Below are 125,906 nucleotides of genomic sequence, written 5' to 3'. Positions count from 1 at the left end.
CCTCCATGCCCCAACATCGCCCCCTCCCCCAAACCATAAAACACAGAACCCAGTGACTGCAAACCGGCCCTCCCACCAGACGCTGCTGTGGTGGGGGGCAGGGGGAACAAGCTGTGGCTGGAGGAGGGAGCAGGATGCCCGTGACCATGACCGGAGCCACCCAGGCTTAGCACAGCTCACTGCGAGACCTTTCATTTGGGAAGATTTTCTTTTTCTTTCCATGTCAGACAAACTGAAGAGAAAGAGAGGCTTGTTTGGAACAATAATTACTAGACTTTTTCTGGCAGTTTATAAAAATGAGTATTTTCACATTCTGTGGCTCATACAAGATTACTAAAAACAGTTTGATTTTTGAAATTAACCCTGGTGAGCTCGACAACAGGCCTTGTAACAGTGGGGAATTGTAACAGTGGGGAAACCCAGCCCACCCACCGTTCTCCTGACATTGTTGCCGTGAGTGCTCACTCTGACTAATACGTGGCTTGTAGATGGACAGCATGTTTGCACAAGAATCCTAGGAACTAACTTCAAAAGATACAGACCCCGACCTGCAGGCATCCCGGCCCCAGGAGGTATGCTGGTCTCCAAACATAAGACCAGGATGATGTGGAGCCCAGATGACTAACCCGGGATGACGCTCACCAACCGTCACTTGTCTTATCGGACTGCACTGTGCTCGTCTGCACGTACAGCACTTTGCAAGCCCCTCCCTTGGTTGCTTGGTTCTGTTCCCTTCTCCCTCCTTATAGAAACCTCAGCCTGCACTGAGACGGGAGACGGGCTCTGTGACTTGAGTCCCCATCTTCCAGGGTGCCAGCACCTGAATAAACCACTTTCCTTTACATCAGCACTGGCCTCTCAAGTATTGGCTGTTGCAGCGGCAGGCAGTCGGGCCTGCGTTCGGTCACAGCCTTAGACATCAGGTAAGCTAGTAGCTCCAGTGAGTTTCCTACAAAGGAAGTGAAAGAAGGAGCTAGTCTGGGTCTGTGGGGAAAGCTGGCGATTTCAGCCTCATTAACTCCATGCCTGCCTTTTGTCATCCTCTCCAGGGTTCTTGGTGATGCTGGGTATCTGCTGGAAAGATGACATGGTCAAAATAATAGCCAGAGGGCACCCTGCCTTTGTAACCTGCCACTGTGTCTGAAGCAGAGAGCTCTTACAATTCAGTGTCCCAAGATTTGCTGGGGAAAAGGGAGGGCTGGTTCTGGCATGGTAGCCGGTTTGAAAGGGTGCACGAATCACGCCCGGGGCAAGCCTACATTCTTTACACAACACACAGCACTTAAAATAGTACTTCATACACAGCAGGTATTCATCCATCTTGCATTTGTTTAAATGCAAGAAACACCCACGTTTACTAAAATTAAGAGGTAGTTGTAGTGCCGTTTGGGGAATTCAGATTTGGTTTTCCAAGAATTTTCCATAATCTTGCTGTGTGACTTGCCAAACAGCAGCACCGGCACCCCGCTCCCACCCCCCAACCCCCTGCTCCGAATCAGACTCTTAAGTTTTAACAAGGTCACCAGGTCCTTTGTGTGCCTGTCAAAGGTCAAAGGCATAGGCCTGGGGCAGGGGTGGGGAATATGTTAAATAGCTAAAGCTCAGATGAATTTCAACTAGGTTTCCATTTATGTAAAAGCTTTTCAAGAAATATAACCACTGCCAAAAAGAAATACACCTGAAAATGCATACCAAAATGACATGATCACACTGGAAACCTCTGCTCACCCACCCGTCGTTAGGTATTCATTCCTCTGCACCACAATTGGGCGAAGGAACTTGTGTTCAGTCTGGGTCACCTTCGGTTCTCCTCCCCTTTCAGAGTCTGCACAGGGGCCTGGCTGAGCCACAGGTCTGTAGCAGCAAAAACCAGAACAAACCCGCGGCGTCGGGAGCCGAAGCCGACAGAGACAGAACCAGCTGGCACAGCCCTGCAGTGGCATCCAGTCCCCAGTGTTTGCTTTCCCCAGAACTTCTCCAAATGCTGGCTTTCCTCCTCGGAGCTTGCCAAATGCTACTACTTGTTGGGTAGAACCCAACTTTATTTTCCAGGGAAACTGATTTTTCACAGGAGACTTCCATTGATTTGGCTGAGATAAACTATCTTAACAAGAGAAGAATCCAGAGTCGCTTTTGATGTTGCATCGATTGCCTGACCTCAAATACTTTTGTGGAGGGATGTCCACAGTAAAGAATTTACCAGATGATTGTTGGCCGAAGGAGCAAAGCTTGCCCAAGCCTTTTCTCTGCTTCCCTCAAGCTTTCTTGCAAAGGTCTCCGAGGAACAGACAGCGCCCCCACCCCAAGGGCAACGCATTCCGAAGTCTAGGCATCCGCATAGCTCTTGGCTTCTTTAGTCTCATCTCTGGCACCGAGGGGTGGGAAACCAGTGCAGCCAGTTTTGCCCAATCTCCTCTTCCTGCCCTACCCCCCTGCAATCAGTCACCAAGACCCTGCACTGCTCACATGTCACCTGGATGACTCTCCCCCATCCACTGCTCAAGTGCCCAGACCCCACCCCCACCTCCTCAGCTCTCAGCCCCCAGCCAGACTCCTCGTCATAGCCTCCCACCCCTGCCCCCACCCCAGCCACCCACCTTTCCCAGCGCCACCCGTCTTATCTCCCACAAACGCCACTTCTGCCAGGACACTGCTTGCTAAGCGCGTTCCCAGTGGCTTCTGTTGTTTATCAGGGAAAATCCAGACTGCTCTGCCTGTTTGGATTTAGTAAATATCTTTTTATCCCTCTAGTTAAAAAAAAAAGGAATATGTACATGCCTGTCACGCAAGGCTTGGAAAATACTGAAAAGGTTAGATAAGAGGATAAAAATGATCCACCCATAATCCCTGTATCAAAAGGCACTTTCCAGTACTGCCCTCCCTCTGCTGTGTCTGGCCTGTAAGTCTGCTGCAGAACTGCTCCCCTCGGGGTAGGGGTAGCGTCAGGCCTGGCTGTTGTGGGTGGGGCTGCGCCTTCGCCCTGTTCATGCGGCCCCCACAGCCCCACCAGCTTCCGCCCTGTCTCTGCTTAACGTTAATACTCTCCCTTCAAGACCAGCTTTGCTCCTGAGATGGGTTGTGCCCTCCGGTAAATCCTTAACCCATCGGGGCTGCTGGTTTTTTGTTTGTTTATTTTCAGCTGGTCTCCCTTCCAGGCCTTCCATGGGAGGATCTCCTTTTCAACGCCTAGCACTTCTAGCCCTGGGGTCTAGGATCACAGTGTGCGCTGTGCTTCTTTTTATGCCCTGCCCCCCATAACTCAGCACGGAGCCCCATTAACATTTAGGGATTCATTAATTGACTGGCTGGCTGTGTTTCGAAAGGTCTGGCCTAAAGCTACGGGCGGTTCCAGTGGATCGGTCCCGGTAGACAGGGGCTGCCACTGCTTCAGGGGGCTGCTCCACTGCACACCTGGGACTAGCCTGTGGCCCACTGGGTCAGGCAGAGACTCCGAAGGGCCGCAAGGACACTGGCCCTGGCTCCCTGCCCAACTGCCCCGGCTGGGGCATGCGGTCCCAGCAGGAAGAAGCCGGCTTCTCCCAACATCACATCCTGATTCTCTGACTGTCTGCCATGCTAGGGGAAAAGAAAGCCCCCACCTCCTAGTTACAGGGCGGTGCTGGCATCGGAGAGCAGAGCAGAGGGTGGGCAAGAGGCAGAAGCTAAGAGCCTCGTTCAAAGTGCCTAAGATTATGCTGACACCACCCTGCCCCACCCAAGACCACCCTGGACATTAGAATCCAGGGTACAGAAGGCTGTTTGTGCCAGCTGAAATGCTTGTGAGACAAGAGCCACAGAATTTTGCCTGCAGCTTTTAACATTTGGAATGTGCTCCCTCTCCAGCCCAGAAGCTTCACTCTGGGGCGACAGGACAAAATGACCCCTCGTGGGAGGGCCCCATGATCCCCACCTCACCCCCCCGGACCCTGCCCCCGCCCCCCAGCAGTCAGGCTCTGGGCCCATCCCAGAGGACAGGCTTCCAGGGCTGCCTGGCAGCTTGGTTCGCTGCCACACCCGCTCCCCAGCCTTGCTGAGGAAGCACTCTCTTCCGGAAGCTTATCTTCCACCCAGGGAGCATGCTAACTCTCCAGGTCCTGCGTGGGGTAAATGCTGAGACGAGAGGAGGCACATAAAGGGGACTCGACTGCTGCTTCTACCGCAGCAAAGACAGGGGTTCGCCTGAGGTGCCCCCACTTGAGGCTGTCTTCGCCTGAGGGAAGGCTGCGAGCGGGACAACCACACAGGGAGAGCCGTCAGAAGGGGAGAGCGGGTACATGCATGCATGTGCACATGCAGAATACCAGCCTATTAAAGAGTAATTACAGCTTATGACGGCAGGGACTATCCTAGGTACTTTCCACGCCTGAAGTGATTTCATCCTTGAAATAATCCTATGGGTTGGGTATTGTTATTTTTTCACCAGAGAGGTGAAGGAACCTGCCGGAGTGGTGACGGAGTCAGTCACAGAAGAGTCAGCATTTCCGCAGAGGCGGCCCGGCTCCCAGCACCTGCCCTGCTGATCCCACCGCACCATGGTCCCCTCCTGAGTAGTTTAGTTGCACATGTTTTGAGAGCCTGGAACCTCCTCTCCCTTGCACAGACGTTCATTGAACAACTTCCTGCAAGTCCCCAGCGGTCTGCTGGTGAATGAGGCAGCCTTGGTGAGAAAAGTGCCAACATGTGGCCACGCCCCTCCTACCCCACATAGGCAGGGGAGATGAGCTGCTGAACCACCGTTTACTTGGACCATGAACTCAGTGTTCCTTTGAGTGGATCAGCTAGAATCACTCAGCAATGCTCAGCAGCCTTGCTGGGGGCCACTCCCAGCCTGCAAAAAGAGTGCTGCTCTGTACGGACTGCGTGGGGAATCCAGGGAGCCAGTCTTCCCAGGCGCAGGGAGGGGCTGCCAGCCTAGTGCCTCTTCCAGGTCATCCCACTGCAGTGCCCTCCTCTGATAAAGTCTCGAGAGTTTGAGTCAAATAAAAATGCCACACAGCTACTATGGACAAGAGGGGAACTGCATTCTTGAATTTCTGGAAAGCACATCCCTGTGTTTCCCCCTGGTGTCTGGGTAGACACCTGAGGGAGCCCGTGGCACTGACATCGGGGCTCTCTGTGGCCTGGGACCGCCCAAAGGGAACACCTCCCAGCTGCTCCCCAATTTACCATTATGTAGCTGCTAGGCTCCAGAGGCTAATTTATGGTCTCTGTCCACGAGAGATTTGTGAACATACTGAGGCAGGTAATGGCAAGGTCCCTCCTTTCATCTTAATTATCTAGAGCCCTCCTTGCAGCCAGCTGCATCTCCCCGTGACTCTGTGTGGCTCTTGGTTGGTAAGATGGATCATCTTCTTTCCTAATAAATGTCACGTTGGGGATGGACCGATATATGCTAAGCCGTCATTACTTCTCTTACAGCACCGTAAAAGTACTGTAGATCCCCCTTGTCTGTGGGGGATCCGTTCCAAGACCCCCAGTGGACGGCTGAAACCGTGGATAGTACTGAACCCTGAGTATATTGGTTTTCCCCACACATACCTACAATACAGTTTAACTTATAAGTTGGCCACAGTAAGAGATTAACAACAATAACTAAGAACAAAATAGAACAATTTATGTAAATATGGTCTTTCTCTCAAAATATTTTAGTGCACGCACGCCCCCTTCTTATGACAAGGTGAGATGATAAAATTCCTCATTAAGTTGACAACTCCCCCCTTTTCACTTAAAGGACGCACTGCAGGGCTCCTCTCCGGCAAATCTGGATCACCAGCCTGACCACTCCCTCGCTTTGGGGACATTAGGAAGCAACATAAGGGTGACTCGGGCACAAGCACTGTGACACAGCGACAGTTGATCAGGCAGGGCAGCTACGAGGTGACCGCTGGGCGGGCAGTGGACACAGCACAGATGAGCCAGCCATGCGCCCGGTGGGACGAGGCAGGATGGCGCAGCATTTTGTCACACTGCTCGTCGGAGCAGCAAGGGATTTAAAACTTAAGAATGACTTATTTCTGGGATTTTCCACGTGATGCTTGCAGACCACAGTTGACTGTGGGTAATGGAGCTGTGGAAAGTGACACCGTGGATGAGGAGGGCGCTACCCGATGGAAACTAAGAAGTGAAAGGTCATTGTTTGGGGGAGTGCTTGACACAACCCCACATGTGACAACATTTCAGCAAGGCTTGTTAAAAACAACAAACTTGCCCTGGCTGGCGTAGCTCAGTGGATTGAGTGCAGACTTTGAACCGAGGCATCGCAAGTTCGATTCCCAGTCAGGGCACATGCCTGGGTTGTGGGCCAGGTCTCCAGTGGGGGCCACATGAGAGGCAACCACACATTGATGTTTCTCTCTCTTTCTTTCTCCCTCCCTTCCAGTTTCTAAAAATAAAATTAAAAAATCTTGTATTCCTGTTTAATTACAGATCAAACATTAATTATCTGTGCCTGAGAATTCTTCAAATTAACAGCATGGTCATCTTGGTTAACACTTTATGCAACAAAATCCTAGGACAACGAAAGAATCGAAACTACCCACAGGGTCTGTAGACAAGATTTGCCTACATTAATAGTGAGTGCATTATGAGGTCACAGTTGAACAGGGGTTTGAGTTAAACCTATTGCTCTACATTTAAAAAACTACAACTGACAACGTATGGACAACCAGCCTGCTCCGGAGGTGGTTCTGGACCGACTGTACAAGTGCTAACTGAACACACGCTGCGAGCCCGGCAGTGGCCTGCAGGCTGTGGTTCCAGAGATGAGTCAGTCGCTCTCTGGCCCTGAGACAGTCTGGTGGGGAAACCAGGCGCATATACAATGAAATAAGTGCCCAACACACGGCTCTGGGCAACAGGAACTCCAAAGGGAAGTGTCCAGCCACACAGCGGGGGCGGGGTGGGGGAAGCGGGGAGAAAGAGTGGCAGGGGGTCAGGGTTCTTCCCAGAAGAGGTGATTCATCATGTGGTAGAGAGGGAAGCCAAGTCAGCAAGGTAGACGGCAACTCATCCAACCAGCAACCGGAGACAGGCCGCTGAGCTGGGTTTCTGGTTCTCGTTAGTACTATGCACAGTTCCCAAGTCACAAGAGCCTGAAAGAATTGCCCTCCTGTGTGTCCATTCTTAATGGCCAAGGAAAATGCCATTCTGATTATTGCACTTAGGATCAACCCATCACTATCCATTGTATAAAACTCTACTAACTATCCTAAGGCTCGATTTCTGGTCCTTCTCAAAAGTAGCCCCGAGTCTTCGGTGTGGGCACTTTCCAAGCTCCGAAGCCAAACAAGCCCTGGAGTGGGCCCTCAGCCCTGTGGACTCTGTTCTGTCAGCAGTTCGGGGCACACCGCTCTGGTACCACACACACACAGCACGGGCTCCCCGCAAACTGGCTTGGCGCTTACCGCTGGGAGGAGGGGAGGAGGAGCCACAAACGGGTATCAGAGTGTGTGTGATGTGCGAACAGCAGACTGTGTCTGGGTGTCCACACCCAGTTGGTGCAAACCCTGTGGAGCCCTGAGACAAGAGTCTGCCAAGGCGGGAGCGGCACCAGGCTCAGGCCCAAGGCAGAGCTTGCAAAGGCTTGGCTTGGCGATTAAAGTCCAACCCAACACGCAATTTCAAAAACATGTTTGTTCAGATACAAAGTTCGCCCAAGACCCCGTAAATGAGACCTTGGCCTATTTTCACAGAGTATTGTGACAGTCACAGCCTCTCTTTAATTTCGGCTCCCATCACTCACTCTGGGGACTGGAGTCGATCTCCCCAAACCAGTGAATTAATAAAGAAAGCAGCAGAAAGGAAGACTGCAGGGTCGTGAGGCCCGGGCTTTCGTGCCTCTTCTTTCTTTATAACTGTTTCCAGATGTGAGGAGTTGGCGTGGTGTCAGCTCAGCGACAATAACAAATGAAAGTCCTTCCTTCCCAGCTATCAGCAGGCAGCTACCGGTCCCAGCAGTCAGCCTGTTTGCGTTTTCACTGCAGAGGGCTGTGCTGGGCTGGAAGCACCACCCTTGTTGAGTGTTTACCTGGCGTAGGCACCAGAGTTGGTTGTACCAGACACAAGAACCTGAGGGCAAGGTGTCTCCTGGAAAAGGTTGGGGAGAACTGCACACTTCTAACAGCAGTCCTGCACAAAGGAGGAAGATGGGGGCTGGACTTTGGGTCCGACCACCCATCACATGGGCAATGGGATGCGTATGGTCATGGGCCTGGGACCCCGTCCTTACCATCGATCAAAGGCTTCCTCCCTAGTTCCCAGGAGGGGAGGGGAGAAATGGTTTGCTCCTGATTTTAGGGCGCTTACCTTCGGAAACGGAGCGCACACCCGAGAGACAAAACCAGGGCAGGGACTGGGTGGGATTTGTCGGAGAAGACATTCTGGAGGGCACACACATTAGAGGACTCTTGAAGGACAATCAGGCCTTTTTCAGGGGCTAAAAAGAGGTGCTCTGAGAAAATGGAAGGTCCTGGCATGCTCAGGGGCCAGTCTCACGTTCTGCTTTGGTTCTCATGGCTTCTGGGAAAGTCTTCCTCGTCCGCTAATTGTTACTTGCTGGTCAACTTGCTCATCACAACCACAGGGAAAACCAAACTCATACCAAGTAATTTGACGTGAGTGTGGTCTTCTCCAGCAGATAGATAGGGAGTAGGTTTGCCTGGCTGATGGCATCACTGGCTGCTGTGAAGTCAACCCCGTAAGGACACATTTTGTTGCTTTCTAGAACAGAGTGCAGCACTTCTTGTGGATTTCCAGGAAAATCTCACAACTGGGAACGTTCCAAGTGAGCCCAGAAAATATTCACTTTCCTGCCTCAAAAGATATATCTGATCTCGGTTGCCTTTGATTGCCAGTGGCCAAACTTGTCTCCCTGGGTCATTTGCAGGAGTTAATTTTGTGGACTTGGACAGAAAGCCCTGGGGGCATGAGAGAGACAAGGAGGGCTTGTGGCTAGCCAGTGCCACTTTGGGGAAGCAAGAAAATCTGAGTCTGTCTGCTGGTGACAGGGCCTGACCCACCAGAAACAGAGCCAGAGTGAAAGACAGTCCTGCTCTCCCATCCCTGCTGCTGACTCGATGCCCTCCCCAGTCTTGGACGGGTAAGGCAGGCTGAGACAAGCCATATGTTTCATCCTTTCCATGGGCCCACAGCCCCAGCCCCAGGGCCACTAGGTGTGCACGCCCCTTGCAGGTGGAACGCTCCTACATAATCCTGATTTTGGAATGACACATGACACCATAGTTCAGAGCATGGGGCTTCACATCTCAGGGCCAACAGATGGGGCTCCGTCAGCCCCTTTCCTGGCCAGATGGATTCCGTATGTCCTGCTTAGGCCTGCAGATGCATGAGATGAGCTCCAGAGAAGTTCTAGGACGCCTCCTTTTCTAGCAAGTTCAACACCCAGTGAGCACATGTTCAAGTGCCAGCTGTGGGCGTTACACAGCTGAGCAAATATGGGAGAAAACACAAAAGATGGGGAAGATTCTTCATGTTTTCCAGACACCTACCATCATCTGGGAGGGCCTACAGAAGGCAAGAAATCAAGTTAAGAGTGGAAAACCTTGATCTCCATGGCCAAGTTTACTATTTAGACAACACTTTCTCTTGGAGGCCTTCCCTTCCTGATGCCTGTTGTCTGGGCGTGCATTGGCCCCTGTTTTTCTACTCTGGTGGCCTCTGTCCGGTCGTAACTGTCTGGTGACATCTAGATTGCGAGTCGGGACAGTGGGGAAATGCCTGTCTCCTTCACTCCTGTTCCCAGCATTCATTCACTCTGATCGACTCATTAACTCATTGATGGATGACGCACAAAGAGGAAGGTCATTGTGAGGCTTTATTACTGGGGGAGGCATGTTGGAGGAGGGGCCTTGTGAGTCTCCTTGAAGACGTTTGAAACAGGAGATGGGGAGGCACGGAACCTAGCTGCATCGTGCTACTGCCCTCGGGAGGTGTCTGGGCTTCCATGGGAATAAACTTGGGAACCATTAGCACGTGGGAAAGTTGCTCGTATCCAAAGAGCTCCCACCACACACCAAGCCAGCTTTCCAGATGCCAACCACGCTGACAATGTCTGCCATTCACCCGGAGCTGGCTGCAGGCCAGGACACTTCCTGGGCTCTCTCACTGATCTTTCAACAACCCTGCAGAGTAGAGACGATTGTCCCTGGTTTTACAGATGAGGGACTGGACCTCAGAAAGGGCAGGATCGGGCCAAGACCACATAGTCACCGAGCCAGATTTTAAAGTTGGTATTTAAAGATTTGTATCATACATTACATAACTGCTGAAGATGATAGAGTAATATGTTTTGAATAGGTACATTGCATTACATTTTTGTCAAAATATTGGAACAATGGATTTAGTTCATGCAATTTACAGAAAATGCCTGCTATATAGCTCACTGGCCATGGGACCTTGGGCAAGTTACTTGACCTCTTACATGTCAATGTTCTCTGTCAGTAGGAACAACAGCAGTACCTCCTTACAGGCTGTTGGGAGGATTACATGAGTTAACTCATGTAGTGTTCAGCATAGGAAGTAGTCCATACTGCTGTTATTGTGTTTGATGTTATTATTGCTCTAAGATCTAATTGTGAGGCCAGTCTTCATTGTCAACATTAGCCAAAGCACATGCACTTTTGGTCTGAAAAGTACAGTTTCATTTTTTAATTCAAATGAACATATTTCTACCTGCCTTCCTGACATCCATCCCTCTTACAAATTCTAACCCTGTGAAACCAAGTGCCACACCTTCACTACTTCTTGATTAGACCTCAGGAGCCTACATCTGCCAGCCACCCTAGGGACTTGTGTCTTGGCACGGTGCAGGAAGGCAGACAGGAGGGAAATCTTGCTTTTGCAAAGGTGAGGAGAGTGGGGAAGGGGAGGTGTGCGCCCGGGCAGGTGTGCTGTGGGAGAGCATTGTGCGGAAGCTGAGGGAACTGATCCTGCTAAAAACTCTGCAGGCCCACAGCCCCAGAAGGTCCTTCTGTAGCCCCAGGGGTATGTGTACTTCAGCTGAAAGTTCTCATTTGTCCTTGAAGATCAACTCCAGTTTTTCTGGATCTTTCCTCCCCAGAAAGGTCGAATTGCAGGCAGGTGCTCTGCTGACACCGCTCGGCCAAGTCCTATAGACCCTGGCTACTTGAAGAGTGGCCCACAGACTGGAGTCGCTGGCTTCTCCTCTAGCACAGGCCCTGCCCACTGGATCAGAGTCTGTGGGGAACCCATGGTTCTGAACCTTGGCAGCGTCTTGGAATCACTGCCCACAGGCAGCTTTCCACAAATCCTGAAGCTCGGGACCACACCTCAGACCAGGGAAACCAGAACCCTGGTCCTGTGGTTGTCCAAGCAGCAGTTCTTAAGTTGCCCAGGTGATTCCCACGTGTGGCCAGTACTGAGAGCCACGGGTGCAGATGTACTTACAGCAGTGTGGCGGACCGCCGGTCCCCCGCTCAGGCGCAGGCCCCTTGCTCCACCTGGGCTGCCGGGGTGGCCACAGCCCTTTCCCACCCCAGGCCAGACCCTCCACAGCCTGGCCCTGACCACTCTTCCCAGCCTTTTCTCCAAACGCTCTCCCCACCACTTCTTGGTGCACAAGAGCTACACACCCACACACACCCACACCCACCCACACCCACCCTGATCCTTTCCCAGGCAGAGGGCCGCAAAACCCCGAGCCTGGAAAATCTGGGCGGGGTCCCGGAGCTCCTGCAGCACTGCATCTCCGCCCCTGTTGGGAGTCATCAGGCATGCCAATTTGTTTTATTACATTAAAGCTATTTTAAATTGCTACTCTAAGGGCAGTGGGCAAAACCCACATAAGGCCATTTTCTTTGGTTTTTGCAACATAAAATTTGCCTGGAAATAAGTTTTCTGATGTGTAGCAATGTTCATACAGAACTTCAAATGTGGGCCCGGCCCCTCTAAATAACAGCCTTCCTCTTCGGTGGTACGAGTTAGGCTGGCGACCACTGCCAGCAGGGCCCTGAGCACCACCGCACTTCAAAGGGAACATTCTCCAGGCGCCCCTTCCAGCCCCCTCTGGCAGCCCGAGCCTGGCCTCCGTTCAAAGCCACGATAGATGTTCTCTCAATCCAGAGATGTGCACTAGCATTTGGGCCTGGACGCCTCTGCCCTCCCTACACGCCGTGGAGATTCTGGGCTAATTCACTCCGACACAGCTCGGGGCACATTGAACGTCTAGAAGCAGGACATTGGGAGGGAGACACCCCTCGCCCTCACGGCTGCCCGAGTGCCTGCTGCTCCGCTCCAGGCTGCACTCCCAGCAGCGGCTCCTTTCGCGCCCCTGCCCTCTCACCTTCACCGTCTGCCCTTGCCAGGTGTCCACTTGGATTGTAATCGCGGTGTAACGGACATGTAACAGTGAATTTAGGTGTGCACCATAATGATTGCCACAGAGAAATGAGTACTGCAGTAAATTTGGTCAACATCCGTTACACACAGCTACAAATCTTTTTTTCTCCAGACCAGAGCTTTTAAGATCTACTTCCTCAACAGCTTTCACATATGCAACAAGCACCATCGACTGCCGTCACCATGCTGGACGTGACTTCCCCAGGACTCATCTAGTTTATACTGCGGTCTGTGCGTTTGGATCCCTACTGGTTTCAGCCCCCACCCCATACAGTGTTTGTCTTTCTCTGATTCATCTCACTTAGCCTAACGCCCTCAAGTCTATCCGTGCAGTCATAAATCGCAGGTCCCCTTCCTTTGTTTTTGAATAATATGTCATTTTGTGTGTACACACACACACACACACATTTTCTTCATCTATGGTGGACACTCAGGTCGTTTCCACATCTGGGCTATTGTAAGAAATGCTGCAGGAAGCACAGGGGTGCAGCTGTCTTTCTGAGTTAGTGATTTGGTATCTGCTTTTCCTACGGCTCTGCCAGCCCGTATTTAGACGGGGTTTAGACTGATAAGTATCAGTATGGGTCATGCTGAAAGTTCATTTTTTCCCTCTGAGATCAGGATTCGTACTGACAAGGTTCTATGACAGGTGTATAGCCAAATTTATGAAAGAGTCAGCTGTTTTTTTTGCATTATCATCTTCTTAGCCCCTGACACAGCTCTCGTGTGAAATCATGGAAAGTGCTGCTTTCCTAGTTGTACAACTTCAGAGGGAGGACATTTAGCAGAGAGGGAAACAAGACAGTCTGTCTCTCACCTAGACAGGCGATGCTGAGGCAGCAAGCACCTCCGGGGCCTCGTTAGAGCTGGGCCAATTTAGGGGACACATTTAAAAGACTCTTCACGGCTGGAACTGGAATGGGTGGCAGAAGCTGCCGGGGTGTCCCGAGGAGATCTTCAAGAACATGCAGCTGCCGGCTGCACTTGGCTGTGGAGGGTGGGGGACCTCTGAAGGCTGCTCCCACCCTGGGACTCTGTGGCAAGCGCTGTCTGTCTGTGTCCTTCTCTAACTTTCAACACGTGTTTCCAGCACACTGTGCCACTGCCACTCTGCTGTGAGGTCCCTCCCTCACATGGAAACTGCAGCCCAGGGGGAAAGAAACTGAGCTTTCTAAGCCCGACACCGAGCCACTTTTGTTTGCCCGCGCATCCCTGCACGATCCATCTCCTCATAGATAACACAGCTGTCAAAGACCTATGGTCTGAACCGCCCCTCATTTCCAAACATTCTTTAAGGAAATGCCACCTCAAAGGCACTCAGAGATTTTTACTTGGAGTTCAGAATTTCTGATGAGAACTGCAACTTTTCTACTTATCAGGCAAAGCATGAATTAGACACTTGTAGTAAGAAGAGGAAATGGCTTACCAACTATCAGCGTTAATTCTTGAGATTCCGTTTAATTACACAATACTCTACTTCCTCTTCCTCAGTTAGCATGAACAAGCAATTGTCTGAAATATTAAATATACAAAACCACAGCAAAAACTAAGGGATCCTCAAATGGTGCATGTGTGTTCTTCGTGTACAAAGAAAAGCGGATGACATTATAGAAAGAAAAGACTAAATAAGGGAGCGAGTCCTTCCCCGCCCCGAGTGCCTTGGCAAGTCTAGGAAACCATTTTTCAAGTCTATTTCTGATTTTCAAAACCACAGGCTGATAACAATAAAAAGCTTTTTAAGTTTCTGGCTACAACCACCCAGAGTAAATTGCTCCCTTATTAACCCAGGGAGACTAATTATCGAGTGAAAGATCCGCTCTTGTTCCTCGGCCATGATTTCTTTCACATGCGTCCACTCGGCCCGCGTCCAGTGCTCACACGTGTGAGCACTTACACATCGGAGTGAGCTCCCCGTTAGAGCTGTCACTGTGCATTGCTTTTCAACTTACACAAGATTTAAAAGATTATCAAAGAGAAAGTATTCCAAAGCTTAGAGCCAACCCCCTTATGGTCCCCTGACTACTTTATGTCTCTTATCACAAGGTTGGGTTAAGTAATGCTCTGGCTGCTTTCCCAAACGCCCAGACGTGTTTTATGTGAAGTGTGAGTCACGGCGGCCCCGCTTTCGGGGACCGGACAGTCTCCTCGGAGAAAATAACAAATGGCCATCCTGAGTTATCGGTGACGATGGATTCGGAGCTAGACATCTATCCAAGTGAGGAGAAACAGAATTGGAAAACGCCGCCTGCCAACTTCAAATAAAGAGCTAATTGTCTTCTGTGAGCCATGTCGACAAAGACAGATGGGATCGCGGCTGAGGCTGGAAAGAACGGATGGTAGAGGTGAGCCCTGTCACGGATGAAATATTTACACTCTAGACCAAAACATGGACTCCTAAGAGCTTCGTGGAAAAAAATAATCACTGTCTTCCCTCCCTCCAGCAGTGTTTTCTGCGTGCTAAAGTTTTATGCTTCCAAAAGACAGTGGAGTCGGTGATTTCCTAAAATGCCGGCTTTGTCCGAACTGTCTGTAACACACGTGTGATGAAACAAAATGATTAATGGCTTTGTATCTAGATGCTTTGCCCCATTGACATCCCCATCGGAGGGGAGTTTTGTTTCTGCCGGAGCATTGAACGGAATGTCTGTGTTTGTGAATCAAGGCATGGGACACAGGGAAGGGAACCACGGAAGCGGAGGGAAGGCAGAACCCTGGCAAGTCTTTGCTGATGGACTCGGTGCTGTTCGGTCCTGAGCCACACAGGTGATTTTAGATTTCCTAGCAGCTGTATTAAAAAAGTAAACAGAAGCAAGTAAAATTAATCTTAAATATATATATATTTTAACCCAACATATTTAAAACATTACTATTTCAACATGTAATCCACATAAAAATGATTCATTTACATTTTTTAGACCAACTCTTCAAAGTCCAGTGTGTATTTTACACTGAAGGCACATCTGAATTCACAGACACATTTTAAGTGTTTAATGAGGCTGGTGGCCGCCGCAGTGGAGAGCTCGGGTCCGGATAGTAACCGGGGACAGTAACCGGATTACTGGGGAGGGGCTTAGAAATGAAGAAGAAAAGCTATACAGGCTGTGGGTTTAGGAGTTGGGGGCAAGGCGAGAATTTTGAAGAGAGATTTGCTGGAGCTGCTGTGACCTGTCAGGTAAATGCTGGAGTGGCTGTGGAGCGAGTACTTAGATCCCTTTCAGAATCTGCAAAGAGCAAAAATAAAATTTTGAAGTTAATTTGGGTAGATGGACTGTTTCTTGCAACTGGACCACTTGGTCTTGGCTTTACAAGGGTTACAAGTGCAACACGGATGGGGGAAAGTAGACTGTAGGGCAGAGAGATGCTGGTGGTTGTGGGCGGAGGCCAGAGCTGTATTATCACCTAGTTGTGCCTGACCCTCGTCTGGCGTGGGTCACAACCAACCCACAAGGAGGGCTCGAAGTGAGCAGGTCAAAGAGATGCAAGGAAAGGTATCAGCTGGAGGGTATCACTGGTGTTATGGGACAGCAATGATCTTGAAACCCTTGGAGGACAGAGGCATGGTCGTGTGACACAGATCCTGACGTGCGGTGCAGTGTGGGGTGGTTACCTGAAGTGCAGCAGCACAGAACAGGACAAAGGACACCTGTTGCCAACCTGCACCACCATCAGAACAGGGACAGGAGAAACTGACACCCCGGCCTCCACACGCAGCTCAAGCCCAAGAGCCAGCAGAGCCCGTAGCTCTGAACCCGTCCTGTGTCGGATGGGAGTAAAAGTCTTCCCAAATCAGCGTGCCAGCACCATCGTGATGCCTGATCTTGTGAGATCCTGTGAAACGCCATGCTGCTCTGTGAGAGCGATTCACTCACCAGGCCGTCTTCCTGGAATGGGGGTCAGTCTTTAGGGTCCCAGAATAATTCCATGATTGTGGGGCCTGAAGTTCCTTAGGGCATCTGGTCAACCCCACACGGAGGGACAGAGCCTCAGAGAGTACTCCCAAGAAAGCCAGAGTTCATATAGATGGAACCGATGATTTCAGGGGGTCCCAGACATCAGAGGGGGCTTAGAAAATTTCAAGGAAGTTAGTCCAAAGCATGGGGTCCCTTTGAGATAGAGCCCAGGACAGAGACCCCCCTTTGTGGGTTTAAGGCAATGTGGGCGGGAGCTCTTCCAGAATAGTAGAGAATAAAGTCACTCCAAAGAGAGAAACCAAGCAGGAAAAACCATGTGCCAGATGCAGTCCTGCTGACACTAAGCCCTTGAGACCTGTTCAGCCCCTGCAATGACCAGTGTGGGCAGCCAAGAAATTCTCTTTCTCACACCAGCTAGCTTGCAGGGCGTCTCTGCCACCTGCAACTAAAAGAGCCCTGGCTAATGCCAAACCGTTTGGTGTTTTCAAGACCAAAGTCACAGTTTCTATCCTTTTAGGAGCTACTCCCTCCCTCCCAGTCCCAAGACCAAGGACGCCCCTCACCTCTGCAGCTCTGGACACACCCCAGAGGTGCTGAGCAAGCAAGGCTGTAGCAAAAGTCATATCCCTCACTGGGGAAAAAAACCTCTGGGTGTGTGAAGGGTCATCCCCATAGAAGGATGAGACCCTGGATTTATCATGAGGTCTTTCAAAATGCCTCCATCAGGGGCTTGGTCCCACTCTCCTCCACCCAACTCAAAGTACCCTGGCAGCGTCACAGCGCATGCAGGGTGTGATATGGCCCCAGCTAACCCTGCCAGGGGCATGCCATCTGCCCCTCACTCCCACCCTGTGCTCATCAACCATTCTAGATTTCCCCATTTCTTTAACACACCGAGTTTAGCTCTGCCTCGGGGCCTTTGCACTAGCTATCTCCTCTACCTGGAATGCTCGTTCCTGTGTCTCACTTCTTTTTGACCTCAGATCTTCCTTCGTAGGAGACAGGTCTTCCCAATCAGCCTCTGTCATCCTATTTTCATTCCTTTAACAGCTGCTATTTGACTGGGTTTGTTGGTTGTTCATCATCTGTCTCCCATTATATTTAAGTGCCTGGTAAGTAGAATCATACTTGTCTTGCTCACTGCCACATCCCCAGTATCTAGAAGAATACCTGGCATATAGTAGGCGCTCAATAAACATTTACCAATAACACAAGCGGCAGGCACACAGGCTGTCTTGGTTGACGGATGCAGTTTGTCTTCTGGGGAATGTCATCCTTTCGGCTCGTTAGCCGAATCTGGAGCTGACTTATTTACTCGGCTGAACAAACCACTGTTGAGTGTATCCTCCTTACAGGCTCCGTCTGAGGCGATAATTGGACAAGATTCTAAAGTGCAGGAGTGCAGACTGGTGGGAGAGACAGACACAGACAATAAAGGCAGCGTGGAAGGTGCTGCAGCCCAGCTGGGGGACAAAGAAGGAGCATGAGCTTCCCGTCGGGCATGTTCAGGCAGCACGGTCAGGGGAGCCACCGAGAAAGAGCCTTCAGGATGTGTCTCTTTTCCCCTCTTGCAACACCTCCCAGATATGAGTTGTAAAAGCAGTCCCCCCCATTCTTCCCTCTCTCTAAAGCATGGGTGCTTGCGAAAGGCCCGAGCAGGAGCAGTCTGTCTGGAAAGGAGAGAAAGCTGGAACACCAGGAACTTGGGTGACTTTGTGATTATTCTGTTTGCATGTCAACAGCCAATTACATTATTTATGCCCCTCAAGTGGCTTTTCATTAACCTGCATATCTGGTTTTGCCAGTGGTTTATAATCTACCAAGTTAGCTAATAGCCCCTCCTATCCTGGCTTGGGGTAGGGAGATGACAGATGAGACAGAGTCCTGGGTGGCGGGACCTCCTGCCCCCTGAGTGCTCAGGAGGATGGCCAGCCAGCAGAGTCCCCACAGGAGTCCCTGAGTTCCGGCGGCCGTCCCATTGCCCCAGGGGGTACATTCGAAAGAGCGGCCTCCGCAGACAGCAGCACGCCTCCCTGTTCTTTGCTGTGGGCGCTGGCTCACCTCCGCCTGTCACACCCACACTGACTATGGCATTCCGAATGCAGAAGGAGAAGCCACCTGGGGCCCCGAGGTCTTTGCCCACTCTGGTGTATCAGAAGTTACTCACCCTGTTGTATCAGAAGTTGCCTCAGGCCCCTTGTATAAACCTAGCCTAAAAAAAGAATCATTGTTCATTGTCAGAATGAGGCAACATCCAACTTTTTATGGCTGGACTATGAGTCAGGCATAAAAAAAGACAGACTTCTCACCTTTAAAAGGACGCCTGAAATCCATTTTCTGCTGCACTGCATACACACACACACACACACACACACACACACACACACACACACGGGCAGGATGATTTAAATAGTTGGGACCTTTGTAAACTGCGAACTCATTTACAAGTTTATAGGTCATCTTGTCTAAGGAAAGCTAGCAGGCGAAGGGATGAGGTGGGGAGGCTGGAGTTGGGCACCCATTGGTGGGGACACAGGGCACCCCCTGACACTGAGGCTGGACACTGGGAGGTATCTCAGTTTCTGTCTCCTTGGCTCCTGGAAGGGACCCATCGGCCCAAGACCAGCAGGTCCCTCCTTTCTGCAGTACTTCCACAGAATCACAGTGTCCCAAAAAGATGATGCATGCTGGAGCTGGAAGCCTGCTGGGAACTCTAGACCAATCCCCTCATTTGTAAACAAGGCAAGAGAGTTCCAGATGGGAGCCCCGCCTTGTCCGAGGTCACACAGCAAGTCCATGCTGGAGTCAGGCACGAGAAGCCAGAGTCCCTGAAGCCCAGCCTGTCGCATTCCCAGCGCGTCCGTCACAGCGCACTGCCTGGCACTGTGAGTTACTGTCCCCGTGAGTCTGTCCCAGCTCCCCAGAGAGGCCCTAATCTCCTTGGGTTATGGACACGGCTTTATTCTCTGTGATCACCAATAAAACCTCTTCATTAGAAAGTTCCCTAGGACTTTAGTTTTAAATGATGCTTGGTGAATAGGCTCCATCAGAGCTGCCCCCAGCCTCTCAGGAAAACACCTAAGACAAAAGCGCAAACCCCCTTCTGTGAATCGGGATCAATGTTCAAACCAATGCCGGGCAAGAAACTGGGTTAAAAATGTCTTTTCAGGACACTCACTCTGCATGCCAGGGAGCCAGCCCCTAAAACTAGGACATGAGGGCTGGCCACACAGGCAGCCTCTCCTCGAGTCCGGGGAGGTGCAGACGTAGAGGACCCGGCTCCACGGTAGCTGGGAGCGGGCTCTTCGCAGGCACGGCACTGTGGCCACAGCCCACAGATGGCAGAGCGAGGAGGCATGCCGGGCACCGTCCCCCCTGCATGCTCTGCTTTTTCAATGTCCGTGGTGCAGGAGAAGAAGGATTTCTGTCAACAGATGTTCAGTAAATAAAAACCCTCCCGGTCATTAGGAACAAGGCCAGAAAAGCTGCACCACAATCTATGACTCAAAGATCGAACAAGGCTTTTGAGAGATGACCCTGATGACAGAGGCAGCAATAAGCACAAACGCCCACAACCTCTCTTCTGGTGATTAATGGATACTGGCAGATAACGGATCTTCCGTAGTTCAAGGCTGAGTAGCGGAGGAGAAAACAAGGAAAGGGTCCTTGAACATCAGAAAGAAAGCCCTTGGCTTTGCAGTGAAGAAGTTTTTAATGCAATAAAGCCCGGCCTGCCTTGGGTCCACAGAAGCAGAGCCGACACCACAGAAGAGTGGACTGACAGTGTGGAGGACCAGCCCGGGACTTGAGGAGGGTGCAGAGAAGGGCGAAGTGATGGAAATGACGGGGGAGGAAAGGGCAGATTGTCTCCTCACGCTCCACTCAGCCAGGTCCGGGTGCCAGGACAACAGGGACAGAAGCAGTAAGGGAAGGGATGATCAAAGAACACTTTATTTAGTAGACAAATGGAAAGGGCTGGTAGTATTCTCTGCAAAAATAAATTTAGAGGGGGCCGTGCAGGAAAGTGTTAACTAAGCAGTCTAAAATTGTGATTCTTAGACAGCCCTGCATGCTGGTGTCTGGGAACTTGCTGGTAAACAGTTCCCTACCCGGTACAACACTCTGTCTGAATGATAAGTCAAGTGGCTCACTGCACCTGAACTGTTTTTACAGACACCATGGTTTTTGCTGAACACCTGCCTTCCTTCTAGAAGTCTGAAATTTGGGTGTGTGCTAGGTAGAATGGCTGTATGGTCAGACCCTCCCACCCCCCCACAGCCCCAAACTTGAGTCCCGAGTCTTTAACGGGCCTCCCTGGGCAGACGTGTCTCACAGATGCCGTCTCGTTTCCCTGGCTGCGGAAGAGTGAGCTCTGTGTGCGCTGTTCTCCTTCTAAGGCAGTTGTATGTCTTGACTGCATCGCTGCAATAAATCTTAACCCCGAGTACACTCAATGCAGAGTTTTGTGAGTCATTTTGGTGAATTTCCAAACACAGCAATGGCCTTGGGGACCCCTGACACAGGGCTTCACTTAAAGCATACTCTAGCAAAGTATTTGAATTATAAGAATAATTTACTTTTATGAGAACCAAGGAAGAAAAAACAACTTTTTACTAAGAATATCAAAATTGGTTGGCTTCAGACTTTTCCTTTGCTGTCTTGTATGGAGATGCCTGGAGAGGGTTTTAAAGGAGGAAAACTGGGACCCAATACTTTCGCAGCCTTCAGAGGAAAGGCCTTACCCAGATATTCTTAGATATGCAATGACTCAAAACAGACTAACACCGGTGGCTGAGATCATGAAATCTAAAAACGTGAGAACAGGGAATTCTGGATATGCCATTCTTCTGTTGCAGAGATCCCAAACTCAAAACCCAGTTGGACTGGTTTGTTGGAGAATTCTGTGACTTCAGACTTAACCCTTCCCTGTTGCCCTCAGCTGCTTTTCTGCTTCTGGAGTTTTCCTGCAACCGAGAGATGAATCCCTTGTGCCTCATTTTTCATCCCCCAGGTTGGGAGGGATCTTCTGCACAGCTGATGGCCACTTAATCTCTCAGGCAGAGTGGTTCTGTCCTTAAGGATTGCTAAAGATAAAGGACAGCGATGAATCTGAACTGGCCAGAGTCACTGCATGGGGGTCACTGTGCTGATGAGATTCTGAGGCGCACCAGAGCCCCGTGGGAAAGAACGGGGGGATCGGCGCGAAGTGCCTGTCCTGAGGAACGTGCGGGTGTGTGCGCCCCTCATTCACTGCTCTGACCACAGACTCGGGCTACTGTGGTTTAAAAACTAATGACAAGATCTTACTTTTGTCTGCAAAAGAAGAGCTGCATCACGCAAGAAAACAGACCCTTTACCTTTCAAGAAGCTTCAGTAATAATGTTCTGCATTTAAAAAGTTCACATTGGGAAAGAAGTCACTCCCATCGAGTGGCTGTGTGTATATGCGTGTGTGATGGGAAAGTCGCTAAATGACTCAAACGTAATCACTGTCTGTCACCAATGGCATCAGAATGGTTTTTGATTTGGGCCTCTAACCGCTCCGCGGCTACCCATGCTTCAGAAAGCAGTTATGTTCTATGATCTCAACTGTGTAAAAGTAATGCACATTTCAGACAACAGAATGGTGGTTAACCACAGGGGAAGCAGGGTGGGGGAGGACGAAGAGGGGGTACCGGGGGTCAGGGGTATGGTGACAGAGGACACTAGACCTCAGGCAGTGAGCGCACAATAGAGTATGCAGATATCCTATTATAAAGCTATACACCTCAAATTTATAGTTATTAACCAATGTTAACCCAATACATTTAATTAAAAAGTAAAAAACAATGAGAGTCATGAATATCACAAAGTAATCGAGGGAATCTACCAACAGCATAGATCCAGGTTACCTCTGGCTGGTGGGTTTCTGAATGATTTTTAACTTCTCTCTATTGTTTATCCTGGCGCTTCCCCATGTGCTTCAGCCTTCACTTTCCTCTGCCTCGCTCTGTGGCCCAGGCTCCGTGACCTCCACAGGCCACATCGCCCGGCTCTCTTGCCCTCTGGCTTCTGGTTGGGTTTGGTCCATGGGGGCATCTGGAAGATATCAGAGGGAGGAAGGGAAGACAGGCCAGAAAAACGTCACATGGGAATAGCGCTGGTACCCTGTGGCATTCCTGGGCAGAACGGTGGGTCACTCGTGTACACGTGCTCTCTCCTTCCTGCTTCTGGATACGCTTCCCCGTGTGTGTGCGTCAGTCACATCACCTCTAGGGGTTACACAGACCAGAACCTACCCCGGCCTTGCGTGCCACAGGGCTTCCCTTCCCTCCTGTGAGGAGGGAACTGAGAGCGAGGCCTGGGACCGAGGACTGGCGGCCGCGGGCGGGGGGATGCCCGGGATTCTATTCTCTGTGTCAGAAAAGATCTTCACTTTCATTATATGTTAACCTTGAACATGTAGACACTGGGTGCAGGTCTATGCTAAAAATGTTTAATGTGATAAAATGTTAGCTTTATAATAACTATGAGGAAAACCGAGCAGCACTTTGTGATATCTAAAGAAAACATTTATGAACCCTATTAATTAGATAATGGCGAGATATTCCCTAGAGTGTTCAAAAATCAGACCAAAAATGAACATAAATACATTTCTTTCTCTTATATTTGTGTTCTAAAATAAAATAACTGTGTTAGTCTACACCTTGGATTCACCATTGATGGTCTCTCCGTGCTGGTTTCCTGAGCAACCAGCTGATAGAGATTCCTCATTTCAGTCTCTTTGGTCCCTGAGTTGCCCATTTCAACATCTTGGTTCTTCAGTTCATATCACAACAAGTTCAATTTGAAACATCAAAATGACGATCTATATTTAATACTCATATTTATGTAATATTGTTGAGGAGACAGAAGGAAGTTTAAAAAATAAAATAGTACAAGGGAGAAGGTACTGAGTAGGGTACTAATGGACCAGCTGCATAATACAAGGGTGGGGAAAAGTAGGTTTATGGTTGCTAGTATGGATAGCTATATAATACAAGAATAAATAACAATACAAGTATAATCTCTGTGTTTTGCATACACACTCACAACCTACTTTTGCCTACTCTTCTATTTGTAAACCTCAGACCAAAATGCAAAAACATCATAAGATAAAAAGACAAATGACGGAGGCACCTATATACAATACAGGCATCAAAGGACCAATATCCTTAATGTAATAAGCTTTCGCAAATCAATTTAAAAATGAATGACACAACAGAAAACTGGGTAAAAAGAATAAGCAGCAAATTTACAAAGAATATATTAAAATTGACAATGAATGAATGAGCTAGCTCACTGTTTGATCCCTAAGAAAGTGAGTTAAAAGTTTAAAGAGTGAGTACTGGGCTGGGTGGTTCAGTTGGCTGGAGGGTCTTTCCACACACCAGAAGACTGCAGGTTCGATCACTGGTCAGGGCACGTGCCTAGGCTGCGGGTTCGATCCCTGGACATGGCAGTTATGGGAGGCAACCAATTGATGCTTCTCCCTCACATTGACTTTTTCCTCTCTCTCTCCCTTCTTCTCTAAAATTAATAAACACATCTTCAGGTGAGGATTTTTAAAAAGTTTAAAAAGTGAGCTATAAATTTAAAAAATCCTTGCCAATTTGACAGGTGAAAGACTACAACCCAGTGTTGTAAGTATAACTTTTCTTAAAAGGAATTTCCCTCATCTTTCAAAATTCTCGCAACTACATGTTCACACAGAAATTGCCCTACTGCTGAATCGTGGGAGGTGGGCTTCAAGATATCTGTATAGAGTGATCAGGTCAGGGTTATAATGGCAAAATTGGGACAATCCAAAGTCAGGGGATTGGCTAAACAGGTTAAGATGAGTCTATGGAATAGAATAGAGGCAGCTGTCGAGTCACGTATGGAGGACGACATTGAATGGGAAAGTAGTGTGATCCATGGTTTGGTAAACCAGGACACAGAGTAGCTTTCATTCCACACCGGTGTGTATTATGAGGTGGTTCTGAGCTGTGGAATCTGGAGCACCCAGCCTGCAACTGACTCCTGGCCCCACCTGCCTCGCTGGGCATTTCTGGGCAGATTTGCTGCCCCTTCTCCACTGCAGCGTCTTCATCTGTAAAAATGGTGTTCATTAAAGTATGTACCTAACAGGGTTGTACTTTATGCAGCCAGAGATCATCCAAGCAAAGTATTTAGTGCACTGCCTAACTCAGGACTGCACATTAGGTCATTATTTTTAAAAATAATGCTAAAAAATAAAGCAACAGAAGCCACACTAAAACCCTTGGTAGTGAGGCTGTCACTAGTTTTTGCATCTTTTTACTCTTCTAGGGTTTTCTTTTTATCGAATGTAGATTACATCTATAATGCTAAAAGACATACACAATAAATATCACTTTGCCAAGAGGTTATCAGGAGCCTTGGGGAAACAGCTGAAACCCATCCTTCTAGGAAGAAAAGAAAGAAGAAACAGCCAAATGAGGGGGAACCACCCCCACACTCTAGGAAACACGCTCCCAGACTATGGGCCATTCCCCAGCCTGCGAGGCAGCAGGCGTGGGGTCACCAGAGCGGCTGCCCGGGGTGAAGGCTGCACACTGGCCCATTGTCTGCCCACGGCCCCGCTCTGGTCAATGAGAAGCAGATGGCCAAGATTGCCTGAACATACCTCAGACACAGGGCCTGCTTCGAGCTGCCAGCAAGGCAATCTGCTTTTCATTTTATGGCAGAGAAAAGCCACAGAGGAGGGAAGGAGACCATAGTTTTCAAGGTGTCAGGGGAGTTAATGCAAGAATAATTCAATTCTCCCCTACTCTGAAAGGCAAAGCAGTCCAACCCCAAAGCAGTCCAACCCTGCAGCACGCCTGCTGCGCTGGCCTGTAAACTCAAACTCACCTCAAACTACCTCCGGTGGATGCAAGCCAACCCCGGAACCTGTGACCTGGAACCCGAGGCTCCAGGCTCTTGGGACTGGAAGGGGAAGAGAGCTCCAACCAGGGCTTCTTTGGTTTTTGCCTTGCGAAGAGGGGCTGGAGGAGGACTGGGAAGGGGCCTCAGAGTGGCAGGCCTCACACCCCGCAGCCAGGGAATCATTTTAAACACCGAAACAGAGTGTGTGGGAGCCAGCCATTGAGCCTGTGGGGCCCTCCCCTCCCTTGCCTTGAGGTCTTATCCTTCCCTGGGTAGGGCTGTGGGTTCTGCGGTGGCTGTTCCGTGCAGGATCCCATCCCAGCTCTCTGCTTACTTGCTGTTACCTTAGGTGAGCTACTTCACCTCTCTGAGCCTCTGTCTCATCAGACAGATGGGCATGAGACTTGTGTTACCTGATGGGAAACTGACTGGAGACAATCCACAGGAAGTGTGGGCACGGTGCTCGGCACATGGTCAGTGCTTGTTAACAGTTGGCTGTTACCACTATTACAATTGCCAGAGTCTCTCTGGGCCTTATTTCCCTCGTCTTTATACTGGGACATAATTTACACCGTGGCCTGCTCTCATATGTAATTTCTTCCCACAGCAGCAACTGTTTCCAGGTTTTGCTTAAGGGCGGCCTCTGCCTGTGCACCACCTGTGGGTCCCCAGCTGCAGTCACCCATGATTTCTGCTATCTTTGGGATGAGCCAGATCGTGGTTTGGGATCGCAGTGTGATGGCCCAACGCAGCTGGGCAGAGTCCAGGGAGAGCCCAGGGAGAAGGAAGCCCGGAGCGGAGGGAAGCAAAGGCAGGCCTGTGGAGTGAGGGAGGGGGTGTTCCCAGAGGGAGGGGAGCAAGCAGGGAGCATCTGCACAGGGTCGGAGGGGGCTGCAATCCGAGGAGACATCAGGGAAGGCACAGAGTTTCAAAACTCCCTCCGAGGAGAAACGCTTCAGTGGCCTCCTGGAGGTGGTGGCACAAAGGAAGGCCCCTAAAAGAAAGACATCATCAACAGGAGAGTGTGGAAACACAAGACTCACAAAGATGCCCGCACGATGGGCAAATGACAGACGAGAACAGAGGACTCGGTGCCGGTGGTTTAGTAGCTGAGAATCTCAGAAAGAAAGGACAGGTAATCTGCATCAAGGCACATCCCAGTCAGGTGAGGACGTTTTTGGCAGCTTTCTCTGAATGTGCTAATTACACTTATTTGTTCTCAGACAAAAATAGCTAGCCTGTCACGATAGCTGAGGCGCCGGGGTGTGAGAGAGCATCTCCTCTCAGTGAGCAGGCGGACGGTTCTGTTTGAATGACAAGAAATACACGCCTGTCCTGCAATACAATCGCCTTTCGTGAAGACTTTGGAGAGGGTCCTACAGCACTGCCTCACAAAGGTAGCTGGATCCAAGCGTGGCTAGAATGAGGGTTCCAGAGAGAAAGAGCAGGCGGCAGCAACATTAACGGTGACGCCGTCCTTTTGTATCAGCAGGATCGGCCAGGTCATGATGCAGGAACAAACCTCCCCAAACTTCTAGACTTTAAACAACAAAGGTCTATTTCTCATTTGTACCCCCTGCATATCCACAGTAGGTTGGCTGGGGCTTTGCCGTGTACCCCTTCCACTTAGGGGCCTGTTCTGATGGATCAGTCACCATTTCTATCTCGACAACCGCTGTGCCAGAGGAAAAGAAAGTAAGACAAAACACACCCACCCAAGAGCTTTAAGGCTCTTAAAGCTCGTGCTCAGAATGGGACACACCACATTTCTTTGGCCAGAGTAAGTCACATGGCCGTGCTAAATCACAAAGGGGCTGGGGAGTCCCTGCTCAGTAGAAGAAACAAATACAAGTGAACACCCAACCACCCGCTACACCAGCCTTCTGCCCCACAACACACCCACCTGCTCATCACTCGGCTGACCCCCCCCTCAGCCTGCACCCTCTCAGTGATCCCCAGGAATCTCTGCCCACGGGGTCACCACAGTCTTCAAGTCACATTTTGGATGAGATGACTGGTGACTGTAACAGCAGCTCCACCTGACTCTATTTCCCTCCATGGAGGGAAAGGGCGACTCTGAGCAGAACCTCTAAAAGGACCTGGCCCATGGCCCTGTTTATAGGCAGAGAAACGGGGAGTCAAAGGAGAACCATGGGTGGTAGGCAGAACTCTAACCTGGCCCCCAAGATTCCTGCGTAACCTCCCCGCCTTGAGTGTGGGTGGGACCTAGAAATATAATGGGATATCACTCTGAAGATTATATTACTTTATATGGCAAAAGGGATTTGGCCAGTGTAACTAATCAGCATTAATAAATCGCAGATGTGATCCCTAGGGTTCACCAAAGGGGAGATTATCCTGGGTGGGCCTGAAAGTCTGGGGAGCCCTCAGAAGCGAAAAGCGGCAGCAGCCGGCTCTCTCTTGCTGGCCTGGATGGACGCCAACAGGCCTGCTGAGTAGCCTATGGAGGGCCCACGTGGCCAGGACCTGAGGGCAGCCCTCGGTCAGCATGCAAACGGGACCTCGGCCCTGCCATTGCAGGGCCTGAATTCCGCCAGCACCCCGAGTGACCTTGAAGGAGGACCCCAAGTTCCAAACGAGCACAGGGTCCCGCTGACCCCTTGCTGTCAGCCTGGCGAAACTCCGAGCTGAGAGCCCAGCTGACCCGTGCCCCGACAACTCCAGACTCACTGAAATTGTGAGATTCAAAAAGAAAATGTTGTTTTAGCCACTCAGTTTGAGGAGACTGGTTACACAGCAACAGAAAAAATAACACACCGCGATAGTAGCAGGCTCTGTGACTCTGAGCCCCATGCTTCTCATGAACTCTACGCGGCGGCAGGCCAACCAGACCACAGCCCGAAGCCGGCAGGAGCACAAGCTCAAGTGAACCCCTACCATGCACTCTTCCCCCAGCATTCTTTGCTTCATTCAAACCATCTAACACAACCAGGACAGGGGTATCTTTTGAACACACTACAGCCCCCCATCGGAGACGGCCCAGTCGGCTCCAGACCACCATAACAAAGGGAGGCTCACTGTGTTCTCTCAGCGTCTGACAGCCGGCCGCCCCTGGCACAACTCGGAAGGCTTCTGCGGGGGTTCACACCCAGTAATAAACTCCCCGGGCGTGGCATCACTTAAATCTTCTTTTCCTGACAAGATTTCCAGCTCTCTAAGGACAGCAACCACGGCTACTCTAGGGCTACATCCAAAATCGGAAAAGGTATCTGTACTCATATTCCGCCCCCACGGAAACAACTCCAATGTCCAGCCTCAGGTGAAGAGGGAAACAGACCACATTGTACCCGTACAGTGGAATGCTGCTTAGCTAAGAAATAAATTATTAATAACATGTGACCACATGGATGAATCTCAAAAACACGCTGAGAAGAGGACACAAAAGTGTAAATAACGTATGACTCGTTTATATAAAAATACAGAAAAGGCGAACTATGGTAATCTCTAGCGAGAGGAAGCAGATAAACGGTTGCCCAAGAGTGGGGTTCAGGGGGGTGACTGCAAAGAGGCACAGGGACACTTTCTGGGGTGGTGAGAATGTTCCCCATCTTGACGGTGGTGTGGCTGCGTGGATATATACATCTGTCAAAAGTCATCACACTGTGTGCTTCAAAGGGCTGCATTGTAGGACACGTAAGTGATGCCTCAACCTAGCTGACTTAAAATCTTAGTATATTCTGAGTCAACTAAGACTTTGTTGGAAATGTCACGGCCGTACCTTCCTGAAAGCGAGATCAGCACATGATCTGCAAAGGGCTCGAGCAAGAAAATGTCCAGATTCCCGCTCAGGCATCCAGTCCCTGGAAAGTGGGTCGAGTCATTTCCTCCACACTGATGAGCTCCCGGGCTGAGAGCAGAGCGGTGGCTTAAAAGGCGAGTTAGCCAACTTGAAGAGGATTGCTCAGCAGCAGAGGCCCAGAAAAAGGGAGGCGGGAGTGGGGGGTGCCAAAAGGGGCCACGTGTCCAGGAAGACAGGCCTGGACTTGGAGGGCTCTCCGCCTGCATTCAGTCAGGGGAGGCTCTTACAGAGGCCGCATCACACAGCCACCTCACTTTGCTCTGAATGCACAGGCCCTGGCCACCAGCTTGCTTATGGACTAACTTCTGAGTCCTAGAAAGGGGACATGGGTGTACCACCAATGAAAGATAGCCACCTCGGTGCCAGGGTCACAGCCCAGGTCATGCCTTGGGCGGCCTAGGATAGCTGGCCACAACCCCTTCTTCCTGCTGTCACACCAGACAGGGTCCGAAACACGAGGAGAAGCCAGCAGGGCTCCAGACCTGGACAGGGCCACATAAAAGCATTCTCTTCTTTGTAAGAAAGAAATCACACCGGAGCAGCTAGCACCCCTGACTGCAGAGGCAGTTCTGAGGTAGGAGGAGAAAGCAAGTGTGTCCAAAGGCTCATGCTGTGGGGAAAGCGCAGTGTCTTGGGAGCTGGTGAGGAACAGGTGGGAGGAGGCAGAGAGCTCGGCGAGGCCAGAGCAGTAGCAGCGACTAACAGGGCTAACGAGGAGAGGCAAGTGGAGAGGCAGCTCTGCGGTCATGGGGCCTCTTTACACCACTGGCTGCCGGGCAGCCCAGCCACCTCCCCAAACCCCAACTGCCCCCTTCCCCTCGGAATCCCTGAACAGGACCCACAGCACCACCTTGCCCCCAGCGCCACACTTGTCGGCACAGCCCTGCCCCACCTGCCCCACAGCCCATGGACTCCGCTCTCTTCTCCCCGTCGTAGGCCAGGGCCTGCCTATCCCTCTCAGGGAGGGTGCTGGCAACTTTTTAAAAAATATATTTTATTTATTTCTAGAGAAGAGGAGGGAGGAAGAGAGGGAGAGAAACATTAATGTGTAGTTGCCTCTCACGTGCCCTCAATGGGGACCTGGCCCACAACCCAATCGAACCGACGACCCTTCCGTTTGCAGGCCGGTGCTCAGTCCACTGAGCCACACCAGCCAGGGCTGGCAACTCTTAATTAGCCTCTTGCCACCCTACTTGCTGAACCACATCAGCAGGCACTCAGTCACAAAGAAGGGAACCAATGTTATCAAGTATTTATCATCCCAGACATTTTAATTATAATTCCATAGCAACCCTAGGAAGGTAATACTATCATCATCTTGCTGACAAAGAACATGGGGTTAGCCCATTTGCCTAAATCCAAACAGCTGGTAAGAGGCCAGCTAGGATTCAAACCTCCTTCCATCCCTTCTCTGTTGTTCCCAGGGTGCACTTAAATACAAATCCAATCAATCATTTCCCTGATCAAAATCCTTCAGAGACTCCCCATTGCTTACACCAGTGTTTTTCCATATTTTTTTGTGGTCATAGACTATTTTCTCCAAAAACCATTTGCACAGAACACTAACTGATGGCACCGATAACACTGTTGACCGATAACGGTGCAACGCTGGCTCAGTGTGAGCGGGGGTCAGGGCCAGCACCCTGCCCGCTTTCCCGGTTGACATCTCCACTTGAAGTCTCCACGTCATGTCAGTTGGTGTGGGACTGAAGTCTTGATCTGACCCCTGGCCTCTGGCTGAATTTTCTATCTTAACAAATGGTCTGACCATCCACTCAGGAACCTGAGAGCTACCCTTCTTATCATCTCCCTCATCTTCCCTGAGCGACCCATCAGCAAGTCCATTCGATCTGCCTTCTACCTCTCTCCTGAACTAGCCTCCTGCTCTTCAGTTCTACTGTCAACACCCAAGTGCCAAAGTCCAAGTTATTATAGTCTCTTCCCTGGAATAGTGGCACAGCCTCCACACCCCACCTTGCACCCGAAAGTCTAGTCCATTCCCCACCCAGCAGCCAGAATGAGCCAATTCAAATTTCCCAGCCAAAGAAGAGGGCCCCTCTGACATAGGCACTTCCTGACATTTGAGCGACACTGCCACTCAAGCAGACATGGCCATGTATTTCCTTCTTACTTTTAATTTTACTTAAAAAAGGTATAACCTTGAGATGAGACTACAAACCAAAAAGTAAGCCGGGAATCAAAAGAACGAGGTGCTGGTTACCCGTTTGTTGCGCGACACGGAGTTTCACCCGCCACAGAGCAGAATGCCTAGAATCCGCTCCTTCTCTCTGGCCATCAGTCGTTATGGAAATAACTTACGTGAAGTATTCAGAATTACAAGGAACATATACATCTAAAGCACTCTTATGTTTCACTGACATGCAATGATAAATGTGGATGTATGGACATGTGGTTGACAATATGATGTTCTAAGATCTAAAACAAATTTGATGATGTAGTTAAATACCCATCTTTCCACTTTCACTTGTATTTAGAACAAGATCCCTCTCAAAATCTGTCTATATTTATACATATAAATCATGTGCAAATTCAGAGCAGATGTTATTGGGCAGCTGGAGTTGTTAGGATTATAATGGAAAAAACGACATAGAGCAGACCGTCTACATGCTTCACAGATAGAGTAATATCACTGCTTGAAAGGAATACTTATAGTCTAGATGGGCTGCTTTTTAATCAACAAACGTGCTTGCTTATTGTCTGGTCTCCCGTGAGTCAGACAGAAGAGTGTGTAGGCATTTTTGGTCAGGAGAGGAGCAGGCCCTCAGGGAGAAGGCTTTCCAGTGCCTTCTGTGTCGGTGGGGTCTCTGAGGCTCCTTCTCCTCTTAGCTGGCTGACGCGCTCTCCCAGGGCCTTTTCGCAGGAGCTTCCCATGCACTTGTAGCCTCAGAAACTTTTGTCCAAGAGGGAACTGGTAAATGTAAGCTAAACCTGAAACCCCACCAATTTACAAAACAAATCTTTGGCTGTGTACATTGCAAACATTTTTGAAATCCTCTGTTTTGCTGTGTTTACTCCTTTGAGTCTGTTTCATTTGAAGTCTTTGTTTTGAACCTTGTTTGGAATAATTTTCCAGATATGATTTTCTAGGGAGGCAGAATGTCCTTCTGAGGACAAACGCCTGTGCTTTCGAGATGGAGTAGGTGATACTCTGCTTCCTGTGGCCTCTGGCTCCCCTCTTCCCTCTCATGTTACTTGGTGGAGAATTACAGAGCCATAGTATAGATTTTCTTCTTTGTAACTTGGAAAATGAAAAAGTAAATCTACAATGTTCAACGTGGGAGGTCTGGTGGATATACAGATTGGAAAATGACTTAACTCAATGACTCAATTCGATTTTCTGACATAGAGTAAGGCTGTTTAACTCTGCTGATCTCAAATTAAGTTAGGTGTTCTGAGTAATCGAAGCAACATCCTCAGTTGGCAACTATCTTTGATTTCAGGGGAGCGCAGGGGGGCTGAGCAGAAGAAGAGGGACCGTACCGAATGCCCCCTCAGTACATGTTGGGGTTTGAGGATGGGGGATGCTGAGCCTGCCTCTTTCCCTGCACTGGGCCCTGGGGGCGGAAAAGCCTACCCTTTGTGTGTTTCTGCAGGAAACCCCAGGGTTGGAAAAGCAGCCACAGAACCAGCACCTGGCTTGCACCGCCGCAGAGTAGCCTGGGTTCAGTCTGGCAAAGCGAATGACAAAGAAGAATGGCAAGAATGCTATCAATCCAAAAATCACTTTTCTGGTGGAGGTAATTTCAAGGATCACTGAAAACAGGGTGTATGTTATCAATCTGTTTAGAGAGATTTGTGCAAGCCTACTAAGGCTCAGGGCCAAAGTGAGACCATGCTGCCCATGTCATTTTGTGGTTTCAACTTGACTGAATGCTTACTATGTACTGAGTGCTGGACGAAGCTCAGTGATCTCCTGACAGCCCAACTAAGCAGATGTCTGTGTTGTTTTCATCAGCACAGTGTATTACACATAATAGATTGAATGAGAAAAATAGTTTGAATCACACAAAGACACACAGAGTATAAGAACATAATCAAAAGATTAGCTATAGCTCTTAGGGTAATTCTATAATGGGCAATTTTTTTCTGTTTACATAGCATTTTAAATATAGATACCACTACCCAGGATATGTCCGACGGAGGCTAGCAGGGAAAAGTTCTCCCGACAATGAATCATCTACAATTAGCAAGGGCAGCATGTTATCCGTTGCCACAACAACCAAATCTTTACCAACTGGTCACTTACCACATTCGCCATTGAGAGCTGGTTGATCTAGATTTCTCCCCAGGAAGCCCCACACTTAGACCCCCTTAGACCCCTTCGTAGCTTCGCCGTGTAGAGTTTGTAGGTGGACATGCCTTGTCCAAGTCACGGAGAGCCCATGTGTCAATGTCTATTTGTTTTGGCATATTTTATGTGTGAGAAAATGGAATTTACATCAACTTCAAAGCCAACATGAAAACCAGACCTTCCATTTCCCATCAGAAAACTGCATCACGCTATCACTTTTCATCTTTTTTTCTTGGGCCAAGTTTAGACAAGAAACATAAACTCGAGGTAACTGGGAATGCGCCGAGGTAAGCAGAGACACCTGCTGCTGAGCACCGAGGACTTCCAAGCAGCCTGGGGAGGCTCCGCCGGTGAGGGCGGGCCAGGGACTTAACTCCCCGTAAAAGCTCACAGCACTGAGTAAGCACTTGGAGGTTTCGTGTAAATGTTTCTACTAAACATATTTTCAGATTGTGCAAGAAAAACAATAAAAATGAAACATTTGATGAATTAGGGATGACCAAAGGTTATTTTACTGCAAGGAAAAGGTGTGTGAACCAGTCCTAAATGAAATTTGATGTTGTGTGTCACGGATCTACCCACGGTGACATGACATCGGTAGTTATCCTTAGTCTGAGAAAGCTGCCACGCTGTTGCTATACAGTTCAAGGCACCGAGCGTATGACTATTACTTCTGCTTTCTAACCAACCAGGGCAAGACGGCAGTTCTGAGGCTGACCTGACCAAGTGTGCCTCTGGGTTACTCTTTGATGGTCTCGGCCTAAATTTCCTTCACATGTTTGCTAAACAGGCCGGCATCGCCATGGATACTTTCCGCTGCCCCATCACCTCCTTACACATGCTGGCTCTGCTCGCAGAGCTACCACATATGATACCAATTGAACACATTAGCGTGTCATTTGTTCGTAGCCTGGATGGGAAATCCAGAGAGAAAGCTGCATAGAAATATGAAGAGAGAGGAAACTAAAGCAGAGGTGAGTGAGAGGGGTGAGGACACACAACTTGACTTGGACAAAGTACTTGGGTGATGTAACCCTTTCCTAGCTCACGGGGCCCCCAAGTTTAGGCTCTTCAAAATCACTGCCTGCGTGCAGGGGCTGAAGAGGTGAAGTGATGTATTCAATGGGGGCAGCTGACAACGGGGGGCAGAGAGAGAGGGGAGCCGTGGCACACAGAGAAGGGGGTAGGCAGCGTTCTCTCCACTCAGTGATGGGCGAGCTAAGAGCCAGCAGACCCTGGTAGCCAAGGTGCCACACGCACAGAGCCTGTGCTCAGCTTTCAGTTTCTTTGCACCCCCGAGCTGTGTCACGTGGAAATGTCTTCCCGGCAGTCACTCCGGAAGGCCTGTGTGGGAACTGGACATCCTGAATTCTGTGCTGGGGCCATATGTGAGGATGACAGGACTATTGACACCCACCCAGATACTTTGCTGCTGGGCTGTGACAAAGAGATTGCAAGTGAGCACAGCAAAATAAAGACAAGTGTGACTGTTGTTTGGCTGTCCATGTCCCCTCATAAATGTCCCTGAAGTCTGTTTGCTTCTCTCCATCCCACGGCCAGCTAAGACCCAGCAAATGGTACCGCTGTGTCCTCCTCACTGTCCTTCCCCAGGGCTGGGCTCGTTTGCTGTCCTCCAACCTGTTCTCGCTGTGGCCGGCATTCTCTCCTCAAACGCAGATGCGATTGTGGCTTCATTCTGTGTAAACCCCTTCAGTGGCTTCTCTTTTTATTCTAAGACAGAACCCAGAGTCTCTCGTGGGGCCTAGGAAGGCTGTATAGTGGGCCTCTCCTCTCCTGCCCTCCACCCCCGCCTGGGGGCTCCTGTCTCACATCTACCTCTGTTCTCCTCCCTCAGCATGCCCTGGCTGTCTTCCTGTCTGGCCAGGCCTGGCACATGCTCCGCCCTATGCCTGCAGCGACTCCTCCTCTCTCCCCCTTGGCATTGCCTGTGCCAGCCTTTCCCACTGCCCCGCCCCTCCCTCAGACCTTGGTGCAGTTAGTACCTCCTCAGGGGAGCCTTGCTGAGTCTCAGTCTAGGCCTGGCTCCTTTGTTATTCACGGTAACAGAATCATGCTCTTTTCCTTTATGGTACTCTCTACAGCTTGGAATGAGACATTAAGCAAAAACAATTACGCTGCAGGGGCTACAGCTCTTCCTCTGGAATATAAACTCCGTAAAGGCAGGAACTGCTTTTGAGTCAACACTTGATCTTCAGCCCTTAGGACAGGGCCTGGCACCCACAGGCGCTTGGTAGATGGTTGGTTTCTCTCACATTATGCCCACTACTTAGTCAGACAGCGACTCCCCAACCCCACAACCAGCCATGATGAGGTGACTTTGACCTTTGTTAACCTTTTCTCTCTCCTTTTATATTTCATCTCCGAAGAGCTGACTTTGTCAAAAACAACATAAATGCTTTCTTTTAGAAATGACTCTCTAATGATAAAATGTGCTTAGAACATAGTGTAGAAAGAGGAAACATGGTTTTATTGCTTTATCTCTCTTTGCCATTTCTGAATTGACAACGATTTCCGGCTGACTTTGCACTGGTTGGCAGGCTGAGACTACTTGGCCATACTGGACCATAGGAAATGTAAAATGGGCCCCGGTTAGGAACCGGAACCTAGTCAGCTAAGCTCCCTCTTCCCATGGGCCGCCCAGCACTGACTCTCCCCTTTGCCCAGACAGTGAGAGGTGTCCACACAACTCCAGACCAAGTACAAGCAACTGGGCCCCGAGGTGCTGCTCCTCAGCAATCCACCTCCCCAGAGCCGTGGTGCTGGGACAATGCAGGTCCTCCTCATTGTGGTCAGAGACTGTGAGGCGTAAAGCCATACCTGGCCACAAGAGCATTAGTGTAAATAGCCCTAGTTGGTATTCAAGTGCAAGAAGAAATCCCAGCGGGTAGACATTGAAAGAGCAGATATTTCTGTGCTAGGACTGGTTATAGTGAGTGTTGCTGGCCATGGATATGCATGCACACAGCATTGGGGGCAGGGGGTGAGTCAGGAACCCATCTTTTGATTCATTTGAAAACGCATGCATACACAGTAAATTGCCCAAGTTCTCAGAGCAAGCCAAAGAACGTGCTCTGACTGCAGCCAGTTCAGGGCTCTTTTGTTCAGTCCACGACTACAGATGGGTTTTACAGGTGGGTCCAGGGACCACCTGCATTGAAACTGCTCCGGAGAGTTGGCAGGAAACACATACAAAACCTCTGGGGATGAGACCCAGCCATGAGCACGTTCACAGCCTCACCGAGGGTTCCGAGGGACACAGACATTTCAGGACCACATTTCTACCTTGAAAGCTCACATATTTTCCAATGTATTCTTCCAACTAAATCTGTGCCTTTTTACTATAGCGAGAAAGAAGGTTGTAGAAAAAAGCCCATGGTTTTCTTGGATCTCCCATTTGAAGTCAGTGGTACTTGGGCCGAACAGAGAGACTTACACACAAGGGAGACTTGGGAGAGAGGGAAGGTATTGCTAAAGTTGGGGGAGTCATTCTGAATGGGGAAGGCATTCCTCTCAGGGGCCTCTGGTGGAACGTACCCAACCCACTGCTTAGAGTCTGAAGAGACATTTCACACCCAAGGGGACCAAGCGGTGAAAGGCAGGGACTGTCAGCTGGAGGTAGAAGTGATTCCTCTTGCTTTGGGTCGACGCACTGAAAAGCGGCCCCCAGGAGGAGGGGAGTAAGAAGTAGACAGGCCTTTGCAATGACTACAGCTCCTCTTAGTCTTGTAAGTTTTTCTGAGTTCAGCCTGGCTTGTTGGGATGCTGAGGGAGCTGGCAAAAGCAAACATAATTTCTCTTTAGAAGCATTACCTCATCTTAGTCTTCTAGTTATTTCTATAAAAATTTTTGCATTGACAAAATAAACAAAATAAGAAAGCAATCGAGAGAAGAAATAGGCGTGCAAGGGCTTCTTTAGATGTTAGAGTTACTGTATAGACTTTAAATAACTATGTTATTTACATTCAAAGAGATAAAAGACAAGCCTGAGAATTTTTGCCAGAGAATTAACAGTATAAAAAAGAATCAAATGTAAGTTTTGAAAATTAAAAATATAATAACTGAAATTAAGAACTCAATGAATGGGTTTTATAGTAGATTAGCTATAACAATAGAAATCAGTAAGACAGGTAGAATACTGTACTTAAACTGTGATTTGGAAACAAGATGCATTGACATAATCTTGGGAGTGGTTTTTTAAAATAAAAATAATACAGAAAGCTCTCTTATAACCACAAACAATTTCCTTTATTATTAACATCTTACATGAATGTGGTATATTTGTCACAATTAATGAACCAGTATTGATAATGTTCTTATTAACTGGAGCCTGTTTTTACTTAATGTCCTTTTTATGTCTGGGAGCTTTTTAGAATGAAGAATATTAGGCCTACTACAGACCTAGTGAATCAGAATATATAAGATCTCAGAATATATAAGATTCTTATTAAATATAAGAATACTTAATAAGATCTTCAGTTGACTTTAAAGACATTGAAATTTGAAAAATGTTGGTTAGAAAAAGGAAAAAAATCAGAACAAAGCATGGAGTAAAACAAAACTGTAACAGAGAATGTAAGAGGCAGAGCGAAGACAGTGAGATGCAGGTCTTACATGAGCACAACTGCGGTCTCCAAAGGAGATTACAGGGCGAGTGAGTCAGAAGCAACACTGTAAGAGACCATGGCTGAGAGCACTCCAAAACGGATAAAAGATATTCCGGAAGCTGCAGGAAATCTAACTAGGAATAAAAAGAAATCTACACATAGGTACACCATAATAAAACTGTTCAGAACCAACAATAAAAACAATTATAAGAGCAGCTCAAAGCAAACAAATAAAAAGTGGTTACCTGCAAAGGGGTAACTGTTGGACTTACAGCTGACTTCTAAACAGAAATGGAAGAAATGCTATCTTCAGAATGCTGAAAATAGGTAACTGCTAATCTAGAATTCTATACCCCCCCAAAAATTATTCAGAAGTGAGATGATGAAATTTGGGCAAATGGAACATAAATTTTTCTCCAGCAGGCTTGCACTAAAATAAATATTCAAAAGTATCTTTCAGCTAGAAGGAAAATGATTCCAGATGGAACTCTGGAGATGCAGCAAGAAACAAAGAACAATGAAACTGGAAACTATGTGGATAAATCTAAATGACTTTCAACTGCATAAAATAACAAGACTGTATTGTGAGTTTAAAAGATATAAAAATTAAAATACAAATAATAGCAGGGAGTTAAAATATTAAATAAAATCACTGCATCATCCAAAAAGAAACAAACACAAATAAACACTGGATTTTGAAAAGTCAAAACGCATGCTATAATCTCTGGAATAAATACTAAAAGGAAAATAAAAAACCACATAAAAATCTTAAGTTAACAGAGGGATAAATGTAAATATAAAAATAATTAGTCAAAAGGATGGCAAAAATGGGGAGAAAGGGGGATACAGAACAGGCAAGGAAAATAGAAAGCACTAAGAAGGTAAATTTAAATGAAAATGCATCAGCTTTTACATTTAATGAATTTGTCTACGTAACAGTGTGATTCCATTTCTGGATGTTTAACTGCTGATTGTTCTTAAGTCTCACCCCTTGCACCTAGCCGTCTGCCCCACATCTGGGAGAGCTGATAAGAAAAACCTGGGTGCTCCCTCCTTTGGCACCAGTGAGAAATTCAAACAACCCAAATCCCTTCCTGCAGGAGGGGCTCCTCATCCCAGCCCAGCCCCCTAGCCAACGTCTCCTTTCCTTGCTCTCTCAAGCCATTCAGGCCTGCACAGGCAGCCTGACCTGTTTACCCACCCTCAATCATGTGTCAGAAGCTTTTTCACAGCCTCTTGCTGTGTACAGTGTCCTGCAGAAGTAACACCTTGCTTGAGTGTGATTGGTAGGGTAATAATATGGGTGTAATAATGTATAGTTTTAATTGGAACATTTCACCTAAAATGTCACATGATGTGCTTGAGTGTGACATTGTTATGTTACAGAATTACATACTTATGATTTCGTAATAAAAAATTGTTGTGATAAAAAAGAGGTGTTATTTGTGCTGGACCCTGTATGTGTTGTCAGCTTCAACACCAAAACCAAATTTTGGGTCGGCATCTATCCTGCTTCTTCAGGCTGGCTAAAACAGTTTACGTGTTATGATAAAAAGACCAAAATTACAAGACCTGATTAAAAACTGTAAACCCAACTATATACCAAGATACTGATGCATGGATCAAGTTTCAAACGCCAAGAGAAACAGAAATGTGCAATTGTAGCAGAGACTGTTGCCGACCTGCTTCAGTAACTGAAAGAACAAGTAGACAAAAAGCCAGCTGAAATATAGAAAACGTAAACAATACAAGTAGTAAATTGACAGTGTAGACACATTTTCTACACATTTTTCAAGTTGCAAAAGATACATTTGTTTCTCAAGTATACATAGAATAGTTACAAAAATTGACCAAAATAACACAAAGCTTTCCTTTTTGATAAATTGTTGGGCTGTATATTTTTATTTTATTCACATGACTATTTCTGTACTATTTTTTCCATAGTAATCGGCAGGTTCTCTGTCTAGGATTATTAGGCCTTCCATGGTGTCTGAGGCTCTTTCTACCTCGTAGTTTCACTATATGTATCTCCCATTTGAAAGCCTCCCCTCCCTCGGTCCAAAATGACAGTGGACATTCCAGCCATTGGAACCATATTCCAAACACAGGAAGGAGAAGAAGGGCTTCAAACCATCCTTTTAAAAACACTCTCTAGAATTTGCAAATACTGTTTCTGCTTACATACCATTGGCCACAATCTACTTTCGTATCTAGTTGCATGTATAGCTGGAAATGTTGTCCCTATTTTGGTTGGACATGTACCCAAGCAAAAAAAATATTGAGGATTTCACTACCACACAGAGAAAAATAAAATGATATCCAGGTACTGAAACAGAGAGAAAGAAAAAAGATTCACATTTTGATCTTATCTAATGGGCCTTTTCTGCAGCCCCAGCCTATCCTCACCACCACCACACAGAAGCAGACAAACTTTGCTCTGTTCCCTATGGTCCTCCTTGCTTATATTCCTTCTGTGTGGTATGAGGTAGACGTGAAGGGGCCAGAGAGGCACAGACAAGCAAGCGATTATTAAGTTGAGTAAGCTTTGCATCCATACCTAAGCAGAGCAGATTTAATGAATAGGCTGTGGGAGTCTTGCTTTTCAAGTTCAAATGAGTAAATTGCATAGAAACTGAAGTTATTAATAAATGCAGCCTCTATTTCATGTAGGATGTCCAAGTCTAAATCAAATGCAACTGCTGAAAGGCCAGATGTTATTCCCATTGCTACGTTTCAGTGTTTTCCTGGAAGTGATCTCACCCTGATGGTAATACTGTTGTCCAACTGTGCATACTATTTATATCTAGAACCCTGACTTTCAGGTTTAAAATGCACCAAACTGTAAGCAGCTATTGCTTTGAATGCTGAGCCTGTCAGAGCATTCAAGCAGAATCCTTGGGCTGTGGTGTGCTAACTTTGATGGCTGTCCAGAAAGCAAGAACTTATGTAACTTGTAAACATGTGACTATATTTTTATGGGGCTCTAATGCATAGTTTGGACAGCACATCCATTCACATCAGCCAATACGGAAAATCAAGGTCTTCCCCGTCTCCTTCTATGGAGCAAAAAGCTAACAGCAATTAATTATCTTCTACAGGCTAAAAAGTATATAATTCCAAATTACTACACTGAGTTTTGGTCAAAGCCATAAACAGAGTGCCAATCCTTAAAAAGAAAAAAAAGGTCTACAGCCATACCACTCTGAATGTGTCCGATCTCGTCTTAAAAGGAAAAGAGAGAGGGAGATCAACAGGGGTGGTGGTAGGGGAGACAGACTGTCAGAAAGAGGTGTGATGATGTCTTTTATTTGGAGTATTTTCTTGTTTTTTGTTTGACCTTTTTAAGTGTCAGGGTTTAAAAAGGCATCATGAGAAAATAAACTGTAATACAGTACTTTGGTTTTATGCATTCATTTCACAAAAACATTATTTCTATATGAAGCAAAAACAATCCAGTTATTAACACACTGATATAGCTATATACACTTTCACTAGTTCATTCACATTACAAACGTGAAATAGAACATTTAGGTGGTTCTTGCAGTGAATATCCATATGGAGAAAACCACGCCTAAGACCGATTAAAGCAATAGCTAACATTCTGGAGTGCTTCCCATGGGTCAGGTCCTCTGCTAAGTGGCTTGCTGCTTTATCTCATTGATCAGAAAAAAAGGTTCTGTTATTATCCCCAGATTCAGCAGAGGAAAGTGAGGTGCAGGGAGGTAAATCACTTGCCCCAACCCATGTGTCTCTTGAGGAGTGGAGCTGGGACTTTAACCCAGGCTGCTGGGTCCAGAGCCCGTCCTTGTAAGTCTGGACTGACTGCACGGCCTGTATTAAATGAGACACAGCGTGTTACGGGAGTTTAGCCCAGCACTTGGCACATAATGAGCTGCCAATTAAAGCAAACTGAAGGACATTTACACGAAAACAGGCTAATGCAAGCAGCGATTCACATACCTTCCACATCACTGAAGGGGCAGAGAGGGCAGTTAAGGTAATGAAGATAACAAAAACCACGTGGCTGGTGAAGGGTCCCTTTTTGGTTCGACCTCTGCCTCACAGTTATCCCTGGGCTCCAGCCCTGCCTCACTTCCTGAGGGACAGGGTGTCTTTGGACCAATCACTTCTCTCCAGACTTGACTTTCTTCTATAAAACAGGAGGATTTACCTAGACCGATTCCTAAGCTTTCTCACTGTTCTGAACTTCTACACTTAAGTCATCTAAGGTTTTGCCTGGGAAAATTAGTCCAGGAGCCCAGGGAGGCTGACACCTGCCTTCACCATGCAGACAGATTAATTGCCCCACTAAGGAGGAGAGCAATGCACTGTAAGGATCAGCATTTTCCACAACATATGAGCTTTGTTTCGATGGCAACTGCCTGTGGGGGCAAAACTGCAAGCTTCCAGAGTGGGCATGACTCAGAACCAGAGGACCAGGAAAGACCTTCAGAATAGCTGATGGAACTGAATTATGCCAACGACTTTCATAATCCTGTGCCATTTCAGACCCAAATGCGTCAGTCAGGATGAGAAACGCAGGCAGGCTGTTGTGGAGGGCAGAGGCTCTAAAGTCTGCTCAATGGCGCCCACTAGTGGGAGGCCACAAACTGGCCACACGGACTTGCTGGTTGCTAGGGCTCCAACAGCTCCACACTGCTTAAGACACAAGTCCACTCATGCACCTCGAGGGCCAGGAAAATGAGGGAGAAAGAGGAAATGCCTCATCCAAGGCGGCCAGCTAGTTAGAGACAGAGTTGACCTGTTGGCAGGGAAGTTACTTCTGTACAATAGACTAATTGTTCTCTTTCACCCCAACCTTTTATTTAATATTTATTTGTTGCTAGATGCTGGTCACCATATTAAAAGAAGTGCCAAGTTACTATACAGTTAATCCAATATAAAATGTCTTTGATTCTGTCATAATTTAATAACTGCAAATAAATGTTTGGGATCTCTCATGAATATTTTATTGGAATCAAATGGTTCATAGAGATAAATAATATTGGAAATAAGAGTTATAGACATATACTTGGAACTTCTCATGAGTAACCAGAACAGCATATTGAAAATTCTCAAATATAAAAAATCTGACAAAATCCACCAAACAGCTTCAAAATAAGTGTATCCAGTAATGCCATTTACTGGATAATCAACCAATACTTTTAACATGAAGCATATATGTATTCAAATAGTGTTTAACCATGTTAGGAAAACACAAACAGCATATGACTCGGTTCTTATCCCTGAAGACGCTGCACAGCTTCACAAGGAAATGAGATGCACACAGGGTGGGCAAAAGTAGGCTTACAATTGTGAGTATGTGATAGAGTTTATTCTTGTATTATTATTTATTAATTATTGTATTAATACAGCCCAACTGTAAACCTACTTTTGCCCACCCCAGTATAATGGATACAGTATGACTGTAATTCTGAAATAATTTAAGTGTCCCAGAAAACGAGTTCAGAGGCAGTTCCAGAAAAGGGTGCTGACGGATCCAGAAACAGCTAGGAGAGCTTCATGGAGCAGGGAGGACCTGACCTGAACCTTAAGGATGAGAAGGGCTTTTAGGCAGAAGGAAAGGAAGACAAGAGTGTTCAGGAAGGCTCGCCCACAAGGAGGGACGGGGTGGTTGATGCAGGAAGGAGCTCCACAGAGGGAGAAAGTGTGCAGACTGGTCCTGCCACCACTTATCTTATCATAACTTTAGATTCTCAAACTCCTCCCATGTTCCCAGCTGGCCTCTTATTTGCCTGTCTAGCTTAGAACTCAAGGTCAGCCCTTCCAATCAAGCTTGCCAACCTGGGCTTTAACTACCCTGCTCGCCATGTCCTCTGCTTCCATTCCCGGGCAGCCAGACACTGCTGGAGAATCACAGGGCCTGGCTTCCTGGGCCCCAGCTACTTGGCAATCCTTTTCATCATTTCCCATTTCTCAGCTGCAGTGGCAAGTCCAAACAATGCTTAATGTCAAGCTCATGGTCATTTCCTCATAAGCTTCATATTTTCTACTTATCCCATATCAGAAGATTGGGGCTTTTCTGCATGAGCTTCCCAATATACATTGTCCCCAGTTAAAAATGTTCATTGCCACTTATTCTCGCTCTACCTTCACACAACTCCTCTTCGGGTAAGCTCTGTAACTAGGTCCCTTGACACACACATTTTTCGTCTCTGTGCATTCAGTCTTTGGGCGTTCTGAGCTCAGAGGAATGTGAGACATACAAAGGAAAAAGCCCTCTCCTACCTATTTGGACCTGGAGCTCCCATGGTTCCAAGAGATGGGGAAGGAGCAGTCATCGAGAGAGACTGTCCTTGGAGACAGGGCAGTGGATGTAGAAGTGCTTCCCAGGAATCAAGGTCTGCCAGTCATCATTTAACTCATCTGAGCTTCAGTTTGGGCACAGACAAGGAGCAGGAACAAACGAGGCAGTAAATGCAAATACAAAGAGGTGCTTTGTTCTCTTTAATAGAAACACACCAAGGACTAAAGTCTCCTGAACTCTTAAATGGATGGTTTATATGTAACCCTTCTATAATTTTGGCAAAGTAACATTTTCAATTTTTTTATAACAAAATTTTGGGAAGAAAGTGACAAACTATAACTTCAAATAATGAAAAGATACTTTAAAATATTTAATAATGACCAACAAAAACACGAAGTCATTTAGTGGGTGATTTTGTTTCAAAAACCATGGGCCAGAAATCCCTCTTCCAAATAACATTGTTTTTAATCAGTAAGTTGGAACAGCCTCTTACACACTACTGAAAAGGCAGGGGCCTCTGGCTAACCCGAACGCACAGTTCCTCGCAGGGTCTCCCTTTGCCCTCGCACACCACCCACCCTCTGCTCTTCTCTGACGCCCATCTGTGTCTGTGCGGACTGGTGGCAAAATACACAGATGTGTGGAGAGTGCTCACAGAACATGGGAATTAGGGATGTTTCCCTGGCTCGGTTATTTTCAATATGTCATATTTCTACTCTGACTCCTCATTAAAAGTTTAAAATTGGTCAGACCATAAAGAAAGTTGTCAATGAGATTACAATCAAGCATGCAAAGCTTCCATAAATTAAACAAAATAAAATTTCTTGAAATCCTGTGAAGGCTCCCACAGCCAAAGGCTCTGCAGCACGCCAAGCTTCCTTTCTGCTCAAGTTCAACTCCCCACGTCAACACACAGAGTTAAATTCTTATTCCTGCGCAAAGGTGCTGGGATGGTGTGATGGTTGGTTTTATGTGTCAGCCTGGCTAGGCCATGGTACCCAGATACTTGGTCAAACACCAGTTACGTGTCTCTGTTAAGGTATTCTCTTTGTTTAGATTAGCATTTAAATCGGTAGACTGAGTAAAGCAGACTACCCTCCATAATGTGCATGAGACTCAATCAGCTAAAGGTCTGAAGAGAAAAAAAGACCAAAGAAGAGGGAAGTCTGCCCCCAGACTGCCTTTAGACTCGAAGCTTCAACATCAGCCTCTCCCTGGATCTCCATCCTGCCCCCCAGCCAGCACCCACATTTGCAGGAGCAAAGTCCTCAAAATAATTCATTTCATTCCCATTCATCCTCCCTCCCTCTCTCCATACAGACACACACTCACAGAACAATCCTCTCTCTATATCCAGAACTTACAGTTATTTTGAGGACACATACAGACACATTGACTGTTCTGTTTCTCTGGAGAATCCTGACTGGTGCAGATGGGTAGTCCTGTTAACTGCAGACAGAAAACATCTCCAGTAGAAAGAAATGACCTAAATTTGGAATCACAAAGATGCTTCCAGGCTAGGACTATGACATTTTCCCTGGAAACTTCTGTTTCCCTGGTTGTCTGGGAAAGGTACAGTTTAGGTGAGGTGATCTATTCCAAAAATCACATTCTCCATCTTTTATGTCCAACAGATCCAAACAAATTCCTTTTCTTGATAGTTCCTGTGTTGTAATAATAGAAAAACATTTAAAGTAGACTTTGAAAACAGATAATAACACATGTACTAATCCTGAAAAAATGTATTTAAATATTCAATAATGGCATCCCTATCCTCTCTCAGAGCATCCAACACAAATATTCCTGGAGTAGTTTCAGCTCTCCCTAGAGTCAAATGAAATTAAAAAATTCCATCTTTATTGTTGGAAACCAGCAATGAGGCTTGATGTTCAAGGCCCTCAAAATGCCTCACAGAGCCCTGGCTGGTGGCTGCTGGCTGGTGTGGCTCAGTGGATTGAGCACCAGCCTCAAAACCAAAAGGTCGCCAGTTCGATTCCCAGTCAGGGCACATTGCCTGGGTTGCAGGCCAGGTCCCCAGTGTGAGGTGAGTGACAGGCAACCACATATTGATGTTTCTCTCCCTCTCTTTCTCCCTCCTTTCCCTTCTCCCTCTCTCTAAAAATAAATAAAACCTAATGCTTCACAGACTCAGCCAGCTGTTGTGAGTGGATAACCAACACTCCCTCCACCCATTTCACTCCCACACTTGTCCTCATTCTCAATCCAGGGCCCTCCCAGGTTCTCAGTCCTTCCTGGCTTGTTTGCTTTCCTCCTATCTTCACATTCTCTCAGTGCTTAAACTAAGCGCTTTGCGTGCATTGCCCACTGACTGGGTGATGGCTTGCTGTGCTGAACCATGAAGCAGGGTTGTGACTTTGAAAGTCAATCATGTTGACAGTTTCTTTTCTAGGTGAAGTCAACAAGTTCTGCTTGTTTGCTTAGGAGTTCTGCACTTTAATCCCTGAATAGGAGACCATCATTACTTCCATAATCGTAGTTCATTTATCTCTCAGTTTAAGATGTTCAGTTGGTCTGAGTCCATCAGAACAATAGTGCCAAGAATGTGTGTGTTGTAACCTCTGGCAATGCTCTGACCATGTCTGTGTGTGGTGAAATTTCAGGGTTCAAAGCTTAGTGAGCCAATTACATCTGTTTACCATGATTTGGGGTCATCTGTGTTTCCCTAGGTGGCCCTGGGCTGTTTGCTTTGTGCTGGTCAAAGTACTAGCAGATGCTGAAACTGAGTAAAGAAACATGCCCACTGTGGGCCTGTAAGTATTTGATAGAGTGAGGGCTGTCTATTGACTGGGACTCAGTACATTCTGGAATCTTAGAATCAAATGGTCATTTCCCCCACAAACTCATCAGGCAGGATTTATTAATTTTAATATATTTTATTGATTATACTATTACAGTTGTCCCAATTTTTCCCTTTTGCCTCCCTCCCCAGTACCCCCATTTGCTCCAGCAATCCCTCCCTTAGTTGATGTCCATATGTCCATGGGTCATGCATCAAAGTTCTTGGTTTCTCCATTACCTATACTGTTCTTAACATCTTGCTATTTTATACATACCAATTTGTGCTTCTTAATCCCTACATCTTTCCCCTCTTTTCTCCCCTTCCCCCTCCCAACTGATATCGCTCCAAATGATCTCCATAGTTATGGTTCTGTTACAGGGTGCAGCCAAGAGGGGGAGAACCATGCTGCTTTAGGAAGGAGAACCATGTGCAGCCCTGAGGGGAGGAGAACCATGTTGCTTTGAGGAGGGGAACCACGCGGCAGCCATTGAGGGGGAGAACCATGCAGACTTGATGGAGTGGAGACTCCCGCATCCCAGAGAGACAGGGAACCACGCGGCAGCCCTGGAGGAGAGAACCACGCGGCATGGCAGAGCGGGGACCCCCACAGCTTTAGAAGGGGGAACCACCACGTGGTTTTAGAAGAGATCCCGGCGACTCAGCTGAGGGTGCCGGGAACCCAGGGAGGTCTCCCAGTCGAGATGGAGTACTAACTGGGAAGAACCAGAGGACTGCCTGAGCCATGGACTCCTATTTCCTTTCCTGAGATACGGTACTCTGGACTGGGCAAAGGGGGAAGGAAGGAAGGACTGTGTCTGTTTGTGGGTTTTTTAAGGGACTTTGGGATTTTGGTAAAGACATTAGGTCACTACTTTAAGTTGGTATAGCATTAAATAAACGTTTCCTTTCCTTTTCACAAATCTCTGGTAGTGAGAGACGTCTTTCCTCTGGTGGCGGACATAATGGACCCTGGGCCTTCTTTCAATAATAGTATATCATCCCAGGCCCCCCTTGTTGTGTTCTGTAACAGTTCTGTTCCTGTTCTGCTTGTTTGCTTAGGAGTTATTTGGATTCAATTATCGATAGTTGTGAATTTATTGCCATTTTAATGTTAACTGTTTAGATCTTCTTTTTCTTACATAAGTCCTTTTAGCATTTCATATAATAATGGCTTGGTATCAATGAACTAACTCCTTTAGTTTTACCTGGTCTGGGAAGCACTTTATCTGCCCTTCAGTGCTAAACAATAGCTTTGTTGGACAGAGTAATCTTGGTTGTAGGTCCTTACTTTTGGGACCTACACAAAGTGGTCCTTACCACTTTGAATACTTCCTGCCAGTCCCTTCTAGCCTGCAAAGTTTCTTTTGAGAAACCAGCTGATAGTCTTATGGGAACTCCCTTGTAGGTAACTATCTACTTTTCTCCTGCTACTTTTAGGATTTTCTCTTTATCATTAACCTTCAGCATTTCAACTATGCTGTGTCTTGGAGTGGTCCTCATTGCATCCACCTTGTTTGGGACTCTCTGTGCCTCACAGACTTGTATATCTATTTCCTTCACCAAATTAGGCAAGTTTTCTTTCATTATTTTTTCAAATAAGTTTTCAATTTCTTGCTCTTCCTCTTCTTCTGGCATCCCTATGATGCAGATACTGGTACATTTAAGGATGCCCCAGAGGCTCCTTAGCATACTCTTGTTTTTTGAAATTTTTTCTTCCTGCTATTCTGATTGAGTGCCCTTTCTTTCCTTTTGTTCCAAACTGTTGGTTTGATTTTTGGCTTCCTCCTCTCTACTGTTGGTTCCATGTATGTTTTTCTTTATTTCACTCATTGCAACCTTAATTTCTGCCTGGGTCTTTTTTATGCTGTTGAAGTACCCAATGAGTTCCTGGAGCATCCTGATAACCAGTGTTTTGAACTGTGCATCTGACAGGTTGCTGAGCTTTATTTCATTTAGTTCTTTTCCTGGAGTTTTGTTTTGTTCTTTCAATTGGGTCATATTTATTTGTCTCCTCATTTTGGTAACCTCCTTGTGTTTGTTTCTGTGTTTTAGGTAGAGCTACTTTGACTCACTTAGTAGTGTGCCCTATTGTAGAAAAGTGCACCTGTTAAGCTGTTTGAGGTGGAGCCTTAGGTGATCACTGGGCAGGCAACCTGTGTCACTGTTCTGTTGTTCTGTGTATGGGAGGGCTCATAGAGGGGACAATGCCACTGCCTGGCCTCTGGAGTTTTGCCCAAGAAGAATCTGTCTCTCAGCACTCATGCTTCACATTCTCCCCATGTGCCACTGGTGCCCTTCCAGCTGTTGCCCGAGTGCTGAATCCCAGAGCGGGTGGGTCCTAAGTTCATTGCAGGCCCTTTAAGAGGAGTCTCCTAAGAATCCTGCAGTTTCTTCCACTACCTCAACCCCCAGTGGGTTTCACAGCCAAAAGTTATGGAGACTTATCTTCCTGGTGCTGGAACCCTGGGCTGGGTGGTCTGGACTGGGGCTGGGATCCCTTGATCCCAAGGTATCCCTCCTGGTTTTTACATAGCACACATGGATATGGGACTGCCCATTCCCATCTCTATACCACTTTGCGTCTCTGCCCCTCCTACCCATCTGGATGAATGTGGCTTCTTTAGATCCTTGGTTGTCATATTTCCACACGGTTCAGTTTTCTAATTATGGGTGATATTTGTTTTGTAGTCTAGTTGAATTTTTTGCTATAGTTGTGTGTGGAGGCAAGGCATGTTTGCCTATGTCTCCATCTTGACCAGAAGTCAGGCAGGATTTTAAAACCAAGAGACTCTCACTTGAAAAGGATGACTTTAAATATAGAGTAGATCTAGTGTTCCTTGATTGTATATTAGTACTTAGTGGAATACAGAAAACCTTTACTGGGAAAGTTTATGTCTAATTTAAATCTCCTAGGCTACAGTGATCTTATTTTTGTGTAGATGATCACAATGTCACTTAGCTACAAAGGTATGCCAGAGGCAGAGAGTTAACCAGTTCACAAGAGTTCTGGAGAGCAGCCACAGATAAAATATTAGTGGTTGCAAACTGTGAAAGCAATTTTGACCCTCTGTCACTAGCACACAGTAGACAGGAAGACAGAGGACATTTACATTCTACAAAGGTCTGATCACCTCCTATGGGGTCATGGCTCTGATGGCCAGAGACAGCCATACAGCTTCATGTACAGACTGCCAACCTAGAGCTCTGTACCTGGGACAATTATCCTACAAGAATGAAGGAGAAACTAAGACAATCCCAGATAAATAAAAACTAAGAGAATTTATTGCTAGCATATTTCTCCACAGGAGATGCTAAAAAACTGTTTCAGGATGAAATGAAAAAACCACTAGATAATAATTTAAATCCACATGAAAAAATATAGAACATTGGTAAAGGTAAATACATAGGTAATTAAAACAATAATGATAAATCTCTATGTTATAAGCACACTATGTAAAAGGTGTAATTGTACAACAATGCACAAAAGAGGGAGAAAAGAATGGAGCTATGTATGAGCAGAGTTTTTGTATACTATTTCAGTTATGTTGAAATTAACTTGAATTAGATTATTGTAAGTTAAGTTGTAATCACCAGGACAAGCATTAAGAAAATAACTAAAATGTATGTAGTAAAAGAAATTAAAAGTACATTAGAAAATAAACATATCTGAACAATTCACTGAACACAAAAGAAGGGAGTAATAGAGAAATTGAAGAATGAAAAACCTATTTGCAGATGACACAACCTTGCATAATAAAAATTGTAGGGAGTCAATCAAAACTATTAGAGTTAATACTTTTCATTTCTAGAAATGAAATTAAGGAAACAATTCCACTTTATAACAGCATCAAAAAGAATAAAATGCTTAGTAATACATTTAAGAAATTAAGTACAAGATTTGTACCCTGAAAACTACAGAACTTCATGAAAGAAATTAAAATGAACCTAAATAAATAAAAAGGTGTGCCAAGCTCAGGATTGGAAGATTTAATATTGTTAAGATGGTGATAATCTCCAAACTGATTTACAGGTTCAACTCAATCTTTATTAAAATTCCAGGTGCCTTTCAGCTTTTTCTCAGAAAATGGAAAGCTGATTTTAAAATTCATATGGAAACGCAAAGGATCTAGAATAACTAAAAACAATTTTGAAAAAGAAGAAAAAGTTGGAAGATTCAAACTTCCTGATATCAAAATTTACTATAAAGTTACAGTAATCAGGTTCGCATGCTATTGGCATAGGACAGATGTATCTAGGAAAGAGAGCTTAGAGTCCAGAATTGAAGTAGATTGGTTGATTCAATTTTGACAAGAGTGCCAAGAAAATTAAATATGGGAAATAATAGTCTTTAATGAATGAAAAAGGGAAAATGATATCTACATATGAAAAATGAATTTGGATTCTGTTTCACAACATATACAAAAACTAACTCAAGATGAATCAAAGACCTAAACCAAAGAGATAATATTTTAATTCTTTGAAAAAAAACAGAGGTTTAAATCTTCATGACCTGGGATTAGACAATGGCTTCTTAGATATGACACCTAAAGCACAAAGAGCCAAAAGGGAAAACAGATAAGTTAAACTTCATGTAAATTAAAAAGTTCCATGCTTCAAAGGACACTATCAAGAAAGTGAAAAGACAACCCACATAATGGGACAGAATACAGCAAGTCATGCATCTCACAAAAATCTAGTACCCAGAATCTATAAAGAACTTTCACAACTCAACGATAAAAAGATAAGTAATACAATTAAAAACTGGTCAAAGGATCTATAGGGACATTTCTCCAAAGCAGATAGACAAGTGGGCAATAAGTATAAGAAAAGAAGTTGAGAGAAATTCAAATCAAAACCACAATGAGATACCACTTTATATCCACATGATAGCTATAATTAAAAGACAGATAATAACAAGCATTGGTGAGAACTTGGAGAAATGGGAACTCATACATTGCTGGTGGGAATGTAAACTGATGCAGCCACTTTAGAAAACAATTTAACAGTTCCTCAGAAAGTTAAACACAGTTAGCCTAGGACCCACCAATTCCACTCCTAAATGTATACCCAAGAGAACTGAAAACATATGTCTGCACAAAAACTTGTGCATGAAAGTTAACAGCCAAAGGTGGAGATCATCCAACTGTTCATCTGCTGATGAATGGGTAAACCGAATGTAGTATATTCACTCAGTGAAACATCATCCACTCATAAAAAGGAACAAGGCACTCCTAGACATTACCACATGGGTGATCCTTGAAAATATTATGCTAAGTGGAAGAAGCCAGACACAAAAGGCCATTATTGTATGATTTCATTTATATGAAATGTCCAGAATAAGCAAATCCATAGAGAGAAAAAGTAGATTAATAGTTGCCAGCAGCTGGGAGAAGGAGGGAATGGTGAGCGACTGTTAATGGGTATGGTTTTCATCTTAGGGTGATGAAAATGTTCTGGAATTAAATAGTGGTAATGATTGCATTATTTTTTTACTATACTAAAAAACCACTGAATCATATACTTAAAAGAGTGAATTTTATGGTATGTGAATTAAATTTCAGTTTAAAAAATGATTATGTTAGCAGATGTAAGAAACACACACAATTAACATCTATAACGGTTCCTTCACTTCCAAGTCCTAAAGAAACACTGACACCTTCTCACCACATTTATTCTGGGGCTTTTTGTGTCACCTGGCCTACCTCCAGTACTCCCGGTTGAAAAACATGAGCCTGGGGAGCCAGAAGGGCAATCAAGGTCCAGGGGCCTATTTGGGGTCACTCAACCGGGAAACATTTTCTGGTCTGTTTTATTATGGGAAAGGGAGACGTCAGGCTGGGTCACACAGTTGGTTGGAAATGTCCTGAAAATTGTTCATCTCTTTTTGCTTTCATTCCACATACATTAAAAGCCACTTCTCCAAGGGTTCTAACAACAAGGGATCACATCCCCTCACTAGAGAGGAATCATGTCCACTGAAAATCAGTTTTCTTTCTTCTCTTTTCTTCTCTCTCTCTCTCTCTCTCACCTATTATCTCTCTCTCTACCTCTGTTTATTTATTTGGCTTTTAGTAACTTGATAAACTTGAATCATTCTCCCTGATTCTGAGTCTAGGACACTAAAAAAAAACAACTAAAGGCTGGACTCTGGATTAAGGTAAATTCACCTCAATTAAGTATGACCAGTAGATTTGAATCCACATGCTCATTTCCATACACCAACAACTGGGAAAGATTCTAGGATGCGCAAGATCATGAGGACACGTCTGAGTGTGGGGTGGCAGAACAGCAGGCTCGACAAGGACCTTCTCCCTGGACACAGGGAGGAAAGGACAGTATGTGCACCGCCCATCTGCCACCCTGACTTAGATGATGCTTCCGCCTGGGCCTCCAGCCAGAAAAGCCCTGGCCACACCCCTCTGACCTTGCAGTGCTGCGTTAGACATGACATGAAGTTGCACTGTGTGTCCTCTAAAAAAGAGAGCTTTATACCTCAGTAATTTACAACCTAATTTAAAACAAATCAAACCTAATACTCCCATTGTAAGGACCACAGTCTGTCACCTCCCTTATTCCATCGATGAAAAAGGAAATGGCTTATTAGAAAATGCCTCTTGAGCCCTGGCTGGCGTAGCTCAGTGGATTGAGCGCGGGCTGGGAATCAAAGTGTCCCAGGTTCGATTCCCAGCCAGGGTACATTCCTGGGTTGTAGGCCATAACCCCCAGCAACCGCACATTGATGTCTCTGTCTCTCTCTCTCTCTGTCTCTCCCTCTCTCTCCCTCCCTCCCTTCCCTCTCTAAAAATAAATAAATAAAATCTTTAAAAAAAAAGAAAAAGAAAAAGAAAATGCCTCTTTAGGTTCCTGTCTTCTAGGATCAGTCAATGATCCCATACCTTAGAAAACTTAAAAACAATTCTTCATATTAAAATTAGTTTTGTAATCAAATCCCATTCCCTTGCTTATTTCATATCCTAAAGCAGTGACCAATGACTCATACTTGTAATTGTTTCCATTCTCTGTCGACACAGAGGATTTGGGTGGGGGTTAGGGCAGGTAGAATGCGTGATTTAAATGTTTACTTAGCATTTCCAAATCATGGAAGACACGTACTGGAGACTCACCATTAAACCATGGCTTCCACCAGCCAAAACATGTGTCTTTAAGCCTTCTTCACTGTCATCATTACGAGGCCGACTTCCATAGAGCTGTTCTGGGTGTTGCCCCGGTGTCTGAACGCATTTGATTAATAAATCAGCAGCTTGACACGGCCTGGTGTTTCCAGGTAGGTTCCTTCCAGTGAAGCACAGGAGGAAGAGAGAGGCAGGGAGCCCGTGTACTTGGTCAGGTCACCCAGGCCACCCCTCTGCAAAGCACAGTGGCCTGATGCCTTTCACAAAGGCTGTCACACTGCAGATCCACACAAAGATCCAAGAGACCAAAAAAGAATTCCCATGCCCTCTCACTCATGTTTCCTGCAGCTGGGAAAACCAAAAGGGTTTCATTTACACTTTACCCAAATGGCAGCCCTCGGACATACGCAGCACTTGAACTCTTCTGCTATTTAGTGTTCTATTAAAACCCTTGGTTTTGCATGTAACTTTGAGTGTGACACTTGCCTGAAGACAGTACATATGTAACAGAACATTGATGTTTTCCTGACAAGAGACACTAGATAAAAATTGAGAAATACATATACCCCAACTGTCTGAGAAATTGGTTTTAATAGTTTTTGAAGTTTGGGTAATTTTTGCAAGAAGAAGGTGTTACTTATATAATCAGAACAATGATATAACTACTTCTTAAAAACCAATAAGGAAATTACCAACAAAAACACAATTAGCCTTAAGAGCAGAAAATCAAGTGTTTACTTTGGCTTATAGCTTATCAGAGAGAAGTAGGAGAGGAGAAAATTGGCAAGGAAAGATGTCTGCCTGTGCATGCCAGGGGATAAACATCTTTCACGTTTATCTACAGTAGAGCACGGGGCTCAGAATCAGAGCACAGAATGCAGAGTCCCTTTGAAGTACACATCCCACACACAAGCACAATACACGGGCTGCCGGAATTTGCCCACAAACAAGGCCATCTTTGATGAGATCCTCTCAGGGCTTCATGTGCCTATTCTAGCCACCAGACAGTGGAAACAGACTAAGGCTTATGTCTGATTCCACTTCCTAGTAGATGAGAAGAAAGATACCAGCCCAAGAGTAGGAATACACTTGTTCCGATTCCTGTATGTGCTCCACTTCAGCCCCTCAGTGGACAAGCCCCTGCCATCTCCATCCATGAGATGTTAGGCCAGGGTCAAGGGCTCTGCCTGGGGTGCTAGGACAGGAAGAGGGAACTAGCCCACGCAGAGGTCACCATTATGACACCAGTCTCATGAGTTCACTGCCCTCACTAAATGAAAACAGCCAGACAAAACAAACATGAGCTCTGATTTTAACAGAAAAACGCTACCAATGACTGACTTTCAGGAAGGGCCACCCCATGTTGTGCTTACAGGTAGGAGCCACTAACACTACCAAAAGTCTAGGAACTTGCTAGTCCTCATTCTAACACATGCTAAGTTTTGGAGCTTGTCCATCTCTATTCAAGTGGAAAGCAAGGAGGCTATTTCCTCATTGGTGGGGATATAGTTTGGTTCAGATCAATTCTGTGAACACTTATCAAGGCTTTGTACTGGGGTTTGGCCTCAGAAGCTTTCTCACCATCTCAGTATTGAGCCTAATTTTTCTTTATCTTATATTCCTTATGCTGAGGCCATGCACTTAAACTTGTAGCATATAAATGGTAGTAGTTTAACTAATTTTGAACCTGTTTTTAGACTCAAGAAAAGTTAAAACTAGTTAGCTACACAAATTCAATGGCCCCAAACAATATACTGTATATTCCATACAATATGTGTATAGCCAGGTACGCTGGCAGGGTTCCCCAGCCTTTTCTTCTTCCAGCTAACTCAAATGTTATTACATCTCTAACGATGTTGTCCTGTAAATTTGTATTTTTAACTGGGGAGAGAATAAGACTCTATGCTAGGAGGTCACCTCCAAATTTATGATTTTGGCCTATGAAACAGTTTCTCTCCATTGTTTTCTGTATGTGATTTAATATTAACCAACACTGTTATGGTCTGAATATTTCTGTCCCTCCCCAAAACCATATGTTGAAATCCCAATGCCAATGTGATGGTACTAGCAGGTGGGGCCTTTGGGACATGCTTTAGGTAATAAGTGTGGATCCCTTGTGAATGTGATTAGTGCCCTTGCGAAAGAGACCCCAGAGTTCCGTCGCCTCCTTTGCCACGTGTGAAGTCAGCAGTCTGCAACCTGGCTGAGCGCCCTCACCGGAACCTGACTGTGCTGACAGCCTGATCTTAGACTTCCAGCCTTCAGAATGGTAAGAAATAAATTTCTTTAGTTTATAAACCACCCAGTTAATGGCATTTTGTAATAACAGTCTGAATGGGCCAAGACAAACACAAGATATTAACACATAAAAATCAATTTGTTCATAAACTCCTAGAATATGGCCAGCCTTCTCACTTTCATATGTCAACATGAGCTCATTGCCTACCTCGTGGGAGGAGAAGACACAGGTACAGAGAACCAGAGGTAAGATGGGGGAGAAAGCCAAACCTTGCAATTGGGCAAGCTCTACTGCAATAATTTAACTCAAGTTTTTCTAAAGAGAGATGAGAATGATGTGCTGAAAGAGACAAGTAAATTTTAGTCTCCATGTAGGTAAAACAGTTTTTATCACCACTGCCATCAGACTTGAATTACAGTGCATTTGAATCTCTCTGCCTCCTCCAGGCTCTATCTTTGGCAAAAGTGCTAAGAAAAATAAAATGGTCAAAGCAAAAGACATGAGGAGAAGTGAGGTCAACTTATAATGCTGATAGTTGAGGATATCTTGCAAAAGTTAAATGCCCTTCAGTAACTGTAACCCCACAAGTAACTGTACATCCACATATATTTACTTATGAGGAAGTAGAGCTCAGAGAGGATAAAGGTCTCGTTCAGAGACATCTATTGACAGCCCAGGGTTTCCCATCAAAAGATCTCTAACATGCAGCAATCATCTGGACACTCCTCACAATCACCGATTATACTCAGAGAACTAGGACAGTGCCTCGGGCCCTGGATGCCACTTCAGAATGGACATAAGCCAGCCTCAACCACAGCCAATGTTCAGTTAGCTAGCTTACATTCGCTTTCATTCCCTTAATATTTCCTTAAACACAATGGAGTTTATTTTATTCAGTAATTCTGAGAGCTGGGGATTCTCTAACGTAAGTTAAGAGGTGTGCTGTGCTAGGCTGGCTTCAGCTGGGGAGGCTTGGCTAGGTCGGGTGAGTCTGCTCCACGCGACTGTCACTCTCTCCCTGGGCCAGTAGGTTAGCCTGGGAATGTTCTCCTCATGGAGATGGCAGAACACAAGGTAAGTGGAAAGACATAAGGCCCCTCAGGGGTCAGGCTGTATGGATACACTGTCATGTCTGCCTCGCTGTATTGGCCAAAGTGCATCATATAACTGAACCACAAATCAAAGGCTGAGAGAGTCCCTTTGCCTCTGGGAGGCATGGCAAGGGTGTGGGCGCAGGGAGGGGTAGGAGTAGGGGACACAATCTCAGTCCCCCACAGCTACTGACGAACGACTTAAATGGGGCTGTTTGCACAGAAAATTCCAGGGCTTCATCTGCTATTAAGCATAAAACAAAGGAGATGCTAATACATGTTAGAAATATACAAAAAGTTCAGAGAACAATATAACAAGTACTCATGTATCCACCTCCAATAATTAATAATTAGTATTTTTATATTTGCTTCTGATCTTTTCCTTTTTATAAAGTGTTGTAGAATTTAAGCACCCTGCACATTCCCCTACAACTCTGTTTTCTTCCCCACTCTGAGGTAACTATTATCCTAACGTTAGTCTGTGCATATTTGTGTATTTGTGTTATATCTGCAGTTATTCATGAAGCCACAGCCCCGACGACAGTCACTCTTCACCCAGTCTTATCACTTTCTGTTAATGTTTAGTCAGCATTTCCAATAAAATTAGCTTCTTCAGCTCAAAAGCTTTTATATAGGTCCTACATGGGAACCAAATAGCTATCCATAGAATATTAGAATTTGACTTGCTCCAGTCTCATATTTCTTGTCTCATATTAAGGAAATGACAGATGCAGAATTCTGGGGCTAAATAGCTAGAAAATATTTACTCAGACTTGAACATTCTTCAAAGAGTGTGGAGCAATTATAATTATCAGAGGAAGAAACATCACAGGGAAATAAAAGCCAAATGTTTTCCTCAAGAGTCCTCCTTTTGGCCGTTTTGATTTCAACTGGTAAGTCAAAGATACAATTTTAGAATCTTGGCTAAGTTCTCAAAACTGATTTCAAGGACAGATTGAAAAGTCGTTAATAGCACACTCACAACAGAAGCTTGTGCACTTGGTTATTAAAAATGGAGTAAGAAGAATGGGGGGGGTGGTTCTCAGTGATTTCCACCTGAATGTTCTAGGTCTCTAATGAGAAACATAAAGGGGGATGGGAGGACTTTAAGACAAGTCTTTCATTCTTGGTCTAGAACTTAACTGGAACATAATTAGAAAACAAAAAGTTTGAGTAAGAATATGATTTAGAAAATTCCCAACATAGAGCCTGGTGTGGACTAGGACAAAGGGAATGCTCCCTCACTAGCCACAGCGTGAGAGGAAAGTCAGTCAAGTAACATATTGTCTAGCGTGTGCCTCAGTTCCCAAGGATAAGTATTAGTGGCCAAAGTGATGGCACTGTATCTCGATCAAGGTGTTGGCTTCAAGGTAGAAGACTTTTGAAAGAATATTAAGGAATATACATAATGGCCATATTCTGTACCTTCTCTTCCTAGCACATATATTAATAGTAAAATATTGCTAAATAAAATCAGTGATCAAATGAACAGGTACTTGTTTTTGCTTGTTTTTGTTAGTTTTCATGTGAAAAAATGAATTTGTAAACTGCACATCTCTGTGAACATTAACATTGGAAATTCTAGAAATTGAATTCAACTGAACATTTATCAAGTGCTTACTATATTAAAGTTGCACTTAAAACAAAATTTGCACAAAATACACAGAGAGAGCCAGCCCCCTCCTCCATGTTTTACTGCTTCATAGTTCTTAATGTGATTTTTCTACCGTCTTCCCCATCTTCTCACTCCACTCTAAGCTAAATTGGTTTGATATGTTCCTATTTCTAAGAATCTCCCTCTTCCATGTTTACAAATATGAAAGAGATTTATTTAGTGTTGAATAAACTTTGCTAGTTTGAAGTTTGTTTTTACTTTGATGCAAATATTTTCTTAGATTTGACTACTAGGACTAACAATAAGGAACACATTTCAGTGTTACTTCAGAATTCCTGGAGTTATTTCTTTGAGCTCTGCTGTTTATTTTTCTTAACCTCATGCCAAACAATGAACAAAGAAAACCTGGAAAGCACAATTTATGCCATTTATTGGTAGATAATCTGAAACTATAATGATGGAGGCTAATACTTATAAACACACAAATACTTTACATGTCATAAAATGGACTTCTGTGGCCATGGAAAAAGCCAACTTTACATCTGAATCAGGAGTTAAGGAAGATCTTACCATAAACTACAGAAAGTTAGGGGAAAACTGTAGTGAAAACAAGGTTTTCAGAATCCACTGAAAGACTTACAAGGCAAATGGAGACTGGAACTATGTGAGGTCAGGAATCTGCTTCCCATGTTTCTCCCTTTTTAGCACTGGCTGGACCATGGGCTAATATATGTGCTGGCAAGTCTTCCAATGAGATTAGGACGTGTGACAGCCATGGCTGTGGCCAGTACACTGCTCAAAGGTATGTATGGGGTTTCACCAGTAACCACAAGCTCTTAGGGCTTTTAACCTCTTTGCTTAGTGCCCTTGCCCTACGTTTCCTCAAAGTGCTCGTGATCGTCTCCCTCTGACAGCAGGAAAACTCGGAGATGGAACCAGTTACATTACTGTCTCTGGAGCAAGTTCTTGTCTTTAACTTCCAAGACAAGAACTCTGCTTCAACTAGGGGCTCGGCAGTGGAAACAGCATGGAATAAGGAAAACAGGACGAGGAACAAACACACTGTTTTCCCTCAAATGTTTCACCCAGTGACTTGTTTCATCAGGTTTTTCCAAGGTGAAACTCAAACATTACTACCTCATTTTATAGATGAGGCACTTGAATGGAGGTACCAAAGGGCTAAGGGTCCTGCCAAACAACTGGAAGTGGTGAAGGCTGGACTAAGATTTGGGCTTTAGGACCTTCTTTCCATCAAACCACTGTTACTGACCCAGGCTCTGGGAGCTGACCACCAGAGGCTGGCCCTGAGCAGCCAGTTTCTTCCAGACATGAGAGAAACACTTGTGAATTTTCAGTAACATACAGCATCACATTGGGAATACCACCCTCTGATGAAACAGCTGTGTGTCCAATTGCATTATTGATCTCCATCCTAATTACAGTGGAACTCTCACTTACACAGATACTACTTACAAAGTTACCTCAAACACCTCAAGTGTACACGATCATGAGCACTTAGGCATATAGGAGATACACCTAAGAGATGGGAAATATGGAAAAATGACCTCTGAATTGCCAGTATTAAGACTCAATTAGTTCATACCCTAAAGTTTATGCACTTGACTTATACAATAAATTACTGGCTCTTCACTTGGAACCTGCTCAGTGTTGCTTACATAATTGAACCAAGCTGGTGAATGTGATTTTTCGGGTGGTAGCCTATTAGAAAGGAGAACAGGCTGGTGAGTAAGAGTGGGCACAGTGGCAACAGCGAGGATTATTAGAGACAGCCTCAAGAAGCCTTACAATCTGGGAACATGCTGTGTTTGTGCCATATATACTTTAATGAGCCCACACAGTATCACTCACTACATTAAAATAGCATATACAATAAATGATGTTTATAATAACTTCTGGATCACTGAGGGAAAAATAAGACGTAGGGTAACATAAGATTCTTTTATGATAGACTCCCATAAAAAGACTTTCCTAAGTGGTCTACAAAATTTACTTACATGGATTGCCTCATTCCCCCAAAATGCAATATAAAAATAATAACTGATATTTTTCAAGGCTTCCCAAGTGCCAAATACTATCTTAAATGCTTTAATCTTTACAACATGGTTATTACTACCTTCGGGAGAGGAGGTTAAAGATGGACAAAATGGAGTGAGGAAACCTGGGACATCCCCACATGTTCTAGCAGCTTCAATTTTCTGATACCCTAGTCTGAGAACAGAGGGCTGACACCGCACTGCTGGGCAACAGTGCTCCCAGGGAAGTTCCTCAGTCCGTTCATTCTTATCTACACCCTAGGAATCATAGGCCTCACCAGGGTGTGGATGTCTTGTGTGCTGACGGATCTGCTGTGTATGCACCTTTCACCGGAATGATCATGGGCCAGGAGAAACCTTATAAAACCAAAAATGCCATCAACAATGGTGTTCGGATATCTGGAAGAGGTAAGAGCTAGTGTGTACTTTTGTATGTATGGGACACATACGGATGCTTGATGTTTGCTTACTGAATGCATGCTCCGTAACAGAGGTTTCATACCTCCTTCACGATGATAAAACCCGTAACATAAAGGACATAGGGTCCCCAGCTAAAACAGCTAATGCACTTCCAAAGATGTTCCCCTGGTTTCCATGGAATCACCTTCTTTATGCACACACTCCGCCTAACTCTCCAGCTGCCTGGGAGCTTTCTTCCTGTGGCCCATGTGGTTTTGCTGAACAATCTATAAACAAAACCACTTTCAACAAATATTAACTATCATGAACAGATTTACCAGAATCCCACAATTGGAAAATGTTGGCCTTTCTGCAAGAATTAACTGAAATATTTACAAAGGCCTCTATATTCTAGGTAAAGCTGGGTCTTCTGGTACTCTAGGTACTGGGCTTGTTGTTTGGTTGTTTTAATTTGTTTGAGATATACACACAGAAAAGTGCACAAAGCATTATACAGCTCTGTGAACTTTTGCAAAGTAAATACACCCACGTAACCAGTACTCCGATCAAGAGAAAGCAGCACCCATGGTACCCTTTGTGCCACCTTTTAGTCATTATTCCCAGCAAGTGCAATCACTTTCCCAACATAGTTTTGCCTGTTTTTGAAGACAGTATGAATAGAATTAAACAGCATGCAATTTCTTTCACTCCACATCATGTTTGTGAGATTCATCCATATTTTTCATGTTATTTTAGCTCCTTCATTCTTATTGCTTTATAGAGTGTTCCATTACATGCATATATTTTCATCTATATAATCATTCTTTAGATGGACACTGAAGTAGCATCCAGCTTTATGTGATTATGAAAATGCTATGAACTTTCTTGCACATGTCTTTTAATGAACATAAATATGCAATTCTGTTGGTAGTGAGTCCAGAGGACAATCCCTTCACCAAGCTAGCACTTTGTGAGAGAGCCCACATCCATGAGGAGCTATGAGGTAGCTTAGGCCTGAATGACAAGAGAAGCTGCTGCCATTGAATGGAGTCCAGTTAGTAGCCAAAGCCAAGGTTGGCATGGTTACCTAACAGGCAGCAGAGGTGAAGCAGTAATCAGCTTCATGTGAAGCACACAGATCTGTGGCATTGTCCAGTTAATTATGGTGACCCTAGAATGAAAGAGATGGGCAGCCTACTAAAACCTTGTTTGATTTGTATAATGGAAACACTCTAGGTCTGATGAACAGAATTCTGACTTCAATCATCACAATTATGGGTTCCAAACCACCCCACCCCAATTCCCAGACTTGAGCCAGTTCAGTCCCAGAGCCCCTTGAATGAAAGGGAGGCTGACTCTCTTTAAAAAGGGCTCTGTCACACAGCCAAAAATTTATACTGTAAACCTGACTTCTAACTATCTCCAAAGGGACCTGCTGCCATCTAGCAGAATGACTGTACATTGGGGAAGAAGAATTAGGCTTTTCAGAGATTAGTGGACACTTACTCAAAACTGATACTAATTCCTGGAGACTAAAAAGACCAGTCAGACTAGGGGCTTCCAGGCTCAGGCAATCAGTACAGTATTTCATCAGGGTCCTTCTTACAGTGGGCCCAGTGCCTCCACAAATCCACCCTGTGGTATTATAATTTTCCCAGTTGCATAATTAGAATCAATATACTCAGCAACTGGCAGTGTGCTGTAGGAGAGTAAGTGCTGGATCACTTGGTGTATGCGTACTTTCAATTTTAGTACTATAGACACTGGTACAGTTTCCCAAAGTAGTACTATCAACTTGTACTCCTCATAAGGGTGTATGAAAGTCCCAGTTGCCTCATACAGAGTACTTGGTGTTACTTATCTACTTTTCTCATTTCAACCATTCTGATGGGTGTGTAGTAATATCTCATTTAGCTTTAATTTGCATTTCCCTAATGGCTAATACCATTGAGCATCCTTTCATATTTATTGATAACATAGATACTGCCTTTGGTGAGGTGCCTATTCAAGTATTTTACCCTGTCTTTCTTGCCTGCCTTTTTCTTATTGGTATGTAGGAGGTTTTTTTGTACTGGGTTGGCCAAAAAGTGCATTTAGTTTTTTATATACAATGGCTCCAGTGGTACTTAGTTGTCTTTAACTTTATTTGAAACAATTTTGTTAGATTGTGTTGTGACAGCTGTCATACCAGCTGTCATTTTAAAAAAAAGTATCAAAGTTGGTGAATTTTTGTGCAACCATTCTAATATTGAAGATAGAAGAAGATAAGCAACACTTTTGGTAATAAAGCAATACTTTATTAGTCCAAGAAAGGTAAAAATGCAACTGAAATGCAAAAAGATCTGTGCAGTGTATGGAGAAGGTGCTGTGACTGATTGAACAGCACCTTCAATGTCAAAAGCGATGTGAAGTTTCTTGGTATTATTGACATTTGGCCAAATAATTCTTTGCTGTGGGGCTGTCTTATGGATTGGAAGATGTTTGGCAGCATCCCTGGCCTCTACTTACTAGAAGCCAACAACAGGAGACAGCTAACATACTCCAAATATCCAGATCAATAAAGTTATTGGTGAAAATGAAAACCATGTCTTTTACTTTACAGAAAAAACTAAATGGACTTTTTGGCCAACACAATGTTTTCTGGATATGAGTCCTTTGGCAGACATATGTATTGTAAATATTTTCTCCCACTTTATGAGTTTTCATTTTTTTAAATCCTCACAAGAGGATATGTTTACTGATTTTTAAAGATAGAGAGAGAAAGAGAGACATAGAAAGAGAAAAATATCAATGTGAGAGAAACATTGATTGGTTGCCTCCTGCATGTGCCCCAACTGGGTACTGAACTTGTAACCTAGGTATGTACCCTGACTGGGGATCGAACCTGCAACCTTTTGGTGTATGAGACAACATTCCAACTAACTGAGCTACCTGGAGAGGGTGTTCTTCACTTTCTTAATGTTTCTTTCAATAAACAAAAATTCTTGTTTTTAATGCAGCCCAATTTAGTAATATTTTCCTTTATTGTTAACACATATTTCCACCCTGAAGCCATAAAGATATTCTATGTTCTCATCAACAAGCTTCATTGCTTCATCTTCCATATTTAGATATAATTTGATTTTATATATTTATAAAATTTGACATGGGGTCAAATTTTTCTTCATACTGATGTCTAATTGACTCAGTACCATTAACTTGACAAGACCATTTTTCCCCCTACATTTCAGTATCTTTTATCATAAATGAGGGTGTGAATATCCATGGCTCAATTTCTCATCTTCCCATCAATCATCTGTCAATCTTTCACAAATACCACACTGACTTAACTACTACAGCTTTAAAATACATCTTGATACCTGATAGTAAAAATCTTCCAACTTTGATCTTTCAGGTTGCCTTGGCCATTCTTGGTCATTTGCATTTCCAATTATAGAATCAGTTTGTCAATTTCCACCAAAAAGCCTGCTGGGACTTTGATTGGATTTTCATTGATTATATGCATCATATTGAAAAGAACTGCTATCTTAAAAGTAATGAATCCTCTAGGAAATGAATATATTATATCCTCCATGTATTTAGGTCTTGCATTGTTTTCAATGTAGATGTCTTACATATATTCTGTTTATGTATAGAGTCTGGCAGAAGTAATGCTTGCTTTAGTATGGTTGGTAGGCTAATAATATGGGTATAATAATTTATAGTGTTAATTTAAACATTTCACCTAAAATTTCATATGTTGTGCTTGAGTGTGATATTGTTATGTTACAGAATTACATGCTTATGATTTTGTAATAAAAGAGATGTTATTTGTGCCAGACCCTGTAGGTACAAAAGACACAACTTATTAATTTTGTTTAGATCTTCTATGGCAGTACTATACAATAGGAATATAATAAAAGCCACAGAAGTTATTTTAAATTTTCTAGAAGTCACATAAAGTAAAAAGAAACATGTGAAATTAATTTTAATAATATATTTTACTTAACCCACTATCTCCAGAATATTTTCATTTCAAAATGCAATTACTATAAAGATTGTTATTTTACCTAGTTTGGGTACTGTCTTCAAAATCCAGTGTGTACCTTGTACTTAGAGCACATCTACCTCAGATTAGCTGCATTTTAACTGCTGACGAGCCACATGTCTACAGCCTTACTTATGTTTTCTGTCCACTTGCAGTGTCTGCAATGGCAGACATGTGTTGAAGTCTTCTATGACTACCAGCTTTCCATCTATTTCTCCTTGTACCTCCTGAAGTCTCTGTTTTGTACAGATGGTTTCCACGTTATTTAGCACATGGGTAATTGAGACTGTTGCATCTTCACTGGATTCAGCAGGTTAATTGTCCTCCTTTGTCTTGTTTCAGTGCTTTCTGGCCTGAATTCCAATCTCTGGTAACAGGACCCTAGCTCTTGCTTTCTTTTTGGCTTCCATTTTCTTGGCAAATATTTGTCCAGATCTTAATTTTTAGCCTTTTCTAATGATTGTGGGTTTTTTCTACACAGTATAGAACTGAGTTTTCCTTTTCAAGTTAGTAAGAAAATCTATCTAATAGATGAGTTAACATTTATAGATATAACATGTATTTGGTCCCAACACTGTCATATTATAGTTTTAGTAATATATTAACTTGATTTCTCTAGTTGCTGGGTCTTTAAATTTTTTCCTTTTGGTATTTAGAAATATTTGTATTCTCATGCCAGTCATTTCCATTTGTCCTTGTCTTTAAAGTCCAATAGTTTAATTAGAATGTATCTTAGAGTTGACATTGTTCTAGGTCAATTTTCTCAGGTATCTAGTGTTTTTCTGCTATTGTTTAATATCTTTACTAATTTTCATTTAAATCTATTCTTTCTTGGGCATCTTCCAATTTTTGTCTTTATTCCTGGCATGATTTTGTCATTTTACTCTTCCCTCAATGAGTTCAATCAACTCTTTTTGTTCTTTTCCTTCATTTCTGTTATTTTTTAAATTTCTGACTAAAGACTATTAAAGTTCAGATAGTGAATAATTTTACTTCTTCTTTTCTTTTAGGCTTCTGTATTAAAATGTTCCACATTAAGCCAATTAAATATAAAGGTTCTATCAAGAAAGGAGAGAAACTGGGAACTCTATTGCCCTTGCAGAAAGTTTATCCTGGCATCCAGTCCCATGTACACATTGAAAACTGTGACTTGAGTGATCCCACCGTGCACCTATAAATGGAAGACAAATGACTAGACCTTTTACATAGAAAGCCATCTCCTTAGAACCTGAATGCATATCCTGCTTTTCAAGAAATTCATGCTCAAATAGAAACAGAATAAATGCATGGAAGAAAACAGTATGTGGATTTCAACCCACTGCCACTTTCATGTTTTTGCATGTCAACTAATTTCTCAGGGCTTGCTGATCTTTCTGTAACCTATGACATCTGGGATGGTGTGATTTTTCTTTTTAAGATTTCTTAGTCCTAAATACATAGAATAAACAAACACATAAATTAAAGCTGGTTCAGACTGCATTTTTAATTATTCTAAAATTAGATTTCTGCCTTAAAAAAGCCTGAAACTGTTTTCATGGTGTAAGAATAGAGGGTTGTACAATATTGGAAACACATACACACTTAATAAATATTGATGGAATTAACTGGAGGCTCCTTTTGAGTTAAGCTTTTGGAGAATTTCAGCAATTTCCTTAGGTTTGTCAAATTGGTTGGATCATGAGCTGCTTGCATGGACAAAATAGAATTCCTATGTCTTTATATTTACACAATCCCACATTGCATGTAAGTGGTAGATCTTCTAGGTAATGAACAACTGTGGTCTAAAAAAATATGTAATATTCTAGATTTCAGTATGATTGCATGACAAGGGGTACTAGAAAGTACCCCTGAAAGAGGTCTATCCTAACCTGAAAAATCTCATGGAACCAAGTCAGTCAGCCTCATGCAGCCATATAATAGCTACCTATTTCTACACAACCCTCTATATCTATATTATTCTTTCCAACAGGTACCAGTGTGAAATAAAACCATGCAAATGTTCAAAGGACCAGAAATAGTACGGCTCCCTAGATTTTAGTCAGTCAGTAAGAAATGAATAAGTTGAATTCATCATTCTGGAAACTTTCTTCATAAACTTTTGCTTAAATCCTTCTGGAATGTAGAAAACTGCAGCAGGATGACTCCATTCTTAGTGCAGTTGTTAGAGGAAAATGTGACTCATTGAACTTTGCTACTGGTGAGAAGTGGCTACAGTTGTACACTAAGATACAGTATAAGAATATTTATGACATCATTATTCATCAAAGCAAAACCTGGAACAACTTAAATGACCATCAGCAGTGAGATGGACAAATAAATTGTGGTTATAGAATGGAATATTACATAGCACTCGTAATAAATAATTCTCAGCTAACATAACACAATGAATCAATCATAGCAATATTGAGTAAAAAACCATCCAAAAGATCAAATATAGCATGATAATTTTTAAAAAGTTAAAACAATTAAAGCCAAAACATAATCTTTAGGAACACATAAGTATGTGATGAAAATATATAAAAAGAAAATCAAACAAATAATAAACACTAGTAACCTCAAGACTTGATAGGAAAGGACCACTCAAATTTAAGTTACTATCAATGCTGTACTTTTACAGTTAGGAGGTGATTTCATACGTATTAATCATTATGAATTACAGTGGTACCTCGGTACTTGTCATTAATTCGTTCTGATGAACGGTGAGCAAGCGAGGACTGGTGAAGCATTTTCTCTTGCGGGTTGGCATCGTGACTCATACAAGTTGTAGCAAGTGCAAGTGGTGAGCAAGTGCTGAGTGCTAAAACATTTTTTCTCTTCAATTTTTGATGAGTACAGGGTTTGATGAGTTCTGAAGCTGACCAGTACCGAGGTACCACTGTGTATGTTACAGATGTATATGTTACAGATGTAATAGGACTTGCAGGTAGGTGGCCAGAAAAGAGAGGTAATGATGGTTCTCAGATAGTTTAGAGTCTATACAACACAATTAGTAGTTCCTCATACCCAGTTAGATACTTTTCTCTACTATACTATAATGTCTTATACAAGGCTAGCAAATTAAGGAGTTTTGGTTATAAAAAAAAAAAAAAGAAAACTACAACCAGCACTATCTGGTTTGATAATCTATCTTTTCATCTCCTCAGTGCCAAGTAACTTTAGATTGTTTCCAAAAATTACATTGTTTTCAAAGGGCACAGGCTGTGTCCCTTGAGAACACAAAAAAGGAAATAACACAGACTTTAAGGGCAATTTTTAAAGAGCTCTAAAATGTTTCAACAATGAAATATGTGCATAGCCTTCTAAATAATCAACGTCTTGAAGAGACTGTTTTAAAAACCAGACTCATTACCTGGAATGGAGAGCTTCCCCAAGGTAGAGCAAGAATGTTTCCTTCTGCCTAGCATTCCACAAGAACTCTCACATCTGTTGAATGGAAATGCAAACTTTAGACTAAAGGACTTCTTTCTCAGAAAGAACTAGAATACAGCGCCCTCTGGTGAATTATATTAGAGGGTTTTTTTTTTTAGTTTCCTTTTAGGTTTGAATGTCAAAATGTTCAGCTTAAAGTATTGCTAAGGTTCAAATGACAGAGAAGTAACAGTACTGAGTAACTTATTTTTCCTTAGTGAAAGTGGTTATAATACATACTTAAAAATGTGGTATCAGGTATTAGTCTCACTGACTGTAAATAATATGAACAAAATCGGTTTTTATTTTGGAAACTTTTTTTTAGTTTTCTGCAGGAAAGTAACTTTATGAAAATAAAAGTTAAGCGGCCAGTTTAGGGCTAGGTCTATATAGGGAAGAATTCTTATATCCTTGTGACATTTATCACATTAGTGGCATATCAACAGCAATGCGTTGATATCTGTCCATCTCCCTAGTATTTAGTACAATACAAATGAGCCCAGGAAGGTTCTTAAGGAAGAAAAAACAAAAACTTGAGAATCCTATTTTTGTGTGTCTTCAGTATACCTACAATAGAACCTTTTCTCCCATTCTCTCCATTTACATTTTGTCTAACAAAATGATCCTAACTTTTCCAGAACTCTTCAACACATGCAAAAACACAAATTTAACATGAACAAGTTTGCTTACAGAACATACTTTTAAAAGCCTAAAGCTCAAAATCCATCTAATATCAAATTCTTTCATTTACCTAGAATCCTTGACTCTTAGGAAAACAGTGCTTTCCATGGACTTCCATAGTAAATGGAGACATTTTCATTAAATGAAACATCAAGAATACTTTCTATTTCCTCATCTTGTTTTTGTTTGTTCTTCAATTTATCAACCCAGTAAGATCAACCATGGTCTCATTTAATTGAGCTGATGAGTTTTAGTCTAACTTTTGTTCTGATATTATTATTAATTATAATGCTCGGTTCACTATGTTTGACTACTAAAGACCACTATTTAGAGCAGCAATTTCTCCTTCAATGTAAAAGAGGCCACTCACTGTCATTATTTCTCTATGCTGGTGGGCCGCAGGAATTAACTCCCCCTCGACCTCTCCCCTCTTCTAGTCCCTTTCTGTTTTGCTTTGTTGTCCTCCAGTGCAAGCACCACTGGCATTCTATCACCTTACCACTCAGGCATATGCACTTTAATACCAGGTGCGACTGGAGGTTTCTGTCTTCAGTTTTTCCACCATTAATTACTCTGATCTCCAAGCAGTCCGACCCCTCCATCTCAGTTATACCACTTCCTTTCTGTCTGGTAGTCCTGTTATTCCAGTCAGACCCTAAGTTCCCTGTCATTTGCTGCTTCTGCACTCTAGGAGAGTAGAGAAATCTTAAGGTACAGCTGATATAATCTGCAATAGTATTAACTGTCTTTAAGAAATTGTTTTTTTTCAACCAGTAATATCAGCTCCACTGGCATTTATTTAGTGTGTACTAATGTACTACACACTGTTTTGAGAGGTTTGGACTCGAAGGTGAATGAAATGAGATGCCTGTTCTTCAAAAATACTCAAATACTGGAAAATGATAGATATATTTTTAACTTTCTTTTTATTTTTAAATTGATTATCTTAGAAGGAAATTTAAGATATTGAAGGGAAAAAGTTTGGTGGGATCGGGGGAGGGAGGTGGGGATGGCTGGGGTGGGAGAAAAATACAGACAAGTGTACCTGAACAACAATAAAATAAAATAAATTTTGAAAAATGCTACAGAAAAGTTATAGGATAAAATCAAAGTATTTAAGTAAAACTTATTGAGTGCCTACTATCGTGTTAAATATCATGGCAGATGCTGGGAACACAACAGTGAGTGAAACCCACCAGTGATCTTACACTGCACAATAGAAGCAGCAGATGATCATACAAGTAAAGGGCAAGTTACAATAATGGTGAGGGCCACAAAGAGCAGTCGCAGAGTGCTGAGAGTCATGGAGGCTTCCCCAAGGAACAGGCTCTAAAGGAAAGATCTGAGGGAATGGAGAGAGTAATCAAAGTAGGATGATTAATATGTACGAATGCCTTCTGACTAGAGCCTCTGCACAGCAGCTGTAAGGACCTGAAAGAGAATGGGAGCAAAAGGGCACGGGGCAGCTTGGTGGGAAGAAAGTGAGTGCAAAGCAGGGTGAAGCCAGACCTCGTAGGATCTTGTGAATCATGTCAAAGATATATCTTCATCCTAAAACCAATACATAGCCATTAAGGAATTTTGCTTACTACTGATTAAATTACAAGATTGCTCTGCAAAGTATTTGGCATCATTTCAGATGCACAGCAATAGGTCAGTAAACACTGATTCCCTCCCAAACATACTCTGCAAAATTTACTTATTTGTCTCAGTAGTGTATTTAATCAATTAACAATCACAGTATCTTCATAAAATGAATTAGCATTATTTAATTTTAGTCTAATATCAATTTACTCTCAAGTTAATGTAATAAAGTAGAATTCCAATACTGGAAATTAAAGTTGTTTATTAAATCATAACATGTTATATAGTGCTAAAATGAAGTGTAATTAAGTCAGCATCTGTATCTATATTTTGATTTTACTCTTAGTTTTTAATACTAAGTACTTTGTAAAATACATTAGGATGACACAGAAACAATTAAAACACTATAAAGTTGTAAATGGCATAATTTAAGGGATCCAAAGCTCAATATTATAAACTTATTTAGCAAAGTAAAATACGCCTTCAAGGAAGGCTAAGCAGCTTACCTAGAAACTTTTTGTAGTTTTTAGCATATCAACTATCTAACCAAAACATAGTCTCTGTGCTATATTTAGGAAAATTTTTGGCTTTTCAAATTTCTTGTATTTTTTCAAATGTTTCTGCTGCAACCTATTAAGACAGTTTGCAAATGATGAAATACTTTACCTAAAATATTTCAGCAATGCAACTTAAACTTTAGATTTGCATAGACTGAAAGAAGCTAATTTTTTAATTAAAAAAAGTTAGGATCTTTGGTAGTCAATTACCAAATAGGCATGACATCAGGGAACCACAGTCTTCCCAGGTATTTGGAAACTTCAGTGTGAATTTCATCCAGGCTATAATTGTCATCAGGGATCAAAACCTCCTCCATTATGGAGAGCTGGGCTAGCCTTGTCCCACACAGTCTCACAAACTCAATGAAGGCACTGCAGCTAACTTCGCATTCACTCAGGCCCAAGGCTGTGAAGTTTTTACAGTGTTTAGCAATACAAACAAGTTCATCATCAAGAGTTTGGAGACCATTGGCACACACCACTAACTCGATTAGTCTTGGACAGTTAAGACCTATCCGTCCAAGAACTGCTTTGCTTACTGAACGGCCAAAATAAAGGTGAGTAACAGGGGAGTTTTCTCGGAAGAATGTCTCAAATTCCTCTTCATATAAAAAGAAGTACATAACAACATTAACTCCAGGGGAGTGTTTAATTAGTGCATCCCAACTTTGTTTTTTAATAGAATGAAATTCAATTTGTCCAGGATTTTCACTCACAACATCAATTCGAAGATGTTCAAGGTTAACATGAGTCTCACTTGAAAGTGCCAGGAGAAGTTCATCACTTAGCATGTAATAATTCAATGCCAGTTCTCTAAGGCCTTGACAATGATCAGCTATACAAAGGATTCCTGTGGGAAATGAGGAAAAATTCTTCAGAACAAAGATCACACTAACAATAACATTTTGTCAATTTACATTTGATACTAGTCATTCGTTATTTACTAAAATAGACATCTAATGATTTTTGAGGAGATGGGTGCCAAGATATACATAATTATATATAATAATATACAGGATCTGGCAGAAGTAATGCCACTGAGTGTGGTTGGTAGGGCATGTGAATGTCCCGCACAAGACAAACAGCAATTTGAGCATTTCACCTAAAATTTCATATGGTATGCTTCAGTCTGATGTTGCTATGTTACAGAATTACATGTTTATTATTTTGTAATAAAAGATTTTTATGTAATAAAAAGAGGTGTTATCTGTGCTGGACCCTGTATATATAATTAAAATACTCTTAGGAGAAGCAATTTAAATTATCTCTAGCTTACAGATTAAGACTTCTTTTGAAAAAAGAGTAATATATTATGTTCCAAAAGCATGTATATTTCTATAAGAAACTGCATTCTTTTTTTTAAGATTTTATTTACTTATTTTTAGAGAGGGACGGGAGGGAGACAGAGAGAGAGAGAGAAACATCAATGTGGGGTTGCTGGGGGTCATGGCCTGCAACCCAGGCATGTACCCTGACTGGGAATCGAACCTGTGACACTTTGGTTCACAGCCTGCACTCAATCCACTGAGCTACACCAACCAGGGCAGAAATAGCATTCTTACTATCACTATAGTAAAAAAGATGTCACTCAAGCTTAGAAAAATATAACGTACCATCAGATGAAACATGAGGACAGCTACTCATTTTTAGGAGTCTTAGAGTATCACTATTATTTGCCACGAGAATCTTCAGTGAGGGATCATCCACTGGTGTGTCTTCAATTTTGATTGATGACAATGATTTTGAGTTGATAAAAACAACTGTAAGCGCTGACACAAAGTGAGCCTTGCATGGCAATATGAAAAAAATTATGAAAACATTATTTAAATATCTATAGATTCAATCAAATTCATTAAAACAAATATATCAACATATGCTTACAATAACATAGTAAAAGCAATCAACATATTACTGTTTTTCATATCAGTATGCTCACCATTAGCTAGTAGAAGACATTTTTATAACCAAGTATAGTTTTAAAAATACTTTTACAATTCATAAATGGAATGGTGAGAAGGGGAGAAGTTTGAAAAATTTCATAAGTATGTCTTTCAATTATTTTCAATCTTAAGGATTTTGTTTTCAATATTAAAAGGGTATGATTATATTTATTTCCTAGAGTAGAAGTTAGCAAGTTATGGTGTGCCAACCAAATCCAATCCAATCTGTTATTGTATAGCTCATGAGTTAAGAATGGTTTTTACATTTTTAAATAATTGCAAAAAATGCTTTGAAGACTATTCAAAACATTTCACGACATGTGAATATTAAATGAAACTGTCAGTATACATAATTAAAGTTACTATAGCACAGCCATTTGCTTCAAATATATATTGTCTATGTCGACTTTAATACTGTGATACACAGAGTTGATGGTATCGCAACAGCAGAGTTGCAGCAAAACTGCATGAGCTGCAAAGCCTAAAATATTTACTATCTGTACCTGTTCAAACCCTGCCTTGGAGGAAAGAGAATTTTTATCTGGTTTATTCACTCCTGTATTCCCAGCACCTAAAATGGTATCTGGCACATAGGAGAAGACCAATAAATATTTGCTGATGAATAAGTGAACAAATGATGTCATTCTTTGATGACATGCTTTTTGCTAGCAAATTGAACAAAAATGTTTTGAAAACTTTTTGAAGATTGACAAACTAAAGCTTATTTATAGTATGACTTCAAAACGGGTGGGGTTTCACAAGTTTTCAGATCCAGTGTTTTTGGATACAGATGGAAAGTCTGGAAATCAAATCCACGCATGATCATTTTTCCTTTTTCAAAATCTATTTGGATCCTACCAGAGGTTCTACTGTCCCTATTAGAATGACCAAATTGGTTATAAATCTAAATTAATTTATAAGAAAACAACAAACAAACAAGCAAAATATAACCAAAGACACTAAAATAGAGAACAGGCTGACAGTGACCAGAGGGGAGCGGGGAGGGAATTTCAGGGGAAAAGGGGAAAGGTTTGCAGGAACAAGTATAAGGGACACATGGACAAAAACAAGGGGGGATGGAAATGGGAGGGAGGTGGGGAAGGCTGTGTGTGGGGGGGCTGGGATGGGAGTAAAAGGCAGAAAACTGTACTTGAACAACAATTATAATAAAAAAAAAGAAAGAAAACCTGTTGGTGTATACTAATTGCTAACTGATTTACACAAATTTTTGTATAGCAGATGGCTATCCTCTTAATTTTATGATGCCAAACATTATTAGAGAAATAAAATACATCATTCTTTTTTTTAAAGAAATATAAGGGTTTTTTCCCCTTTAATCAACTCTCAGTGGACTCTTTTAATCCTGAAGGACACAGTTATGCATCAGAACACAGGTATCCCCTACTTTTTGAGAGTTTTGCTTTACATCATTTTACTTTTACAAAAGACCTATATTAGTACTCGTTTTCATGAACCAGAAATCCAAAGAGGATTTAATTTCTATGAAGAAAGGCAAAAGGCAAAAATAACATTCAGCATTTTGTTTTGCAGTGAGCTGTGGCAGAGGCAGCATGCACCTTGAGCAGTGAGAACGGCCCCATCAGCTCCTCCTCTAGGAGCTACACTCAGCCTCTCTGCATTAGGCTGCCATAGCTTTGAGCTGTGTCTGTGAACATCTGTGCTTCATATTAATTTGTTTTGCGTATCCATTGGTAAGATGTGTCCTAAGATAATGGCTCTGTGCTTTATGCTGTTTGGGCTTACAAAAGGTTTTATAGTACAGTTCTGCTTTTGGATAGCAGGGGAAACCTGTACAAATTTTATTATAGTAACGATAGATTTTTTAGCACTTTTTATGCCTAGCAAAATGCTGTACTTTTATCTTACTTTCCCTTAGTTTACAAATGAAGAAAAAAGTGAGGCTGAGAGAGATCCACAACTTCACTGGAAGCCACAGAGCTCATTTTACTGTGGAGGCAGAGCTGGAAATGAAGCCTGCTAGTCGCCGTTGCCTCGCTCAGGTGTCTGCATCAGCTAACCCAGAAGCTGGCTCTCGGAGCTGATGTGCAACATGAGAGACAGCTTAGAATCTAAAAATTTTAGGTCAGTCTGAGTCCAGAGTTTATCAATAAGGAAATAACCATTTAGAACTAGTAAACTTCCATCTGATTACTGATACTACTCTAATCCCCAAATGACCCATTTTTTAAGGACGTCTCTTAAAAAGATAAACAGGCTAGCAGAAATGCTTGCTAAAAGAGAGCCATGACACAGTTTATGAGAGAAGAGATGTTACTATTCCTCTACCCTCTTCTATAGGAAAGTTTCTATTAGCCCATTTTATTGACAACCGTAACTTAGTGCTTATTATATATCAGGTACTATTCTAATTCTGGATTTATAATGGTAGGTAAACAAATTAGAATATCCCCCTTCAAGGATTTTATGATTTGGTCTGGGGAAAAGAGAATAAATATGTTAAATCAATGAGGTATTTTGAAGTCCTGATGAAAAATATAAAGAAACTAAAATATTGTCATATAGGAGAGGGTCACTGTAAGAGTGAGCACTGTTTTAGCAAAAGCAGTCAAGGAGGCCTCTCTGAGCAGATGGCATTCAAGCTGAAGCAAGAATGAAGAGAAGACAGTTATTAGTTTCTGTGGCAGAGACTACTGGGTGCTTCTGAACAACGATTCATACTTCTTTTTTTGGTAATCTAGTCCCAGTATTTAGCTGGGCACATTGCACCCAGCTAAAAGACATCTGTGGGGCCACAGGGCTAAATTCTGGCCAAGGAGACAAACAGCAGCATTATGGGATACTTATGGCTAGTCTCCCTGAAAAGGAGAGGGCATATCCTTCTTCCCCCACGGCTTCCATCCAGCTGTCTACAATAAGGACGTGATAGCTGGAGCTCAGAAAGCCACCTTTGACAATGAAGATGAAGAAAACAGCTTGGAGAGAATGCAGTGCCTTGAGGAAGTCTGGGTTCCAAACACGTTTATACCAGCTATGGACTGTCTCATCTACGGATTCTTTTAACACAAGAGAAATAAACTTCAGTCCTGTGTTTTAAGCCATTGTTATTTTGGAATTTCTACTACATGGACTGAAACATCATCCTAAAAAATGCAGTTTATTTAGTTAAATATTATGCTGTTCCACCTCTAATGAAGAGAGTCTAGAATTACAGGAAAGACATCCATTTACACATATTCAAAGTGATTAAGTAAATCAGCACTTGAAAATCATACATCTAAAGTTTATATGAATGACATTTACTGGGGAAACATTTACTAAAATTTATTTAAAGAATGAAACCATGCATACGCTATTTAAGCAAAAATAAGTGCTAGTCAACAGAAAACTGCTTTAAATTGTTGAGTACAAGCAGAATATTGTCTGTTTTAAGAAAAAAGTCTTTTCTGCTAGTTTGACAATATTTAAGAATTTTACAGAAGAGTTTTACAATATTTAAGAATTGCACCCAAAAAAGCATACCATATTTACCTTTGACATATTCATAAAACTTGGCTTGGCTGTTGAAATCAAGCCTAAGGTCTGGATAGAACAATTCACCAGCTGAGAAAGTATATCACAGGCAGCTTCTGCTGATTCAGTACTACTATCAACCTATAAAGACAATTTTAAATCTTAATTTAATAAAGTTAACTTATTAGAAAGTTACTGGCAAATACTTATTTAATAGAGTTCATTTGCAAAATTGTGTTTACCCCTCAAGCTATAAAATAAATTAGTATTTTTTCTTTATACAAAATGTCTCAGATAAAAAAGTGAGAATGATGATGACAAATTAACTTTCTAAGCACTTTGCACTTTCAAATCTTTTACAATTACCTGAATTTTATAATAGCACTCTGGTGAAGGAAACTGAAGTTTTTTTAAGTTACTCAATTATAACTCAAGTTCTACATCTCAATCTATGCAAATAACTACAGAAAAACAGGAAATATTTGAGATAAAAATTCTGCAAAATTCACTGACTGCTTCAACACAAGGATATGGATATTAAAATTATTGTTAAACTATAAGTCATGGTTCCTATTTAATGCTTATTTTTCTTACCTTAAAGCTGACGTACTGAAGGTGGGCAGCATGCTTTTTAATAATCTGCTGAATGAGATCAGGATGAGTGGACTTAAAATATGAAGTAGCTGACTGGTTCAGTTCAAATTCAAACTTTCTCCAAAGATCAGGAATATGAAAAACTTCATTCCATCTCCTACATACAGAAGATGCCCGGGCCCGATCTATTAAAGGAAGGTACTGAAAAATGTGTAACACTACATGGTGAGGCAAGCTCCCCCAGTCTAGAAGAACAGTGTACATGTGAGTCTGGTTGAGAGAAGAGCAGAATCCAAATTTTGGCTGTTTCACTGCTGGTGAAGAATGGACAATTTTATTCACAGCAGATAAATTGTTCCTCTTCATTCTGTAAACATTAAAAAAGGTTAAATGGTCACTTTCCATATTTCATCATACATTTGTGCTCTAATTGTATAGAATAACAACATTAGACAATAAAACACAGTGAAAAAGTAATCTCCCACTATTGCCTCTACGTGCTGGGGATACAGAAAGAAATAAAATGGAACCTGTTCTCAAAGAGCTGTGGACAAATGGTGAAATGCAGTGGTAAATGCCATCACTGAAACTGGGACAAGTTGCAATGGAAAAATAAGGCAATGCTATATAATTGAGTTTGTATGGGGGAGAGGTAATTGGGCAGGCTTCGAAGAGGAAATGACCTCAAAAGCTGTGTATGTCCCAGGTTTATTCCTGGTCAATTACTGTATTCTTACTATCTCTCACACAGAAGGAAGCATTACACTGCAACTGTGCTAAGAACTCCTGGGGGTGTGGTCTAGGGGACAGTAAACCACAACTAAAAGCATAGGTTTCAATGAGTCCCAGCTCTGCCATTTACTAGCCATGTGATCCTGTTTGAGCAAATTAATTTAAGCCTCAGTTTATGCATGTGAAAAGCAGGGAGAGCAGCAGTACCATTTCATAAGGTTGTTGTGAGAATTAAAATACCTTAAGTGCCTACACATAGTAAGTGCTCAGTAAATGTTGCAGTTGCTGTTATTTTAAATTTTCCAATGCATTTTTCTGAACAAATTTCATTAAGTTGAAGCATAATTCTAACAAAATGTCAAATGATCTGTTACGATTTTCAGATGATACTCAAGACACAGGAGCTCTAGAGAAAATGGATATAGCAGGGACAAAGTCTGTGTAAGCAACACACCTCGCCACTACTCACCAATGTACATAGCAAAGGAAAGACCATTCTTCCCCAACAAAAAGAAATGACAAATCTCCAGCCTGAAATACAACTAAGTTTCAACAAATTTCAGGTCCAGGTTTACCTAAATATATTGGGTTATCTTACACATATTCTTACATAAGAATGCAATGTATTTTAAGCATACAATTATTTGAGAAGCAAAATAATGGTAACAATAGTTCTGAACTTTAATGTTGGTTGACTGTTCAGTCCTCATTTCACCCTTGAATGCTAGGAATGTGTATGTGGAAGATTCAGTGTCATAATTGAAACATACCTTTAAATCTAATGAAATATTTATTTAATATGTAATGTTTCTGTCTTGTGAGTCACTCTGATGTGAAACATTTCTTAATCACAATATAGAGTTGGATCCCAGAAGTAGGACTGACCTACTCATGAACAAAATAAAAGGTCATCTTTAGGGTTTGGAAAACTGAAATGGAAACCAAAAACAGTTGCAAAGCTGTGTCTCAAGCATCAGGCAAAAGAGCTACCACATACATTTTAATCTGACTAAAGTTACATGCATGATGGAGAACTGGTCCACCAATACAGTATAGGATACACGAAACTGCTGACATCAATAATTCAAAGCATATGCTATTTTGAAAAAGCTGATTTATTCTTTAATGATCATTCCCTAAAATAAAATATGATGGCCTGGGGAAAGTAAATGAATGGACACTGAATTCTAAACTCTGATGTGGAGCATATTTATTGACATTTTGCTTTTAATTGCTTTATTTGGTAGCCTATAGAATAGATAGTTAAAATTTCACTAAGGTATTACAAAAAATGTTATCCTGAATATAATCCATCACTAGAAAAGCAATGAATCAAAAATAAAACAAAGACTTCTTTCAAATACCAGGCTAAAAAAACTGTGTTGCAATTCTAAACACAACAATTGTGCTATATATTAAATCTGACTATAGGCAATATGAATTGATTGTTAAAACTGTTTATTTAGTAATTAATTGTTAGTTAATTGATATAATCATCATAACTAAAGGATTTTATGTACCAAGAATTCTATTAAAAATAACATTTTAATTTCCCTTCTCCTTACATACATTACCATATTTTGCTGTGTATAATGTGCACCCATGTTTTTAGCCCAAACTTTCAGGAAAAAAGTCTTTCACTTTAATTTTTTAATTCAGTTATTATTTATTTTCAGAAACAAAACTGATTATTACATTCCAGGGTATTATTTTACATACGGGTATTGCAATTGCTTTCTAGAGTTACACTTTTAATGAATAAGCATAAATAAAAGAATTAAAAATATTTATGTAGCTATAGAATTAGTACTACCCATGGATAATACATATCCTTATTTTTCCCTCAAAAATTTGGGCAAAAAAGTACACATTATACATGGCAAAATATGGTAGCTTTCAGACCATAAAACTCACCAAGAAATCATAAATTTCATATAAAATAATTTTATAGCAAGTGAGCATTAGTAAACTACATTTTAGAATGCAAGACAAATTGATTTTCTTAGCTTGAAAATATACAAAAATTCCAGCTTAAACATGTATGATCATTTTTAGAAACTGGTAACTTCTTTATCAAACTACCAACTTTCTACCTAAAGAAGGCTTCCGGGTTATAGTTCACACTGAATGAACGAATGAAGGAACCGCTGCCATGGAGTACTCACTAACAGCCATTTGATTTCACTTCCTAGGCTGGCAAAATACCACAAAAACACATTTATCAGAATGTGTAAGTAAAAATGCAGTAATTTTGAAACTTAGGATATTCAGATGTATCGCTGTGTATATTGGAAGTTCTTGTTAGGAAATTATTGATTACCAATTTTTTTTTCTTACTCAGAAGTAAACCTGTCCAAAAAAAAAAATCTAGCCTGGTTGGTAGAAATATTGCAACACTTTACAGAAATTATATTTGAAACTCTACTAAAATAGAAGGCAAGGAACTTTTGGTCAAGATGGTGGTGTAGGCAGACATGACTTGTCTCTTCATACAACTACATCAAAATTACAATTAAAATGTAGAACCACCATCAGTAAGAATCACCAGAAATTAAGTTGAATGGAAGTCTAACAACTACAGAGTTGAAGGAACCGCATCTATCCAGACTGGTAGGAAGGGCTCAGACGTGGAACAGGCTGGCCTCTAACCCACGTGTGGTGGATAAAAACTTGGAAGGAATATCTCAGGAGCAAGGAGTCCCAGATCCAAACCAGGCCCCTTGGAGCAGGGTTCCAGTGCCAGGAAGAAAAGTCCCCACAAGTTCCAGCTGCAAAAACTAGTGGGGATTGAGGTGGTGGATGAAACTTCTGGAGACTCAAGCAGTTCCTCTTTAAGAGCCCACACATGGACTCACCTACTCAGACTCACTCCCTCTGAGCTTCAGCACTGGGGGTAGCAGTTGGAAAGTCACCAGTGGTATACAGGGAGAAACTGAAGTGCCTGCCATTAAGGTGAGCAGAGGCCGTTGTCCTTTTTCTAACCCTCCCCCAACAGAGCCAACAAGCTGGTGCCATATATGAGACTCCAAGAACCTGGTTAACACTGTTTAACCTGCCTTGGAGATTCCCAGAGACTCCACACCATCCAATTTATGGGCCTACCCAAGCTGCTTTTCCATATGAATGACTGGTCTTGGCTCATACTTCACAACTTCCTAAATCCTACTGAACAAGCAACAGCTGGCCTCAGTGAGCCCCAGGTCCAGCACTAGCAGCAGCCAGCCTAGATTCACAGTTTGCCTTCACCTGGGAATCTCCAAACCCAGCATAAGTAGCAGCCATCTCAGATTGCTTTAGGGCTCAGGCAGGGTGCCCCAGGTAAAACACAGGTGGGGGCTGATACCAGCCTTCAACACTCAGGACACCCTGGGGCCAGTGCACCCAGTGGACAGCTACAGACCACATCAGAACACCAACACCCTGCCCCTGCACATCTGATACTCCATGGAAGGTGGAGGGTGGTGGTCAGTGGTCACAGCCAATCTTGCAGCTGACTGGCCTGGGTAAATCCCTTGCATTGATCTTTCAACAGCAACCAAGCCTCAACTACAGGAGGAGGGTGTATTCATACCAAGGGTGCACCTCGAGTACCCAGCTTGGATGATAGGGAAGGCTGTGCCACTGGACCCTACAGGACACCTACTACATTAGGCCACACTACTAAGACAAGGAGTCAAAGCAGCTCTACTTAATACATAAAAACAAACACAGGGAGGTGGCCAAACTGAGACAAAGAAGCACGGCCCAAATGAAAGAACAGAAGAAGAATCCAGAAAAAGAGCTAAACAAAATGGAAATAAGCAATCTATCATATGCAGAGTTCAAAACACTGAATATAAGGATACTCAAAGAACTTAGTGAGAACCTCAACAGCATAAGAAAGATCCAGTCAGAAATAAAAGAAACACTAACTGAAAGAAAGAACAATTTACAGGGAAACAACAGTAGAGTGGATGAACCTGAGAATCAAATCAATGACATGGAACATACGGAACCAAAAACAAGCAATCAGAACAAGAAGAAAAAAAAGAATCCCCCCCCAAATTAGGATAGTATAAGCAGTCTCTGGACAACTTCAACAAGTCCAACATTTGCATTATAGAGATGCCAAAAGGAGGAAAAAAAGAGCAAGGAATTGGAAATCTATTTGAAAAAATAGTGCAAGAAAACTTCCTTAATTTGGTGAAGGAAACAGACATGCAAGTCCAGGAAGCACAGAAAATCCCAAACAAGATGGATGCAAAGAGGCCCACTCCAAGACACATCATAATTAAAATGCCAAAGGTTAAAGATAAAGGGAGGATCTTAAAAGCAAAAGAAAAGGAGTTAGTTACCTATGGGAAGTTCCTGTAAGACTGTCAGCTGATTTCTCAAAAGAAAATCTGCAGGCTAGAAGGGATTGGCAAGAAATATTCAAAGTCATGAAACGCAGGGACCTACAGCTGAGATTGCTCTGCCCAGCAAAGATATCATTTAGAATCCAAGGGCAGATAAAGAGCTTTCCAGAAAAGAAAGGAGTTTATCATCACCAAACTATTATATGAAATATTAAAGGGAATTATTTAAGAAAAAGATAAAAGCTATGTAAAATAAAATAGTAAAAGATACAAATCTATCAACAATTGAATCTAAAAAACAAACTAAGCAAACAAGGACAGAGACAGAATCATGGACACAGAGAGTTTTGATGGCTGCCAGATGGGAGAGGGGTGTGGGAAAATGGGTAAAGAGGTGAAGGGATTAAGAAGTACAAATAGGTAGTTACAGAATAGATATGGGGATGTAAGTACAGTATAGAAAATGGAGTAGCCAAAGAACTTATATGCATGACCTGTGGACATGAACAAGGGTGGGGGGACTGCCTGTGGAGTGGGGGCAAAGGGGAAAAAATCAGGACAACTGTAGTAGCATAATTGTAAGAGGGTGCAGCCAAGAGTGGAGCCCCAAATAGGGATTTGTAATAGGGTCCAGAAGAGCTTGGAGATCATTGGCTCCACACCACAGGGCCACACCTACCCAGAATGCGGGCAGCTGTGGCCAATTGTGAAAAGAGCTGGAAATGGGGTTGCAGAGGAAGATTAGCGCTGGGATTTAAATGGAGGCACAGCAGCCATTGGGCCTCTCTCTTTTTGGGACCACACGTCTGTTTAGGACCACAAGGCTACGGAAGTGTTCCCTTTTGCCACGTGGAGGGTGCTGGGAGGACTGTGTGCATTTGTGGGGAATTTTAGTTTGTGTTATTTCAAATGAATAATAAATTCCTTTCCTTTTCATGAATCTCTGGCATTGAGAGACATCTTTCCTCTGGCAGCGGACATAACAAACCTGGGGGATTCCTTTTGGGTAATAGTATATTGCCTGGGCTGTCCTTAGCCCCCCCTTTTGTACTATAACATAATCAATAAAATATAATTTTAAAGGGAAGTTGTGGGAAGAGGAAATGGAGACAACTGTACTTGAACAATAGCAAAATGTGAAAACATATAGTAAGACATTAAATTATATTAAAATTTTGAAAAAATTAAAATATAATTTAAAGATGCTATAAAATAAAATAGAAAGCAGTAGATCAAACAGCCAAATGGCTCTGAAAATTTACATTTTAATTAACACATATGGAGAGATACTACAAAAAATTTAAGGTAGTCCATGATTACATTTACTTGTTAACAGGCCGTGTAAATCATTTAGCTCCAGTTTTTAGCAGTGCATAATACTACTACAGCTGTAATACTGGGTTGGCCAAAAAAATTTTTGTTTTTTCCCAAAAGATGGCTCTAGTAGTACTTAGTTGTATTTAACTTCATGCTAAATAATTTTGTTAGGTTGTATTGTGACAGCTTTCATATCAGTGAACTTATCAAAATTGGTGAATTTTTGTTTAGCCATTTTTATACTGACGATGGAATAAGCAACACTTTCAGCATCTTATGCTTTATTATTTCGAGAAAAGTAAAAATGCAACTGAAACACACACACAAAAAGACTTATGCAGTGTATGGAGATGCTGTGACTGATCAAGCATGTCAAAAGTGGTTTGCAAAGTTTTGTACTGGAGATTTCTTTCTGGATGATGCTCCACAGTCAGATAGACCAATTGAAATTAACAGTGATCAAATCGAGACATAAATTGAGAACAATCAACATTATACCACACAGGAGATAGCTGACATACTCAAAATATCCAAATCAATAAGTTATTGGTGAAAATGAAAAACATGTCTTTTATTTTAAAGAAAAAGCCATACAGACTTTTTGGCCAACCTAATAATTAAATAAGCAGATAAAACTTTTATAACTTAACATTCCCATAGGAATAAAGTTTGTTTGACCAGTCTGCTGTTAACAGAACACATGTTTCTGTGGGTTTTAAATTTTTTTACTTATATTGATACATAGAATTGATTCATTCTTACTTGATTCATTCCTATTCTCTTTGAAGTTTGGCTGCTTTTAGGCACAGCTACTTGTTAGAGTTAGGAGCAGTTTATAGACATGGACAAAAATAATAACTCGTCTACATTATGATAAAACTCACTGCTGTGGCATCATGAATAAATGTCATAAAGTAAAAAAATAAATGCATTCTATGACTTCTGTAAGTCAAATTAAATTACATAGAGGAGGTGGAAGAAGCAACCTATTAAGCAACTAATAATTTCTTTTAAATTTCTACCACCACCTGCCAGCTCTCAACCTCTTTCTGAACCCTATTCCTAAAGTAGAGCTTTGAAGGACAGACAGGGAGAACGTACCGGAGACCAGTATCTACAATTTAATATCCTCTACTGCCATGTGTTCTGCTATTAACCAAACCACTATTTTCCAGACAACAGCAAGGTTGTCTCTCTCTCCTTTACATTCCAATGCAGAAGTAGGAGAAAGGAGCTATCAGGCACACATTTAGAGGAACACCACAAATAAGAGAAAGACGTCAAGTGACTTGTATTCCCCGAATCAGATAACACACAATTTTATTTACTGCAGAATCTTTTCTATACTATGTTATCAATCTGGCTACTTTTGTGTTTGCAGGCCATGCTTTATGCTAGAAAATAAAGAAGTAACCTAGTAAGGATATATAAATAAGGAATCACCACCTAAGATCCCTAAGAAGACAGCAAAGCAAGTATCTTTCTCAAACTAATTCACTGGAGTCTTCAGGATCAGATGAATTACTTACCTGATTGCTGCAGGAAATTGATTGCTGTTTCAGAGTCACTATCAGGAATTGTAAGGGCTGGCAGAAGACAAAACCAGAATGCAGGGACCCATCAAGTGATAAGCCATACTTCCAAAAGGGAGAGGTGAGCAAGCTCACTGTGATGTTTAGCACAGTTCTCGAGTATGGAACAGGTTTACTAGCATTTGAGAGATGCTAGTCTCTGAGAGTGGACTCAAAGTCCCCTTAGTGGCTTCACTGACTACCCTAACCCAATTTCCTTTTTTTGATATGTATACTAATTTGGTGGATTAGATGACCACGTGAATCAGATCCTCTAAACGTAAGAAATCCACCCTCCCTGGTGTAGCTCAGTAGATTGAGCATGGGTTGCAAACCAAAGGGTTACCAGTTCAATTCCCAGTCAGGGCACATGCCTGGATTTTGGGCCAGGTTCCCAGTGGGGGCCACATGAGAGGCAACCCATACACTGATGTTTCTCTGTCTCTCTTTCTCCCTCCCTTCCCCTCTCTCTAAAAATAAATAAATAAAATCTTTTAAAAGTAAGAAATCTCCCACAGTATTCTTGAGGGAAAGATAATCAAAGACATTAGATGAAAGACTATACATCCAAAGTCAAGTTGGTGGCAGCAATGGGAGCAACTATTTTCTGCACCATCACCAGGTTCTTCCAAATTGCTTAAATGAATACAGAAAGTACTTTTAAAAATGTCAAGTTTTCCATCACCACAACACTAGAAATGTATAAATACCACAGATAACAGAATAAAGATTCAAAAGTATCTAAAAGGCTGGACAAATCTGCTGGAAGCAGCAAAATGAACATGCACAGGAAGAGATCGGCAAATGTCCTTTATTCAAGTTACCTTCTAAAGGGGCACACTGAGAAATCAGACTGCCGCCACCATAGGCTGATGGTCTCCGCTACCGGGTCTGAAACCCCAGTTATCAGAGGCGTGGCCTGGACAGGAACGCTGAAGATTGGCTCCCAAAATCCAGCTTTAAAACACACAGCCTTCAAATATACCTCCTCCCACTAAATATAACCCAGAGAAAACATGATTTTTTAGGAATGGTGTCAAACATATTTATGTTCTCTGCATCCCACATCACCTCTAAGTTCCTTTCTAAACCTAAAATCTACCATTTTTTAAATGTGAAAGTCAAATGATGATATCATCAAGGTTTCAACAAAGACAAAAGATAAGTATTTATGTCAAACAAATTTTTCTGAAAGCAGTGATTGCCAACTTTTTGGTGTTCTTACGTGTTAGCAGTGATTTAGCCATTTTCTCTACTCCCTCAAAAGCCTCCGTGTGATATTAAGATGTATTTATTTTTTAAAAATCCTTCAAGTTTAGAATAGGTAGGTTTGCTTTTAAATGACACATACGAGGCCCTGGCTGGTGTGGCTCAGTGCACTGAGTGCCAGCTTGAGAACCAAAGGGTCGCTGGTTCAATTCCCAGTCAGGGTACATGCCTGGGTTGCCAGCCAGGTACCTAGTAGGGGGTGTGCAATACGCAACTACACATTGATATTTCTCTCCCTCTTTCTCCTTCCCTTCCCCTCTCTCTAAAGTCAAATAAAATCTTTTTTAAAATTAAATTACTCATATGAGAAACTGAAGTTTTCAAAATATATGTGGACTCAAAACACCTTTTGAGATACAAGGGGAGGTGCACAGAACTTCAATAGGGCGATCTGTTACAAAGTCCCTGCTGGCGGCTAACTCTCTCCTCCCGGACTCGGGTAGAAAGCGGGCAGCGAAGACAGACTCAGAGGTCTAACAACCAGTACAAATGATTCAGGACAGCATTTTGCGACATTCTGCTAAAACAAAATAATCCTAACTTATTCCGCGTCATAGTTTGGGGACCATTTCTGGGCACACCAGCCAAAGTTAAAACCAATCCTTCTTAAAGAGTCCAGATTCTTCCAACTTTAAGGCACGGCTTTGCGTCTACTTTCCTCTGGGACGTTTACTTCTCCGGGCCCACGTATCAACTCTCTCGGTCGTCTTGCAAACTACCTGAAGGGTGCAGCTAAAGCCAACGCACGTCCCAGTGGTCTCTCCGCACGGCCGGCCCCGCACAGCCTCCGGCCGCCAGCGAACGCGCGTCTGAGAGCCGCGGGAGGCGGCCGGTCCTGCCGGGCTCACCCTCCGCGGACCGGCGAGCGAAAGCCCGAACCCGGGGACCCCGGGTCCGTGCTCGCCCTGCAGAAAAACACCGCGGAGGAAACAAGAAGTGGGGCTGCAGAGCCCCAAACACCCTCCCACCTCGGAGCAGCGCGAACGCGGAGGTGGGGGGTTTGCGAGGCGCCTCTGGCCTCAGGGCCGGGGATGGGGTCGCGCCTCGGGGGACCCCGCACCTCACGTCTCCGGCGGCGGAGAATGCCAGGCCACGCCTCCTCGTTCCCCAAGAGCGCGCTGACCCAGGGCGCCTCCGCGGCTCCAAATCACTACCGGCCTGACAGAGGCTGGACCCGGGTTCTGGACCGCAGCTTCCTCGCAGTCCGCTGAGGCGAACTCCTCCAAGACCACCAAGATCCCCAGACGGAAATGCTACCTGTAAACACAGAACCGCGCGTGTTTCAGCGCGCACACCGGCGTTCGCTAGGTGACTGCCCCGCAGCTGGCGGCGCTCCGCCGGCGGCGAAGCCACCAGAGGCTGCGGGCCTCTCAGGGGCCCGCCCCAACCCCATGCCGCTGCGCATGCGCACTGCTTCACTTTTCGCGGGGAGACCGGTGGGCGCCCGCTGTCAGGTGCTCAGAAGTCCAGGGGAGGCCCCTTGGAGAGTGAGTGCGAGGGTGTTTGCCTGTTGGTCTCCAACTAATTCGCTCTTACCCCTCGCGAGGTAGAACAGTCTATCAGCCTCTCTAAATGGCCATGCACGAATGGTTCATTGCCTCCTAGAAAGCGCACCACTTTATTAATACAGATATACTTGAAAGGACATTTAAAAAAATTTTTAAATCATTGTTCAAGTACAGTTTTCTCCCTTTTACTCCCATTCCAGCCCACCCACCCAACCCTCCCCACTTCCCTCCCATTACCACCCTCCCCCTAGTTTTTGTCCATGTGTCCTTTAAATTGGTTCCTGTAAACCCTACCCATTCTCCCCTGAAATGCCCTCATCTATCCCCTCTGATCACTGTCAGTCTGTGAAAGGACATTTTTAAATATCAAAAGCGATAACAGCTCAGTGTTGAATATGTACATATCACCTCCCTGTCCTGTACCACATCTCATTCCCTGGGGTAACCACTATTCGTGGTGTAAACTATCAGATCTACACACACACAAAATATACAGTCAGAGGTAAGAATGTCAAGACTCTTAGTGATTAGTTTTAAAAAATCTGACGTCAAATTATACGTAATGTTCTGGAACTTACTCTTTCGCTTACTACATCATGGACTTAATTCCATATTGACACACAAGAATCATATATACACACATATGTATATACACAAACAACTTTATTGAGGTATGACTGACAAAATAAACTGCACATACTTGAAGCATACAATTTTGGTAAGTTCTGACACCCTTGAAACCATCACTGGATTCAAAATAATGAACATACGCTTATCTCCAAAAAATTCCTTATCCTCTTTTGCAATCCCTCCTTCAACAACCTCTGACACTACAACTGAGTTCTCATTTCCTAGAATTTTATATAAATTGAATCACAGAGTATGTACTCTTTGTTGTCTGGCTATTTGCACTGAGCATAACTGTTTTGAGATTCATCCATGTCATTGCATGTATCATAGTTCTTTATTGCTGAGTAATATTCAATCGTATGGAGAAACCACAGTTTGTTCATACATTCCCCAATGATGGACATTACAAATAAAGCTGTTATGAACATCTGTACATATCTTTGTGTGGACATATGCTTTCATTTCTCTTGGATAAATACCTAGGTGTGGAATAGCTACATTATATGACAGATGTATGTTTAACTTCTAAAAAAGACTGCCAGTGTCTTTTCCAAAGAGCCTATTTTACACTTCCACCAGCACTCACTTGTTTTAATCTAATAGGTGACTAGAGGTATTACATGCAGTTTTAATTCACACTTGCCTAATGCATTTTTTTCATGTGCTTCTTTACCATCTGTGCATCTTCTTTGGTACAGCCTTTATTCACATATTTTCCTAAATTTGGTTGGGTTATTTGTTTTCTCATTATTGAATTTGGGGAATATTTTATATATTCTGGACACAAGTCTTTTATCAGGACTTAAAACTACTTTTTTTCCCAGTCTGTTTCTTGTTTTTCTACTCTCCTTTTGAAGAGCAGATGTTTTCATTTTTGACAAGATTCAGTTTATCAGTGCGTTCTTTCATGGATTCTGATGTCAAATTGAAGAAATCATTGCCTAAGCCACATTCACAAAGATTTTCTCTGATATAGCTTATAATTTTCAATGTTATATGTAGGTTTGTATTCATTTAACTTTTGCATATAGTTCAACGTATGAATCAAAGTTCACTTTTTTTGTAAATGTCTATATCCAATTATTCTATCAACGGCTTTTGAAGAGACTATTATTTTTCTCCTCTGAACTGCCTTTGCTTCTTTGCAGAAAATCAGTTGTCCGTGTATGTGTGGGTCTGTCTATTTTTAAACTCTCTATTCTATCTGTTTGATGTATTTGCCCATTGTTATGCCAACATCACAGTTTTGATTTCTGCAACTTTATAATACTTATTAAAATCAAGTAATTTTAGTCCTTCAACTTGCTCTTTTTCAAATATGTTTTGGCTGTTCTATGTTCTTTGCATTTTCATATAAATTTTAGATTCAATTTTTCTTTTTTTAAAAGATTTTTATTAATTTATTTTTAGAGAGGGAAGGGAGGGAGAAAGAGAGAGAGAGAGAAACATCAATGTGCGGTTGCTAAGGGCCGTGGCCTGCAACCCAGACATGTACCCTGACTGGGAATCAAACCTGCAATGCTTTGGTTCGCAGCCCGTGCTCAATCCACTGAGCTACACCAGCCAGGGCTAGATTCAATTTTTCAATACCTACAAAAAATTGTACTGGGATTTTGCTATAAATTGCCTTGAATCTAGAAAATAATTTCGAGAGAATTCCTATCTCAAAAATACTGGTTTTTCAAACCCAACAATGCAATGTATCTCTCCATTTATATAGGTCTTCTTTTATTGCTCTCAGCAATTTTTGAGTTTTCATATAGATGTTATAACATTTTTTTTTCAGAGACATACCTAGGCACTTCACCATTTTAAAAATACAATTGTAAATAGGGTTGGTTGTCAAATTTTAATTTCTAATTAGTTGTTGCCAGTATATAGAAATACAATTGATTTTTGTATATTGAAATTATATCTTTCAATCTTGATAGAATCATTTATTAGTTCTAGGGACTGCCTTTGGAGTCTAGTACATTCCATTGGATTTACTATGTGGACAATCATTTTATCTGTGAATAAAGGCAGTTATTCTTCTTCCTTTCCAACATAAATGCTTTTTTATTTGTTTTCCTTGCCTAATTGCACTGTACTTACGCTGAATAGTGCAACGTTGAATAATAGTGGTGAGAGCAGACACCCTGGTCTTCTTCCTGATCTTAGGGCAAAAGCATTCAATGTTTAACCAGTATCTTATTACCTGTAGGTTTTTCACAGATGCCTTTAAACATGTTTAAGAAGTTCCCCTCTATTTCCTACTTTGCTAAGAGGTTTTTTCTTTGTTTTGTTTTTTAGAATAGTGGATGTTAGATTTTGTCAAATGCTTTTCTGTATCTATGAGATGGTCTTAGAGTTCTATTCCTGTTTGTTAAAATGGTGACTTATATTGATTGCTTTTCAAATGCTAGCCTAATTTTGCATTCCTGGGATAGAACTCACTTGGTCATAACTTTTTATCTTTTTTACCTGTTGTTAAAATCAATTTGCTAAAACTTTGTTTAGAATTTTTGATTCTATGTTCATGGGTGATATTGGTTTGTAATTTTATTACAATAGTCTTGTGAGATTTTGATATCAACTAACACTGGCCTTACAACATGCTGGGAAGTGCTTCCTTCTTTTTAATATTCTAGAAAAGCTTATGTAAAAATGGTATTATCTATTAGTTAAATGTTTGGTAGAATTCACCAATGAAGTCATCTGAACCTGGATTTTATTTTGTGAGAAGGTTTTTAATCATAAATTCAATTGCTTTAGTGGATTTGGGCTACTCAGTTTTTCTATTTCTTCTTGAATGAGCTTTGAAAATTTGTCTTTCAAGAAATTTATCTTTTTCATCTCAGTTTTTTAATAGATTGGTGTAGTATTGTTCATAATAGTCTCTTAGTATTTTTTTAAGATTTTATTTATTTTTAGAGAGGAAAGGGAGGGAGAAAGGGAGAGAGAGAAACATCAATGTGCAGTTGCTCGCAGCCATGGCCTGCAACCCAGGCATATGCCCTGACTGGGAATCGAACCTGTGATGCTTTGGTTCGCAGCCTGCATTCAAACCACTGAGCTACGCCAGCCAGGGCAATATTTTTTAATGTCTGTAATGATGTCACCTTTCTAATTTCTAATATTGGTAAATTTGAGTCTACAGTCTATTTTACCTAACCAGTCTGGCTAAAAGTTACCAATTTTACTGGTCTCTTTCCAGGAACCAGATTTTGGTTTTATTGATTTTCTGAATTGTTTTTTTGTTTGTTTGTTTGATATCTCATTGATTTCTACTCTGATTTTTATTTCCTTTATTTTCTTTCCTTTTGGTTTAATTTGATATTTTTCTCTAGTTTCTCATGGTTGGAATGGAATTCATTGATCTGAGACCTTCTTCTAGTGCTATAAGTATCCCCCTAAGGACTGTTTTAGTGGCACATCATCAATATCTGAATTAAGAGCATCTATTAAATTCAGAATGGATTCCCCCCTCCTCTATAGCAGTCAGAAAACTCTTTCAAGGCAGTGAAATGTGGGCATTCATAAGACTTCTATGCTGTCTCAAAAGCTGTTGCTTCATATGCTTTTTCCTTTATGGGTGGGGGGTTGTTTCTGCAGAGGGTGTATTCAGTCCCTGTTTCCCTATCTTGGTTGGAATGAGAGATTTCATACTTAGTAATGGCTGAGTGAGAAGTTTCCCTTGTATGGAAACATCACAAGTCCTTTAACTACTCTCTTGTTGGTAGACTTTTAGTATTTACTATCAGAAGTATGCAGTGAAGATCACATATTTGGTACACCTCTGTGAATATTACTGAAGACTATTCCTAGAACTGGAATCACTGGTTCAAATATTTTAGATTTTAATAGCTATGGACATATCTAAAATAAATATAGGTTAGATAATGGTAATATACTTGATTTTCAAACTAAGGAGCACAAAATTATGCCAATAATTTTTTAATAAATCATCTCTGTATAGTCCTTTTGCAGGGAGTCAATGTCATGCTTGGAGAAAATAGTGATTCTGATGGTTAGAATCAGAACAGTCTAGGCTATGCTGCAGTACCATACTGCAAAGTCTGGTGATTTGAAAACACACAAAGGTTTGTTTCTCAGTCATACTACATTTCTCTCACGATCCAGCTAGAAGTCCTGTTCTCTGTTGTCTTCATTCTGGGACTGAAGACGATGGAACAGTTACTGTATAAAAAGTTGTCAGTCTGTAACGGAGGGAAGGAGACAGTGGCACACATGCATTGCATCTTATGCTTCCAACCATTTATTCCATTCTCATTTCATTGGCCAAAGCTAGTCAAAATAGCCACTCCTATCTTTAAGAGGGTGAGACAATCCAATCTTACCATATGCTGGGAAGGGGAAACCTGGAATGTTTGGAAATAGCCATAATGACTGTCACATTAGTAAAACTGCAATCAAAATGTCATGAAATACATATATTTATCCTCATCCAAGGACATTTTTTCTTTGCTCTTAGAGAGAGAGAGGAAGGGAGAGAGAGAGAAACATCAGTGTGAGAGAGAAACACAGATTGGTTGCCTGCGGTATGTGCCTGGACCAGAGATCACACGTACCTGGACTGCAGATTGAACCCACAACCAGGGCATGTGCCTTGACCAGGAATTGAAACCACAACCATTCAGTTATGGGATGATACTCCAACCAAATGAGCCACACCGGCCAGGGCCGAAGAATATTTTTAAGCATAAAAAAAGGTCTCACTTTTATAAAGTTTGGGGAGGGGAAGTCCTCAAGGCAGCACTACTTCTGATACCAACTGCAAGTGTCAGGGATCTTCAAGACTGCCCTGCTTCTAACAGCTGTAAGTTTGGGAGGTCTCCAAGACCACCCTTAGATTGATTGATAATTCTCTAGAAGGACTCAGAGAACTGACTGAATGCTGCTATATTCATGGCTATGCTTTATTACAGTGGAAAAATACAGATCAAAGTCAGCCAAGGGCAGGTATGCATGGGACAGAGTCTAGGAAAGTTCCACATGGGAGCTACCAGATGTCATCTCCCAGTGCAGTCATAAACAGCACTAAATTCTCCCAGCAATAATACGTAACAATATGTGTGGAGAATTGCCAACTGGGGAAACTCACTTGAGCCTTGGTGTCCAACAATTTTACTGGGGCTGCGTCACACAGACATAGCTGGCTGCCTTTGTGGCTGACCTTTAGTCTTCAGTTCCTTCTGGACCTTCAGGTCCCTTCAGTCCACAGGTCCCTTCAGTCCACAGGTCCCTTCAGTCTACAGGTCCAGTTGGTAACTGTGTGGCCCAAAGCCCTCATGATGAATGACATTGTTAGACGTTTGGTAAGGCCCAGAGCCCCAAGTAAACAAAGCCAGCCTGTCTTATCAGGCAGAACCTTCCAAGGCCTTTGAGATCACACTGTAGGAGTTGAGGGCAAAGACTACATTTCTCTTTAGGTAAGATTAATTCTTTACTACAAAGGGGTTAAATCATATTTGATTTAACATCATTTCATAATGTTACAATTAAGTTGTCTATGGATTCTATTTGAAAGAAAAATACATCTGAACTGTATCAGTAATACTTGATACCTAGTAAAAAGTCTTCATTTTTGGCAGTGTGATGAGAAAAATCAATGCCACATTTGCCTTACTATATAAACTGTCCACTTCCCAAAGAAAAATTCAGGTATGTTTCCCACTATTTTTACCTTGCATGTTACCAAATGCATAACCTACATAAAAAGACACTCAAAGATTTGATTTGTTATCATTTGTCCCATATGAGGCCTAAAATGAATTTAATTGTGCTCTGAAGAGCTATCCTGCTTTCCTTTAAAAATTTGGGTTTTTAATATTTAAAAAGGTATGTGATCTATTTTCTAAATAGGCTAAGATTTTTTTTATTGTTGACACTATTACAGATGTTCCCACTTTCCCCCTTTGCCCACCTCCACCCAGCCCACCCCCTTCCCTGGCCTGTGCCACACTGTTGTGTGTCCATGGACTGTGCATATTAAATAGGTTAAGACTTTTTTGCCTACTCAAGAAATTTTTGAGATTCAGCCCTCACTTCATTTTTTTTTAGATTAAACTTTCCCCAAAGGAAATTAGTAAAGGAACTATTTAACTTTACTAAAAAATTAAGGCTATTCATTTTTAAATCACAGATGCCAACTAGCGTGTCTCTAAATGTGGAAGAACTTACTGCTGTTTGCACCGTATTCAAACACAGCATGCAGCCCCGTAAACATGGGGGTGTTATGAAATGAGCATTCCTAAATGGGTCAGGGTTAGTCATTGCTGACAACAGTGATTCAAAGCCACCGCCGTTTTGAAGAGTGAATAAAGTCAAGGGGATTGCATAGAACTCACGATTTCATTAACACCATATGCTATCTGATGCAAGGTACCTTGTCTTGCATAACTTGTGGATCTGAACTTAGTATTTCTTAAATTAGAGGAGAAAAAGGATTTTTCATCTATTGCTTTTCACTTATGTTTTTTAGTGCACAGTCATTAAAATGTAACATTGAATTATGTTTTCCAACTTTGTAAATTACCTGGTTTTAAAAGCTGTAACCCCAAAGAAATAATTCTGCAAATGTACGTTGTTTTAAAAACAAAAATAAATCTATTGCCATGTTTAACGAAACACTTTATAGAAATACTCTGTTAACCTAGAGATAATTTTCTAGAGTCCTTTTATTTATGAAAGGCAAAACCCTGTGTTATTACTTTGATTGTCAGCAGAAGCCTGGGATCATTGAGAGAAACAGGGTCAGTCATTCTAACTGGTGTTAATAAAAGTGGGTTAGTAGGTCATATTTTATAGCTGTCCTGGTGATCTACCATTTTTTTAAGTTTTTTAAAAAGATTTTATTTATTTAGTTTTAGAGACAGCTGAAGGGAGGGAGAAAGCAAGGGAGAAAAACATCAAAGTGTGGTTGTCTTTCACGTGCCCCCCCAATGAGGACCTGGCCTGTAACCCAGGCACGTGTCCTTATTGGGAATCGAACTGGCGTTCACAGGTCGGCACTCAATCCACTGAGCCACACCAGCCAGGGCTGATCTATCATTTTTAAGAGCATTTCAAAAAGCAGTCATTAGCAAAAATGAAAATTGCTTAGTTTTTTTAATAAAAAGAAAAAATTAACACTGAAATATTTTCTTTATAAACAGCAGTAAATGCTTTTAAGTTATTAAATGTCAATGTCCTCATTTATGGCAAGTTTCCCTATGTTAATTCCAAATCTTAGAAAAATGATCTATCTTAAGATTGAAAATTAAGTACACAGTAGTTTAATTTAACTTACTAGTTTAGAAACCCAGAGGGAGTTTTTGTAATGATTATTATTCATCATCTTAAGGAATGTGCTGTATTGCCAGTCATTATACTGAGATCATAAAGTAGAATAATTGTTAAAGGAAGGAGAAAAATACTGTAATATTTAATGGAAGAAATACTTAAAATGCCACAGCACAGCAGCAAACACACCAATCAAGTACCCAAAAGGAAACAGGGCTGCTCTTTGTTACAAGTCATTAAGGAGACACTGGAAAAACAGGCTCACAGACATCAGCCTGGTTCACCAGCGACAGCGGTAACCAATCCAGGACAGAGAACCGTGCAAAAGTACAAGCTGTGAGCCACACAGTCATCTGTGCCAAGCAGCTAGGTTCTTGTGACAATAACGTTCACTACAGCTCACACTGCCGCTGAATGCACAACCCCCCTACGGTGAGACTCCTAGATGATGGTGTTAATTAAAGTCACAACAACCGCAGAGATTAATGCAGAGCACAGCACATCCAGTTTTTACATTTCCCTGTATGGACCCCATGTACTGAGTAAAATTATAAAGCTCAGCATTTCCTATAGGGAGTGTTACATCTTCAAATCTTTCCTGAGTCTTCTTATTTGAAGCTTACAAAAAAGTGGGGTGAGGTACGCAAAACAGGTACAAACAACAATGTCAATGAAACCACTTCGCTGACCCATATGCATACCCAGCACTTGGGAGGGGTGTGGGGTCTAAGATGGGCTTTGAAGGAAAGGTCAGACTTTGGGGAATGCAGAAAGCTCTGGATGTAGGAGGAATGGTTTTCCCCCAGCAGAGGGGCGCAGATCTCCTGGGTGACAGCCGGAGCTACCTTCTTTCCTGATTTGCAGTGAATTTTCAGTTCCGGTTGCATCACAGCAAAAGAGTATATTTTACATCCCCAAATCTTTGTCGAGCAATTTGCCTTCCTATTTAAAGAAAGAGGTTTTCTCTTCAGAGAAAATTTTGTTACTCATTTTCGCTTTATCAACATTGATCACACCTTCTTACCTTTAGGGAACTTTTCAAACCTTTGAAAGGAAATCACGACACCATCCACTATTGAATGGAGTGTGTTTCAGTAAGAGCAAATGGCTGTTGAGTCATATCCTGAAAGTGAGTTGTTACTTTTAGCAGAATAATTACACAGGTGCTTCAGGAGAGAACCCAGTCAAACTCTTTTATATTGATGTATTTCTCTGTGGAACAGCTTTCACTTTCAACCTAGAAAAACTCACTAATATTAAACTCGTAGAACTACAAACACAGGTTGCCACTCACAAGTGGTGTTGGTGATGGGCCACTACTGCACGGGCTCCTGAGTATAATTTAGTTGCATTTCCTTGAATGAGCTACCTGGAAAATTGTGCTGGAAACATTACTTAATAAATCACAGCATTTCTTATACAATATTCATAGCATCCTAGCACTTTTCCTAATTGTTCTCACTATAGAGTTTAACCATCATCCAACCATAAAATGTAATAGATTTGAGCAAAAGGTCCTTTTCACAAATTCAGATTCCTCTATATTGTGGAAATGATATAAAACCTATTTTCAAATCACCTAAATTTAATTTAGACTTATTTTTGCTATTATTTCATAGATGTACATTGAAAATGATAATGACTATACTCCTGAATTATGCAGAGAAATATCTCCAACTAGTTTTAAATCCAATGCTTCACATTTTAAACTTTGACGTGCAGCATCCTGGGAAGCAGAAAAGATGATGGGAAGGCATCCCCTGGTGCAGCTCGCCGACCCGGTGACGTCACATCATCCTGTTCTCTTGGCTTCGGTCTGTCCGACTCACTGCCCCAGGTGCAGACAGTTTTCTACACAGAGGACAATAATGTAAAATGATTTTTGAATACACTACTTAAGTATGTGCTATTTCATGCTGAAAAAGACTATGGGTGCGGTCTCTGGATTTTCTGCAGTGGCTCCGGACACTCCTCTCCTTGGCTGGTTCGGCCTCGTCGCCTCAACCTCTCCACATCAGCGTGCTAGGGCCCCGTTCTGGGAGCACGCCCCCTCGGTGTCAGTGCTGGTTCTCTCCGTGATGTTAGCCCTGCCCATGGTTTTAAGCTCAGTCTGTGTGTTACTGACCCCAAATCTGTATTTCCAGTCTTCACTTCTCTCTTGAGCGCCAGATTTTATATCCAATTCTCTATTTGACTTCCCTTGGATTTCCAATACTCATCTCAAACTTATGTCCAGAGTAACTTCTAGACCTTTTCCTTTGATACCTGCTTCCTTTGCTGTTTTTCCTCTGCTAGGAAACAGCACCACCATGTTTTTGGTCGCTCTGGACCAAATCGTTGGAACCGTCATTGACTTCCCCGTACTGTTTCACATTCTACATGCGACCTGCCTGCAAGTCGTCTTAGCTCTGCCTTAAAATGTGTCCAGAGTCTGAATGCCTCTCACTACTCGGACTACCACCGTCTGACAGGTGCTCGAGCCACCAGCACCCCTCACCTGCAGTGTGCAGTGGCCTCCTCACAGTCCTCCCTGCCTCTACTCTTGCTTTGACAATCTATCCTTTTTCTTAAAAATCCTCACCTGAGGATATGTTTATTGATTTTAGAGCAAGAGGAAGGGAGAAGGAGAGAGAGAGAGAGAGAGAGAAACATGATGTGAGGGAGAAACATTGATCAGGTGCCTCCCCTACGTGCCCTGACTGGGGGCTGAACCCACAACTTTTTGGTGGGGTGATGCCCCAACCAACTGAGCAGCCAGCCAGGGCTCTACTACATATTCTTTAAAAAAGCTTTTTAAAATTACAGTATAGTTGGCATACTGTATTGTATGGGTTTCAGGTGTATAACATAGCTAACCTGACACTTGTACGCCTTATGATGTGGTCACCGTGATGAGTCTGTTAACCACCGTCGCCATGCCTGCATTGTATTCTTAATGCAGTGGCCAGAGCAGTCGGCTCTGTCCCTCCTCTGCTTCAAACCTTCCAACTTCCTTACTCAGAGTAAAAGCCATTCTTTGTAAGGGCCTATGAACCCTCCCCTCAATCTTTTTATCCCCCCATTTCTGTCACAGCATCTTCTGTTACCTCTTCCCTCTCTCCCTCCCTCTACTCTCATCACAAGGGGCTCCTCTTCCCGCTTCCTCAGACCCTCCAGGTACACATTCCCCTTAACCTAGAAGGCTCTTTCCATAGACATCTACAAGGCTTACTCTCTATCTTCTTCGGGCTGTACTCAACTGCTACCTGCTTTTTTTCTCCTTAGTACTAACCACTATATAATATACAATATGTTTTGCTTCTCTCCTACTTGAATGTAAACTTCAGACAGGCAGAGATTTTTGATCTGTTATGTTCCCTGCTGTATCCTCATCACTTAGAATAGTGCCTTGCACATAGCAGGTACTCAATGCTGAATTATAGAAGGAATGAGTAAATGGATGTCTTGTCATCTCACAAAAATGGTCCAGTAGTCAGAAGATGGATGGTGGATGGATGGACAGATGGATGGATGGATGGATGGATAGACAGACGGACAGATGGATGGATAGATAGATAGATAGATAGAAAGAAAGAACAAGTCTATAGATAGGTTGGTATAACTTGTTATTACCTCTCCCCCACCCCTATCTCAGGGAAAGTGCAATACCAATACAAGTATAATAGCAATACAGATTTATAGATAGAATTCTCCCATTTTAAGCCAAGGACAGCATATAATCATTATACATTTTATATTTCTCAGAAATTATGTATTAAATAGTACCTTTCATTTGAACATTTTAAAATGTGTTTTAAAAAAGGAATGCCATAATTACATGTAGTTACACATCACTGTTATACATCAGCTAGCAGCAGAAGGCTTAATGCATTCAAGATCTCACTGGCTTTTGACACCTTTGTATTGGAACAGAAAATGCGAGAGGAGCCCAAGTAGCAGTTTGACATTTACAATATGCCATTTAAACCTTAGAAAGTCTATTATTGCCTGGCTTGTTAGCATAAGAAAAAAGTGAAATGACTTGTAGACTGTCAACTGAGTGTCGTGGTGGCATTGGGCCCGCAGTCACCTCACTTAACTTCACTTGGTTCTTCCTGTTTACTCAGCATAGCACGACTGAACATATTACTCAGGAAGGCTCTGAAAAGGAAGTGGGGCTCACTCTTGGCGGTTAACCAAAAGTGTTTTCCTGAGGTCAAAGTGTGAGTGACACACACACTCTGTGTTGACCACACTAATGAGGTAAAGACAAGTGTTCTTTCTGAGACTGAGCTCCTGCAAAGTTGTCAAATGTTTAGAGTGTGGCTTGGGTGCCCTGGTCTCCTGATAGCATGCCCCTTAGCACTTTAAATGCCCAGAACCCTCACTCTTCTTCCTCCTGAAACTGGCACACAGGAAGGCCTCTGATGACAGGTTAAACAAGCTACCTCTTCTAGGGTTGTTGTATGTCCTTTTGGAGAGAACAAAGCCAGAAGCAAAACCACTGACGTGCCAGTGGTAAAGTTTCAGGAATCAATAAGCCAGGTCCAGCCTCTGTGTGTTAGGGGGCAGGACTCTGACCGCCAAGGCCCAGAGATGAAATTGAGTAGGACAGACACTCACAACCCCACATCCCAAGCATAGCCAGCACCCAAGTGCTCGACTTATTAAAATAAGCTGACCCATGAATCTTAAAATCTGAAAGAAACTCCAACAGGTCTGAAGTAATATATTTACCATCCTCTGGAGGATCTCAGAACTCATTGGTCTAACTCTCTCATTTTACAGGTGAGGAAATTACGGTTCCAAATAGTTAACTACTGTCCTGTGAGCTCCTCAGTGCCCATTCCATGTCTCGCTTTTGAGTGTGCTTGGAAATGACTGGACTGCATTTCCTACGAAAGGTCTTGTCATTCAGCATAGTCATTCTGCACATCCTCTTGGGCAGTGGTATTTGACTGAGCTTGGCAGTCCAGATATTCTAAACATGCCCGTGTTCTAGGAATATAAATCAGATAAACAAATTAGGAGAGTTTTGAGTTGGGCTCTGTTGGGAACCGCCCTGCCTGGTTTCAGAAAGTGTAACCCCTTGTGGCTAAGGCTGAGTAAAAAGTCCTTGGAACCATACACCATTAAAAAGACAAAGCTTATCTTCCTTTTAGGGGCACTGCCTCTGCCCCCTTTACTTCACCCTGCTTGGCCCCGGGCAGATGACTGGTTAGCCAATGATGGGTAAGATTCCTCAAAGGAGGGACGACTTAAGACAGGCATGGTCATGAAGGGGCCCTCAGGAAAGGACTTGGGGGGCTATAGAAAAAGAGGGTGATGAACCCTTGGCTTTGACATAGCCTGAGACCTCATTCTGTCTGTAAGAAGTCTCCTAATCTCTTAGCTGCCTTCCTTCCCCTGTCTGACTTAAGCCTGAAACAATGCTGGAGGCAGGTGTGGGCCTGTACTGGAAAGGGCAGGTCCCCTGGGGCAATCAGGCCTAAGAAAGAATGCATAAAATCCCGTGAAACCTGCTTTGCTAATACCCTCAGTTTAAATAAGGGTCCAAGCATGAAACAAGTTTGTTTCCTCAAAGTTTTATGGCCCTTCTCCTTTGAGAGATTGGCCACCTTTCCTCCCCAAGAAGATCATGTCTTGCTAGACTTATTTTCATCCGTGGTGGACAAGGGGAGGGGGGGCCCTGAGGGCAGAGCCTCCCCCCTCACAGGGCCCAGGAGGAACTAACATGTTATCTGCCTCTAAAATAGAGTCAACACCAAGACCACAGGCACCGAGTGGTGAATGAGTGTTCTCTGCTTGACCAAAGAAAAATCATGGTGGTGTGGATGAGACCCTGGTTGGGAGGAGGTAGGAGTGAGTTTTAGCCTGGGCTTCATCACAGTCTAGCCATTTTACCTTGGGAAAGCACGTCTTCTCTTTGGGACCTAGAAACCCTCCTAGTAAGTAACCAAACTTGCTATCACCTGGCAGGACAGGGCAAAGAGATGAGCAAAGTGAATGGGCAATAGTTTTGCTTTAAGGTAAAATGCCTCTTGGGCTCATGTCTCCTCATCTATCAGAGGTTTGGAGAAATAGTCTGGAAAAGCCAAGAGCTCACTTGTGCCATCCTAAGTCTTTCTAGCTTCTTTCTGTAGCCAGAAAAATGGACACCAGGGCAGGAACCTAGAAGATTGTCCCTCCAAACCACTTTCAGTGGTAGACTTGTGATCCACACTTGGCCAATGGTAGGACGTGCCCACCAAGCAACAGGAATAGGTGCAAAGGATAGTCATGTGACCAAGCAGACCTGATCTAAGTTCTTCCCTCAGATTGGTATATAGCTCTTGGGAAATACAAGTCCTTTCTTGTAAAGTAAATAAGCTGAGGTGATACAAGCTTGAAGTAAGAGAGGCTACTTCCCTTGGGCCCATATGGGCCTCCTATAGGAGGAGAGAAAAGGCTAACAAGATCATCAGAGCTGAGAGAAAGATGGTGCCCCAGTGCTGTTACAGAACAAACAAGGGGTGGCCTGGGCCAATACAAAGAAGCCCCCAGGTCCGTTATGTCTGCCGCCAGAGGAAAGACGTCTCTCCATGCCAGAGATTTGTGAAAAGGAAACGTTTATTTAATGCCATACAAACTTAAAGTAAGGACCTAATGTCTTCACCAAAAATCCTAAAGTCCCTTAAAGCACCCACAAACAGACACAGTCCTTCTTTCCTTCCCCCTTTGCCCAGTCCAGAGTACCATATCTCCTAAAGCTGCGGGGGTCCCTACTCTGGCAAAGGCACGTGGTCCTCTCTCCCCGGGCCACGGGAGTCCCCACTCTGCCAGAGCTGCGTGGTTCTCTCCCTCAGGGCTGCGAGAGTCTTCACTCTGCTAAAGCTGTGTGGTTCTCTCTTGCAGGGCTGCACATGGTTCTCCCCCTCAAATGGCTGCCGCGTCTCGGTTTAAATCCCAGTGCTAATCTTCCTCTGCAGCCCCATTTCCAGCTCCTCTCACAATTGGCCACAGCTGCCCACATTCTGGGCAGGTGTGGCCCTGTGGTGTGGAGCCAATTATCTCCAGGCTCTTCTGGATCTTATTACAGATCCCTATTTGAGGCTCCCCTCTTGGCTGCACCCTGTTACAGTGCTGCTGTCTGATTCCTGGATCCAGCCAGGCCTGAAGATGTTTTTCTTTTTGCCTGAACTAGCTTTAGCTAAATGTGTCATTTTCAGTTGAAAGAATCCTAAGTAATACATTCTCTAATTTTTCAAATGAGAAAAGTGAGGCTCATATGGAGGGAATGACTGCCTCAAGGTTACACAGCACATTGGAGACAAAATCTGGATGTGAAATCAGATCTACTGACTTTCTTTCCAGTGAATTTTCTTCTACACTGAGTTTCATGTATTATATCTTATAAATTATTCAATTTTTTTCTGAATGATAGTACAGGTCTTCCTCCCTACCATGTTGGATCAGGCACAATTCATTCATTTGAGCAAAATATGGAGGACCATTTATTAAGGAGTCTGTGATATAATAACAGAACTTCAACTAACTGGTTTGTGTCTAGGTAAGTCCAAATAAAAGGTTCAATTATGATAGGGTCAAAAGTAGAAACCATAGAGAAACCATAGACTTGATTGTGTGTGTGTGTGTGTGTGTGTGTGTGTGTTTGCTGATGGAATGTCTAATGTGTTCTGGGCACAGCAATAGGGTCTTCCATAAATGTGGTCATTTGCGGTTGCCTCACACTGGGCTTCATGCGTAGTTGACACTCAGTAGAGGAAGGAAGAGAGGAAGGAAGAGCATGAAGAAGAAAAGGAAAAGACAAGAAGGGAGAGAAAGAAGAAAGATGAAAAGTAGAGTTGGTTTCAAGAAAAAATTAACTGTTTTTTCCATTGTTCAATAGAGTTTATATTAATAAAAAGTATCTTATAGTGTTCTTAAAATATGTCCATGAAATCTAGTCTACTATGAAATTACTGCTTTTCCTAAATTGAACGGAAGAAATTGTGAGAAGAGAAACCCCAAGTCAGAGCCTTAGACCACATTAGGAGCAAATGAGGTAACAGGAGATAATGACACTTGATAAATGTCCTAATTGTTGTAGTTCCATGAACATTTACAACAGGGCTCAGTCACGGTTCGTGACGTAATTTACTAGGGCTGGATATTAGAGTAAATTGTGTGAAAGTGGGAAGTTCCGGGATTTAGTAACACAATGAATAATGTTTTAGAAAACCTGAACATTGATGATGAATAGGTAGGTGTTCAGATTATTCTATTTGAATTACTGTTTAGTAATGTTATATCATTCTTCGTGATCAGAATTTTTAAACCACAAACAGGATGTAGACAAATGGTGAAAAATAAAAAGAGCTTCTGAGTCAGAGAATAAGGTGGTCATCAAGAGAATCTGTTCTGCATTGGTTTGTAAAAGTACTCACCACTTTAACACTTGCTCTTTTCTAGTTTTAAATTCAGTAATAAAACACAGCACCCCAAAAGATTTCTTAGTATCATAATCACACAACTCAAGGGCATTACTTACCATGCTATATTTAGTTAAAATTTAGACATTATAAAAAGGGGGAGATATTCCACTGTCACCCTCATCAAATCAGCAAAATGTATTAACAACACAGTACATGAATTACTTATTAACTAAGGTTTTCTGTAGCTAAGAAATCTTCAGCCTAACTTTAACGGTAATCTAGATAATCTAGTTTCAGTTATAGATGGTTTTCATCAGTATTTCATATTTCAAGCAGAATACATTATAATAATTTTTTTGAACTTCTGACACATTTTAAAAACGTCACTGCAGTATGAATTTTGTTAAGATGCACTGATGGCACTGATATTAACTTGCCATGTCATTTATTATTGAAAAATTTATAACATTTAAACAATTAACAATATACTTCATGGTTCACCACACAGCATATTGTTAATGGGTTTCTTGGGTTTATTTTTCCATCTGTATGTCTCTAGGGCCCCATCACCATTGCTTGGAGAAATACTAAAGTTGGCTTTTTCCGGTCAGCAATTTGCAGTCTTTTCATGAAACACCTACAATAGCACCACATGCAATTTTCACCATTGATTCTTTCATTCAAGTGTTCATTCAACAAATACGTGCCATTCACTGTTCAAGACTGTGGAAACGGAGGTGGGCCAGACAGAAATGGTCCCCGTTTTTGGAACTGTCATTCTTGTGTGAGACAGAGGAGACAAGGAACAAATGAATGGATAAATAAAAAAGATGATTTTAGACATGGAAAAACACTATCAAGAAAACAAAACAGATAATATGATAGAGGGTGTGGGAGAAGGGCAATATGAATGGATCATTTAGAAAAATCCTTACTGAGGCGGTAACATCTAACCCCAAACCCGAATGACAAGAAGGAGCCAGTGTGCATTTGGTGGTCCGAGAGACCAGCAATAGCATGAACAACTGCCATCGTGTAGGAGGTCAAGAGAGAAAGGGGCTGTGAGGGAGTGTGATGAGGCTGGAGAAGGAAGCAGGGGTCCCAGCATGCAGAGCTCCACAGGCCATGGTAGGAGGTTGAAACTTTGTTGTAAGGATTTAGGCAAGACATTGAGGGTCTCTAAGCAGGGTAGTGATTCATGGTTTATAAAGGTCACCCTGGTTTCTGGTGGATAATGGATCATGATGAGAAGCACAGAGTGAGGGGGGCTGCTGGCTGGGATTTTGTAGGTTGGATCCCACCCCAGGCTGCCAGGCAGAATGGGTAACTAGGGGTTGAAATGCAGCCTTTGTGCTATTCACCAGCATGGACCTGCGTTCACCTGCAGAGAGCAGCATCTTTTCCTAGCATACACGATGTGCCATGTGGGCAGGAAGCAGCCTCAGGATAGGGAGAGGATGGCACAATAACCTTGGTGGAGGAGGAGAGAAGTAGGTTTAGGAGACGTCTAGAGGTAGAGCTGATGGGACTTAGTGATCGATTAGATGTGAGTGAGGGGCGACCCTTAAACCCATGGGGTGTGTTGCTGTTGTGGACTGAGGTGGGAAAGTTGGGAGGAAACCAGGTTCATGTATTTTTTTTAGGAGAGGGGTCAAGAATTCAGTGTGGCTAGGTTTAGCCTAAGATACAGGTTAAATGTGCAATGGGTTTATGAACTGAGGAAATGCCTGATGCTATTTGATATAGCTTACAAGCACAAAGAAATCATAGCCTCTTAGGTCTTCCTCGCGATTCCTGATCCACCCTGGGGGATGGGGGCTGGTGGAGGGAGGGAAATAAAATGAGTCCAGTCTGGCATTCTTCATCTGAAGGAAGAATTGAAACAGGTTCACAATCTTCCAGATCTCTACCCCACCACTCTTCTCCCCCTCAAGGTAGTAGGAGCTCAGGGTGCCCTCCCCACAATGCCAGGAGGAGTTCTTATGCCTTTTGGCGTCTGTTACCTCCTCTACACTCTATAGCAATGCATCTTATTCACCTGTCCCTGGTCACCGCTTGTCCTGCTGCTGTTCACTGCTGACGGTGGCATCCAGTGTGGCTTGGTGAAAGCTTGGTGAAGGCTCTGGGACTCCCTGGGTACTCAGCCTCAAGTCAGCTGGGCCTGTACCCCTGTGGGTACCTGCCACATTCTCCACCCAGCTCCCGGCCCAAAGACCTCCCTTGGTCCTGCAGATGTTCATCAGCTCTCTACTCAGCCTTGGCCCACAGACACTGCAGGAATTTCTGAGTCTCATCCTTACTGCCTGGGAACCAGCGATAGTTTCAGAGAACTACCATCCAGCCCTGTCTCTGCCTGACCATGCTGTACCACTGCTCTAACTCTGATATGTCCACTGCCTCCTCCTCACTGCCCAGGCTGGCGTACGGGCGCCAGCCTGGTGATAATCTCCTTTCAAAGGCTCCCAAGTAAATTGGGAAAAATGTCTCAGCATTGCCCCCAAGAGCTGTAACACACGTGCCCTGTCTGGACGGAAGTTCAGAGGGAGAAGGTCACACCACATGTCTCCCTCTGCTTCTTCCGCCCCACCTTCTTCCCCGCAGAGTTCCTTGGTGCCAGAAGAGATGGGCTTCCTACTTTCATTCCGCCTGGGGCAGCAACTACCACAGCCTAGGCAGCAGAATCAGGAGGGCAATCTTCTCCTTACCTACTGGATCTCAGGATACTGAAGGATACAAAAATTCTTTTCAGCCTCACTGCCACACCTTGCTGGCTGAGGGAGTGTGGGAAATGCTGATATGATTATTCATAAGAGAAACAAAATTGGGACATATTTCAACATATTACACTTGTAACATGAGTTTGTAGCTCAGTGAAGCCCTCACTGCTGGAGATACAACTTGAGAGTCATCAGCATGTGGATAGGGCAAAGCCGGGACTGAATTAAGAAGATCTAACTTATGACAGAGAAATCTGAGAGCCCAGAACAGAGTACTGGGGTGATCCTGTATGGTGAGGCCGGACAGGGAGCAAGGAGCCAGCAAGGGACACTGAGATACGGTGTAGGTGGTGAAACAAAGTTAACAGCAAGTGTGGTACCACTGGGGCCACAAGAGGAACCAGTTTCCAGAAGAAGAGAGCAGAGTCAAATGTTCTCAAGAGTCAAGCCTATAAAAGGATCTTAATCTACACACTGACCCTGACCCTGACCCTGAATTCTTCCTTAGAAGGATAATGAGGACAAGTGGAAATGAATAAAACAATACCTTATCTAAAAGGGCCATTGGTAACAAAACTTCATAAAATCATGTCACCAGTTTTAATGAAGACGATGCTCTGTTCAGTGAATGCTGTGCTCTTTGAGCCAAACTGAAACCCTATCGAGGTGACTGAAGCAATGAGCACCAGCCACCGGAGATCCCCCATTGTTACTGGGAACTTGTAGAGCTACTCCTCAGGCTCTTCCAGCCTGCCTCTCACGAAGCATCATGACTGTTTCTCTCTTTTCTTTTCTTTGCTTATCTTTTTCTGAAATCAACTTGGGAAACACATTAGTCTTTCATTCTTTTGGGTAGATACTAAAGCACATGATTTTGGGGGCGAGGCCTCTGCAGGGACCCTAGGCTTGGTGTCCCGGGTGTTCTGGAGATGGCAGAAATGTACCCAGAGGGGGAGTCTCCTTTTACACCAAAAGGAGCCGATCCTTGGGGTGTGCCCGGTGCCCATGTCCTGCTGCCTCTCCCTGCCATTCCTCTGAGCTCCTGGTGCCCACCGCCCCTCCCCTGACCTTCACATGATTCACGTTACCATTTTCTCTATTCCATTTTACCCATTTAACCAAATCCATAGGATGTAGACTATAGAAATAATAGTCTGTGAATAGTGTGGTTTAGAGTTTGAATTATCCGTTTACGTTAATGGTCAAGCTGGGAGGCAGAACGAGGTAATATGAACAGAATAGGTTGAATCCTGGTTCTGCCTTTCACTATCTGAGTGACCTCAGGGATCTAAGTGATCTGGTACACTGGAAAGTGGGTAGGGAGAAATCTGGCCTCTAAGTTCGGTTGGGCTTCTAGGACCTGCTGTTGGGCATTGAGGAGGAGTAGCATTTGCTGTGGGTGTGAGAAGACTGAGCCAGGAACTAAGGAGAGAGTCCTTTTAATGCATTCTATCCAGAGGAACAGGGCAGAGAGGTGGAAACTGAGACAAAGGCCAATAGTTTGCACTTGGGACCAGTTAGGGTCCAAGTTAACAGATCTGAGGGGTACACAGCAAGCGGATCCCACTACAATCCTGAACTGCTGATCCAGAAGGCCCTGTCCCCTCTGAGGTAGAAACCATGACTGAGCTAAGGTGAAATTCCACCCAAGTACCTCCCAGCATCCCTGTGAACAAACTATCGGATCTCTAAGCTGCTAAAGAAAAAGTATACATCTCAATTTATCTTCTACGTTTGTTAAAAATGGAAAGAAATTATATTGGCTTCAACAAATCTCTGTTGGGACCCATCTCTGCTACCAGTCCTGATTATCTTTCTGAACAACTATTCCTACACATCAGCAGAGCAAAAAATAACCAGATGGATATAAATACTCAGCAGTTTAAATGGAATATTCAGGGCAAATAACCTTGAGTGAAAAAGCACTTAAAAGAGATTCTTCCTCACTTGTTTCCTGTATGTAGGTATATGTGTGTATATGTACATATGATATATCATATGCCTTATAATTTTTATACTTACATTGCGTTGATAAAGTAAGAGCAGGTTGTTATGGAAAGAAAGCAATATTTAACAATTCTTGACGATAAAAATATAATTGTACAACTGAAAGAAAATAGAACCCCACTAGTAATGAGCACAACTAGCTCTGATCTTGCCTTCTAATGCCATTCTCCAGTAAAGGAATCAGCACTCTCTGGAGAGATGGCTGGTGCTAGGACTGGTGCAGGAAATAGGCAAGATGAGCCTGGGGCACCTTACAGTGCCAGAAAGTAAGTCAGTGCTCAAAAAACAAAAACAAAGAAGCCACAATGATGAGATCAAAAGGGACAGAGGGAACAATGGAAACAGTTTCCAAATGGCCAAAATTGGAATAATTTGAGTAACAAAATAAATACAGCAGTATTGGATTGTAACCCAAAGTATATAGTAAGTATCTGTGAGTCCATGATAATATAAGTAAGTAAATGGGAAGACAAACACCCCCTGCAGACTTATGTAGCTACTCAGCACTCAAAGAAATGGGATGTAGCTCTCTGCTTCCTATGTGCGCTGTGCATGGGGACTTCCAGCCAAAGAGCACAGTGTGGATAGAGGGGGAAAGAGGAACATGACATTGTAGACCTATGACGAACATGACCTCAGCCAGATGATCAAGGTCACCATCAACAGGGATAAGTCATACTGATGTACATACCTTTGCCATTTTATGATGAAAACAGCACTCTATTTCTGCGGTCTTCCTCCCCAAACACAAAACCCCAGTCTGTTCATGAGAAAAAACATCTGGAAAATCTCAACTGAACAACCTTCTATGAAATACCTAACCAGTGCACCTCAAAACTGTCAACGTCATCAAAAACAGTCTGAGAAAGCGTCGCGGCCCTGAGGAGCCTGATGAGACATGATGACTCAAACGCAGCGTGCCGTCCTGGATGGGATCCTGGAACAGAATGCGCACAATAAGTACAAACTAAGGAAATCAGAATAGAGCAAGGACTTTAGCTAATAATAAGGTATTAATATTGGGTTGTTAATTGTAACACATGTATTATATACATGTTGTAACAAATGTTAAGATGTTAATAATATGAGAAATTAGATGTGGGGGATATAAGAACTTATTGTATTATAATTACAATTATTTTGTAAATCTTAAACTGTTCTAAATAAAAACTTTATTAAAAATTTAAAAAAATGGAAAGATGCTGAGGTGAAGTGTGGGAAGAATAGGCTAGAACCAAAAAACTGGTTTTAGGGTTTGCCAGTGCGTATCAGATTTTGGAGAAAGAAGTACTAGATGACTTTACCTAGGGTGGAACTTTAATGGAAATAAAAGTTTTAGTGGAATTTTTAATTAATTTAATGTTAGTAGAAAATTTAAAGGGCTTTTTATGTGGCTTTGTCATTCGTGTATCATATTTCTTCCTCATTTTTATAAAAATAGTGTAAGGTAGGCTTTATAAGTTTGTTTATGGTTTTTGGAATGCATGTCCAACTTTAAAAAACATTAAAATTAGAATATTCATTGGTGAAAAAAACCTCAATAGGGACAGTTAAACAATATATTGAATTCTTCAGATAACTGAATTGGGAATTAAAAGATCCAATCCAACCCAGGCCAGTGTGGCTCAGTTGGTTGGAGCATCATCTCATACTCTGAAAGGTGACGGGTTTGATTCCCAGTCAGTGTACACACCTAGGTGGTGGTTTCAGTCCCCAGTTGGGGTGCGTGTGAGAGGCAACCAATTACTGTTTCTCTCTCATATCGTTATTTGTCTCCCTCTCTCCCTCCCTTCCCCTCTCTCTCAAATCAATAAGCATGTCTTCAGGTGAGGATAAAAAAAATCCAATCCAGAAGTTCCCCTGACAAATCAGAAATAAACCAATAAGAAATTTAAGGGAAAAGCAAAGGTATGAAAAATAAGTTTAGCAGATTTCAACATATGTGCAATAGGAATTATGGAGGGAGAAAAAAGGAGTGAAGATCAAAGAAGGAATAGGAAAGCTGTGTCCTAGAGAAAGAGTGTGATCTTAAGATCATACAGGCCATGTGTAAGCATAAAGAATAATCACGAGTAGACAAATTATGATAAAGTTCCCAAGTTCCAAGGATAAAGATCGTGCAGACAGGAAGAAACAAATAGGTTTCCCACAGAGGCAAAAACAACAGGAACTTCATCAAAGAAGAAACCAAAACTGAAATTACAGCCTATTAAGAAATTATAAGAGTGAGCAAACTACATATCGAAATCCATGTGATACTGTCCAGGCTGTGTTAAGAGGAAAATGGCTCCTTAACTAGTAATAAACTGCTGTGATCCTGGGCAAGGTATTTAATTTTTTAAAGCTTCAACTTCTCATCTTTAAATAATAATAGTATCAACTACGTTCATGGTGCTAATTATGTGCCAGCCACTGTTCGAGGGGCTTACTGTGCACTGGTTTATTTATTTCCCATAACAGCCCCATAACGTAGATGATATGATTTTCCCACTTTACAGATGAGGAAACTGAAGCTCAGAGAAGTCACTGGACCAGGTTAGATTGTAAGCAGCAAGAACTGTCTGCGCTCATAACCACGGCGCTACAAAGACTTCTTGTGAAGCCTGTTTCTTCTAAACAGAAAATGCCAAACTATTAACCTCCGGAAGTCATCAGACCCAGATTGCACGAACAAGTTCTATCAGGACTTAATTCATTCGGCAAAAAAATTTTTAAAGTGACTTTCTTTTCTGTCAGCCTGATTGCCATTTTCTGTTGAACAGTCTGTGCGGGAACAGCTTAAGACCACTCGGCTTGCTCCTACCTACTAGCTGTGGACAGTTCAGAGGTGGAGTCTCCAGTGGGGGGAACCGCCGAATGGGCCCCGAGGGCACCTGCACCTTCAGACCAGCCTGTGATGTCAGGTAGAACAGCTGTAAATTGGGGAGTTGAAGCAGTCCTTTCGCCATGAAATTCCTGCCAGGGCCATGCCTTCTTGCCAGCAGCTTCTCTTCTTTTGTCCCCTCAGGGGCTCTGTAGAAGTACAGAGCCTGCCTCCTGCGCATGCTCACAGAGAATGGTGCCACGCGTGCGCAGTGCTTCCTGGGACATGGTGCATCCAGCACGTTGTGCGTCCAGACCATGGACCAGCAGAGTGAGCTCCCTTGTTGTATCAGATGGCAGTGTCCACGTGGCACAGAGGGGAGTCTGTATTACACAGAACAGTGGTAGGCAGGTCAACACAAGACGCCTCTGTGAGAGGCTGGTGGTCACCCTGGGGTCAGTAACCACCAGACATCATGGCTCCCGGAAGGCTGCCTGGATCTGGTCAGTGATGGCTCTGAGAGTGAAGGGGCCCGCAGCAGGAGTGGCTCCAGTGGCAGCAGCAAACTTAAGCACAGCCCACTGGCCTGTGCTCCTGGAAGATACGGCACTGACAGTACCCAGATTTTCAAAGGCAACAATGGCACGAGCGGCTGTCGGAAGCTTCTCCCAGGTTCTCTTCAGATTTATGATGTAGGTGTCATCACGCTCCCTTTTGTAGATGTCCTGCTCCGTGTGGGAGTCAAGGTTGGTGCCACGTAAGTGGGTTTCTGCTGCAAGGAGTTTGATGATATCCTCCTCCTTCATCTGTGGGGCATCAAGGGCTCCAGGTACCATGCAAGTTCCCCTTTAAGTTACAACAGGAATCCGGAACAGCACCACGTGGACCCCTCCCCGGGGCAGGCAGAAAGGCCGGTAGACTACCATGGCATGCCTCGAAGGAGTTGTGATTATTGGTTACACAGCAGATGCTCACCATCTTATCTACACACCAGTAATAACCAGTTAGAAAATACAACCTGTACACAATAGCTATTCAAATACATAACACCCCTCCTCTTTAACTTTACACTTTTATATCCAACTGCTCAACATGCCCCGTGGATGCTCAAATTAAACATGTCCCAAAACAAAGTCCACCTGCCTACTCCTCCACGTCAACACCCGCTTCTCCTGCAATCTGCCTGTCTCAGTTAACGACCACTCCATTCTATCCACTGCCTGGGCCCAAAACCCTTGAGTCATCTTCGACGCCTGTTTTTCTCTCACATCATTTATCCACCCTGTCAGCATATTTATTGGCTTTACCTTAAAAATATATCTTGATTCTGATTATTCTTACTGCCATTATTGATACCACCTTGGTCCAAGCCAGCCTCAGCTCTTGCGCAGACTATTTCAGTAGAACCCTAACTGATCTCCGAAATGTAAAGGGGATCCAACCTCCTACTCTCGTCCCCCAGCTACTGTCCATGTCGCCAAAGTAATCCTTCTCATCACTCATGTTATTCCTCTGCTCAGAGTCCCCCAACAGCTCCCACCTTAGCTAAGTAAAACCTTAAGTCCTCCTCACTGCCCACAAGGCTCTGTGCGATTTGCCTTCTTGCCCCTTCTCCGGCCCCCATTTCCATTCTTTTCTTCACTCACTTTGCTAGAGAAAGGCTAACCTCCGTGCTGGTCCTCCTGTGTGGTGGACGTACTCTAGTCACAGGACCTTTGCACTTTCTGTTCCCTCTGCCTGAAATGTTCTTCCCCAAGACATCTTCCTGACTCACTCACTTTCTCTGGGGCTCTCCTCAAATCACCATATCAGAGAGGCCTTCATTGGCCGCCTTAAAGAACAACCCCCATCACTGTTTCCTACGTGCTTTTGGTTTTTGTGTCACTTGTCACCACCTGACATGTTACCAACATTGTTACTGGTTTATTGTCTTTCTCTGCTCTCTAGAACATAGGCTTCACAAGACCAGGGACTCTGTTGTGTTTGCTGCTTTATCCCAAAAGCCTGGAACAATGAGCAGGCTACAATAAATTCTCAGTAAATATTGTTAAAGAAACAGTTAAACCTAGGAATAAACTGTGCAACTATGGAAAACTTGTATGAGAAAAAAAACTATATAATTGAATTGAGAGAAATAAAAAAGACTTGAATATGTACAGCCATATTATCATCTTGGATGGAGACATTCAATTTTTTAAAGTATTAATTTTTCCCAAATTCAATTTCAATCAAAAACAATCACAATTAAAATTCCAATAGGGTTTTTTTTGGGGGGGAGGACTTTCCAAAAGGATTCTAGAAACAGTCTAGACCTAAAATGTTTGAAATTATCCACTTTTGCAAATGACAAGTGATAAGAGGCAGGCAGACATTCCCAGCCATATATAGTTAAACATACAAAAGAACTATAGACACTAAAGATCACCGTACCATAACCCCAATATAAATAGACAGCTCACTGAGACCAGTCAGTCCAGAAACATACCCGTTAAAACAGGAATTTGGTACTCAGTAAAGGCAGACTTCCACTGTTGCCCAGAAACTCGGTACTTCAGAGCAGTAGGCAAAAGAAATGTTTAACCAATAACGGTATTTACCGCACTTCCCAAAGAAAAAAATTGGATTTCTTGTATAGCCTCAATTAAACCCCAAAGACTAAAGATTTAATTGCTTGAAATGAAATAATTAAGTCTAGAAAAATAGAGGTAAATATATTATAAACCATTACATATTTAACCATACAAAAATATCTACTCAGCCAAAAATACTATAAGCAGAACAAGTAGAGGAAAATAATACATCTGAAAAACAAAGGTCTATAAGGACCTCTTAGAACCCACGAAGTAAGAAACTCAAGACACCAAGAGGAAAGTGAGCCCAGACAGGTAATTCACAAATGAAGAAATATAAATGAGCAACAATTCATTAATTCAACAAATATACATGAGCATCTTTTATATGCTGAGCACACTGGCCAAGGTTAATGAAACCTTGCTGGCAGGGGTGGGAAAGTGGACATTCTTAGACCTGACCGATAAGATTATTATGGGTATAAATTATCTAGTTATATTTCAGAACAACTTTCTGGGGGGCATTTAGTAATATACATTTAAAGTGAAAACATTAAAATTGCTTGGCAGCAATTTAAAATCTAGAATTTATACCATGTCTGCACGTGAGACCCAGACCTGAGACAGTCGCCTTGCAGCCACCGGAGGAGGCCGCCTGGGGGCAAAGGCAGCACACAGGGAGACAGAGGAGCAAGAGTCCCCATGCCCCTGGGCCCCTGAGGCCACTTGATCTGCAGATTCAGTGTTTTGTGACTTGGTGAATTTCCTCATTGTTTAAGCCAGTTTAATGCGCCTGGTCTCTAGAATCTACCTCCCCCAGCCGCAACAATAGTTTGATTCTCTGATTGTGTTAAATGGACTTGGAGTATAGGCTTTACAGTTGAGTCAGCAGACATGGAGATGGATGTATGACACAGCAGACAAGAGCGCAGGCCCTGGGGTCAGAGAAATCTAGCAGGTGGATGTTTCTTTCTCACATGTTGTCCCTCTCTCTTAAATCAATAAGCATGTCCTCCAGTGAAGATAAACAAATCTACTTACAAGAATGGCCTGGGTTGTTATTCACGACAGGGGGCAGTAGGGGGGCAGGAATGGGAAGAGGACAAGGGTCTAGGTCTGGAGCTCTAGAAATGGCGTGGGAGCCAGGCGGGGCCCAGAGTGTGCATAGGAGCGAGGTGCAGGACACCCAGCTGGACACCACGTTCCCTGGGGGAGAGGAACCTGTACGGAGGACAATACATCCAGTGGGGCTTGCCCCATCCCACTTGGTTGGGAAGTACCAACTTAGAAATAACTATTTGATGAAGAAATTAGTGCTTGAGGATTCTCATAATTAGTTATCTCTTGGCTGTTTAGAGAAAAAGGCAGAATGGGTTTTACTTAGAAATTTAGTGCTGTTTTGTGCGTGTCATTTGTGCGGTGGCTTCCCAGAACAAATAACTATTTTGTTTTATTCCTAGAGAAATAATTCATGACACATGGTTTTTTATCACAAAATAAAAATGTCAAACTTTATCTTTGGAACGAAGTAAATGGTTGAGTATTGTCATTTATTGTAAAATATGTTATCTACACAAAATCTTGGTAAGCATCCCACTCTCCAATCTTCTTGATATTTAAAATAGTGAGTAATTAATTTCTGAGCTTGGTGTATTTTTTCTGCAGGAGATCATTTGCATACTTACATGCTATCGAAAGAAATCCTAGAAGCTAAACCTCAGAAGTTGTTGACTGCCTAGATAAACATCTGCTGTTCTGGTGGTGTTTTGAACTGCTGAACTGCCATTTAAATATTCTTAATTCTTTTCTGTTTTTTTTTATAACTAGTGGGTGGGGAATTGGGCAAGAAAGCATAGTCACTAACTCTTTCTCTCATTCTTTACAGAGTTGGAGTTCCCACATACTCATGCCTTCCTCACACAGTTACTATAAGAATTGAAAGGGGAAGAGGGTGAAATGGCCTTTAAAATTCTCAAGAGACCACACACAAGCAAGTGGGTGTGCGTTGCTCATTGCTTAATGATTTGTGAAATGTCTTCCTTACTCAGGTATTCTTTTAAAAAAGATTTTATTTATTTTTAGAGAGATGGGAAGGGAGGGAGAGAAACATCAATGTGTCAAAGAAACATCAATTGGTTGCCTCTGGCACACAACCAAGCAGCCAGGGACCTGGCCTACAACCCAGGCATGTGCCCGGACCAGGAATCAAACTAGGAACCTTTCAGTTCACAAGACGATGCTCAGCCACTCAGCCACACCAGTTAGGGCACTTTACTCAGGTTTTTAAAATGTTCTATCTACCCTTTGTTACGGATCCACTGGGAACATTGTATATTCATCATTTCATAAATAATATAAATTTAAGAACATTTTATAAAGTTAAATCTGTCATTTATTCATCTAAGCAGTCCTGAGCGCCTACTGTAGATCTAGCCATGGGAATACGGCAATGAAGAAGAATCAGCTGTCGTGTTGACTCTCATGGACCTTATATCCCTCTAAGAGGAATAGATACTGAGACAGAATCATGCAGATTGCAAGGATTACTATGGTCAGAGAGGGTTTCATGGAGGAGGAGGCATTTGGGTTGAGACCTCAAGGATGAGTATGGCCTGCACGTGGAAGAATCAAGGGAGAACACTCCACTCAGAGCTCAGCAAGAACGAAGGCCTGGAGGCTGGGAATAGAAAGAAACCAATGTGACTAGAAGGGGGGAGGTGGCGGGGGAAGTGGGGGGAGCAGAGCACGAGCAGAGCACAGGATGGGCCAGGCCACATTTCCAGATGGGAACTCGGTCCGTTCCCGAGGAAGCATCCCAAATGGAACGCTTCAATCCTTCCCTGAGGTAGGGCTCGGTGGTCCACCCCGGGTTTCCGTGTGGGCGAGGGCTGCTGCTGCACTGATGCTTGAAAAGCCTGGGTAACCAGCCCAAGGAGCTCCAGTGTCCACTGGAGGTGCTTAGGAGGTGGGTAGAAGGTGGTCTTGTGGGTGGGTAGGAGACTGAGCGACCCAATCCCTGCTGATTACACCAGGATTTGGCCTGGGGAGAAAAAAATGTCAGTTTGTTCACTCTGTTTCTGACTTTAACATGTGGGGCTCTTCCTAATAACCCAGGGCCTGCCTGAGGTACCACTGACGCTGGGCCCCTGGCTACTGCAAGACCAGACCTTTGGCTCACGCAGCCAGCAAGCTCACGCTGCAGAAGGCCCGTCACGGGAAATGATGGGCCTCCGGCACTTCTGAGAGCCTGCCCGGCAGCCCGGGATTACAGCGCCCCTCCCCTCCACACAGAGGCCTGAGCTGAGTAACCAGCGTGGCAACGGGAGCAGGGACACTCCGGCCACTGTCTCCTAGCTCTGCCCTTCCCAGGAAAGGAAGACAATGGGTGAAGTCTTCTGACGATGAGGAAGGCAGTGTGGGAACTGGGCCAGGTGTGGGCAGACGCTCTCTGTAAAGGACCGGATAGTAGATTTCTAAGGCTCCATACAGTCTCTGTCACACCTCCTTCTTTGTTTTTATTTGCTAATTATTTTTTACAACCCTTCAAAAAGATTAACAACTATTCTTAACTTGCAGGCCTTAACTGGATCTGGCCAACTGGGTTACGGTTTGTTGACCCCCTAAACGAGACTCCGTTGCCCTGATGAATTTCAAACTGAGGCTACCTAATTCGTGTGAAGCACCGAATAAACATTTCTTTTAATATTTACAAGAATCCTCTGAGGTAGGCCTTATACTGTCCCTACCCCGTCCCCACCCCCACTTTCTACACCACGTCCTTGTTCAATAATAAGGATACAGAAGCCTGGAGAGGTCACGCAAACTGCCCAAGTTCATGAGGCTAACAAGTGACAGAAGCAAGATTTGAACCCAAACCGTCTGATTCCAGGGCCACTGCTCTTCACCACTGCACTATATCATCCCCCACTAGTAAGCAGACATAGGGCTTTGGACAAGCCCACTCTTCCTCCTGGGTGTGGCCCCCTGTGTACAGTAAGAGGCATACCTGGTGGCATGTGAAACCATTCCCATGGTTCACACACATAGCATTAAATTATATCGATTCATGCAGCGAGAAGATGATTACCTTTTCAAGTCTCTGATAAGTCTTCCAATGATGTCAGGGCAAAAGTTTCAACCTGGTGCTAACATGTCTTTAACATCTTTCTAGCACATGTTATCTTATTTTTATAAGCGCTTTCCATTTTTACTGAGCTTCAAGGCCCAGGGTCTTTAGTAGGCAGTGAAATCTAGCTGGAATTTAGTACCACTATTGTAGTCTTACTGTTACTTTCCATTGTTGTGTTCATGGCTTTATTTTTGTTGCTCTTTATGATTTTTTTCTTTTTTTAAAATTTTATTTATTTTTATAGAGGGGGGAAGAGAGGGAGAGAGAAACATCAATGTGTGGTTGCCTCTCACGTGGTCCCCACTGGGGACCTGGCCTGCAACCCAGGCATGTGCCCTTACTGGGAACCGAACCGGCAGCTCTTTGGTTCACAGCCTGCACTCAAACCACTGAGCTACACCAGCCAGGGCTTTTTATGATTTTCTATTTGTGCAAAGTGTTAGTGTTAGTGTTGCTGTTGCTGCAATTCTCTTGTCCATTCCTTCACAGGTGTAAGATTGCTGCTGAAGCGCCTGCCATCACGTTCATGGCCAAATCGAAATCAAGGGTCAGGGCAGGTTTCAGCTACTTTCGTCTCCTATGCCCAGGAAATGAAAAGAATTCTACAGATGTTGCATTGGTCCGAACATGTGACATAGCCACCATGTGAGAGGCTGGAAAAGTGGGTGTTGAGCTGCTCACATTGTCACCCTAAACCAATCAGGATGCCCTCAGCAGGAAAAGGATGTAAAGGCGAGACTGTAATCAAAGTATTGGCCACAGGCTGGGAAGCCTCGGGACCTTTTCTTTGGTGCTTGCAGAGCACAGGCACGGAAGGCAGAACTACAGGAGGGTTTAAGGAACTTAGCCAAGGGCATCTTCTTTCACCTCATTGGGTACCAAGATGCCCCTCTCCCCACAGTGCAGCCAAACCGCACGGAGCCCTCTGCACGCCTAAGGAACAACGTGCAGTGGGAAAAGCAGCATTGCCCCACTCGGTCATGGCAGTGGTGAGAGAAATCTCATGGGCTTGTCCCCACTGGCTCCTACCGCTCAGCGTGCTAAGTGCAAGAGCCCCTACCTTTTCAGTCTCTAGTGTGTAAAACATACATTTTCGTAAATACACATTCCTCCCAACATGTACCATAGACACTAGATTTAAAACCCTATTTTAAAGTCTCAGTTTATGTGTACCTTTCTTACAATTTCAAAACCTCTTTTCAAAATGAAGCTCTTCTTGAACACTCCTTCAGTTCCCCTGCCTATAATCCGCTGCTCGCTGGATGCCTTCCCAAGGGCAGAGGACACAGGGGCGGACAGCCCACAGGCCTGCGCAGCGCTCACCCTGGTGGGAGGGGCGGGCGAGAAGCATGCTGAGGAGCAGGGATGCTGACGGCTGCAGGGGTAAGAGCGGGAAGCTGGGCTTCAGACCTTAAATACACATTTTGTTGCTTCTTGGCTGTGTGGCTTTGGGCAAATTACTGGCTTTTTGGTGCCTCAGTTTCCCCACATAAAATAATGAGGCTAATCATAATACTTCGCTCATAGGGCTACAACGAAACTGCTTTTGCACTCCCGGTGCTAAGAACAGCCCCATCAAAGGGCTGGGAGGCCAAGGTACAGCCGGTGTTTTGAAAGGTAAACCTCGGAATGACAAATTAGCACCCACCTCATTCAGTCGGCTTTATGTGTTCCCTGGCTTAGATACCATAAAGCGCTTAGAATTGTGGCTGGTGTGTAGTTAGTGCTCAATAAATCTTAGCTACTATCCCATCTCAAGCACAGAGTTTTTACTTCATGTTGCACAGTGCTACCTAAGTTTCTCTAAAAATAATAAGGAATCTTCAAGGCCAATGCTAACAGGCAGTTTGCTGCATTCTTGCACTTGGAGTTGAAGAATTCCTCTTGTGATCTTTGTTCAAAGGAATGTTTGCATAAAGAGGCATTTGTATGAGATGCCAGTCTGGTCCCGGGAAGGAAGACATTGGTAAGATTTGGAAATAAAGCGTAGTAAGATTGAGGCGAGATTGAGGTGGAAATGACTAGACTGAGCCTGCGAAGACTGAGGTTGCAAAACCCTACACACAGAGCAGCGCCGGAAACTGCACTATGTCTCATCCCCTGCCCCTCTCCCGCATCCTTCTCCCCACACCACCCAGCCCCTCCTCCCCACAGTGATCGCATGTGGCTAGCTCTCGTATCAGCATTTCCAATGAAGTGAAAAAGGGAAAATACAGCCCTGCACTTTCATGGAAAGAGTTCTGACTCTCCCAACCCGAACCTCTGCCCCCCAAAATATATCTACATCTATATACACATGTGTGTTTGTGAGATCTTTAACTTTTCCCACAACCTCCCAGCACCCACCCTTTTCAAAAGCATCTTTTCTAAGGAATGATGTTTCCTAAGACGATGTGACATAGTGTGTGCCAAGTGACTCAATTTGATATAATATGCCTGTCTTTTTTTTTTCAGTGTCAAGTCACCCAAATTTACAGAGAAAAAGTGGGCACTTGGTATCGGTTTGATGTCAGGGTTTTTCCACATTTGCAAGGGACCTTTAAATACAATTTGATGTGAAGGTGTCTGCAGGCCAGACTCCAGCCCTGTGTCGAGATGCTCCCGACCGTGGTCCTTGCCTCTGCCCTTCTCTGCGCCGTGGCTGGCCAGGGGTGCTTGACCTGGGGAGGGATCAGGGATGTCACGCACCTCATCGACAGCCTGCAGGTAAGCTGCGGAGGAGGGCGCCAGTGGATTCAGACAGCTACTGAAAATTTAAGTGATTTTTTTAGGAGGGTGAAAAAAAACCACATCACCCATGATGGGGTTTTGTCTCTCTATCTACTTTAGAAAGATCCACTGTCAAAATGCAGCTGCAGCGGCAATGTGAGTAAAGGCTTTTTGACAAGCTTTCCAAACTAATTTTAACTTTCACATTTGGAATCTTCACTTTGAAATTACTCTTTTGCAGGTGACCGAGTGCTTGTGTCTACCCATTCCTTCTGTAAGTATAACAATATAATCTTGATCCTGTTCTTTTTAAATGTTTAAGGAAAAGTAATTGCTTTATTTGATATTTTAGAGAAGTGCTACTTAATTTTAATTGTTATAGATTGGCATTTCCTTTTACCACCAGGCTCTTGAAATTTGGCATCACACAGATTTCTCTGTCTTTGGTCAGCTCTGCGCCACCTGAGGAGTTTGACCACTTTCAGTATTTAAAAAAGAATCTTGATTTTCTTTTTAGATTGGTTGTTCTGTGTGCATGATTAAATCAGACTGGAACTGAGATCACAACAAATGGCACACGATGCCCATCGTGTGTTACTTTCTCACCCATTTGATGGTAACTCTAAGGTGGCAAAGCAATGTAAATAGATTGACAGCTCCCTGCCCTCTCCCTTCCAGTCCATTTAGCTCGTTTGGGGTGGCCTCTGGGAGGACAGAGTGGTGGAGGTTGTGGGCAGAGGAGGAGTGGAAAGGGAAGTTCATCACCCACTTGGGCTGAGAGGTAGAGTGGCGGGACTTTTCTGGCCAAGGTGAGGAGGAATAAGTTATCCAAGGGGCCCTGCTTTGTCCTCTCTGAAGCAAAGTCTGGGAGAATCTGAGCTTCCTGCCCAGGCTGAGGTCGGACCTCCCACCCCACCGTGACTCACCGGTTAGATGAGAGCAGGAAGGGGCCACACCACGTGGTTATGTCCCACACCAGCCCCTTGGTTACAGCCCGTGATTTTAGCTACTATAGAAACATGGGCTGTGTTCAACTGGCACATCCCATCAGGCTGGTGTGAAAAGACTTTTTCTTCTCTGTACTTTCGAACTCAGTATTTTAAGACTTGGAACAGGGGAGCATTGTTTGGAAAGGGGACTCAGGACTGGCTGTCTTCCAGGGCCACAGGCCCTGTGGTCCCTGGGTGAGACTCACCGACAACCTCCAGGGGGCGCCACTGCAGACGAAGGGCCACACCTGGACATACTGATCATCTCCTAGACTGGCAAGGGACCCATCCAGAAATAATGTCACTTTTGGTTACATTGGTTAAATGAAAGTAGTCTCTAAAAGCGTTTTTCTTATTTTGTCTTGAAGTGGTCCTCTAAGTGTTTCTCTTCATAAATCCTTATTATTCTCCAGGACAACTGCACCACACCATGCTTCCAGGAGGGGCTGGCCCAGATGACCAACACCACAGTGGAAACAAGGTTCCCCCTGATTTTCAATCGGGTGAAGAGGGCTGTTCAAAAGCTGAGGCACGACAAATGTCCAGTGAGTTTGCTCCTCTCTGCAATCTGCTCTGCTTAGCTGTTTCTGTGTGCATGCGATGACAAGTCTATCTCAATGTAAATGGATGATAACACTGGGACTGGTAGTTCAAGGTCGGTAAGAGACATCTCAGAAAATTAATCAGAACAATAGATTTCAAGTGAGATCTGCCTCGGATAGTCCGGCGTTCCTGGCTTTAAAAACCACTCACGCCGAGGCTGCCATTGAATTCTCCCACCTACTGACTAAGGAACAAATTCATCTGATTGTCATTAGAGGCTAAAATCTAGAGAATCGGGGCTGTGGCCCACAGGACACTAAATTGTCCTGGAGATTCAACTTGCTGAGTGGGACTTGTGACCTGCAAGTTTAAGATTTTATTTTTGATTGCCTAAGGAGGTGCTTAAAGGAAAACTCCCCCAGATCCAGGTGAAAGCTTGTCATTTGTCCTGAATGCCCATCAGCACATTAGCTCCTGTGGCCTAGGCGCTGTCCTTGGGGGGAAGGGCAGGGGAGCTCACGCTTCTGGTACGTTAGCACCTCCACCTGAGTTCGCAGAGGGCTGAGGGCCCTTCACTCAGCGACTTCACTGCCCTCATTTCTATTGTCAGCAGCATGAAGTTGTAAGCGCTTACTACATGCTGTTTCATTGTGCACCTGCCCAATGCTAACAGTTGCAGACAACTGTTAGCGCTATCGCCCTCAGGTTATAGAGGAGGAAACTGAGGCTCAGTGAGGGGAACTCATTTTACCTGCGGCTAAAGTGACAGAGCTGAGGTTTAAATTCTGACCTATGTGACCGCAAAGCCCTGCTTTTTGCCACTGTGCTGTAAAATGACTTTGGAAGGACAACCCAAATGGATAATAACAAAATGTTTGGCTTCAAAGAGTCCCAAGGAAAGGTTTCCTCCAATGAGGAGATTTGGGACCATCTGATGGGTGTCTAGGGGTGTGTGTGTGTTCCCCGAAATCCTGCCCAAGGTCAGCCAGCTTCGTGTCTACACAAAATGCTCGCCCTGGGCCTCCCTGTCCAGGTGCTCTACGTCTCGAGTCCCCTGCTGCCTACACTCACCCCCCCCCCCCACCCTAGCACCCCCACCCCTTAGCGGGCTCTGGACCAGGTGGTCCTGGGACTGCTGGTCTCGAAACAGTTTCAGTCACCCTGTCTTTGCTAACTTCCACCCCACAGCATTTCTCCTGCAGCCCTCTGTGCAACCAGACCACCGAAGGCAACACGCTGACGTTTCTGACCAGTCTCCTGGGGGTTTTCCAGAAACAAAGGAACGAGGGCCAAGTATGAAGATGAAGCAGTATTTATTCTATTTATTGTATTTTAAAAGCCTCCTCTTTAAGTTGTTACAGTTTAAAAATCAAGCAAGCCATGCTAAATCAAAATCAGTTGTAATATTTGTTTAAAATTGAAAAAAAATATTTGTTTGAAATTTTGTCTTTATTTTGGAATAAGTATATTTTGGAATAAATATATAGATAAAAAAAACAAACCTGGGCTCTAGGTGCTTATTCCCACCTTGCTCACTCAGAACAAAGAGCCACAAACTCCATGTAAGGGCTGAAGGGGGTGCAGACATGGGGTGTGGGGAAGTTGGAGGGCTGCTACCAGGGAGAGAGACCCAGGGCGTGCCTGAGACACCCTAGCCGTGGCTGCTGTGGGTGAGGGGCTCAGGGCCCTGCCCAGGAGTTGAGGTCCTGTGCCTGGAACGGGGGAGGGCAGCAGCTGGGCAAGCCCAGAAGGCGGCAGGCACTCAGGAATGTGGGCGCGTTCACGCATGGGAAAGTGCTTGAGCTGCTGAGTCAGCAGCAGGGCCTGGAGCTGGCGCTCTGGGTCAGGGCACAAAGCAGAGGAACGCTGGGATCCACAGTCACTGGTTCCCCAGAAAGACCTTTGGCAAGTGCCCACCATAGGCCAGGGGCAGGGCCTGGCTGTGGGGCAGAGGCTAACAGGTGTTATACCTGAGGGATCCTTGAACTTGAACTAGGTTGTCTGGCTGGCACAGTATCACCATAGCTTTTGGTGATGGTTAATTGTGTGTCAACTTGGCCAGACCACAGGGTGCCCAGGTATTTGATTGAGCATCATTTCTGGGTGTGTCCGTGAGGGTGTTCTGGATGAGCTTAGACTAACACAGATGCTCTCTCCAACGTGGGTCTCACCCAATCCCTTGAGGGTCTGAAGGGAACGAAAAGGCAGAGGAAGAATTGGCTCTCTGCCCGACAGCTTGAGCTGGGACACCAGTCTTCTCCTGCACTGGAACTGGGACTAATACCATCGGCTCCCTGGTTGGCAAGCTTTTTGGACTTGAACTAAAACTATACCACTGGCTTTCCTGGGCCGGCAGCTTGCAAACGGCAGACTGTGGGACTTCTCAGCCTCCATGTGAACCAATTTCTATAGTCAGTCTTCTTGTCTGTCTGTCTGTCTATCCACCCACCCATCCGTCCTATCAGTTCCGTTTCTATGGAGAACCCTGCCTAACAGACCACCCATCTCACCTTAACACCCACCCTGGCCCCCAGCTCTGGGCTTCTGGTCCACTTCAGGTACTTTCT

The 125,906-nt window shown here is 43.4% G+C and overlaps 3 protein-coding genes and 1 pseudogene across 6 annotated transcripts; 2 read left to right on the top strand and 2 right to left on the bottom strand.

Moving 5' to 3' along the window:
- The first annotated feature begins 57,924 nt into the window (after positions 1 to 57,924).
- On the top strand, positions 57,925 to 66,921 carry LECT2 (leukocyte cell derived chemotaxin 2). Its single transcript, XM_028529034.2, has 4 exons — positions 57,925 to 58,373; positions 59,801 to 59,897; positions 61,412 to 61,557; positions 66,586 to 66,921. The coding sequence occupies exons 1-4, from the start codon at positions 58,328 to 58,330 to the stop codon at positions 66,750 to 66,752; spliced, it is 456 nt and encodes a 151-aa protein (XP_028384835.1). The 5' UTR covers positions 57,925 to 58,327; the 3' UTR covers positions 66,753 to 66,921.
- A 908-nt stretch (positions 66,922 to 67,829) lies between these two features.
- Positions 67,830 to 88,441, bottom strand: LOC114509858 (F-box/LRR-repeat protein 21). 4 transcript variants are annotated; one of them, XM_036013885.1, is made up of 6 exons: positions 88,118 to 88,436; positions 85,747 to 85,803; positions 77,832 to 78,198; positions 77,256 to 77,378; positions 73,419 to 73,590; positions 70,748 to 72,655 (listed from the first exon to the last, which is right to left on the bottom strand). In XM_036013885.1, exons 3-6 carry the CDS (start codon positions 78,195 to 78,197, stop codon positions 72,012 to 72,014), a joined length of 1,305 nt encoding a protein of 434 aa, XP_035869778.1. In that variant the 5' UTR covers position 78,198; positions 85,747 to 85,803; positions 88,118 to 88,436; the 3' UTR covers positions 70,748 to 72,011. The 4 variants fall into 4 exon arrangements, with proteins under 4 accessions (XP_035869779.1, XP_035869778.1, XP_035869776.1 ...); XM_036013886.1 differs by lacking the exon at positions 85,747 to 85,803 and having other exon boundaries at positions 67,830 to 72,655; positions 88,118 to 88,441; XM_036013883.1 differs by lacking the exon at positions 88,118 to 88,436 and having other exon boundaries at positions 85,747 to 86,080.
- Positions 88,442 to 112,642: 24,201 nt separating this feature from the next.
- LOC114510337 lies at positions 112,643 to 113,262 on the bottom strand (annotated as a pseudogene).
- Positions 113,263 to 121,693: 8,431 nt separating this feature from the next.
- IL9 (interleukin 9) lies at positions 121,694 to 124,729 on the top strand. Its single transcript, XM_028528965.2, has 5 exons — positions 121,694 to 121,804; positions 121,928 to 121,963; positions 122,049 to 122,081; positions 123,210 to 123,341; positions 124,528 to 124,729. Exons 1-5 carry the CDS (start codon positions 121,694 to 121,696, stop codon positions 124,636 to 124,638), a joined length of 423 nt encoding a protein of 140 aa, XP_028384766.1. The 3' UTR covers positions 124,639 to 124,729.
- Positions 124,730 to 125,906: the final 1,177 nt, after the last annotated feature.

The sequence above is a fragment of the Phyllostomus discolor genome, chromosome 13 (genome assembly GCF_004126475.2).
Source record: "Phyllostomus discolor isolate MPI-MPIP mPhyDis1 chromosome 13, mPhyDis1.pri.v3, whole genome shotgun sequence".
NCBI lineage: Eukaryota > Metazoa > Chordata > Mammalia > Chiroptera > Phyllostomidae > Phyllostomus > Phyllostomus discolor.
This window is presented reverse-complemented; position numbering and strand designations above follow the sequence as displayed.

What these genes read in the sequence shown, in the direction of transcription:
- LECT2 (XM_028529034.2), top strand. Translation starts at nt 58,328, where the DNA reads ATGTTTTCCTCAAGAGTCCTCCTTTTGGCCGTTTTGATTTCAACTG. An exon ending in GGCCAGTACACTGCTCAAAG is followed by an intron (nt 59,898 to 61,411) that starts GTATGTATGGGG and finishes TCTACACCCTAG; the next exon opens with GAATCATAGGCCTCACCAGG. An exon ending in TGTTCGGATATCTGGAAGAG is followed by an intron (nt 61,558 to 66,585) that starts GTAAGAGCTAGT and finishes CTTTTCTTTTAG; the next exon opens with GCTTCTGTATTAAAATGTTC.
- IL9 (XM_028528965.2), top strand. Translation starts at nt 121,694, where the DNA reads ATGCTCCCGACCGTGGTCCTTGCCTCTGCCCTTCTCTGCGCCGTGGCT. An exon ending in ACCTCATCGACAGCCTGCAG is followed by an intron (nt 121,805 to 121,927) that starts GTAAGCTGCGGA and finishes TATCTACTTTAG; the next exon opens with AAAGATCCACTGTCAAAATG. An exon ending in AATGCAGCTGCAGCGGCAAT is followed by an intron (nt 121,964 to 122,048) that starts GTGAGTAAAGGC and finishes ACTCTTTTGCAG; the next exon opens with GTGACCGAGTGCTTGTGTCT.
- LOC114509858 (XM_036013886.1), bottom strand. Translation starts at nt 78,197, where the DNA reads ATGAAGAGGAACAATTTATCTGCTGTGAATAAAATTGTCCATTCTTCA. An exon ending in TTCAGTACGTCAGCTTTAAG is followed by an intron (nt 77,379 to 77,831) that starts GTAAGAAAAATA and finishes TTGTCTTTATAG; the next exon opens with GTTGATAGTAGTACTGAATC. An exon ending in TCCTCATGTTTCATCTGATG is followed by an intron (nt 72,656 to 73,418) that starts GTACGTTATATT and finishes CATTTCCCACAG; the next exon opens with GAATCCTTTGTATAGCTGAT.